Source organism: Chiloscyllium punctatum, chromosome 20, assembly GCF_047496795.1.
Source record: "Chiloscyllium punctatum isolate Juve2018m chromosome 20, sChiPun1.3, whole genome shotgun sequence".
NCBI lineage: Eukaryota > Metazoa > Chordata > Chondrichthyes > Orectolobiformes > Hemiscylliidae > Chiloscyllium > Chiloscyllium punctatum.
Window position 1 is genome coordinate 78,064,718 of NC_092758.1, and position 144,179 is coordinate 78,208,896.

A 144,179-nucleotide genomic window follows, 5' to 3' on the forward strand; every position below is an offset into this window, starting at 1 on the left:
GGTGGGTGGCCCACTTTGCCCAAGTCTTGGGAGGAGCACTGTAGACTCAGACTTGCTGGGTCGCCGCCATCTTGGATCCCCCGCAAACCAACTTTTGGTGATTCATGCACAAGGACACCCAGATCCCACTGCACAGCAGCATGCTGCAACTTTTCACCATTTAAATAATCGTCCATTTTTCTGATATTCCTACCAAAATGGATGACCTCACATTTACCAATATTGTACTCCATCTGCCAGACCCTTGTCCACTCACCTTATCTATCTTGTATTCCTTTGCAAACTTCCAGTGTCCTCTGCACACTTTAGTCCACCACTCATCTTTGCGTCAACTGCAAACTTTGACACACTACAATCGCAAATAATTGCGGTCCCAACACTGATCCCTGCGGCACACCACTACCCACAGATCATCAAACAGAAAAACACACATTTATCCCCAATCTTTGCTTTCTGTTAGTTAACTAATCTTCTATCCATGCTAATACATTACCTGTAACACGGTGCATCTTTATCTTATGCAGCAGCCTTTTGTGAGGCACCTTTTTAAATGCTTTCTGAAAATCCAGATAGACCACATTCACCAGTTCCCCATTGTCCACCACACTCGTAATATCCTCAAATAATTCTAGTAAATTAGTTAAACATTACCTGCCATTCATGAACCCATACTGCGTCTGCCCGATGGGACAATTTCTATTCTATTAATGGTAGAGTCATGGTGCAGGTACATAGTTCCTTAAGAGTGGTGTCACAGGTTGACAGGGTGGTGAAGAAGGTGTCTTGCATGCTTGCCTTCATTATTCAGAGCACTAAGTACTGGAGTTGGGACATCATGTTACACCTGTACAAAACATTGACGAGGCCACATTTGGAGTACTGCACACAATTCTGGTCGCCCTGCTATAGAAGGATGTTATCATACTGGAGAGAGTGCAAGAAAGATTTACAAGAATGTTACTGAATCTGGAAGATTTGAGTTATGAGGAGGGCTGGATAGGCTGGGACCTTTTCCCCTGGAACATAGGACGCTGAGGAGTGACCAAATAGTGGTTTCCAAAATTATGAGGGGTATCGATAAAGTGAATAGCCAAAGTCTTTTCCAAAACGTAAGGGAGTCCAAAACTAGAGGGCATAGGTTTAAGGTGTGAGGGGAAAGACTTAAAAGGGACCTGACAGACAACTTTTTAGACAGAGGGTGATGTATGTATATGGAATGAGCTGCCAGAGGAAGTGATAGAGGCGAGTACAGTTACAACACTTAAAAGACATTTGTAGAGGTGCATGGATAGGAAAGAAGGATATGGGGCAAACACAAGCAAATGGGCCAAGTTCAGTTTAGGAATGGACGGCATGGACAAGTTGGTTGAAAGTTTCTGTTTCCATGCTGTATAACTCTATAACTTGTACACAAACAATTAATTACTTGCAGAAAGAAAGACTTTACATTAACATAGCATCTTTCACAATATTGAAATCTCCCAAAATAGTTCACAGCCAATTAAACACTTGTGAAGGATAATCTACTATTGTAATGCAGGAAAACAGGGTAGCCAACTTTAACTTAGCAAGATCCCAGAAACAAAAATGAGATAATGCCCAACAGTAACTGAGGGCTAAATGAGACAAATGATTTGAGCTATAGGGAGAGGCTGAACAGGCTGGGGCTGTTTTCCTTGGAGCGTCGGAGGCTGAGGGGTGACCTTATAGAGGTCTATGAAATCATGAGGGACATGAATAGGGTAAATAGGCAAAGTCTTTTCCTTGGGGTCGGGGAGTCCAGAACTAGAGGGCACAGGTTTAGGGTGAGAGGGGAAAGATATAAAAGAGACCTAAGGGGCAACTTTTTCACGCAGAGGGTGGTACGTGTATGGAATGAGCTGCCAGAGGAAGTGGTGGACGCTGGTACAATTGCAACATTTAAGAGGCATTTGGATAGGTATATGAATAGGAAGGGTTTGGAGGGATAAGGGCCGGGTGCTGGCAGGTGGGACGAGATTGGGTTGGAATATCTGGTCGGCATGGACAGGTTGGACTGAAGGGTCTGTGACCAGAATTTGTTGAAGGGCAATTCACTGGTGTTCTTCAAATTATTCCATAGATTCTTTAGTTTCTAGCCAACTGTGAGTATAGACGATGCCTTGGTTAAGTAGCTCATCCAAAAAACAGTAATCCAATCACATCCATTCAATTCCCTCTGTACAATACAGGGAAGCCAGCCCAGGTAATGCACACAGAAAGTAAGGTTAAATCCATAACCAGATTTCACAGAACCTAAGTTTGACATTATATTGTACATTTATACATGTGGTTAGGTAAAGTAGATCTTGGTGGAACTCACAAGTCAATCTTTGTCTCTTTGGCTAGGGAGTTTAATTTTTAACTTAATGGAGGTAAATTGAAACAGTTGAATAAATACTGTCGCAAACAAGGAATCTACACTTCCCACTTTGTGTGATAGGAATTAACCTCCAACTACACTCTGAAATTCTGTAACCTTCAGTTACAGCTTCAAGATATTGATCAGGGACCTTTGAAGAATGATGCATTAAAGTAGCTAAATTTATTTATTTATTCTGTGACTTACTGTAATTCCCTCTCTGTAGGTTAAGTGTTTGGCCTGCCTGTGTGAAAATTCCAAACGCAAATTTCCTAATCATGATTGCATTCATGAAACCCTTCTAGAGCTACAAGTGGTAGTTCATCATCTTCTACCAACTTTAACCAGCTGGTTAAAGGATTAAAATAAAATCTACAGAGATATTTGTGACGTGATATTTGATATCACATGCATCTGTGGCTTTTTTATGGTTGAACAAAGGTGATTTCATCTGCTCCGATGAACAAATAATGTGGATGCTACAAATCTGAAGAAAATACTGAAATGCTGTATGTACTCAGCAGTCTAGTGTCATTTAATGTTTGTGACCTTATGGCGGAACGGAAGTGCATACTGTCCTGTGTTCTGACATATTTCAAAGGATTTTATCTGGGCGATATTCTTGCCAACAGTCGTTTAGTTAGTGGTGCAAAGCTAATCAGATGCTTTGTGATCATATTTAATCACATAAGAAATCAAGACTGTGTTATCAGGTTTATGTTGAAATGCAGTGCTCTTTATGGTGTGGGTAATGCAAAATCTATGATTTGCAGATTCAACATTTCAAGAATGCCATTAGTTATGATTATATTGTTCGCAGAAAGTAGATTTCAGTTCCCATTTAATGTTAAATAAATTGATTCATTAGCTTACAGTTGAACTGTGGTGTGTAGTCTATATTCACTCAACAAACTCAATTGGTGGCCAATGATATATATTCAAGAAAAAAAGCAAATCAAGTGACAAGGGTTCATTATTCAACTGCTGAGCTGGTAGATGTATGTGCTGGTTCACTGGGAAATATGAGATTACAACAATGATCATTTATACTCCAAAATGAATTGTTACTAAGAACAAGAAACAAAACAATGGCTCATGATGTAAACCTACTATTGGTGGGCAAAGATTCCATGCAATTCTTAAAGCAGGTAATCCTTCTTAAATTAATTTCTACAATTTGGTGCTATTATACACTTCTGTATCATTTGAACAATTTATAAAGTAAATAATTCTCAAATAGCCTTGGGGAAATAAGCACCAGATAATACTGTATACACTCCCACACTGTCTCATGTACGTCATGCTGTATAGACTGACACACTGGCCCATGTGTGTTGTACTGTATCGGTCCAATGATCATCATGCTACATACAGTCCTACATTATCCTGTGTACATTGTGTTGTACATACTCTCACACTCTTGAGAGTGTGGTGCTGGAAAAGCACAGCAGGTCAGGCAGCATCTGATGAGCAGGAGAATCAATGTTTCCGGCTCTCACATTCACACTCTCTCAAGTACATTGTCCTGTACACACTCTCACACTGTCCCATGTACATTGTGCTGTATGCACTCCCACATTGTCCCATGTACATCATGCTATACAGACTGACACAATGTACCATGTATATTGTGCTGTAAAAGACTGACACACTGACCTATGGACACTGTGCTGCACATTCCCACATTGTGCTGTATACCCTCTCACACCGCCCTATGCACATTGAACTGGTTAGATCAACACACTGAGTCGTGTACATTGTACTGTACATATTTTCACACTATCCCATGTATATTGTGCTGTACACACTCTCACAATTTCCAATGTATATCATGCAGTATACACTGACACTTTGTTCCATGAACACTTCATGGACACTGACACACTGTTTTATGTACACAATGGCATACTGCTGGACACTAGACACATGGACATTGTTGTACACATCGACAGACTGTGCCATGGACACTGTTGACATACATTGACATGCTGCTCCATGGACACCATGTTATACACATTGATATATTGTTTCCTTCACATGGTATTGTAAAATTTGTACACTGTGTCAATGGATACTGTGTTGTACACATTGACACATTGCTCCATGTACATTGTGTTGCACACATTTGACACACTGTTTCATCTACATTGTTGGACACGTTAACACACGCTTCACATACAGTGTGTCAATGTATACAATACAGTGTATATGGATAGTATGCCGACGTGAACAATATGGAACACATATAGCAGTGTGTCAATGTGTACAACACTCTGTATGTGGGACATCGAGTCCATATGCACAACGCATTGTCCATGGAGTAATGTGTCAGCATCAACTGTACAATGTACATGGAGCAGTGTATCAATATGTACAAGATACCAAAGTGGAACAGTGTCTTATTGTGTTCAAGACAGTGTACATGGAACATCATGCCTGTGTCCATAACACAGCATACACACAAGTGTGCAAATGTGTACAGCACAGTGTAGATGGAATAGTGTGACAATGAGTACAACATAGCGTGCATGGAATGTCATGTCTGTTTACATAATACAGCGAACATGGAACAGTTTGTCTTTGTAAACAACACAATGTACGGGGAACAGCGCATCAATGTGAACAACACAGTATACATGGAATTGTGTGTCAATGAGTACAACACAGTGTAGGATTCTGGTTTGCGGTCAATAATTTGCTGGTTTTAAGTGGTTCGAATCACCCCCAGATCCCTGGTTCTGACACTGGACTTATTTAGGAAAGTGAAATGAAGAAGGAAGTAGACAGGTGTTTCAGGGCAAATTAATCTCTGTGTTTATTAATTACAAAAGGTGAGTATGATGCAAGAAATAAAAGGCAAATATAATAAACAGTGAAATTGACAGAACTGTACAGACAGCAGTAATTAAATATACTATTTTTTAAAACAAATACAGGTTAAACACTATTAGAACTCACACAACACCTGATGAAGGAGCAGCGCTCTGAAAGCTAGTACTTTCAAATAAACCTGTTGGACTATAACCTGGTGTTGTGTGACTTTTAACTTTGTCTACCCCAGTCCAACACAGGCTCCTCCACATCATGACTATTAGAACTAAACAGCAGTTTTAATCACAGAAAACTTTAATCAGTATTTTTTAATTGGGGTTCATGCACTATCACCACCCGCATTCCCCTCCCTGTTCGCTTTGAGGTCTCGGGAGTTTCAGCTCACCACTGAGGAAGACACAGTTTTAAAGTGCATCCAGTTGCTGAGCTTTATGCTGTTGGCTCTCATGGTTCAGAACAGGCCCAAGTCTAGAAGCTCTTGTACGGATAGCACTTGGTTGGCGTCCCCCCTCTCGGATGTCCTTTATTGCGATGATGCTTTTGGTTTGGCTTCTGCGGTTCTTGGTTCTGAATCTGTTGTGGGGGAGCTGTTTCTGCAAAAGCTTGTTGTTGAGGTAAGGTCAGGACTAGTAGTTTTACAGACTGTGTGCCCTGTTATCTCTCTTAAACATGTGTTGCCATTGTGTTTCTGGTGTTCTCTTTGAGGTCAATTGGATTCCAGATAGTTAAGAGTGTGTGTGAATGTATTTTGAATGAAGTTGAATATCCAGTATCTCTGAGGCTGCATTGGGTTGCCTGAGGTGTAAAAGTTAGTTTTGGCCAGAGTGTTAGGTTTGGTTGATTGTTCTCTTACAGGGGAGGTTAAATTGGTGAACAATAGTCCCAGACAGAAACCATTCTGGCTCTGTGAGCATTTGTTGCAGCCTGAGTTCAAGATTTTGTCCTGTATTTCAGATACCCTGCGTTAGAAAAGTCCAGCGTCTTGTCCAGTAATTTAGATAATGGGGACTTTTGCACAATGGAGTGTACATGGAATAGCGTGTTAATGTATACTGCACAGTGTACATGGAGCACTGCATCAATGGGTACAACACAGCTTATATGGAACAGTGAGTCAATGTGCTTGGCACAGTGCAGGTGGAACAGCAGATGAAAGACCCTTCCCTTCTCATTATACTTTCTTCCATCCTCTTTTGTAGGCCATAAGATATGAAAGTTTGTAACATGTACAGATAGATTCAAAAACAGCTTCTTCCCTGCTGTTTTCAGACTCTTGAATGGACCTCTCAAATGTTTACTTCTGATGTTAGGGTGGCATGGTGGCTCAGTGGTTAGCACTGCTGCCTCACAGCACCAGGGTTCCAGGTTTGATTCCAGCCACAGGTGACTGCCTGTATGGAGTTTGGACATTCTCCCTGTTTCTGAGTGGGTTTCCTCTGGGTGCTCCAGTTTCTGCCCACAGTCACAAAGATGTGCAGGTTAGGTGAATTGGCCATGCTAAATTGCCCAGTGTTAGGTGCGTTAGTCAGAGGGAAATGGGTCTGGGTAGGTTACTCTTCAGAAGCTGGTTGGGCTGAAGGGCCTATTTCCACACTGTAGGGAATCTAATCTCTCTCTTCGGCTCTAACATTGTATTTTGCACTCTGTTCTGCTACCCCAATGCATTTTATGTGGTACAATCTGCCTGTAGAGCATGCAAAACAACATGTTTAACTGTACCTCGGTATGTGACAACAATAAATCAATCAATATATAGTGTTGTGTACATTGATACACAGATCCATGTAAAAACTATGTGCTACATATTAACAAGGTGTTCCATATAAACTGAATTGCACACATTGGGACACTGCTCCATGTAAACTCTGTTGTGCACACAGACACAATGCTGGACATATTGACACACTGATCCATCTCCACTGTGCAGTACACACTGGCACACAGTTTCATATCCACAGTGTTGTTCACATTGACACACTGTTCCATGTAGGAGAAAGTGAGTGCTGCAAATGCTGAGAATCTAGAGTCAAAAAGTGCAGTGCTGGCAGTGTCTGAGGAGCAGGAGAGTCAACATTTTGGGCCTAAACCCTTCATCAGGAATGTCTTTCATGTACACTATTCTGTACACAATGTCACACTGCTCCATCTACACAGTATTACATACATTGACACACTGATCCACGTGCACTGTTTTGTACACATTGATGTACTGCTCCATCTACACTGCACTGCACACATGGACACACTATTCCATGAACAGTGTACATATTGACAGACTGCTCCATGAACAGTGCACTGCATACATGGACACACTATTCCAGATACACTGTACATATTGACAGACTACTCTGTGAACACTGTGTTGCACATAATGACACACTGTTCCATGTACAGTGATGTGGAGGTGGCGGTGTTGGACTGGGGTAGACAAAGTTAAAAATCACACAACACCAAGTTATAATCCAACAAGTTTATTTAGAAGTACTAGCTTTCACAGCACTATTCCTTCATCAGGTAACTAGTGGGGCAAGATCACATTTTAATTGTATGATACTGTAATCTTTTGATATAAATTTTGTCTTACAATCCTGCCCCACTAGCTACATAATGAAGGATCAGCACTCTGAAATATAGTACTTGCAATTAAACCTGTTGGAGCATCGCCCTTTGATGATAAGGGCATTGCTTGTCACTGGCCACTCTGGTGTTTCCTTTCTTCCTGGTGGTGGAAGTTGAATAAGGATTTGTTCACCTGTGCCTTTCATTGTGTCTCACACCTGCACATACATAACATGGGTGCTGGGGATAGGCGGTAGTGTGGGGGTAAAACATTAAAAAGAAAAATAAACTTGTTGGACTATAACCTGGTGTTGGGTGCCTTTTTTTAAACACCATGTACAACATTGTACATATTGACAGACTGCTGCATGAGTGCCGTGCTGTGCACAATGACACACTGTTCCATGCACTGAACAAATAGACACCCTACTCCAGACTAAGAAGTAAGCCAGGTAAAAACAATGACTGCAGATGCTGAAAACCAAATACTGGATTAGTGTGCTGGAAGAGCACAGCAGTTCAGGCAGCATCCTGATGAATGGCTTTTGCCCGAAATGTCGATTTCGTTGCTCGTGGATGCTGCTTGAACTGCTGCTGCTCTTCCAGCACCACTAGAAGTAAGCCATCCAGGACTGGGGTGAGGAAACATCTCTTGACTCGGGTGAACCTGTTGAGTTCTGACCCACAGGAAGCTGTTGGAGCCAGTTGATTAGATCCAGTCAAGAGGGAGCTGGAGGCTTGTGGTGGAAGGGATCCAGGGTCAGGGTGGGAATGGGATCCTGATCATATTGAATGGTAGTGCAGGCTCTGGGGCCTACTCAGGCACCTATTTCCCATATTTCCACATAGACTGCGTGCACAGCAGCACCCTCCCCTGTGTCTCTTTGAACACCGACCTTTGACCTGTGCACCAGGCAACACGCTGACGTCTGGGGCGAAGCCTGAGTTGCTCTTTGCTGATTGGGCGCGCCTTGTGCAGCACGACTGGGCCCCTCCGGGTGGGACCCCGCTGAAGACTCTCGCCGGGAACACCAGCCCGCCCCAACCGAGAGCGGCACCGCGCAGCCTCAGTCTGTGCGTCACCATTACCGTGCGTCACCATTACTGGCCCCACCCCCCCCCCCCACACCTCCCGAGGTCGAGCGGGCGGTGTCTGGTTGGAGAGGAAGTGTGTTCCACAATCCGCTTCCCCCGCCTCGATCCCTGGTTCCGGGGTGACCCTGGAAACGGAGCACCACCGGAAGTGAGCGTGGAGAAGATGGCGGCGGGTGTGTTCGGCGCTCGGATCGGGCGGGGAGAGCGGACCTCGGCTCGGACGCGGCCCGCGCTCGGCAGTTGGGTCCTGCTCTTCCTGCCCTACCTCGGACTCGGGCTGGTGCCGTCCGCCGCTGACATGACGGACGGCAACAGCGAGCACCTGAAGCGGGAGCACAGCCTGATGAAGCCGTATCAGGGTGAGTGCAGGGGCACGGCCGCGGGAGGGATTCCCGCCCCGGGACCGGAGTCTCAGGGTTAAATCAACCCGCCCACTCCCCCCCTCCCTCCCCTCCCCTCCCTCCCCTCCCCCCCTCCCCCTCCCCTCCCCCCCCTCCCCTCCCCCCTCCCCCTCCCCTCCCCCCCCTCCCCCCCCCCCTCCCCCCCCTCCCCTCCTCCCCACCTCCCCTTCCTCCCCTCCCCTCCCTCCCTCCCCCCCCTCCCTCCCTCCCTCCCCTCCCTCCCCCCCCGTCCCCTCCCCCCCCCCCCTCCCCTCCCTCCCCCCCCCCCCCCTCCCTCCCCCCCCTCCCCCCCCCCCCCTCCCTCCCCCCCCCTCCCCCCCCCCTCCCTCCCCTCCCTCCCCCCCCCTCCCTCCCCCCCCCTCCCCTCCCTCCCCCCCCCTCCCCTCCCTCCCCCCCCCTCCCCTCCCCCCCCTCCCCTCCCTCCCCTCCCCTCCCTCCCTCCCCTCCCTCCCCCCCCCTCCCTCCCCTCCCCCCCTCCCTCCCCTCCCCCCTCCCTCCCCCCTCCTCCCTCCCTCCCTCCCTCCCCTCCCTCCCCCCCCATCACTCCCTCCCTCCCTCCCCCATCACCTCCCTCCCTCCCTCCCCCCATCACTCCCTCCCTCCCTCCCCCCCCATCACTCCTCCCTCCCTCCCCCATCACTCCCTCCCTCCCTCCCCCATCACTCCCTCCCTCCCTCCCTCCCCCCCCATCACTCCCTCCCTCCCTCCCCCCCCATCACTCCCTCCCTCCCTCCCCATCACTCCCTCCCTCCCTCCCCCCCCATCACTCCCTCCCTCCCTCCCCCCCCATCACTCCCTCCCTCCCTCCCCCCCATCACTCCCTCCCTCCCCCCCCCCCATCACTCCCTCCCTCCCCCCCCATCACTCCCTCCCTCCCCCCCCCATCACTCCCTCCCTCCCCCCCCCCCCATCACTCCCTCCCTCCCCCCCCCCCCATCACTCCCTCCCTCCCCCCCCCATCACTCCCTCCCTCCTCCCCCATCACTCCCTCCCTCCCTCCCCCCCCATCACTCCCTCCCTCCCTCCCCCATCACTCCCTCCTCCCTCCCCCATCACTCCCTCCCCTCCCTCCCCCCCATCACTCCCTCCCTCCCTCCCCCCCCATCACTCCCTCCCTCCCTGCCCCCCATCACTCCCTCCCTCCCTGCCCCCCCATCACTCCCTCCCTCCCCCCCTCCCCCCCTCCCCCCCTCCCCCCCCATCACTCCCTCCCTCCCTCCCCCCCCCCCCATCACTCCCTCCCTCCCCATCACTCCCTCCCTCCCTCCCCCCCATCACTCCCTCCCTCCCCCCCATCACTCCCTCCCTCCCTCCCCCCCATCACTCCCTCCCTCCCTCCCCCCCATCACTCCCTCCCTCCCTCCCCCCCATCACTCCCTCCCTCCCTCCCCCCATCACTCCCTCCCTCCCTCCCCCCCATCACTCCCTCCCTCCCTCCCCCCCATCACTCCCTCCCTCCCTCCCCCCCATCACTCCCTCCCTCCCTCCCCCCATCACTCCCTCCCTCCCTCCCTCCCCCCCCTCCCTCCCCCCCCCCCTCCCTCCCCCCCTCCCTCCCCCCCTCCCTCCCCCCCTCCCTCCCCCCTCCCTCCCTCCCTCCCTCCCCCCCTCCCCCCCTCCCTCCCCCCCTCCCCCCCCCCTCCCTCCCCCCCTCCCTCCCCCCCTCCCTCCCCCCCTCCCTCCCTCCCCCCCTCCCTCCCTCCCCCCCTCCCCCCCTCCCTCCCTCCCTCCCTCCCTCCCCCCCTCCCTCCCTCCCCCCCTCCCTCCCTCCCCCCCTCCCTCCCCCCCTCCCTCCCTCCCCCCTCCCTCCCTCCCCCCCTCCCTCCCTCCCCCCCTCCCATCACTCCCTCCCTCCCATCACTCCTCCCTCCCATCACTCCCTCCCTCCCATCACTCCCTCCCTCCCCCCCATCACTCCCATCACTCCCTCCCTCCCCCCCATCACTCCCATCACTCCCTCCCCCCCATCACTCCCATCACTCCCTCCCCCCCATCACTCCCATCACTCCCTCCCCCCCATCACTCCCATCACTCCCTCCCCCCCATCACTCCATCACTCCCTCCCCCCCATCACTCCCATCACTCCCTCCCCCCCATCACTCCCATCACTCCTCCCCCCCCATCACTCCCATCACTCCCTCCCCCCCATCACTCCCATCACTCCCTCCCCCCCATCACTCCCATCACTCCCTCCCCCCCATCACTCCCATCACTCCCTCCCTCCCTCCCCCCCATCACTCCCTCCCTCCCCCCCCCCCATCACTCCCTCCCTCCCCCCCCCCATCACTCCCTCCCTCCCCCCCCCCATCACTCCCTCCCTCCCCCCCCCCCATCACTCCCTCCCTCCCCCCCCCCATCACTCCCTCCCTCCCCCCCCCCCCATCACTCCCTCCCTCCCTCCCTCCCCCCCATCACTCCCTCCCTCCCTCCCCCCCATCACTCCCTCCCTCCCCCCCATCACTCCCTCCCTCCCCCCCATCACTCCCTCCCTCCCCCCCCCCCCTCACTCCCTCCCTCCCTCCCCCCCCATCACTCCCTCCCTCCCTCCCCCCCATCACTCCCTCCCTCCCCCCCATCACTCCCTCCCTCCCTCCCCCCCATCACTCCCTCCCTCCCTCCCCCCCATCACTCCCTCCCTCCCTCCCCCCCATCACTCCCTCCCTCCCTCCCCCCCATCACTCCCTCCCTCCCTCCCCCCCATCACCCTCCCTCCCTCCCCCCATCACTCCTCCCTCCCCATCACTCCCTCCCTCCCTCCCTCCCTCCCCATCACTCCCTCCCTCCCTCCCTCCCCCCCATCCCTCCCTCCCTCCCCCCCATCCCTCCCTCCCTCCCTCCCTCCCTCCCCCCCATCCCTCCCTCCCTCCCTCCCCCCCCCCATCCCTCCCTCCCTCCCTCCCCCCCATCCCTCCCTCCCTCCCTCCCCCCCATCCCTCCCTCCCTCCCTCCCCCCCATCCCTCCCTCCCTCCTCCCCCCCATCACTCCCTCCCTCCCTCCCCCCCATCACTCCCTCCCCCCCTCCCCCCCTCCCCCCCTCCCCCCCTCCCCCCCTCCCCCCCTCCCCCCCTCCCCCCCCTCCCCCCCATCACTCCCTCCCCCCCATCACTCCCTCCCCCCCCATCACTCCCTCCCTCCCATCACTCCCTCCCTCCCTCCCCCCCATCACTCCCTCCCTCCCTCCCCCCCATCACTCCCTCCCTCCCACCCCCCCATCACTCCCTCCCTCCCTCCCCCCCATCACTCCCTCCCTCCCTCCCCCCCATCACTCCCTCCCTCCCTCCCCCCCATCACTCCCTCCCTCCCTCCCTCCCCCCCATCACTCCCTCCCTCCCTCCCCCCCATCACTCCCTCCCTCCCTCCCCCCCCATCACTCCCTCCCTCCCTCCCCCCCATCACTCCCTCCCTCCCTCCCCCCCCATCACTCCCTCCCTCCCCCCCCCATCACTCCCTCACTCCCTCCCCCCCCATCACTCCCTCCCTCCCATCACTCCCTCCCTCCCTCCCCCCCCATCACTCCCTCCCTCTCTCCCCCCCCATCACTCCCTCCCTCTCTCCCCCCCCATCACTCCCTCCCTCTCTCCCCCCCCATCACTCCCTCCCTCCCTCCCCCCATCACTCCCTCCCTCCCCCCCCATCACTCCCTCCCTCCCCCCCCATCACTCCCTCCCTCCCCCCCATCACTCCCTCCCTCCCCCCCATCACTCCCTCCTCCCCCCCATCACTCCATCCCTCCCTCCCCCCCATCACTCCCTCCCTCCCTCCCCCCCCATCACTCCCTCCCTCCCTCCCCCCATCACTCCCTCCCTCCCTCCCCCCCATCCCTCCCTCCCTCCCCCCCATCCCTCCCTCCCTCCCCCCCATCACTCCCTCCCTCCCCCCCCATCACTCCCTCCCTCCCTCCCCCCCATCACTCCCTCCCTCCCTCCCCCCCATCACTCCCTCCCTCCCTCCCCCCCCATCACTCCCTCCCTCCCTCCCCCCCATCACTCCCTCCCTCCCCCCCATCACTCCCTCCCTCCCCCCCATCACTCCCTCCCTCCCTCCCCCCCATCACTCCTCCCTCCCTCCCCCCCCATCACTCCCTCCCTCCCTCCCCCCCATCACTCCCTCCCTCCCTCCCCCCCATCACTCCCTCCCTCCCTCCCCCCCATCACTCCCTCCCTCCCCCCCATCACTCCCTCCCTCCCCCCCATCACTCCCTCCCTCCCTCCCCCCATCACTCCCTCCCTCCCTCCCCCCCATCACTCCCTCCCTCCCTCCCCCCCATCACTCCCTCCCTCCCCCCCATCACTCCCTCACTCCCTCCCTCCCATCACTCCCTCACTCCCATCCATCACTCCCTCCCTCCCTCCCCCCCCCATCACTCCCTCCCTCCCTCCCCCCCCCATCACTCCCTCCCTCCCTCCCCCCCCCCCCCCATCACTCCCTCCCTCCCTCCCCCCCCATCACTCCCTCCCTCCCTCCCCCCCATCACTCTCTCCCTCCCTCCCCCCCATCACTCTCCCTCCCTCCCCCCCATCACTCTCTCCCTCCCTCCCCCCCATCACTCTCTCCCTCCCTCCCCCCCATCACTCTCTCCCTCCCTCCCCCCATCACTCTCTCCCTCCCTCCCCCCCCATCACTCTCTCCCTCCCTCCCCCCCCATCACTCTCTCCCTCCCTCCCCCCCCCATCACTCTCTCCCTCCCTCCCCCCCCATCACTCTCTCCCTCCCTCCCCCCCCATCACTCTCTCCCTCCCTCCCCCCACATCACTCTCTCCCTCCCTCCCCCCCATCACTCTCTCCCTCCCTCCCCCCCCATCACTCTCTCCCTCCCTCCCCCCCCATCACTCTCTCCCTCCCTCCCATCACACTCTCCCTCCCTCCCCCCCATCACTCCCTCCCTCCCTCCCCCCCATCACTCCCTCCCTCCCTCCCCCCATTACTCCCTCCCTCCCCCCCCATTACTCCCTCCCTCCCTCCCCCCCATCACTCCCTCCCTCCCTCCCCCCCATCACTCCCTCCCTCCCTCCCCCCCATCCCTCCCTCCCTCCCCCCCATCCCTCCCTCCCTCCCCCCCATCACTCCCTCCCTCCCTCCCCCCATCACTCCCTCCCTCCCTCCCCCCCATCCCTCCCTCCCCCCCATCCCTCCCTCCCCCCCATCCCTCCCTCCCTCCCTCCCTCCCTCCCTCCCTCCCATCACTCCCTCCCTCCCTCCCATCACTCCCTCCCTCCCTCCCCCCCATCACTCCCTCCCTCCCTCCCTCCCCCCCATCACTCCCTCCCTCCCTCCCCCCCATCACTCCCTCCCTCCCTCCCATCACTCCCTCCCTCCCTCCCCCCCATCACTCCCTCCCTCCCTCCCCCCCATCACTCCCTCCCTCCCTCCCCCCCATCACTCCCTCCCTCCCTCCCATCACTCCCTCCCTCCCTCCCCCCCATCACTCCCTCCCTCCCTCCCCCCATCACTCCCTCCCTCCCTCCCCCCCATCACTCCCTCCCTCCCTCCCCCCCATCACTCCCTCCCTCCCTCCCCCCCATCACTCCCTCCCTCCCCCCCATCACTCCCTCCCTCCCTCCCCCCCATCACTCCCTCCCTCCCTCCCCCCATCACTCCCTCCCTCCCTCCCCCCCATCACTCCCTCCCTCCCTCCCCCCCATCACTCCCTCCCTCCCTCCCCCCCATCACTCCCTCCCTCGCTCCCCCCCATCACTCCCTCCCTCGCTCCCCCCCATCACTCCCTCCCTCGCTCCCCCCCATCACTCCCTCCCTCGCTCCCCCCCATCACTCCCTCCCTCCCTCCCCCCCATCACTCCCTCCCTCCCTCCCCCCCATCACTCCCTCCCTCCCTCCCCCCCATCACTCCCTCCCTCCCTCCCCCCCATCACTCCCTCCCTCCCTCCCCCCCATCACTCCCTCCCTCCCTCCCCCCCATCACTCCCTCCCTCCCTCCCCCCCATCACTCCCTCCCTCCCTCCCCCCCATCACTCCCTCCCTCCCTCCCCCCCATCACTCCCTCCCTCCCCCCCATCACTCCCTCCCTCCCTCCCCCCCATCACTCCCTCCCTCCCTCCCCCCCATCACTCCCTCCCTCCCATCACTCCCTCCCTCCCTCCCCCCCATCACTCCCTCCCTCCCTCCCCTCCATCACTCCCTCCCTCCCTCCCCTCCATCACTCCCTCCCTCCCTCCCCCCCATCACTCCCTCCCTCCCTCCCCCCCATCACTCCCTCCCTCCCTCCCCCCCATCACTCCCTCCCTCCCTCCCCCCCATCACTCCCTCCCTCCCTCCCCCCCATCACTCCCTCCCTCCCTCCCTCCCTCCCTCCCTCCCCCCCATCACTCCCTCCCTCCCTCCCCCCCATCACTCCCTCCCTCCCTCCCTCCCTCCCCCCCATCACTCCCTCCCTCCCTCCCTCCCTCCCCCCCATCACTCCCTCCCTCCCTCCCTCCCTCCCCCCCATCACTCCCTCCCTCCCTCCCCCCCATCACTCCCTCCCTCCCTCCCCCCCATCACTCCCTCCCTCCCTCCCCCCCATCACTCCCTCCCTCCCTCCCCCCCATCACTCCCTCCCTCCCTCCCCCCCATCACTCCCTCCCTCCCTCCCCCCCATCACTCCCTCCCTCCCTCCCCCCCATCACTCCCTCCCTCCCTCCCCCCCATCACTCCCTCCCTCCCTCCCCCCCATCACTCCCTCCCTCCCTCCCCCCCATCACTCCCTCCCTCCCTCCCCCCCATCACTCCCTCCCTCCCTCCCCCCCATCACTCCCTCCCTCCCTCCCCCCCATCACTCCCTCCATCAGGATCAAATGGTTTAAAACTTTCAGAAAGATCTTCACTCACCTTGCAGTAGGAAATACTCCAGTGAGAGGTCTGACAGTCATTCGGGGGAGGGGGAGAAGTGGGAGAGAGAGAGGAGGAGGAGGAAGGAGGGGTGGAAGGTGGGGGAAGAAGAGAGATCCTTCCATTTGTATGTCATTCCATCACAACTGGTCTTGACACTTTCTGCAACCCGTGACCCCAGCTGTGGGAATTAGGGGGAACCTAAGCGTTCAACAGCTCGCCTTCTGTGCTTTTGAATTTTATTCATGTTCTGTAGAGTCATAGAGATGTACAGCACAGAAACAGACCACGGTCCAACTCGTCCATGCTGACCAGATATCCTAACCTAATCTTGTCTCATTTGCCAACACTTGACCCATATTCCTCCAAACTCTTCCTGTTCGTATGCCTATCCAGATGCCTTTTAAATGCTGCAATTGTCCCAGCCTCTACCATTTCCTCTGGCAACTTTTTCCATACACGCGCCACCCTCTGAAAAAGCTGCCCCTGAGGTTCCTTTTATATCTTTCCCCTTTCACTCTAAACTTTTGCCCTCCAGTTCTGGACTCCCTCAGACCAGGCAAAAGGTTTTGACTATTTATCCTATCCATGCCCCTCATGATTTTATAAACCTTTATAAAGTCACCCCTCAGCCTCTGACACTCCAGGGCAAAACAGCCCTAGCCTATTCAGCCTCTCCCTATAATCTCAAACCCTGCAACCCTGGCAACATCTTTTGTGAATCTTTTCTGAACCCCTTTTTTTAAATAGCAATGTTACTCCACAGTGGTTCCAGGATTAGTCCCTGTTGAAAACCACTTCTCACCTTTCTTGAACACAAATGCACATGTAACCACTGCTAAGTTTTTATTTGGTCAGCTTGCTTCCATTCTGCTCTCTGCTTGTGACACACATTCTGACCTCAGTCACGTGTTCCCTTTCAATTTTGTTCCCACCAATCCTTAGTTTCTCCATAATGCTCTAAATATACACTGTATAATTTTGTTTAACTTCGGTTACAACTGTCCTTCAAAACAAATAGACATTTTGTGCAGAGACACTAATTTTTTTCATAGAGCTGTCCTGGTATACTGCTATCTGTTTTTAACATGAACCAACATACCACAAAGTTTGAGGAAAAAAGTTAAAAATCAGATCTCCAGGTTATATTCCAGCAGGTTTATTTGGAAGTACTAGCTTTCAGAGTACTGCTACTTCAGGTAACTAGTGGGGCAGGAACATAAGACAGAACTTGTAGCAAAAGATGACAGGTCATGCAATTAAAACGATATATTTAACAAACTTATAATGCTGTTAAGACTTTCTTCTTTTAGAATTGATTACAGGTTTCGGTTCATGAATATGTAAATCTCAGTTTCTTTTAAGCCACAGTCTTGAGATAACTTAAGATTTTGTTTTTAAAAAAACTGACCTTCTCTGCTCAGAATGTATTAAAAGGTGAGAGTTCAGAGTCTGTCTGTATCGCCATCTTGAATCAGACTAGTTCTTTTTTCCAAAGTAGGAATTTATAAAATGTTACATAGATTAAATGCCTGCATTGACTGTCTACAGATTTAGCAAAAATAGAATGGACAGAGGAACCTCGATTATCCAAATATCTCTCTCACTCTCTCTCCACACATTCCCTGGAGTTCTACACAGGGGTGTACCCTAAACCCTGCTTCCCCAGATAACCTCTCCAACATTGTCCTGTATGGGATAAAGGTGGAATCTGTCAAAAAGTTGCAGAAAAACATTGTGTGTGTGTTAGTTATTTGGAGACTCACCATCCAAATGGCAGCAGCAGCAATCTTATTGGTGTCTAGTCTGGCTGCCCTGGAGGAGGGGGCAGGGGTAGGGCATGGTTGGGGAGAAGGGAGGTGGTGTTAGATGGGGGAGGGCAGGGTGGGAGCAGACGGTTACGGTGTTCGGGGTTGGGGGACAGGTGGGTGGTGCGGTGTTGGACGAGGTTGGGGGGGGCGCGAGGCGGGGCTTGTGCACGGTGTGCTGCTGCCTCCTCTCCTGAACGGGGAGCAGACTTAACAGAAAACTTTGAGCCCCAGAGGAAAGGCATTGAATCAATTAACTGAATGCTCGAATAATCCATCAATGTAGTGCCTGCACATCTCGTTCGGATAATCAAGGTTCCTCTGTACCTGCAAATGCAAAAACTTACATGTGCAGGAATATGTGAGTGTGCACGTGACTGTTAGCGTTTGTGCATGAGTGTGATGGAATATCTGCCTGTGAGAGTGTGTGGCGGGTGAATGTGTGCGTGCACGTGTCTGAGTGTGTGCCGAGGGTCTGTGTGAGTGTGTATATGTATGCTTGTGTGTATCGTGTAGTGGGGTCACCTGTAGTGTGGCATGAACCCAAGATCCCGGTTGAGGCCATTCTCATGGGTGTTGACCTTGGCCTCTGCTTGGCCGCTCTGCATTATTGCATATCCCAAAGTCCGCCTTGGAGGATGGTCACCCGAAGATCCGAGGCCGAATATCCCTGACTGCTGAAGCGTTCCCTGACTGGGAGGAAACCTCCTTGCCTGGCAATTGTTGCACGGTGCCCATTCACCCATTGTCATAGTGTCTGTTTGGTCTCTGCATGCCTGCAATGTACGAGATAGACAATGTTGGCAGAGTCATACGAGTACCAGCTGTGTACATGAGTGGTGTCTCTGCGTGTAATGGTGCTATCCATGTCGACATTTGGAACAGTTTGCTGCGAGCAATGGCCTGTTTAAGATTTGGTGGTTGTTTCAAGGCGAGAAGTGGAGGCATAGGGAAAGTTCTGCAGCAAACTGCTCAGCCTACAGGATAACATCGATTACAACACCTTACAATCCTGTTATGGCAACCACGGGAAGACTTGTCAGTGTCGACATGGATGCCACCGTTACACGTGGGGACACCACCCAGCAACGGGGCAGGTACTCATGTGACCCAGCCAATGTTGCCTATCTCGTACGCTGCAGGCAAGGATACAATGTACCATTTGAGGCATGGTACATTGGTGTGACTAAGCAGACGCTCCGATTAACGGATGAATTTACACCATGCAACAATCGCCAGACTGGGGTGTTCCCTCCCAGACGGGGAACGCTGCAGCAGTCAGGGAGATTCGGTCTCTGATCTTCGGGTGACCATCCTCCAAGGTGGACTTCAGGATATGCAACAACATAGTGGCTGAGCAGAGGCTAATAACCAAGTTCGGTACCCATGAGGATGGCCTCAACTGGGACTGTGGGTTCATGTCACACTACAGGTGACTCCACTGCCCTATAAACTCTTATGCACATTCTCACATGCTCTTACATATTCATGCAGGCCCTCTCTCTCCCGTGCCCTCTCTCAGAAACACATGCTTACACTGACCACGCACTTAGTTTCTCACAAGCTTATAAACCATCACCCGTGCAAACACGTGCTCTCTCGTGTGCACACGTACACTCTGCCTCACATGCATGCACACACAGGTCCATGGGGTAAATTTGCATTTACAGAATTGTATTTGCAGATACGTATTATTTTTGCAAAAAAAGCACAACCTGTAGGGAGTCAATGCAGGCAGTCAATCCATTTAACATTTTATAAATTCCCACTTTGGAAATAGAACCATACTGACTCAAGGCTGGCATACATACAGACAGACTCTAACCTCGCACCTTTTAATACATTCTCTGAGCTGAGATGTCACTTTTTTAAAATATAAAACCTTAAGTTGTCTCAAGAATGTGACATGAAAGAAGTTCTGGGATTTCCATATTAATGAACTGAAACCTGCAATCCATTCTAAAAGATGAAGGACTTAAATTGAATCAACGTATAATGCTGTTATCGTTTTAATTGCATGACACAATGATTTTTTGCTATAAATTCTGTCTTATGATCCTGCCCCACTAGTTATCGAATGAAGGAGCAGTGCTCTGAAAACTAGTACTTCCAAATAAACCTGCTGGGCTATAACCTGGTGTTGTGTGACTTTTAACTTTGCCCACCCCAGTCCAACACTGGCACCTCCACATCAAGCAACAAAGTGGCAATGCTGGCAATGTTGTACAAATGTTTTCACGTCTAGTTTTTGTAACATGTCCAGTCCAAAAATACATCAATTAATGCATATCTTAATGTATCATGAAGACAACAAGATTTGGAAGAAGTCAAAATGATACCAAGACAACTCTGAGAAAGAGAGGCAGAGTCATAGAGATATACAGCATGGAAACAGACCCTTTGCCGACCAGATATCCCAACCCAATCTAGTCCCACCTGCCAGCACCCAGTCCATATCACTCCAAACCCTTCTTATTCATATACACATCCAAATGCCTCTTAAATGTTACAATTGTACCAGCCTCCACCACATCCTCTGGCAGCTCATTCCATGCACATACCACCCTCTGCATGAAAAAGTTGCCCCTTAGGTGTCTTTTATATCTTTCCCCTCTCACTCTAAACCTATGCCCTCTGGTTCTGGACTCCCCGACCCCAGGGAAAAGACTTTGCCTATTTACCCTATTCATGCCCCTCATAACTTTGTAAACCTCTATAAGGTCACCCCTCAGCCTCCGATGCTTCAAGGAAAACAGCCCCAGCCTGTTCCACCTCTCCCTGTAGCTCAGATCCTCCAACCCTGGCAATATCCTTGTAAATCTTTTTCTGAACCCTTTTCAAGTTTCACAACATCTTTCCAATAGGAAGGAGACCAGAATTGCATGCAATATTCCAACAGTGGCCTAACCAATGTCCTGTACAGCCGCAACATGACCTCCTAACTCCTGTACTCACTACGCTGACCAATAAAGGAAAACATACCAAACGCTGCCTTCACTATCCTATCTACCTGCAACTCCACTTTCAAAGAGCTATGAACCTGCACTCCAAGGTCTCTTTGTTCAGCAACACTCCCTAGGACCTTCCCATTAAGTGTATAAGTCCTGCTAAGATTTGCTTTCCCAAAATGCAGCACCTCACATTTATCTGAATTAAACTCCATCAGCCACTTCTCAGCCCATTGGCCCATCTGGTCAAGATCCTGTTGTAATCTGAGGTAACCCTCTTCACTGTCCACTACACCTCCAATTTTGGTGTCATCTGAAACTTACGAACTGTCCTTCTTATGCTCGCATCCAAATCATTTATGTAAATTACAGAAGGTAGAGGGCCCAGCACCGATCCTTGTGACACTCCACTGGTCACAGGCCTCCAGTCTGAAAAACAACCCTCCCACCACCACCCTCTGTCTTCTACCTTTGAGCCAGTTCTGTATCCAAATGGCTAGTTCTCCCTGTATTCCATGAGATCTAACTTGTTAATCAGTCTCCCATGGGGAACCTTGTCGAACGCCTTACTGAAGTCCATATAGATCACATCTACTGCTCTGCCCTCATCAATCTTCTTTGTTACATCTTCAAAAAAACTCTAGTCAAGTTTGTGAGACATGATTTCCCACGCACAAAGCCATGTTGACTATCCCTAATCAGTCCTTGCCTTTCCAAATACATGTACATCCTGTCCCTCAGGATTCCCTTCAACAACTTGCCCACCACCGAGGTCAGGCTCACCGGTCTATAGTTCCCTGGCTTGTCCTTACCACCCTTCTTAAACAGTGGCACCATGTTTGCCAACCTCCAGTCTTCCGGCACCTCACCTGTGACTATCGATGATACAAATATCTCAGCAAGAGGCCCAGCCATCACTTCTCTAGCTTCCCACAGAGTTCTTGCGTACCCCTGATCAGGTCCTGGGGATTTATCCACTTTTAATCGTTTCAAGACATCCAGCACTTCCTCCTCTGTAATCTGGACATTTTGCAAGATATTGCCATCTATTTCCCTATAGTCTATATCTTCCATATCCTTTTCCACAGTAAATACTGATGCAAAATATTGATTTAGTATCTCCCCCATTTTCTGTGGCTCCACACAAAGGCTGCCTTCCTGATCTTTGAGGGGCCCTATTCTCTCCCCAGTTACCCTTTTGTCCTTAATATATTTGTAAAAACCCTCTGGATTCTCCTTAATTCTATTTACCAAAGCTATCACATATCCCCGTTTTGCCCCCCTGATTTCCCTCTTAAGTATACTCCTACTTTCTTTATATTCTTCTAAGGATTCACTCGATCAATTGATACTTTCACAGTACCTGAACAAACGCTTTTATTTACTCGTACATGAAACTATATCAGCCTTGTATCCTTTAACGTCTCCGCAGAATTTAATGAGATTGATCAAGCATGACATTGCTTTTCGAAATCTATATGGACTGCTTTTATTATATTTTTAAGATGTAAATAAGAAAGCATCTGGAAATTGATGTCAAAAATTAAATGTCTTTCCTCCCATTTAAGAACTTTATTGACTTTGTATCTTGCTTTTTAAATATTGGAATAACGTTATTCATCCATATTGGCTCTGCTATCTCTTCCTCAGTTTCTTTTAAGTACGCATGGATGCTGTCCTCTCGTGCTTAGTTTTATTGTCTGTTTGGGTCGATTAACTATTATCTGTCCCCCATTTCTCACAGATGTATCTATCTATTTTGATTTTTTTCTAATTTTGTTGTCTTAATGATGCATTAAGACATGTATTAATTGATGTATTTTTGGATTTGGCTTATTGAAAAAATTGGATGTGCAAACATTTGTGCAATATAACCAGCATTGTCACTTTTTTCCTTAACTTTGTGCTCTGTTGATTCGTGATTTAAGTTAAAACCAGACAGCAGTACACAAGGATGATGCCATGAAAAAATATATAGTGTTTCATTGCACACAATGTCGGTTTGCTTTGAAGGGTAGTTGCAGCAGAAATTAAACAAAATTATACAATATATATTTACAGAGTGTTATGGAGAAACCAAGGATTGGTGCGAACAAAATTGAAAGGGAAGTAAAACAGGATTGCATATCACATTACAACAGTGACCTCACTTTTTAAAAAAAAAGTAATTTCTTTACTATAAAACTCTTGAAACATCCATTTATCATAGCTGTATAGATGCAATCATTTTTCTTGTATTCCTTTCTCATGTACAGCTAGTGGAAAAAAAAATTAGAATTATTTTGCCTTATGATTGTCTCAAACTTAAATGAAGTGGAAAGATCTTAAGAGTTTTAGCCATATGTTAATTTACAATGTTATTAATGCTGAATGCAGTCCAATTGTCTGTAGTTTACACCTTCATTCATAGGTAAAGTAGGAGTAGGCAAATTGCTCCTTCAGGCCTGCTCTGCCATTCAATATGTTCATGGTTGATCATCCAGCTTGGTACCCTCTTCCTGCTTTTTCCTTATATGCGTTGATCCTATTTGCCCTAAGTCTCAACTGCTTTCTATGGCAGAGAATTCCATGGACTTGCCACACTCTGGGTGAAGAAATTTCTCCTAGGTACTAGATGATAAGTCAGTTAACTACTTGCTAAATTTGTTACATCTTCAACTATTAATTTTGAATTGATTGAAAATGTCTGCAAATGAAAATGATGTCAAAGGTACGTTAATAAGTATGTCAGATTTGCTACAGCTTTTGATGACAAAAAGCACAGGCACAGTTTAAAAAAAGAAACTCAAACCATCTCAGGGAAAAAAAACCCACTAGCCCATCCAATGTGTCCTGCATAAACATGGGAAATATATCATAGAGTATCTTTGAATCCCTATAGTGTGGAAGCTGGCTATTTGCCCTTTGAAGGGCATCCCACCAGACCCCCACCCCAACCCTATCCCTGTAACTCTAGATTTCACCAACCTGCACAACCCTGAACACTGGGCAAATTAGCATGGCCCATCCACCTAACTTGCACATCTTTGGACTGTTGGAAGAAACCAAATTACCTGGAGAAACCGACACAGACACAGAGAGGATATACAAATTCCACAGAGACAGTCTTCCAAGGGTGGAATCAAACCCAGGACTCTGGCATTGTGAGGCAGCAGTGCTGAGCCACCATGCTACTCTAGATGTTATCTCTACTTCTGGTGCCATTTGAAAGCCATCTGATCTTTGTTAACAGTGTAAAAATATATGAACAAAATCCAGATCAGTTCAAGAAAATTAGTACAGATCATTCTGTTATAATGCATGTTTTGTCAATATGAATTCTCTCTAAAGCGCTGGACAAATTGGGGCCGCTATTTCTACAGCGCGAACTTTTACGTGTGTCAGTTGTAACACAATTACAGCACCAACACTATGCGTTTGTTCTAAAGCGAGATTTTTCTATAACACAGGGTTGCACAAAAATGCAACCATCCTGTTATAGAAGAATTTACTGTATGTGAAATTCCTCTCTGGCCCCCTTAGACAATCAAAACTACAACACTGGACTCCTCTTTCCTTAATCACTCTTATTCTACATGAACATATCAACCAAGGTGACCTCTGTCAGCCAGAAACTGATCCAGATTTCATTATTTTAGTGCTCACAGGGAATCAAATTTTGGACTCATGATTTGTTGCCTTTATTTTAGCTAAGGTTTTGTTCTTCATAAGCAGGCTAGGCAAGTCTTGTGTGTTTGCTGATTTCAGGACTTAAACAAACTGGCGGTGATTTTTCAGAATTTGTTGGGCTTGTAATATTCCTTTAGTTTGTTGGAGATTTGTCAGATACAGTGGGCCAAAGTTTTTCATTGAATTGCAAAGTACGGAGGGTGATCGTTTTGCGTGTAACACCTCTGAAAGAGCAGCCTTGTTCGTCAAAATCTCTTCTTTCTCCACCACCCTACAAATTTTTAGTTTTCAAATATTTATCAAGTTTCTTTTGAACATTACTGTTAAATGTGATTCCATAAATCTGAGATTTCTAAATTATAATTTTTTCATCTTTCCTCCCCCTCTTTTGCAATTATCTTAAACCTGACAAGTGACCATCCTGCCAGCAGAAATAGTCTTAACAGCAAGTTTGCATTTCGATACAGCCTTTAATGTCCTGAGCTTTATTAAATAAAATGTGGTGTGACTGTGGAGGGTGACATTCGGACAAGAAATTGAAATCTTGAACAAAGAGATTTTGAAAGAGTGAGACAGAAAGATTTAAGAAGGCATTGTGAGAACTGAGGCAGATGAAGGCATAGCCTCATGCAAGAGGTGGTATGATGGTACCAAGTACATGATTGGATTTGACAACAAGGATGAGATTTTAAAATTTGTGTGTTTTTCAGGCAGACCCAATGTGGGTCAGCGATAGGTGAATGGGATTTCATACGATTGGAACACAGGCAATGGATGTTTGGGAGAGCTCAAGTTGCAAAGTTGCCAGCTTGTCATGAAAACAGTGGTGCAGACAACTGTAGAGGTAACAATGGAATGGGTAAGGGTTTCAGCAACAGATGAGCTAAAGTGGAGTTTGAGAATTTAAGGATGAAGTAAGAGGTCTTGGTGATGGAGAAGACATGGGGTTAGTTACTCCAATCTGGGTGAAATAAGATAGCAAGACTGGAAGATAACTCGTGCTATTCTGTTTTTATATTAAGATGAATTCTGAAGTTTAAGTTGTATTTTAACTGCAGCCATACTTCGTACACTGCTGGTCTTGCTGATGTCTTCTGTTTCTTTTGGGGCAGTCATGCTAATGAACTCATCAGAGTACACTGTGTACAGCGTCCAGCAGATATATTAGAGGATGAAATGATTGGCTGACAGGGAAATCCTGATCTATTTCTTTCAACTTGTACGATATCCACTATTTATTAATTGCTGAAATGCTGAGCCCACTTTGTTGATTTAATAAAAATGCTTTAAGCTGTAGTCTTGATGGTAATAGAAGGGAAAACTCAAGTTTCAGTTTCACTATTTGGTGTGGCCTGGATGTGTTTGCATTTCATGACAGACCATATATGCTGGAGTTGTCAGACCGCTCGTGCTGCAGTGACTATGTGACTGTAGTTTTCTGTGTGCATGACTCATTGTCAGAAAAATATTTCCGATCTTTCTGTCTTCACGTATACTTGTGCTTGGACTATCCCCTAACAGCATGCTTCATTCCTGATCACACAAAGACCAGGTTGGTCATATGTCCAGAGTATTGCATTTGCGCACATTTTCCAGCGTTCACCAAATACTGAGGACTATAGGAGCTTTACTTGATGGGCTTCCCCATTTAAAGCCACTCTTGCCCCATGCTATTTGACAAACAAACAAAGAAGCATGATTGAGAATTGGATGCACCTGGCCTGTAGCTTGGACTGGTCCCTTCCTCTTCAGAAGTGTTGCTTCTGGCTATTTCACAATTATTGCTTTCTCTTCCCTCTGTTTTGTCAAGACAGCTGTTCTCTCACTTATCAGAGACCTGACTGTACTGTACACAGCAGGTGTGTTTATGCTAACCATGTTTGTCATATGCAGTAAATGGTGAAATTAATAGACAGCAGCAAGGAACAGGACACGTACACCAGTTTATGTTGGCATCTTGACTCTCAGTTTCATTAGAAGCTTTTAATATAGCCTTCTATTTCTTTCTCCTTCATGCCCTTTTTTAGCTGCTTAAATGGATCTATGCAAATGATCTCAGCTACTTCCTTTGGCAAATTCCACGTCCTCAAAAAAAATTCCATTTTTTGGATGAATTCAATTATATTTATAACTCCTTGGTTTTAGAGTCTCCATAAATTGAAATGTTTGCTCTGTCAATCTGACTGAACCATTTCATAACTTTATAAAATAACTCTGTTACACGGTGTCGTTTCTAGCATCACACTTAAATCCATTTTCCACTTCCTCTCATGCCTCTCCTGAAGGAATGATGTTACTTTTTCAGTTCTTAAGATTGTGACCAGCTGGTTGAAGTTGCCTGAGATCTGGCTCCCTCTCATAGTTGTTGACATTGCAACCAACTGATGGAAAGTTCATGCATCCGTATTCAACTGTTTGCAATATTATCAACTATGGTCACTCCAGTTTGTAGCGAATGATTTGAGGAGAATGGGAATTCCCCATTCATTAAAATGGTCAGTTCACTGGAATGCATTTGACATCTGAGTACAGTTTGAGGAGAAAATTTGGATCTGCTGTATTCAGCCACCTGAATGAGAGGTGCTATTAGCCGGGCTTTAGTTTTTATAGGCACGCCGAGTACAAGCTGTTTGTTTTCAAAAATCAATAACTAAATTCTTTACCTGGAAGTAATTCTGCTCAACTGGCACCTATATGTTTTTTAGTATATGTTGCTGTAATAGGAATTGTTCAGTCCACTCAGCAGAAGAATACAATCTCTGAACCCACTGGCTGTTCAGTTCTGAATAGTCTTCCTCAAGACGACAATCCGATCTTGTGAAGCTCCGACCAATAATATTGAAATTCACATTCGTGATTGCCAATATAAGTACGATCATTTTAAGTGCTGAGGAACATGCCGAATGATTGAAACATAGCACTTGTGCATTTTGTAAGCAATTAACTAATGGCTAATTTGAGTGGCAGGCCACCTTCTGAGATACAAGGAAATCCTTAAGCTCCAGCCTCATTATCTGGAATAAAAAGATTGTCTTCTTAAAAGAGACAGTAGTCAAGGTCTAGATGCATTGAAATTCAGAAGACTAAGACATGATTCATTTGAGACCTATAATGTTTTCTCGAGACATGACAGAAAATTCCCTGGTCGGGGAATCTGCAAGGTCACGCTTTCAGAATAAGCATTTTGCCCATATCAGACTGTGATGAGTAGAAATTTCTTCACTCGAAGGTTTGTGAACCTTTGGAATTCTCTACCTTGGGTGATTGGGTGAGTACATTCAAGATCACCGGTCAGTAGACATCAGAGTAATACTGGAATCGAGGGATTAAAGTTATAGTGGGGAAAGATGGAGTTGCTGTTGAAAATGAGAGGCTAGGAGGCCAAATGACTGACTCCAGCTCATGTTTTTCACGTTCTTAACCCATCCTACCAAAATTAGAGGTCTGTTTACAAGGTCTGCTGGGAACAGTTTGATAACAGGACAGCCTTACACAAGTGTGCAGTGTTGTTGGTTTGAATGTTTGCCTCTAGAGAATTTGTGCCAGTGAATTGATGTGACAACATTTTGTTCTACAGGTGCTTTGCTGCTGGATTTCATTCCATGTTCCAACATTTGAATTATAAACCCTAACACCCCGTATTGAAATGTTTGCTGGAATCAACCTAGGCATTGGTAGTCTTGGCAGAGCGTCTTTAAAGGATGGACTTCTACTGCTTGTGGAGTTTTTTCTGTTGCTATCTTTCTACCTTTTTTTTCTTTGCCCCTCTTTCTATTATTTCCTTCTCTCTCTCTCTCTCTCTCTCTCTTTTACTGTCAGCCCTCTTCTCATTTTCACAGTACCCACTGCCTCCATTATCTTTCCGCGGCTCTGGCTTCAATCACACTCGGCTCATCTCACGGATTCACTCTTTCTCAATCTTGTAAAGCCGCCTCAACCCAAACTTTGACCACTTTCCTCTTTATTTAGTTCAGGACTACAGGAGATTAATGACACATTCTTATGCGAAGCTCTTTCCTCTATCTAATATTCTTTGCTTCTTCCTTAGGAGTGGGCTCCAGTTCAATGCCTCTGTGGGATTTTAGTGGGAGCACCATGTTGACGGGTCATTATGTCCGCCTTACACCTGATGAGCGCAGTAAAAGTGGATCAATCTGGAATCGAGTGGTAAGTGTGCAGGGTGGTATTAGTAAAGAGTACAGTATAGTCATGATCAACTTGAAATGGTGTGAAATGATTATACTGTACCTCCTTTACCTGAGCTAAGCACTTAGCTTCACGAATCCACCAGTTATTCACCTTTATTATCAAGCACCGTTTTTACTGCACAAAAGTCTTATGTGATGTAGTCTCATTTATTTCGTTTTCTTCTATTTCTCAACTAAGATAAGTTTACAGCACGCGAGCTTGCTATTCAGCCCAAACAGGTTTGTGCTGATGTTTAGCTCCATAACGGCCTTCTCCCACTTCATTTGGCATGTTTAACATGTACATGAAAGGAACAAGATGTGCCCCACCATTAAAAGCAACATTGCTATTTTCTTTATTTATTCTTTGGAGCATTTTCAAGCCTCTGTCAGGGTAGAGATGTTCCTCTTGAATTCCACAATGGATTAAAGTGACTCCCTTATACAAATAGCCTCTAGAATTGAGCTATCCAAAAGTGGAAATCCCTCTTTACATATACATAGAAAGCAGGAATCGTCAGCAGAGCTTTGTCCAGAGGCTCACTGAAGATGTTACCTAGTATGGTGATGAAATGTCTGAAAATGAACATTCCAGCTCAGCGAGCAAACCTACATCCATAACCTCAATCTGAGCTACAGATCTTCTCAAGACTCGCTATCCCTCTTTGCATCTACCCTATTTGAATCCCTTGCCTGTTTTTCTGTTTCAAAATAGAGAAAAGAATCCCACGCTTGGTCAGTGTTTCCTGACATTTTCATCGTTGGTGTCATCTGACAAGATTCCTATTTAAGTTATGTTATCTTCTTAATTTTTCCTTGATGTGGATATACTTCATTCATTAAGAATAAGGAAAGCCGAATCACCTTCATTGTAATGGATAATGGCAGCTCTTGCTGAACTTGAATTGTGTCAAGAGTAATGTACAGCTGGGTAACTGCGGTCTGTCACTTGTGCTGGGAGCATTTCAATAGTGCACTGCATTTCTATTGGTCTATTTTGTGAAAGTGTTCATCAGTAGCAGTTCTGAAATGATGCAGTTGTTGGATTTTACATCTGACCTCAGTGGCACGAAAGTGTAGCTGTAGCAACTTAGACACATGGACTTCAGAGCAGAATTAGAGCATTAAATTCTGCCATTCTACTATTACCCTGGTGCACTTGAATAGTACAATCTGCCTGTAACACATGTAAGGCAATACCTTTCACTGTGCGTCCGTTCACATGACAGTCACAAATCAAATTCAGTAGCACTGTGGCTGATCTGATTGTAGTCATATCATCGCTTTATTGTCTGCACCCCCCCCAAGCGCGCGCGCGCGCGCGCACACACCCCACCCACCTTGTCTCGATTGTGTATGGAAAATCTATCTCTCAGCTGCAGGCTTTGTTCCCATTTTGCTTGGTCCACTGGGTTTGCTCTGGATATTAATAACCCAAGGCATTTTTGATAATGGGGTACACAGTGTTCTTTTTGTAAAGAAAAGTACACTACCCAAACTACTGTAAAAACCTTTTACCATACAATGCTTGCAATCTCGAGTGAACCCATTTATGTGCACTTGTCCGAGGATCAGATTGAAACAGATGATCAGCTTGTTCTGCTGCTGACCAGATGACTTTGAGCTGGCTAACTATGCTCTAAGGTAAGCTTTCTTTGTACTATTTCCATACAAAGAAGCTGTGGATTCAAACTTTTACACTGCCCTGTTTCCACCAAATGATCGGTTTGGCTACTGGCAAACATCATAAATATGTCATCTGCCATGGCTAGTTTTATTAATTATTCATTTAGGATGTGTTTCTGCCTCCCTAGCAAGAGGATTATCTCTGGTCTGGCCTACATGTGTCTCCCATCCCAAATCAAAATGGTTGACTCTTCAATGCCCTTGGGCAATTAGGGATGGGCAATAAATGCTGGTCAGTGACACCCACATCGCATGAATGATAAGAAATCTGATTCAATATGTCTGTTTGAAATAGAACTTCAACCTTTCCAGCATTACTGTGACAATTCAGTTTGTTCCTGTTGAGTTTACAGCACTCGATATAAACAAGCATGCACATGTACACATTCCTTAAGCAAAACTCAGCAATACATTATAGCCAGTGATATTTCTAGTCATTAGGTCATCATCGGGCCTCAATATTTCTGTTTCCTCATTTCATTTCATTTAGATTCATATTGGCTAACCAAGCAAGTTTCAGGTTAATATACGCACAGCCTCCACTTCACTTTTGCCCAGAAAGAAAATTTCACAAACTAACAATCCTCTAAAAGAAAAATTCTCATCCATTGTAAAGGGGGTGTCTTGATCTTGAACTGTCCTCCTCCCAGTTTTAGACTGTTCCTCCCTTTACCTCTCTCTCTGTCTCCCTTCAGTGTCTTGTATGTCTCAATAAAATCACCTTGCACTCTTCTAGACTCCAATTGGTGTGGCTTCGCCCTGAACAGTCTTTCCTTTGTGCAATAATACTGTCAGTCCAGGAATAATTTGATTGACCTTTCTCTGAACTGTTTTCAATGTAATTGTATAATTTTCAAATAAGGCAGAATTCTTACACTGTAATCCTGATTGCCAAGGCCACATAGAGCTTCAGTAAAGCTTATTACTTCTATGTCCGTTGCAGTAAATGGCTACATTCCATTTGCCTTCCTAATAACTTGTTGTACTTGCATACTAACCATTTGAGATTCATGTACCAGCACTTCCAGATCCCTCTGTACCTCGAGTTCTGCAAAAAATGTCTCTTTGTGGGCGACACGGTGGCACAGTGGTTAGCACTGCTGCCTCACAGTGCCAGAGATCCGGGTTCAATTCCCTCCTCAGGCGACTAACTGTGTGGAGTTTGCACGTTCTCCCCGTGTCTGCGTGGGTTTCTTCCGGGTGCTCCGGTTTCCTCCCACAGTCCAAAGATGTGCAGGTCAGGTGAATTGGCCATGCTAAATTGTTCGTAGTGTTAGGTAAGGGGTAAATGTATGGGTGGGTTGCGCTTTGGCGGGGCGGTGTGGACTTGTTGGGCCGAAGGGCCTGTTTCCACACTAATGTAATGTAATCTAATTTAAATTGATGTGGAGGTGCTGGTGTTGGATGAGGGTGGACAAATTGAGAAGTCACATAACACCAGGTTATAGTCCAACAGGTTTACTTGAAATCACAAGCCTTTGGAGCATAGCCCCTTCATTGGGTGAACTCACTTTACACAATGAAGGGGCTACACTCTGAAAGCTCGTGATTTCAAATAAACCTGTTGGACTACAACCTGGTATTGTGTGAATGAACAAGTTCACATTTTCCATCTGCAACATTTTTACTCGTCCAATCAACCGATCTATACCCCTTTGCAGATCCTTTACCTCTTAAGGACAATTTACTTTCTGAAAAGGCCCAAACTGTTATCCCTATGGCACACCACCAGTCGTAGTCTGCAAATTCAAAAAAAGAACCATTTATCCAAATTCTCTGTATCCTTTTGCCTACCTGTCTTTTATCCATGTAAATGTTATCCTGTACACGTTGTGTTCTTACCTTGGGTAGCAACTTCTGATGTTACTGTATGAAATGTCTTTTGAACAACATCTACTGGTTTCCTTTTCTTTTGTCCAAGTTGCATATTACATAGAATCACAGAATCCCTACAGTGTGGAAGCAGGCCACTTGGCTCATCAAAATCACACCTTCCAAAGGTCTTTCCACCCAGACCCAGTTCCCTACCCTATTCCTATAACCCTGCATTCCCCATGGCTAACCTAGCTAGCTGCAACATCCCTGGCCACTCTGGACAATTTAGCATGGCCAGTCCACTTAACCTGCACATCTTTGGACTGGTGGGAGGAAACCCATGCAGACATGGGGCGAATGTGCAAACTCCACACAGATATTCACCAGAGGTTGGTATCGAACTCTGGGTCCCTGGTGCTGTGAAGCAGCAATGCAAACCACTGAGCCACTTTGGCTCTGATAATTTGAAGTATTCCATGGTGAAAACTGGCACACAATACGTGTTTATTAGCTCTGCTATTTTCTTACTGTACTTTGTCAGATCCTCCGACACACTCCAGAGTACTAGCATTAGCTTTCATTATTCTGTTTCTGTTACTGTTAATTACTTGTATAAACTGAGTCATACAGCGTGGAAGCAGACCCTTCGATCCAACTTGAACACGCCGACCAGACATCCCAATCTGACCTCGTCCCATTTGGCCCTTCTCCCTTGAAACCCTTCCTATTCGTAGACCCATCCAGGGGCAGCTCAGTGGTTAGCACTGCTGTCTCACTGTGCCAGGGACCCGGGTTCAACTCCAGCCTCGGGCAGCTATCTGTGGAGTTTGCGCATTCTCCCCATGTCTGCATGAGTTTCCTCTGGGTGCTCCAGTTTTCTCCCCACAGACCAAAGACGTATAAGTTAGGTGGATTGGCTGTGCTAAATTGCCCATAGTGACCAGGGATGTGCAGGTTAGGTGGGTTAGCCATGGGAGTTGCAGAGTTGCTGGGATAGAGTGGGGGTGCTATTTAGTGGGTTGGCATGGACTTGTTGGGCCAAGTGGTCTGTTTCCACACTAGGTATTCATCGAGAAGACTTTTAAATGTTGTATTTGTACCTGCCTCCACCACTTCCTCTGGCATGTGGTTCTATACCCTCTGCATAACAAGGTTACCCCTCGGTTCCTATTCAAATCTCCCCCCCCCCCCCCCCCCCCCCTCAGTTTAAGCCAGTGTCCTCTGGTTTTGGACTTTTTTGAATACTACATGCTAACTTTCTTTACTTTCCCCTTTTTTGTAGTTTTTTTTTACTGATGGTTAAAATCTGACCTACCAGTACGCTTTACAGATTTGTACTGTGACTTGAGGGCAGGTGCTGGGCTGTTAGTGTCTTAATAATGAGCCCTGCAGTTGTGCAGTGTTCCTTAAGCATGACACAGTAATCTGCCTCCTTCACATGCTCATGTCCAAGACTGGGATTTGAACTCCTTGCCTAAATTGAGACTACACTGTCATCAAGCAAAATTCAACATGGAAATTGATCAGGAGAACAAAAAGCTTCCTGTTTGCCCTTGTCAAGAAAGACAACACTTGAGTTTCCTTTGATACGAGATTCGGTTTATTTGTGCTCGTACTGTTCTGAGACTAAACTTTGTTTGGGAAAATTATCGCTGCTGCCAAATCATATTTATTATCTTCTGATAACTGTTCAAAAATGTATGTTCAAGAACAAAATGAGGTTTGAACTATGTGATCTTCTCCAACACGCATTCATTATCTCAACTTTGTGTTCAAGACGTCACTTTGGAGACACACTGGAGTGGTGCACGTGCCATTGCTCTTTTAAAATTTTGATCCCCTGTCCCAACACTAATTAATATCTTCAGAATAAGGAAGACGAGTAATCTGGGAATACGTGCACTGTTATGTTGTTCCTTTTTATTGTCTCTAGTTTGGATTCAGATTAACGTTAATGAACTTGCAAAAAAAAAACAATGTTGAAGATCAGAAAACAAATAGGAAATGGAGCTGAACAGCACCTGAGCAAACCATTTGGGTGCAAGTTTGATATGTGAACTCTTCCAGAATTCTTCTGTTGTATTCATGGCTGCTGAGTGTTGTCTTTTGAACTCTGACTAAATTTAATGTTGAATATAATTGCTATTTTTTTAAGACTTCAACAAATGTTGTCTCTGTTTTTGCAGCCATGCTACTTGAAAGACTGGGAGCTCCATGTCCAGTTCAAAGTTCACGGGACTGGGAAAAAGAATCTTCATGGTGACGGGTTAGCTATTTGGTACACGAAGGATCGACTAAGCCCTGGTACAGTATTATGTCCTGTGTTGTCCCATGATTGAGAAGTTAAAGGCCGCGGAAGCAAACTCTTTATATGTATGTTTGGAAACAAACGCCAAAATAGGGCCAGTGGATAGTAAACGAGTACTGTGCTAGTAGCAGACTGTTGCCCTTTCAGTTTTAGAGCTTGCTCATTGAAGGACATATCCCATATAAATCAGGGGAGAAGTAAACTTGCATTAGCAATCCTGCTAGACTGCACTTACAATCCTAGCCTACCTTCCACAATCCTCGAATATCCCAAAGTGCTTCATAGCCAATTCACTACTTGAATTATTATTGTTGTAATGTAGGAAAGGCAGCAGCCAATTTATTGGACAGCTTATGCTAATTGCTAGAAAATCTGTTTGTAGGGGGTTGGGGAGAGAGAGTAAAATGTTGACAAAACACTGGAATGATCTTGTCTTATCAAACTGTGCAATAGAATCCTTTTAATCCTCCAAAGAGGACTTCAATTTAACATCTCATTCCATCTTGGCCACATTGGAGTATCAGCCTGAAGTTTTAGATTCTGAAGTAGAATTTGACCCACAGACCCCTTGTTTGCTATTCTTCTGTATAAAATTGCAACTTGCCTGTTAACTGCTATGTTCCTTTCCAAAGGTAATGTTCTTGCCTTGCTGATTTTATATGTACCTTGAGTGCTGGTGCCAACCCTTACTGTGGTTTCAGTAATGCAAATGCATTACAAAATAGTGCGCTGTTGTGAAGCCATTTGGAACAGGTTTTGCACTGATGGACAGATTGTAATCTAAAACCTCTGGTGCTAAATGCTCCCCAAAAAAAAACAATCTCTCATGTTTACAGATCCAGGCTTACAGTGGAAATTCCCTTTTTCATTCTTAAGATGTGGACACCATTAATAAAGCCACCATCTATTGCCCATCACTTGTTACCCTTGACTAGGCACTTGTGTGATTTTCTTTTGAATTGCAAATATCTTTTGTTATTTCTAGGAAGATCTAACATATTGAGCTAGTGACAATGGAAAAATGATTTGCACTGTGATATATTTCGATGTTTTGGTTTGATTTATTATGACGTGTATTGATTATGCATAGTGAAAAGCATTGTATGGTGTGACCACTCTCTGACGCCATCTTAAAATACAGAAAATGAATCAAAGCGCAGAATATAAAGCCAGAAAAGTAAAACAATAAAGGTCATCTTATAGTCTTGTCTCAATAAAGTAAGGTAGTCTTTGGAACAGCTCCTGTTTCTGGCTTAGCCATGGGCCTGGATCCGGGCTCCTCCACCCTGATGCCTTGAGTCCCTTCTGCTAACCTGACTCTGCTGCTGCAACCATGCTTTATCACATCGCCACCGCTGGAACAAAGTTGCCACCTGCCTCCTCCAACACCACTGCCATGGGTTTGTGGTGAGTCCATCTTGCCAAATGGAGAAACTGTTGGTGCCCCAAGGCGCTATGCTGGTGAGATGTTAAAGGGTTAATTTGTTGTTTGGATGTCCCAGGGCGAGGTTGTGCTGTCAGGCTCCCAGGCCTAGCCGTGGGCCTGGAGTCTTGACTTAGCCTCCAAGTCTGGGCCAGGAGATTAAGCTTGGAACCTGTTCGACAGGAAATCTTGGGATGGGGTGTAGCCGTTCCACCTCATCCTGAAGTTGATGCCACTGCCGCCGGAGCCTTCTCCTTTGTCATGTGCTTGGCCTTGCTGCTTCCCAGGCCAGCGTTGCCATCTTCAACTGCCATTCTATACTGGGCAAGATGGTGTGTGATTTGCCAGGGAACTTAGGGGATGTGCTCATCCTTCAGAACAAGGATAATGCCTTCTCATTGGCAAGAAGTTTTATATGGGCCCTTTTAATATGGGGAGGATGTTACACTTCAACTGCCACATAGATCTGGCTGACCAGGCAGCTTTCAGTCTCTTATTGCCTAGCCCAACTGCATAGGTATGCAGAGATTGATATTTAGCCTGTTTGACAACACTGTGATGCTACCATTGTACTATAGTATCTCCTTACTGTTACTTATGCTTGATGGTCCTGGCATACCCTCTACATGAAATTGAATCTCTGGTTTGATGGTAATGATAGTGGGAAATGTGCTGGGCCTTGACGTTACACAATGGACTTGAATAAAATTCTGCTGCTACTGATGACCAATGTTGCTGCTAACTTTTTTTTCTTCTATGCAGAACATGAAATCAGTGCTGCAAATGGCATCAGCACACTGTTTTTACCACCACAGATCCATCTGTGGCACATAGCTTGGCGAGGATGAGATCAATTATACTGCTTTCCCTCCTGCAGTTTCCTTGATCATTTGCATGCAGACCCAGTCTAGCAGTTACGTCCTTTAGGCCTTGACCAGCTGGTTCAGTAGTAGTGCTTCTCACCCACTCTTGGTGGTGGACATTGAAGTCCTCCATCCAGAATACTGCTTGTGCTTTCATCAACCCTCCATGCTTCTTGCAATCATTTTATACACTAATTTGTCCCTTGTCCTTGAAGTGGTATGAAGTAATCAGGAGATTGCCTTAAATGTGGACGAGGCATCGTCATAAGATTTCATGGTGTCCAAAGTTAATGTTGAGGACTCCCAGGGCAAAGCTCTCCTGACTGCATACTAAAGTTAGCACTTTAGAAACAGCATCCCCAATTCATCAATCACGTTACAGCGAATTAATGTTGATGAAATGCATGTTATAACAGAATGACCCGTAGTAGTATCTGGGACATAATACCATACTCTATAAGTAATAATAGGCTGTTGCTCGACTGTTCTGTGAGACCAGTCTCTCTACTTTGGCACGCAACAATCCGACTCATACTGACTCTGCAGGATTGACAGGTCGGGGTGTGCTGCTGACATTTCCAGTGCCTAGGCTGATACCAGATGGAAAGCCATTTGGCTTCTCTTTGATTTCTGTGTAGAGACTGGCTCAGGATGTTCTTTCCTAAAGGATACCAGTGAACCAGAGGGGTCTCTACGACGACTGACAGCCACATGGTCTTTACTGCTGAAAATGCTCCATAATGCCAGATTCACAATTTAAATTTGAACTCCATTAATTGTGAATTAGGCTCTTAATCCCACGTCTCAGAACATCAACCTAGATCTCTAGACTTGTAGGCAATGGTGTTTCTGGTATATCCTATTTGCATTTTATTTAAAGTTACTTGTCAAATTTCTGCCCTCTGGTTACCTTCCATAAAATATCACTATTAAACTCTACTCCTGGAAAAGAGCAATGTGCCATTAGTCAGCTATCCATTGCAGAGATGTAGCATGCACTGTGTGTTTAACTCATTTATATCAAGGTGTCAGTTTATGTTCACTTTTGATAGAAAGACTGGGGAGTAGGTCAGAAATATGGCTGAGCTGAGCTAACCTGGCTTATATCAGAGGGCGAGTCCAGAATCTCACCTGCTGGGCGTGTGCTGTGACTGGCAAGCTATCGAGGAGTCGAACATTCCCATTAAATGTTTTTGCAAAGGACGACTCCCTACATTTTTTTTTGTCAGTACAAGGACATCCCTTCAGCATTGCGAGACCAAATGAACATAGTCAAATCTACTTGCAGGACAATCACAATGTGAATCTCATCCTTTCCCCAGATTTAAAACAATTGACCTGGATTTTGGTCTGAGTTTGCCGTTGCGTGAGAGGGTCGGAGAGTAGGGACATGAATTGGTGGAATGCAAGGGGGAATATTCAGGACTGAATGTGAGAGTGGAAGCATAGGAAGATAATCTTGAGAGCAGGCAGGCCACAGAACAGGATGACTGTGGCAAGCAAAGGTTAAACAAATATTGTCTCTTTAATTACTGATGTTAAAGTGAAACAACATTATACTGTGTCAAGTTTAACCAGGGAATTTTGGTCAGGATAAACTGGGCATGTCTGGTAAAGTGCCACAAGTGTTCAGTCCTGGGAACTCAATATCTACAAGTCTGTGTTAATTATTTGACAAAGAGACTAAAAGTCAAATATCTAACTTTGCTGACACTATAAAGTTAGTTGGGAGTGAAAGCAGTGAGGAGGGCACAAAGAGACTGCGAAGAATAAAGGTAGTTTGAGTGAGTGGACTATGTGGTGGCCAATGGAGTATAAATTGGGGATGTTAAAAGAATAAAGAAACAGGATTTTTAAAAGGTGTGAAACTTTTAAATGTTGAATGTTCAGATTTGATATAAGTATTCAAGCATGACAAAGTTAGCATCCAGATAAAGGAAGCACTCCAGATGCCAAAAGGCATGTGGGCAAGACATGGAAATCTCATTCCACTTGTGCTGGGCTTTGGTGAACCCACCCATAGAGTATTATGTCCAGTTTTGGGTTCCAGTCTAAGAAATTTATATATTTGATTTCGATATGTTATAAAAAAGATTCATTGATTCCTGAGGTGAGAGGGTTGTCTGATATTGAGAAGCTGAGAAATTGTGTATTATCTTTGGTTTTATACAAATGAGGAGAGGTGATTTCAGCAAAACATACAAGATTCTGAATTGGCTTGACAGGGTAGACTCTGGTTGTTTCTTTAAGTCACGGACTCTCTCAATCTCAGGATAAGGGGCAGGTGATGGCCTCATGGTGTTATCGCTAGACTTTTCAGCCAGAGGCATAGGTAATCTGCTGGCCACCTGGGTTCAAATTTCACCGTGGCAAATGGTGAAGTTTCAATTCAATAAAAATCTTAAATTAAGAATCTAATGATGACGGTGAAACCATTGTCAGTTATCAGAAAAACCCAGCTGGCTCATTTGAGGGAAGGACCTCACCTGGTCTGGCCTGAATGTGACACCAGACTCAAAGCAATGTGGTTGACCCTTAACAGACCTCTGTTATTGCTGTACAATAAATACTGGTCTAGCCAGTGATACCCACCTCCTGCAAAAAAAAAAGTTGGTCATTAAGGAGAGGAAGAGAAATTTCTTCATCGAGATAATTGTAAATTTTAAAAATTATCTGCCCTAAAGCGTTGTGAATGCTTTGTCATTGAGTATACTCAACATAATGGTTGATAGAGTTTTGATCTGAAAGAATTAGTGGATATGGGAATGGGTGGGAATGTGGATCTGAAGCCCAAGATCAGTCTTGCTTCTATTCAATGGCAGAGCAGGCTCAACCGGCCAAACAATCCCCTGTTCCTGTTTCTTCTGCTGTAATGCATTTCAACCTGTATTACAAAGAAAAAGATTATCTTGTCATTCTAAAACTGCCTGTGGGACCTGGCTGCACGGAAATTGGCTGCTGCATTTTTTATGTTGTGTCAGCGATTAATCTTCAAATATACTTAATTTGTTGCAAAACACTTTGGGCCTTCCTGCCCTCTAAGTTTCTTTGCTGCATTTTGTTTCAAAAAAAGGCATGGTTCCATGTTGGGGTGGGGGGGCGCGGCGGTGAAGGAAGGGGGTGGGGGGGCGCGGCGGTGAAGGAAGGTGGGGGGGGAGAATAACAGCGAGGATCTTGAAGCCTGTGACTTTTTTCTGTGATTTAATGTGGATATTGGATGAGGAGGGGATTGTAATGCTTTTTACTGGGCAGCTGACCTACCTCTAAGCTTTATAAAATAACCAATGGCGGAATACGTTGTGCCAGTATTGGAATTATTGCACGACTAAAGAAAAGCACTTATGTTAAATTTTAGAAAGGATTGTGCAAATGCTAACAGAAATATATACTATTCATTTTTAGTGCCAGACTTTTGAACAGATGCAGCACAATCTAGTCAATCCATTCCCCTGTGCTATTGCCCAACAACTTTATTTCCTTTAAGTGCTCATCACTGTCTCAGGGTAAAAATCCTGGCACTCCTTCCTTGCCAGCATTGTGGGTGTTCCTTAGCCCAAGTATTGCAATGGCTCAAGGTGGCAGCTCACCACTGCTTTCTCAAGGGCTATTGGGAATAAGCAATAAATGCTGGTACAACCAGCAATGCCCATGTCCCCTGAATGATTTTTAAAAATTGCCTTTTGAAATAACTCACTGCCTCTGGTTGTACCATCGCACAAGTGATAAATAAAAAACATGCCGTCATTCCCCTGTACCTCTTGCCCACAACCTTGAAGCTGTGTCTCCAGTCTTCGTACCATCAGATGGAAACCATTTTTGTTGCATAGTTTGATTAGTTTTTAGTTTTAAAGATCTTTAAAAACTAGAGATGTTATTCAACATCTTTGGAGCAGTTGCGACTTGAACCTGGGCTCCTGGCTCAGAGCTAGGGGCACTACCATTGCACCACAAGAGCCCCCGTTGCCCAACCTCATCTCGTGGCCAACATTCCTTGTTCCCAGGACCATCCTGATCAATCTGTGCCACCTTAAGGACTTTTTAAAATACCCATCTAAAATTTCACCTAGAACTTGATGAAACATTCTGCTTGTAGCTTAATCGCAGTTTATAGAAGTTCAGTGTAATTTCCCTGGTTTTGTACTCAGTACTCTGTTTATGAAGCTGAAAACCTTATTGTTTTTGCCTACTAACCAGTCAATATTTTCTGCCAACTTCAAAGATCTACACACTGTCCCTCCCCACACCATTGCTTTGTCCCAAGCACACTTGAAAGATATGCAAATATCAATATTGCTGGTTCCTATGCTTGGTGACCAAATTCTTCAAATGTATTAAGATTTTTTTGTCCTAAATTCCCTGCGCCACTTGCCTCTCCATTCAGCTGTCCTTTCTATACTCTATATCAAGGCCTTAGAGAGGGTGCAAAGGAGATTTCCTCAAATGGCACTAGTACTGAAATATTTAGTCTGGGTTGCAATCCCTAGAGCAAAGAGATTAAAGAGAAGCGTTTAAAATCTTTAATGCTATCGATCGTGTACAAAAGCATGGTCATCAGTCAAAAGATGCAAATTTGCTATCATTGGTTAAAAAGAGGGAAAAGCAAGAAATTTATTATAATCTGAAATGCATGTATGAAAAGGCCATAGAAGCAGATTCAACTTTCTAAAGGATACTTAAAAAAGGAGAATTAGACAGAGCCGTGGAGAGAGAATAGGGGAGTGGAATAAATTGGATAGCCGTTTCAAAGAACTTGCACAGGAATTGTGAGCTGAATGTCTTCCTCCTTTGCTAAATGATTCTATGATACTGACTGAGTACAACAGAACAGTATGTTTAATTTCTGAACCTTTGGAATTAAAATTGTCCTTTTGATAAACCAAAGCCTTTCTTTGAATAGCAAGGTGACAACATAGTTGTGGAGTGCTGCATTCATGCTATAGGTGGTCCATGTAGTTTCTTAATGGTCATCTTTATGTAACTAACTTGACATATACTATAATGTTCTCTATTGATTTTAATTCATTGATTTTTAACAGAGCTAATCACACTTTAGAGTGTCAAATTTGTTTGTATTTGTGCAGAGTGGAGTTTAACCTTAACCAAAAGTTCCCATTTTAGGAACTTTACCAGTCATAGACGCATTGAGTTGCTTTATGTTCTTTAAGATGTTACTCAAGTTCCAGATTTTAAAACCAGTGGGGACTCTAACAAGCTGCCTTTTAGTCCTAAAAGTATCCATTGCAGTTTTGCTCTGGGCTACTTCACTTTCTGTAAAATACTTATTTATGTAATATACTGCCTTTTTGTCTGAATTTATCTCTAGATTTAACTATTCTACTGCTCTTCTGGCTGCCATTTCATTTTTTTACCCTTCACAAACTTGAGTTCACTCAACACACTGTACCAAACTGACACAAAGTACCATTCATCCAACAGTGCTGTTCTCACCAATCTACTTGGCTCCCAGATAGGCTCCTGGATAAGAAACTTGATATTGAAGTTCTCATGTTTGTTTTCACATCACTCAATGGATTTATCCCTCCCTATCTCTGAACTCTTGTCGCCTAAAAATCATCTCCGATATCTACACACCCCCAACATTCCTAATTTTAATTGCTTCATCAGCAGCAGCTTGTTATCAGTTACCAACACCCTAAGCTCTGGAATTACTGCTGTGTATGGGTATCTCTCTTTGCTAGCCTACCTCCCTCCCTCCTTTAAGGCACTCCTTGAAACCTAACTCTCAGTTCCTGGTCTTGTGCCCTACAATCTATTTATGACGATTGGTGTCAAATTTTATTTACTTGTGTTTTAATTGAGCACTTTGTAGGACCCTTTTACTGTATTGAAGATGTAATATAAATGCACGTTGTTGAATACTGAAATTGCATGAAAGAAGCTAATTAACCCTCAAGTTCAGACTAATGAGAGTTGTCTCATCGGCCATGCTACACGAGCAGATTGGGCAAAAGGTAACTTCCGTAATCTGTCGGCTGGAGCACAGGAATAGGCAATCCACAACAATACTATCTGGAAAGACAAGAGCAGCAGAGAAATGGAAGCACCACTATCTGCAAGTTCTCCTCAAAGCCCACTACCATCCTAACTTGAAAACATATTGCCATTCTTTCAGTGTCTCTGGTTTAAACTCCTGGAACTTTTTGCTGAACAGCATTGTGGGCCGATCCATACGAAATGGAGTGCAGTAGTTCAAGAAAGCAGCTCAACCCCACCACCTCACTAACAATTCAGGATGTGCATTAAATGGTAGCCCTGCCAGCAATACCCACATTCCTCAATGAATAAAAAAGAAAAAAGTGTTTGCTCTGGCAGGGTTGATTAAAACAAGAAATTAAATCAACCTTCCAATTATTTATTTATCTATCACATTAGAAATAGCATTTACTGAATCTGTACTCCTGCTTATCTTGATTAGTTCAGTCGTTTTGCTACCCTCACTTCTACTTCCTCAAAACCTATTTTCTTTGCCCAAATAAAGAGTATAGAGTCAATGTTTCAGATTTTGATATTAATTAGTTTTGCCTGTTTTTTCTCTGCCAACCTAAAGAAAACATTGTCAACATAATCTGACCACTGGACTTCCACTCAGCAGTTTGAAGTGGGCAGTGAGTAATTGAGCACAGAAACACTGTTGATTATTTTTCTCCCCTCACGAAGGCAGGTTCTTGGTCCCAGCTGCTGTTCAGTGAGCTCTGGGAAGCCACTCAGTCTGTTTTTAAACATTCCTCAGCTGCTGGTTTGTTCATTTTGTGGATCTGGTCAGAGTGCTCTTGAGTCACTTGACTGCCTAGGTTGTTGTGACATAATTATGTAAACTAGTTGTTGCATAAGTCCTCCCCTCTACATGAACAAATGAAACAAATAGTCAAGGTGTGAAAGCACCTTATCCATGAATCCAGTCACTTATTCTATTACCCCTTGCCCACTCTCTGTCCTTTTAATTTTAACTTCCCTTTTCAGGATGAACTGTTTTGGAACAAATATGAGTAGTTTATAATAAAGCATTTGTGGTAAAGGTATGAAACTAATGTTATTCTATTATCTTTCATTTGCAGGCACCGTGTTTGGAAGCAAAGATAAATTTCATGGTTTAGGGCTGTTCATAGACACGTACCCCAATGATGAGAGTGCTGATGTGAGTGCCAGCTGATACCCTGACTTGACTCATACTGTGGCTGCTCTTTATTCATGTTCTCTGAGATTCACAAAAGTTATGCAAAACCTTTTATAAACCATTGGTTAGTTCTCATCTGGAATAGTGTGTCTAATTATGGACACCAGATGGACAGGACCATTCAGAAAGAATGTTCAGGCTTTTGGGCCAAGTGATGAGGAATTTCACATTTTTGGATAGACTGTAGTAATTCGCAAGTAAGCCAGAGGGGAGAGGAATAGACATTTTTGATTGGTCATGAGTTATGATGACCTGGATGCATTGCTTGAAAGGATGGTGGAAGAATATTTAATAGTGTCTTTCAAATGGAAATTGTATGTATTCTTGAAAGGGAAACTTACTAACCTATGGGAAGAGAAGCAGGGGAATCCATCAAGAAGTGAGGACAAGCATAGTAAATTGAATGACCTCTTTTGCTATCTAATGATTTTATGTACCTGGAATCGTACATTTATGCTTAACCTGGATATAATCACTCGAAAGCTTTGCAACAATCTTGATTCTCAACTCTGATTGTGACAGTAAGTAAAAACTGGCAGAGGGTGCATCCACCAATACCTCAACTACTGACAGACATCTCTGTGGAATGAAATATAGAGATGGCCTGCTGGAACTAAACATTGTCTCATTCAGGTAGAACAATCTTTACATGGTAAATCTTGTTCATGAACATCTTAGTTTTTCTTCCCAACTATATTTTCTCATATTTTTGAATGAATTAAGGATCAGTCCCACTGTTTGGCACTGGAATCATATTAAGATATCTGTACACCTGCTGGACCTTTGAGTTGCTGTGGCCAGAAGAGAACATATCATCAGCCTCCTTAACACAGATTTCTTTTAGCATGCAGCTATAACTTTCTCTAATTAAAATGTAATTAACTAATTTTCTTACTAACTGTAAAGTGCCAAAATCAAGATTTTCTTCATCAAGGTTAACAAAGAACTAATTTATTATCTGTTAAAACCAAGGACAATAGTAAAGACATAACATCAAGCAATATGGCCTTCAGACAGATCCACACACGTGCAATCTGACTTATGCACGCACATATGCGCGCACACAAGTTCAAAAGGATTGGTGTCCAGAGCAAAACGCCATTTAGGGTGTAGGTTTGCTGGCTGAGCTGTCGGTTTGACATAGAGACGTTTCATTACCTGGCTGGGTAACATCAGTGGCAACCTCCAAGTGAAGTGAAGCTGTTGCCTCCTGCTTTCTATTTATATCTTTCTCCTGGATGGGTTCCTGGGGTTTGTGGTGATGTCATTTCCTGTTTGTTTTCTGAGGGGTTGACAGATGGCATCTAGATCTATGTGTTTGTTTATGGCGTTGTGGTTGGAGTGCCAGGCCTCTAGGAATTCTCTGGCATGTCTTTGCTTCGCCTGTCCCAGGATAGATGTGTTGTCCCAGTCGAAATCTATCCTGGGACAGGCGAAGCAAAGACATGCCAGAGAATTCCTAGAGGCCTGGCACTCCAACCACAACGCCATAAACAAACACATCAACCCCTCAGAAAATGAACAGTAAATGACATCACCACAAACCCCAGGAAACCCATCCAGGACAAACATATAAATAGAAAGCAGGAGACAACAGCCAGGTAATGAAACTTCTGGATATCAAACCTATAGCTCAGCGAGCAAACCTACACCCTAAACCTCAACCTGAGCCACAAACCTTGCAAAAAGCCATTTATATTAGAATTCAGTTTCAAGTTCTTTCGAGTGTCCTCGAGGCATAGCACTTTAACCTGAGACCATGGTTGGTTAGTTGAGTTCTGAGATTCTTCTCTGCAGAGAATGTTGCAGTTACATTGTACGTTCTCAATTCCAGCTGTCTTTTTCCAGTTGCTCTGCAAAATCAGCTCCTTGAAATATTTGCTTATTTTAGTATTCTCTGTCTCCAGAATGCTTGTTAATTTATGTTCCAGCTCTAAAGTGTGAACGTTCTCAAATCAGTGTAAACAAAATTGGGAATCGAACCTGGGGTGTTGGAGGTGCGATTGTCTAGTTTTGGAAATATTGTTAATTTCATTTTAGCTATTTCTTATCTAATCCATGTTGCTTTCATTAAACTTGACCATTCTGTGTCGCTAGGTACTTTGTGTGGCTATATTAAGTCAGTAGTTTTGGTCCCAAGAAAACATTTCAGTCTGTGAAATTCCCATTATTAAATTGGTTGATGGAATTTGAAACTCAATAATCCATATTTTATATTATCGTGATAGAATGGGTTGCCATAACTTTGGCACTAATATTTACAGAATGTTCCACACTATCAGTTTAGTTAGATGTTCCCTTTTTTGCGTCTTCATGCTTGGAGACACATGACAATGATGAGAGAAGGTGTTGTCGGAGGATTTAACTGAAGCTTCTTTGATGATGCACCATCAGGGAATTTTTATTTAAGAAATTAGTTCATTCGTTTATAATGGATACCAGGTTCCACTCGATAGTGTTGAAAAGTTCTGGGTGCAGAGTTTCTCTCTCGAAACCTGACAGTGCCCTGACTTATCCATTTTATCTTAAGCTTCTGTACTCATGGAACAGTGTCGTGCTCACACAACACAATTGCTAGAATCTCCGAGCTGTTGCAATTGTTTTTTGGCATTCTCTTTTGAAATAAATAAGAGCGAGGCAAGATGAATTCATATGCAAGTTGTGGAACAAAGGAGGAATCAAAAATGCAGTTCAAACATTCAGATAGTATTATTGAGATTTATTTAGCACCCCTTGTCATGTGACAGGGGAAACAATGAAGCTTTGAGCCACTGTCAATTTCCTGCCCCCTCCTATAGTTGAGATTTATTCTTTATTGGAGGGCATTATTTGATTGGCACGTCCCAGTTACCACTTGACCTGAGGGGCTTGATCTAATATTGCATCTATTTTTGCTTTGACACAGCCTTCAGTTATTTTTGGCTGACACCTTTAAAATTTAGTTGCAGATCCCCTCTTGAGAAGCCATGCTTGCCATCATTTCTCCTCTAACCACATCGGTATATCTTTCCATTTCTTCCACCTTTTATCTGGCATTCCACTTAAATGATTCTATACTATTTGCCCTAGTCACACTATATGGTAGCTAGTTCTAAGTTCTAATTCTTTTTTTGGGTGAATGCTTTTCTCCTGAATTTGGGTATTGGATTAACTTGTGACAAACCCCTTTGTATTGTTGGCTCTTGATTAGGGCACCGACATGTGGAAATAGGATAGACCCAGAGAAGCTATCGAATTCTCCTCGTTTTCAAGACCTGTAAGAGAGCAGTTCACAGTATTCTCTTATCTATTGAAAGATGCCCAGCCTTAATTTTTTTTTAATGCCATTGTTTTGATAATTGATGATCATTGTTTTGTGGCATGAGTCTGAAGTCAATTCTTCCAACATGTTTAACTCCTCTCTGGCCTCATGGTTTCCACCCTCCATAAATATGAGCTCATCCAAATCTCCACTGTTCACATCCCAACTCGGACCAAATCCTGTTCAGCTGTCATTCCTGTTTTCATTGACCATTTTGGCTTTCGGTATGGGATGACTTCGATTTTAAACTACTTAATTCTGAGCCCTGACCATGAACAATGACTCCAGTTATGGGAACACACTAGTGAGCTGTATCTAAGGAATATAGAGGAACCTTGATTATCTGAAGGGCACGGGCGGGAGTATTTCATTCGGTTAATTGAATGCCAGATAATGTTGTTAGCCAAGCATTGGGACCTTGCGATCTTGTTTGGATAAACAGAGATTTGGTTAATCAAATGCCGGATGATCGAGGTTCCATTGTACATCGTTTGGACGCAGATGGAAATTTGATTTATAAGAGTGGAATGTAGAAGGCTTGCTCTTGATTTCCCTGTTACCGCCTCAATTCCACGAAAGTTAGCACCCAGTGAAAGAGCAAATCAATCCATTCACTGAGAACATGGGAATTCTGCAAATGTTGCTCCTGCTGAAGATACAAGGCATTAACAAAACAGCCTTGGTCTTGAGTTCAACTCTCTTGACCCAAAGGATTCTAAGAACTTTTAATTGCCTGTTCTTTATTCTTTCTTTGTACTGTTCGTTCTTCCCTATTTTAAACTATTTCCCTATATTTGTGTATTTGTCACATTTATGATTTTTTGTTGTTTGTAATAATAAAATTCCTCTTTCCTTTATTTTAAAATATGCCCCTTGTAATGAGTACCTTGATTTTGACCAGTATTGCATTTAACTGAAGTGTGATACCGCTGCATGCTAAAAGGAAAATATTTGAGTAGAATGTTTAGAAAATCCCCCTCCCACTTCTCTCTTCCCCCCCCCCCCCCCAACCTTTCTTTCTTTCTCTTTGTGTACTCACTCTGCTCTCTGCTCCTTGAAGAGTCTTTTTAAAACCTACCAAACTTCTTGTTACCTGTCCTAACATCTTTTCATTTGGCTTAACGTCAAATTTTGGCTGGCATTGCCCATGTGCGTAAATTGGGACGTGATTAAATGAGCAATACTGTATAGATGCAAGTGGGTGTTTACTTTAAATCTCCTGACACTTTCTCTGCAGCGGGTGTTTCCATATGTCTCCGCGATGGTCAACAATGGGACACTTCCCTATGACCACAGCAAAGATGGACGCAGTTCTGAGCTTTCTGGATGCCCTGCAGAACTCCGGAATGTAGATCATGACACATATTTGGCAATTCGTTACTCCAGGGGCAGATTAACGGTAAGTGACAGACAGTGGAACTGAGAATTTTACTGCCAGTGAGCCACTGTACGATAATGCAGTACAATATGAGGTCATTTGGCCCCATGCCTTGCTAGGTATTTGAAAGAGCTATCCAATCCCAGTCCCTCTCCCCACTGCCCACAAATTTCTCATTTACAGCTATATATCCAGTGCATTTCTGAAAATTATCAGATCTGCTCCTTTTATCCTCTCAGGCAGTGCATCCTAATCATGGTGGGTGGCACAGTGGTTAGCACTGCTGCCTCACAGCGCCTGAGACCCGGGTTCAATTCCCGCCTCAGGCGACTGATTGTGTGGAGTTTGCACGTTCTCCCCGTGTCTGCGTGGGTTTCCTCCGGGTGCTTTTTTTTTTTCATCCAAAGATGTGCAGGTCAGGTGAATTAGCCATGCTAAATTGTCCGTAGTGTTAGGTAAGGGGTAAATGTAGGGGTATGGGTGGGTTGCACTTTGGCGGGTCGGTGTGGACTTGTTGGGCCGAAGGGCCTGTTTCCACACTCTAATCTAATCTAATCATAGTGGGGCGGCACAGTGGCTCAGTGGTTAGCACTGCTGCATCACAGCACTAGGGTCCCAGGTTCAATTCCAGCCTTGGGTGATGTCTGTGTGGAGTTTGCACATTCTCCCTGTGTCTGCGTGGATTTCCTCCGGGTGCTCCAGTTTCCTCCCACAGTCCAAAAATGTGCAGGCCAGGTGAATTGGCCATGCTAAATTGCCCATAGTGTTAGGTGCATTAGTCAGAGGGAAATGGGTCTGGTTGGGTTACTCTTCGGAGTGTCAGTGTGGACTTGTTGGGCCAAAGGGTCTGTTTCCACACTGGAGAATCGAATCTAATAACTCTCCGCGTTAAGATAAAAGTTAATATTTCCTTTCTTCTGTTGCCAATTATTTAAAATCTGTGAACTCTAGTTCATGAACCAACTGACTGTGAAAGCTGTCTCTTCCTATTTGCTGCATTGAAATCCTTCATTTTGAGCAACTTGTACATTTCCCCTTAACCTTCTGTGCTGTAAAGAGAGCAATCTCTCCATATAACTGAGGTCCCTCATCTCCACTATCATTCTGGTAAATCTCCGTGTATTCTCCTTGTAAATTAATTTTCAGGGTCCATTTCTCCATCACTCCTAACACTCTTCCCTTCCCTCTGACACCTTCCCATGCAATTGTCGAAGGTCACAGAGTCATAGAGATGTACAGCACAGAAACAGACCCTTCAGCCCATCTCATCCATGTCGACCAGATATCCTAATCTAATCTAGTCCCATTTGCCAGCACCTGGCCTATATCCCCCTCAACCCTTCTTATTCATTTGGCCATCCAGCTGTCTCTTAACTGCTGTAATTGTATCAGCCATCACCACTTCCTCTGGCAGCTCATTCCATACATGTGCCACCCTCTATGTGAAAAAGTTGCCCCTTTAAAGTATCTTTTAAATTTTTTCCCTCTCACCCTAAACCTATGCCCTCCAGTTCCAGACTCTGTTGGTAGGAATGATCTTTTGGTTGCTTGCCATTTCAGTAAATTGCCTTGCTCCCATCCTAACACTTCCATCCTCTGTGTTATACTGTTCCAATGAAGCTCAACACAAGCTGAAGGAATAACACCTCATTTTCCACTTTGGTACTTTGCAGCCTCTAGAAATCAATATTGTGTCCCACAACTGCACAGTATGACTCCTGCCTTCCATTTTTCTTGCATCCCTAATGCTAATAGATGTTGCCAGACCTGAGGTTCTCCAGCACTTTGATTTTTTTTTTCAGATTTTCCAGCATTCACAGTATTTTGCTTTTATTTCAGTTCAGTAGATTTGGATCTCCGGCTTCTGTTCGTGCCAAGAGTTAACTCTCCACCTCCTAGTATCAGTACTCAAACTGACTCATCCACACAGAAGACTCTGGCAACAGCTCTAGTACTTCTTTCAAATGACTGTTACTGTGAATCTCACTGATGATCTCTGGAGGGTATTTGATATTTGGGACAAGGAGAACAAAGAAAGTGCACTCATTATAGAGCGAGATAATGTCGATATCAAGCAAATATGTGTTCATTCCCAAGTGCGAATTGCTGGATAGTACAAAGGAGGGGAAATTGTAAATTGTCTGCACGTATGCAAAAACTCTGGTGTGGCCACACTTCGAGTATTGCGTACATTTCTGGAAGGATTATAGGAAGGATGTGGAAGCATTGGAAAGTGTGCAGAGGAGATTTACCAGGATCTGGCCTGGTATAGAGGGAAGGTCTTATGATGAAAGGCTGAGGGACTTGAGGCTCTTCTCATTAGAGAGAAGAAGGTTAACCGGTGACTTAGAGACATACAAGATGATTAGAGGATTAGATAGGGTGGACAGTGAGAGCATTTTTCCTTGGATAGTGATGGCTAGCATGAGGGGGCATAGCCTTAAATTGGGGGCTAATAGATATAGGATAGATATAGGACAGATGTAGGTTCTTTACTTGGAGAGTAGTAAGGATGTGGAATACCCTGTCTGCAACAGTAGTAGACTCACCAACTTTAAGGGAATTTAAATAGCTATTGGATAAACATGTGGATGTTAATGGAATAGTGTCGGTTAGATGGGCTTTCAGATTGGTTTCACAGGTCAGTGCAACATCGAGGGCTGAAGGGCCTGTACTGCGCTGCAATGTTCTATAATCTCTCCATCCCCTGCTGCTTATTCCCAAGATGATCAACCGACCTTAATGACAAAAAGCACCCTGTGGGTGGATGAAACTATTTTAATAAAAATTGTGCTTTTAAACTGAATGTGAAATTTGTCCTAGAATATCCCCTTCATCTTGCATCATAACCTACAAACTTAGCTGAGGTGACATCTAAATATTTTATTCAAAATAGTGAGAATTAATTTTATTGGGTTGGAGGGGAGTACTGGGCAGGCAGTTATCTTTTGCATTTGTTTTCTGAGGAGTGTCACCTTCCTTCCTCTCTCCATGTGGACCTTAGACTGCTCTATGGTGTCTCCCTTGTAACATTTTGAGATTGGCGATTTGTGTTGTGAGGAACTGCTGCTGGCACAGTGACATATGGGACCTGCGCACCAATATTGGGCTGAGTAAACTCTGCTTCTGCTACTGAATAGTTCTAATTGACCAGCAGTTGTGTAAACCTGTCCCATGGTTTAATACTGCAAGGGTATTGTCTTGATTTGTCTCTCCTCTCCTCTCCTCGGTTTCTCGCTAATCACCTACTTCTCTTCTTCCTCTTGCACGCGGCTGTAGATTTGTTTGGTTCTGCCACATGATATAAGGGCACAGTAGTGCAGTTAATAGAATTAGCATCTTCTCCTGTGCTCACTTTGAACGGGTGGCTTCCAAATCAGCAGCAGCTCCTCCTCTGGATCCACCTGAGCACACTTTCTAACGTCAAAGTCCCTGGGTGCCTCTCCCACAGGATGCAGCTGACACAAAGGAAAACCACCAGACTCTGAGGGAAGACTTCAGGGAATGCAGGAAATAAGTGAGTTTCCTCTGTCTTAGCAAATCAGCAGAACTTGCTCAATGGGTTGAAAAGCCTTTGTGACTCATCTGATACATGTTGTGGGCTATACTGTGTGACGAAAGCTCCTTAACCAAGTATGGCATTTCTGTACACTTATTCCACCTCTAAAATTCAGGGTCTGTTCTCCTTCTGTCGACTTACCCATTGCTGCCAATATGAGGAATAGGTATCAAGCTCCTACAAGTAGCATTTCTATAATGGCCATATAGCATGTTTCATAGATTTAATTGAGATGTAGATATTATCAAGGCACTGGAAAATAATTCTCTGCCATGGAATCTGTCATATTCATTAAAAAGGCACGCAAGGGCCGAGTGTAAATCTCAATCAAAGATGGCATCTGCTACAGCAGTGCATCATCATAAAATGGAGATTACACACTCGGGTCTCTGGAGTGGGGCGTGAACACACTTGGGCTTTAGGAAAGATTGCTGCCACTGATTCAAGGCTGACAAAAGCTGGATTCTACATGAATGCATGAAGCGACATGTTCAGTGCAAAGCAAAAGTGCCAGCTTGATTGAGTGGATCAAATAATGCATTGAGCCATGTAAAACACATTCAATCCCAATCCAAATGTAATCACCGTCTGTGCTCCAGGCACTGAATGTCACATTCTAGTTAGAAATTCTGACTTAGAATTAGTCAATCTCAGTGAGGGCTGGACACAACAATTAACCACCATGACCCAGGTTTAACAATTGCTTTACTACCCAACCTGAGGGTTATTAGTAATATCTGCTGGAATGTATTTGCACTGTAAAGGACAGTGCCTGAAATACTTATCTACAATTTTTGCTTTCAGTATATTGAAGTTCAAGAGTGTTCAACCCATTGAGCCAGCTCTGCTGCCCTGCTAAGACAAAGTAAACTCAACTACTTGTTTTCTGTATCCTCTATCTTTCCTCTGAGCCTTTAGACTTTAATTTGCATCAGCTGCATCTCGTAGGGGGAGCACCCAGGAACTTTGTGGCTGTGGCTTATGCACAGGTGGAGAAGACATTGGTTTGGAAGCCATCTGAACATAATGAACACAGGAGGAGGAACCAGTTCTATTGACTGCACTACTGTGCCTTGATGATGCTTTTTAGAAGAAACCAGAAGCTCTCCAGAAGTTGTGTATAAAAAGAGGAAGAGGAGGAGGAGGAGGAGGTGGTTATCGCAATATTAAAATAAAATAAACGATGAAAAGTGCCTGTGGATCCTGTGGTACTAATTAAAGCCCCAAGTGTAATTAAAATTCTGTTCTGGTATTATGGAGGATTACAGTTGAAATTTCCTCGGTAATATCTGTGTTGTTGCCTGTTCTCTCAGGTGATGACAGATGTTGAAGACAAGAATGAATGGAAGGAGTGCATCGATATCAGTGGGGTCAGACTGCCCACTGGTTATTTCTTTGGTGCATCTGCAGCCACGGGAGACCTATCAGGTAGGAGAGAACATTCCTGATTTCCTATCCTTATTGCTCTGTGCTGCTCTTGCATGGTGGTCTCACTTTTGCCTCCACGTTAGACCCCACTCCGGGGGCTTGAACAGTAGACCCCACTCCGGCGGCTTGAAATCATGCCTGATAATCCAGCCCAGTACTGAGGAAGCTCGGCATTGTTGGATGTGCTGCCTTTCAATAAGACATTAAACTGAAGCCCTGAGTGTCTGGATGTAGATTTGCTCAGAGCTGGAAGGTTCGTTTTCAGACATTTCATCACCATACAAGTAACATCTTCAATAAGCACTGATGGTGTAGCCTGCTTTCTATTTGTTTGGGTTTCCTTGAGTTGATGATGTCATTTTCTATGGTGAGGTCATTTCCTGTACTTTTTCTCGGGTGGTAAATGGGATCCAAGCCAATCCCATTTACCACCCCTTGAGAAAAAGAACCGGAAATGACGTCACCAACCCAAGGAAATCCAAACACATAAATAGAAAGTGGGCTACACCACCAGTGCTTCATCCAGAGGCTCATTGAAGATGTTACCTAGTATGGTGATGAAATGTCTGAAAGCTTAGCAAGCAAACCTATATCTAGGACCTCAACCTGAGTACAATCTTCTCAAAGCTCCGAGTGTCCTCGCAGGGTGATACAAGACATTTTGAAGACTGGCAGGACAGTTTACCCAGTCAAGACCAATATTTATCTCAAACAATGGATGCACTGGCCATTTTAACTCACGAGATATTTACTATGTACAAACTGGCCAACACATTTTCTACAACAGTGATTATACCTCAAAATTACTTTGGTAAAAGAATGTTATATTACGTGAATTATTCCTGCTTACTCTGTTCCAACTTAGTTCCCAACTGCCTTCACTTACCACTCTTTTCCCTGTGCCCCACTTTCTACACTCCCTCTATCTCCCTTGTCATCCCTGGCCCTGTGGTCTTCCACTATGTCCCAGCCTATGAAGCCTCTCATCCCATTTGCCGTACCTTCTTTTCGTCCTCTTCTCGCTTTCCCCTTCTACCTGTGCTGTGTGTTCCTTGTCCAGTTAATTTAGACTGCATTGCAAACAGAGGATTGAGCAGCTGGTATAAAGCAGATTGATATTGAATTGTTCGTTCTCTTTCAGACAACCATGATGTTATCTCCATGAAACTTTACCAGCTGACAGTGGAGCACTCAGTGGAGGATGAAAACATTGACTGGACAAAAATTGAGCCCAGCGTCAGCTTTCTGAAATCTCCTAAAGGTTGATGGAATGCTTTGCTAGTTTCCTCTCTTTGAGGGAACATGGTAGCGAACCAAAGATAACAGGGTGAAAGGAGAACTGCCCTCTGATACGTTTGCAGCATGTAATCAGGTTCTAGGTCCAATAGGATCATCTTAACTAGCCTCCCCTTGTGTGCATCCTTGTGTTGCCGTAACAAATTAACTAATTAGTTGGACACCTTTTGTGATTACCCCCAGACTTAAAGTTGCTGCCATAGAAAGAAGATTTGTTGTGATAATGATCCTGTGGCCATGTTGAATCTAATGCAGACTCTGCTGAAGTTGGAAATTTGACAGGACGTGGCATTTAGACACCAGAAACTGGGAAGTTGAGGGAGGGAGAGATCAAAAATATCTGAAGATGATTAAAAATGGATTAGTACAGCCAGGAGAGTACCTAAGTAAGATCCAAAGTTTCTCTCAGTATGCCTTGGACATGATTTTAGATGTGCATTTCCTAGATTTTAAACTGATTTAGAATTTTTTTTAAAAGAATGCTGACAGAATGGAGATCGAAACAGACAAAACCTGGAACAAAAGTTGAAAGAGGGGAATAGCTCAAATGGAGGACCAAGTAATATATGAATGCCTGAAATACTGTGAATAAAAGTGGCAAACCAAGGAGACAAATTAGTTCATAGGTGGACTGGACAGTGGTATTGCTGCAACATTTACAAAAAAACATAGCTGAGGCTAGAGTAGGATCAGAAGCTGAACGTTTCTCATTCTTAAGGAAAAGGTAGTTGGGAAATCAGCATCAGTCGCCAATCGTTGGAGCTCTTGCCACTAATAGTTTGGAGACATATACAGGACTGACTTCTGTCTCTCATTCATTGACTATTTCGTGGTTTGGAACTTGTAGGTAGCATGATGAAGGATGAGTTTGTCCATGTGTAGATGGGCATTCATTTCATCCTCTCTCTCCAGCCACTCCTCCTCTTGCCCTTTTGAGTTGGCTTCCACTGACTGATCTGGCATTACCCGGTCACAAATAGCATTGTTCAGCACCTGACCGAGGTGGGAATTTTAAAATTCACGTACTCAGATATTTGCAAAATGTCAATCGTTTCCTTTGACTACCCTCTGTTGTTCATTTCCTGGCCTCTTAAAGTGAAACAGAACGGTGTTGAAGTACAATGTTGAGTCCAGCTTTCTCTCCACAATCTGAGCACTGACTCTGATTTTATCACTGATTTGTGCATTTTATCTCATCATCATACTTATGTGCATTTGTTTTGTTTGTAGCTCAACTAAGATTGTAATCCGGTGGCGGAAATGAACTCTTTCCACTCCATATCCTTCTATAAGATATTAAGAGTCTCTTTGGAGAATTAAGTCATGTCTGAGTTTAGAAATATAAAATATCAAAGACAAATGACATGCTATTGTCCTCCACATTTTTGATTTGGATGCAGTGTTAAACACAATCGATCTCAGCATATTCCTCAATTTTTCAGCTGGGTGTGACTGTCTTCTATTGGTTTGATTCCTGTTTGTCCAGTAATCCCAGAGGACCTACTTCAATTATTCCTTTACCTGCACCATTACCTTCAGTGTTCCAATAATGTACTATAGGTTGACTCCTAATCTTCATTTAGTGCTATCCCTCGGTGACATCATTTGAAAGTGTCATGTGAGGTTTGACATGTACATTTGAATGCTGAGCTCTATCTAATTACCACCGCATTTCCCAATACCTTTACAATTTGATTTACACTGATTGTCTGATATCCTGGTTGTACAGAATTTCCTCCTATGTAATATTGGGAGGATTTAAGTCATTCATTTCCCCATCACTGACTCTGCCTTGCTCTCCATGTACCATTTGCAGTTGATATAAGCTTTTGCAACCTGGAGATTAGAATTGACCACAAGATAAACTTCCATTTTAACCTCCTGGCCATCGCCAAGGCAGCTATGAAGAAACTATCTTCGCAGGCTCAGTTCCTCATTTGCTGCTGAGATCCTTATCTATCTCTTTGCTGCCTCCAAATTAAACCAAAGTATTGGTCTCTCACCAGCTTTCCACCTTTACATCTCTTGCAAATTTGCTGCTCCCACCCTAATTGGCCCTGAGTGCTGTTCACCCTGCAGTTCTGCACATTGGCTCTCCATCAAGCAACTCCGATTTAAAATTCTTACACGCATGTTAAAATCTATCCATGCCCATCCAGATCTCAGTGTCGTCCTCCAGCCCTCTGACATATCTGCATACCTCGAATTTGGCCTCCTGATTATCCCTGTCACTATACAATAGTCATGCCCTCAGCTGCCTAGATCCCAGTTTTAGAATTGTCTCCCTAAATCCCTCTGGCTCTTCTCCTTTAAGGTTCTCCTGATAGCTTACTACTTAGAACAAGTATTGTTCTATAACAGAATTATATTTGCAGATACATTCTATTTTGCTGAAAAAGCACACAATCTGCAGGCAGTCAATCCGTGTGACATTGTATAAATTTCTACTTTGGAAATAGAACCAGTCTGACTCAAGATTAGGATACACACAGACTCTAACCTCACACCTTTAATGCATTGTCACCTGAGATGGCTGAGATGCCACCTTTTTTTTTGTTACAAAACCTAAAAGTTCTCTCAGGAATGTGACTTGAAAGAAGTTCTGGGATTTACATATTAATGAATCAAAGCCTGCAATCCATTCTAAAAGATGAAAGATTTAACAGCAATCTAAGTTTGTTCAATATATCATATCATTGCATGACACTGATCTTGTGCTATAAATTCTGATCTTATGATTCTGCCCCACCAGCTACCTGCCGAAGGAGCAGTGCTCTGAAAGTTAGTACTTCCAAATAAACCTAGTTAAAAATCACACAATACCAGGTTATAGTCCTACAGGTTTATTTGGAAATTGAGGCCATCCCCATGGGTAGCAAACTTGGCTATCAGCCTCTGCTCTGCCATTTTCGGTTGTTGCCTGACCCACGGTCCGTCTTGGAGGACAGTCACCCGAAGGTCCAAAGTCGAATGTCCTAGACCACTGAAGTGCACTGGAGGTGGGAGGTGTCCCAACTCGTATCCGTGTGGACACTCTGCCATGTCTTGCAGTGTCCACCGTAACAAGTTTGTATGGTGTTGGGCAGTTTGCTACGAACAATGATCTGTTTGAGGTTTAGTGGTTGTTTAAAGGTGAGAAGTGGAGGTGTGGGGAAGGTCGTGGTGAGGTGCTCATCCTCAGTGATAATGTGTTGCAGGCTGTGAAGAACATGGGAAGTACTGGATAACGAAGGGTACCCTGTCAGTTGCACTTGGTGCCTGTCTCCTGAAGAGGTCATTACAGTTTCTCGCTGTGGCACATCGAAACTGGCGGTTGATGAGTGAGATTCCTACCTCGTTCTTATGAGGGCATCTTTGAGTACTTCCAGATGCCTGTCACGTTCCTCCTCATCTGAACAGATCCAGTGTATGTGTAGGGCTTGTCCATAGGGGATGGCTGTTTTTAACATGTTTCGGGTGGAAGCTGAAGTGTAGTGCTGTGAGGTTGTGCGTTTGCAGTGGGTGAGGTGCTGAGGCGCCCATCCTTAATGGAGATGCATGTGCCCAGGAATGAGACCGATAACAGAGAGTAGTCCATAGTGAGTTTGATGGTGTGATGAAACTCGATATCACTGTGTAGTTGTTTCAGTGACTCCTTGCCATGGATCCAGAGGAAGAAAACATCATCACTGCACTTGATGTATAGCGTTGGTTGGAGGTCCTGTGTAGAGAAGAAGTCTTGTTCGAACCTGTGATGAAGATTTTGGCATATTGGGGTGCAAATTTGGTCCCCATGGTTGTTCCATGTGTCTGTATAAAGAACTGGTCGTCAAAGGTGAAAATGTTGTGCTCGAGGATAAAGCGGATGAGTTGTAGGATTGTGCTGGGAGATTGGCAGTTGTTGGTGTTGACATTGCAGCAACAGCCTCAGTACTCATCATTGTGAGGGATGCTGGTTTAGAGTGCGGAAGCGTCCATTGTGATGAGGAATGTTCGATTTCTCCGTGGGTGCTGTGTTTCTGTAGGAAATGTGTGGTGTCACGACAGAAGCTGGAGGTCCCCTGAACAATGGGTTTCAAGGTGTCTTCGACATAGCCAGAGAGGTTCTCTCACAGGGTCCCATTGCCTGATATGATGGGATATCCTGGTGTGTTGGCTTTGTGTATCTTTGGAAGGCCTTCAATGTGCAATCTGGGCCGACATGACACTAATTGTTAAAGTTCACTTGAGAATGTAACTTTTAAATGTTCTGCGATTTACGTATGAAAGAACTGAAACCAGCACGTTCATTCTAAAGGATGAGAAACTTAACAAACAACCCAGGTCTTTTTCAATATATAATTTCAGTTACATCACACTGTAAACTTTTGCTGTAAATTCTGTGTCTTATGATCTTATACTCCACAACCACCTGATGAAGGAGCAGAGCTCTGAAAGCTAGTACTTCCAAATAAACCTGTTGGACTATAACCTGGAGTTGTGATTTTAACTTTGTCCACCCCAGTCCAACACTGGCACCTACAAACCAAATAAACCTACTGGACTATAACCTGGTTTTGTGTAATTTTTAACTTAGAACAAGATTTTGGACAGCTTTTTTTGCTCTTCTGAAGCACCTTGTGACATGTTACTCCATTAAAAGGTGCTATGTAAGTACAAGTTGTTGTCCCAAAATCTCAAAATGCTTTTAATGTGTCCATGGATTGGTCGACTTAACATCTGAAAAAGAAAGTAATTAATTTCAAGAGGGCACAACAGATAAAATTCAGTGAAGTGTGGAAATGGTACTTTTTGGCAGGAAATTTGAGGAGTAATGTTATAACCCAAAACCTTTGATTTTAAAGGGAGTGCAAGAACAGAGAGCTCAGGTTTTTCTGTACCAATCATCATTAATGTAAAAGAAAACAAAAGTTGTCAGTTATAGATTCGTAACCTGTTGAGCCTGTCCACCATTCAGTATGATAGTGGCTGAACTTTGATTTCAAATCCACTTTCGCACTTGCTCCCCATTTCACTTGATTCCCTGAGAGAGCAAAAATCTATCTACCCCAGCCTTAAATGATGGAGCATCCACAATTGACCGAAGTAGAAAATTTCAAACACTGTCAACCCTTTGAGTGAAGTTTCTCTTCACCTCAATCCTAAATGATCCACCCTCATCCTGAGACCATCTCTCATGATCTAGGTTCCCAGGCAGGGAAACAATCTTGAAGCATCAACCCAGTAAAGCCCCTTCAGAATCTTCTAGGTTTCAATTAGATCATTGCTCGTTCTTCTAAACTGTGGACAACGTAGACTCTATTTATTCAGTTTGTCATCATAGGGCTGTGCTTTCATCTTAGGGATCAACCTAGTGCATTTCATTGTACTGCCTTTAACACAAGTATACTTCTAAATATGGAGACCAAAACTGGACACAATATTTCAGATGTAGTTTGACCAACCCTTGATTATTTATAGTGAGATATTTTATTCTTGTACTTCATTGCCCTTGCTTTAAAGGCCAACATGCCATCACTTTTCCTGTCAGGACAGAGTAATGAGTGCATACAAATCTTTGGTTTTATAAATAGAGGCATAGAATAAAAAGCTGGTTTTCCGCAACCGAAGAATTGAGTTAAATTCTGGTCACTATGCTTTAGGAAAGATGTGAAGACTTTGAGGAAGGTACTTAAGAGGATTACTAAAATGATTCTGTGTGTGAGAAAGTATGTGCACAGACTGGCGAAGGTGATTGTTCTCCTTGAAGCGGGGAAGACGGAGACCACATTTGATGGAAGAGCTAAAGTTGCATAGGGTTAGATAGAGTAAATGAGATTTAACCTGCGTGTGAAAAGAACAGTGAGGAAAATCTTTTGTATTCAGTGAATAATTGGAATTTGAAACACTGATAGGCTGTTGGTTCAACAGTAACTTTCTGAATAAAAGGAATAGTAAAAGTGGACGATTTGTCAGAGTGGGCCTGAAGTGCCAGCCCAGACTCAATGTACTTTGGGCTTCCCTGGTGCAATACCAGGCCATGGTTGAATGACAGTTTATGCTTTGTCTTAAGATCCTTCATCAGAACATAGGTCTTCACCCAGAGAGTTAACCATTATTTTTCTTTTGGATATTGGTACATTTATGTTTTCTTCTACCACTAAGATCATTGACTGCTCCTCCTCAGTCTTGTTGAGGCTCATCCTTTCAAGCTACAGAAAGTGGGTCACCCATTCTATTCACCACAGTATCTCCTCCTTCAGCTAGGTGTCCATTATTGCCTGATCTTGAACATACCGCTGCGTTCAAAAGTACTGCTAAAATGTTTTTGCTTTTTTTCTTTGTCTACCAGATAACATCGATGATCCAACGGGAAATTTTCGGAGTGGGCCCATGACAGGCTGGAAAATCTTCCTGCTCCTCCTTTGCGCGTTGCTCGGGATCGTTGTGTGTGGCATGGTGGGCGCTGTGGTCTTCCAGAAACGCCAAGAGCGCAACAAGCGGTTTTACTGAATGGAAACCGTCACAGTGGGCCTTTACAATGTGAAGCGTTCTTTTTCTACAAGATGGTTTGTACAACACGAGGTGTTTATATCCAGAAAGGAAAACAGAGATCAAAAATATTTTCATATATTTCTATGAGATGATCTGGGGGCTGGTGATGACGATGAATAAAGAGGGGGAGTGAGTGGATATCACACAGCTACCTGCCCTTGTCACTTTGTACCAGACAGGGGGCATGCTTCCTTTTTTAAACAAACACATTTGTTGAAAATGCATATTAATTTGTTATTTTGAAAGCATTCTTTTTACTAAAGAGCCTGTTTGAATTAGATCTTCTATCTACGGAGCCCTTTCAGTTTTCAAATGCACAGGCTTCAGTGTGATGGAGTACGTTTGAGTCACACAAAGTACTTGCTGTTTTCATTCACACTGTGTGGTTGGATGTTTCAATGGCACCATGTTTCCCTCTTGGCTTTTATCATTCACACTCCTATTCTCAGCCTGCCTCTTTTCTCTGTGCCAGCCCATATAAGTTTCTCTCTCTCTCTCTCTCTCTCAGCTGTACCCAGTCTTTGGAGGACAACTAACGCAGTTTATTAGACTTGTTTTTAGCCTTTGCTTAAATTCATTCTCCACCTCACTTCAGCTCAACTTTACTTGTCTATTGAAAGCAGGCCGCCTCTTACGCTGTTGTCGGCATTTGTGAACCACATCTGTCAGTCTGTAGGATGCTGAATGGGTGGATCTGAGGTTGTGGTTTTAGACAATGCAACAGTTTCTTTCGATTTGAGATGTGTGTGTATGTATTTGCTGGCACAGTTGAGAGAGAGATGTACATGAGGCTGCACCATTGTTCTTGAAAATATCCTGTTTTCTTATTTCTTGTTTTTACCCTTCACTTTTCTCTCTCTTTCATTTTTTTCCCCTCTCTTTCCTTCCCTTCTGCTTTCTTTCTCTCTCTCTCTCCTCCCTCTCTCTCCGCTCGCTCTCTCTCTCCCCTTCCCCTCCCATTTCCTTTGGTCAGTGATCCTCTAAATAAAAATCTGGAAGATTAAAGTTCCATCTGTTCTTCTGTCCAGTATTCCTCTTTACTGCTTGTCACTGTCTTCTAATTGAAACTCGTCATATCAGCTCCTACACTTGCCTTGCCCAGGACCTCAAAACTGTGGAACCTCTCACCTCCTGCCATCATCCAAATGATTGCTAGGCTTTAAAATCCAAGCTGGCATCACCTAACCACTGCTTCCTGATTTACCTCATCTTTGTTTAGTCTCAGTGTGAGGTTGTGCACTGTGAGCCTCAGTCTATCTCCTCCGTTCCAAAAGAAAATATGGAGCCTAACTCATCACACAACTCTGTTTGAAGGATATAAAGTGACAGTTTTTATGGATCTATACAAGCTGCTTTGTGTGTCGACAGCCATCAGTGACTGGGTCAGCTTTTCGAGAACTATTACATGATCTTAATTTGCACTATTCTATTGCCTCTACATTTAACCCGATGGCTCCTTCAGTGGTAGGTGGTTCACAACTGCTTTTTCTAATTGGACTGTGGATAGAAGGTTCTAAAGAAAGGGATCTGAAGATGTTAACCATCGTTGGGGTAGGACACAAGTTGTATTCATGTGACATAGTTACAATAATGTAAACTGGAATGTAAGGAACAATGTGGGTACTGATAGAAATAAACAGCGATAATTTATAGCTGCCTTTTGTGTGGTGCCTTTTATGTTGCCTCATTTCCATCACAAAGTTATATCCCAAATGTATAAACTTATCTTTTGAGAACATGAAGGACAGAAAGGATTAGGAGGCCCAAAGCACTTGGCTGTTTTTCTCCAAGTTCTATAAGCTCAGCCTTCAAATGATATTCATATGTCGAATGGATCCATAGCCGGGATTCGTGTTCCTGATGGCTGGCCACCAGCTCTGGTGAACAAATCCATGGTCGTGGTGGCTACAATTCCTCCAAACTGCATCTGCTGACATTTGCTAGTCTTATTCACTCTGAGGGCTGAGGGACAGATCAATGCAAAAATGGGGGACAATGGAAGGCAGAGAAAATGGGAGATTTTGCACTATGTTAATAACAATTTTGCACGATAGTCACACTTTAATTTCAGCTGAAGCATGTGTTATGCTGATGTTTTGTTTAGGAATTGGAAGCTGTATTCACTTTTAGACACTGTATGGTCCAAATGAAGTTTGCTATTGTTATGAAGCAGTCTTTGACTCCTAGTTGCAACTTTAAGTGAAAACACGATCAAAAAGATGGATTTTAAGCTATCTCCTAAAAGTAGAAAGACAGATGCACAGCGCTCTAGGGAGACAATTCCAGAGCTTAGGACCTTGATTGCTAAAGACAGTGTGTTAGATGTACAGTGTGGAAACGGATCTTTGGACCAACTCATCCATGCAGACCAGATATCCTAAATTAATCTAGTCCCATTTGCCAGCACTTGGCCCTTTCTGTTCATCCAGATGCCTCTTAAATGTTGTAATTGTACCAGCCTCCACCACTTCCTCTGGCAGCTCATTCCATACACTCACCACCCTCTGTGTGAAAAAGTTGCCCCTTAGATCCCTTTTAAATCTTTACCCCACTCATCCTAACCCCATGCCCTCCAGTTCTGGACTCTGCCCAACCCAGGGAAAAGATCTTGTCTATGTACCCTACCCCTCATGATTTTATAAACCTCTATAAGGTCACCCCTCAGCCTCCGATGCTCTAGGGAAAACAGCCCCAGCCTGTTCAGCCTCTTGCTGTAGCTCAAATCCTCCAAACCTGGCAACATCCTTTTTGATCTTTTCTGAACCCTTTCAAGTTTCACAACATCCTTCGGTAGGAGAGAGACCAGAATTGCACACAATATTCCAAAAGTGGTCAAACCAATGTCCTGTACAACCATAAAATGTCCTCCCAACTCCTGTACTCAATGCTCTGACTGGCAAAGGAAAGCATACCAAACGCCGCCTTTACTATCCTATCTACCTGTGATTCTACCTTTAAGGAATTATGAACCTGCATCCTAAAGTCTCTGTTTAGCAACATTCCCCAGGACCTAACCATTAAGTGTATAAGTCCTGCTCTGATTTGCTTTTCCAAAATGCAGCACCTCGCATTTATCTAAATTAAGCTCTATCTGCCGGTCCGCAGCCCATTGGCCCATCTGATCAAGATCCTGTTGTACTCAAGAGATAACCATCTTCACTGTCCACTTAACTTACAACATGGTAAACAATTAAGAAGCAATTACATTCTGAGACATTCAGGATTGGAGGAGTGCCTATCACTGAGGGTTGTAGGAACAGGAGGAGATTATAAACATGGAAGGGCTGTGCCCATGGAGGAATTTGAAAATGACAATATTTTTAATAGAAGTATTGTTTAACCAGGACAGAATGTAGGTGAGCAACTGCAGGCATGATGGAAGTGCAGGGTTTGGTGGAAGCTAAGACAAGGACAGCAGAGTTTGCATGATTTAAAGTCCATGGAGTATAGAATATGAGACAACCAGGAGTGTGTTGGTCTGGTAAAGTCTCAAGGGAGTGACTACCTAGTTGGGGGTTTCAGTAGTGCAGACACATAGTCAGGTGATGTTTCACAGGTAGAAATGGGCAGTCTTAATAAGTGAGGTAAAAACAATGACTGCAGATGCTGAAAACCAAATACTGGATTAGTGGTGCTGGAAGAGCACAGCAGTTCAGGCAGCATCCAACGAGCTGCTCGTTGGATGCTGCCTGAACTGCTGTGCTCTTCCAGCACCACTAATCCAGTCTTAATAAGTGCACAATCTGGTTCAGCTTTCAATAGTTAGAATTGGTGACTGAGGGATGCCATTTGTGGTGGATGCCATTTGTGGTGGAGACCATTGTCGGTGACTTTGGTCTTCTGACATATAATTGAAATTTATGCTTATCCAGTACTGAATGTTGGACAAGCAGTTAAAGAATTTAGGAGCAGCAGAAGGTTCAAGACAAACATTCATGAGGTAGAGCCATGTGTCATCCCTAATTCTGTATTTTTGGGTGATGTCACTTAGAGGCAGTGTATAAATGAGAAATAGGGGACCACCAGAGGTAACAGTGCAGAGGTAAGAGGCGATGCAATTGCATTCATCCCTTGGCTATAATTAAATCAACAAAAATATAACTGACAAATATAATTGAGATATTGGACAAACTTTGTTTCCAGAGTCAAGAGTGTGGCGCTCGCAGCAGGTCAGGCAGATCTGAGGAGCAGGAGAATCGATGTTTCCGGCATAAGCCCTTCATCAGGAATGAGGTTTATTTTCACTTGAACATCGAAGGATGAGGGGCAACCTGAGAAGTTCAGAAAATTATGAGAGGAATGGATAGTCAAAGTCTTTGTCCTCAGGGTAGAAATGTCAATTACTCAGGGACATAGGTTTAAGGTAAAAGGGGCAACATTTAAGAGAAGTGTAAGAGGCAGGTTTTTTTTTAAACAGGGTGGTTAAGTGCTTGGAATGTGCTGTCAGAGTAGGTGGTGGAGTTGGATACAATAGCAACATATTAGAGGTATCTAGACAAATATATGAATAGGCAAGGAATAGAATTAGAATTTGGTTTACTCATTAAGGGTACTCAAGTACAGGGATACAGCGAAAAGTTACAGTGTTACCATTCTCCGGTTTAATTGGAAGCACTAGCTTTCAGAGCACTGCTCTTTCATCGGGTCGTTGTGGAGAGTCCACAACCACCTGATGAAGGAGCAGTGTTCCGAAAGCTAGTGCTTCCAATTAAATCTGTTGGACCATAACCTGGTGCTGTGTGATTTTTAACTTTGTACACCCCAGTCCAACACCGGCATCTCCAAATCATGGCCATTCTCTGGCGCTATCTTAGGTGCAAGGTACCTAGGTACAAAACTTAGGTAAAAAGATAACTAAATAGAAGTTCGCGTTACAGTTCATGACAATGTAAAGTAATAAATAAGAAATAAAGTTAAAAATTCCAAATTACATGGGCCTGCAGTTCCATGATGGGCTTTCCCCATAATGGCTCGATCTTTGTCCCCTGCTGGGCTTGATCTGTTGATTCCTTGAACCTCCATGCAGCTGTATAGCCATCGACTGCCGTCTGGATTCATTAGCCACCTCACCACAGGCTATCAGAGTGCTGCTCTGGGCTCCCAGCCACTCCCACAATGCCACCGAGTGCCAGAGTTCTGCCCAGACACACCAACCACCCTTGTGGCCGATCACCAAAGTCCCTGCTCTGGGTCCCCTGCTGCTGCTGTCTCCCTTACCGAACTCCCTCCTGAAGGTAAGTAGAGAATAAAAACTAAAACAAACCTGAAAGAAAAGTTGTCAGAGTGCAGGAGCTGCAGCTCAGGAGTCCTTACTCCGCCGCCACCTTGTTCTGAATGGAGGGGGACTATCAGCGCACAGGCAAAAGGTTTCAGTTCAGAAAGGCATCATGTTGGGGCAGTCTTGGTGGGCTGAAGGGCCTGTGCTTCTGCTATATTGTTCTTTGTGCACAACGGGAATGCAATCCCACCCAGTCACATGATAGTGAAGCATTGCTAAAGGTTGGCCGACAGTTGAGCAAGATGAGAAGGGATAGCTTCCCTTTAGTACAGTCACATAGGATGGCATTTGTGACTTAGGGAGCTATATTTGTAAAATTGTGGAGACAGATGAGTGTTCTAGGAATAAATTTAGATGATTTAAAATATTTTAAGTCCTTGAGAGGAAAGAAAGGAAAGTGTTGATGTTTATGGTAGTTTGCAGGAGCAGCACAGTTAAGAGTTTATTTTGCAGAGATGGGTGATAGACCATAAGACATAGGAGTGGAAGTAAGGCCATTTGGCCCATCTAGTCCATTCCACCATTTAATCATGGCAGCTGGGCATTTCAACTCCACTTACCTGCACTTTCCCCATTGTCCTTAATTCCTTAAAAGATCAAGAATTTATCAATCTCTGCCTTGAAGACATTTAACATCCCGGCTTCCACTGTGCTCCGTGGCAATGAATTCCACAGACCCATCACACTCTGGCTGAAGAAATGTGTCCTCATTTCTGTTCTAAATTGACCCCCTCTAATTCTAAGGCTGTGTCCACGGTTCCTGGTCTCCCCACCTACTGGAAACAAATTAACCTTTAAGTTAACCTTTAGTCTTTCTAAGCAATGCATTATCTTGTAAGTTTCTATTAGATCTCGCCTCAACCTTCTAAACTATAATGAATACAATCTCAGGATCCTCAGCCTTTCATTGTATGTTAGGCCTACCATTCCAGGGATCATCCATGCGAATCTCCGCTGGACAGTGCCAGTGTGTCCTTCCTGAGGTGTGGGGCCCAAAATTGGACACAGTATTCTAAGTGGGGCCTAACTAGAGCTTTGTAAAGTCCCAGAAGCACTGCAGATTGTGATGACTGCAGCTTTAATCATTAAAGACTGAACAGCAGAAAACACCAAATCAAAGTCAAGATTAGGGTGGTGCTGGAAACGCACAGCAGGTCAGGCAGCATCCGAGGAGCAGGAAAATTGACGTTTTGGGCTAGAGCCCTTCATCAGGAACACCAAGTCAAAGTCATACTTCTGCAGAAGAAAGGGTCTCAGAGGGGCAAGATATGAATGAACCTACACAAACATGTCCATCAGAGGCCACTGCTGACTTTTTGAATGAACTACCAAAATCAATCCACTCTCCTGCTCTTTCTCTATACCTTGACACGTTTTCTTTTTAAAATTTTTCTCCAATTCCCTTTTGAAAGTTACTACCATTAAGCTTCTTTCAGACAATGAAGTTCAGATTCTAACAATTTACTGCATTTAAAAAGACATACGTCTCACCTCTCCTCTAGGCCTTGTCCTATTTATCTAAAATCTAAATTCTTTTGTTACCAAAATCATTTCTCCCTCTCCAACTCAATAAAGCTCCCCCTCTGCAATTTTTAATCCCTCAGTTAAATACCCGTTTAAACCTGGATTTTCTTCTCCTTTTCTTAGATTATGATTGCAGTCTTAGTGTACTGAAATGGGAGTTCTCACAAGGCAGGAATATGTTTTGAGTCTTGCTGCTTTTCAGTCTGCTGACAGTTTACAAACATAAGGCACACAGTCACTAACCTTTAAGTTAACCTTTGGCCTGCCTGTCAATAAACTCCGCTCTTGCACTCAGTCAATTGAGCTATTACTTATGACAATTAAATTCTTTATATCCTTATACTTTTTTTGCATCAAATTAAACCTTACCTTGGGCTAACTATTTGAGATCACAACCCTAGATTAAAAAAAACACAACACTGAGGAAGGAGGATTGGTTGTTGGGAACAGAGATTTATCACAGAATTTGAAGTATTGCTGTCTCAGAAATAGCAACGTTCGGGGTGGAAGCAAATTGTTGCAGACGCTGGAATTTGAACTGAAAATAAAAAATGCTGGAGATCACAGAAGGTCAGGCAGCATCCATGGAGAGAAAGCAAGCTAACGATTCGAGTCTAGGTGACACTTCATCTGAGCTGGTGTGAATTATGGAGGGAGCAGCATTTGTGCAAAAGTGGGAGTGTTGGGATTGCTGGGGGAGAAAGGATGTTGTCAGTTCAGATTGAGTGATCGGAATGTGAGAATGGCAGAACAATGGTGTGTCTAACCGCCAGACTGGAAAGGTCAGACGGGGAGGGAAGAGAGGACATGGTGACAGAGAATGTAACAAGCAAACTAAAAAAAACCGAAAGCAATAGGTTTACAATCTGAAAGCGTTGAACTGAATATTGAGCCCAGAAAGTTGTGAAGTGCCCGTTCTGAAGATGAGATGTTGCTCATCTAGTTTTCCCTGTGATTCACTGGGACATTACAGCATGCCGAGATCAGACATGTGGGCAGCGAGCAGGACGTTCTGTTAAAATGACTGGCTACGGGAAGGTCTACATGGACTGGATTTTAAAATTTAAAGGGAAAGCATATATTCCGCAAAGCGGTCACCCAGTCTGTGTTTGGTTTCTTCAGTGCAGGGTCAGCCACATCAGGTGCAGCGAACACAATACACAAGGTTAGAGGAGGTGCAAGTGAAATACTGCTTCACCTGGAAAGACTGTTTAGGTCCTTGGGATGGTAAGCAGGGAAGAGGTGAAAGGGCAGATGTTTCATCTACTGTGGTTACATGGGAAGGCGCTGTGGGAAGGGGGGCAGTGTAGGTGGTGTTGGTGGTCGAGGAATGGACCAGGATGTCCCGGAGGGAACCATTCCTGCGAAATGCAGAGTGAGGGGAAGATGTCTTTGGTGGTGGCTTTCTGCTCGAATTGTCTGAAATGGCAGAGAATGTTCCTTTGAATGCAGAGGTTGTGGGATGAAAAGGGAGGACAATGGGGACCCAATGATGCTGTTGTGAATGATGGGAAGGGGCAAGGGCAGAAGCACAGGTGATAGGTCGGACGTGGTTGAGGGCTCTGTCAATCACAGTGGGCATGAAACCATAGTTATGGAACACCTTCAGATTGTGAACTCATTCCTTGCCTTTCCTTTAGCTTTGCTTGTACATTCTCTGTCCTCTCTCCCCTCCCCCCATTCCCCGTCTGTCCTTTCCAGTCTGGCAGTTAGACACACCATTCTCACATTCCGATCACTTAATCCGAACTATCAACATCCTTTCTCCCCCAGCACTCCAACAGCACCCCCCTCAACCTTTGCATAAATGCAGCCCCCTCCATATTTCACGTCAGCTCTGATGAAGAGTCAGCTCGAGTCAAAATATTACCTTGCTTTCTCTCCATGGTTGTAGCGTGACCAGCTGTGATCTCTAGCGGTATTTATTTCACCAGAGCAGCAGAGTTGGCCATTGAGCCAAAATTCAGGTGAAGCACATAGTGCCAATACTCTTGAGGTCAGGGAGCACACAGTGCAAACACTGCTGCATTCAGGGAAGATATGGCACTAACTTCCTAGAATTCAGGCAGTAGGGATTGCAAACTGTCCCAAAATCAATGAGTGCAAAACCTCCAACCAATCACCGTTGGTGCATCACATGAGCCACTTTTCCTCTGACTTCAGATGTTGACAAGTCACAGAGATGTACTTGAAAATTTACATATGGCTGGGGAAAGGAAATGGGGTGTGTGCACTTACTGGGTTTCATCAGTGCTATCAGGAGGATATTCAATTATTAGAAGGAGATGTGGAGAACAAAGCTTGAGTGTGGCATCACAAAAATCAGTTACCAGGAGCAGTGAAAATCTTCAGCTTTTTTTTAAGATTACTTACAGTGTGGAAACAGACCCTTCGGCCCAACAAGTCCACACCACCAAAGCGCAACCCACCCATACCCCTAACCTAACACTACGGGCAATTTAGCATGGCCAGTTCACCTGACCTGCACATCTTTGGGAGGAAACCCACGCAGACACGGGGAGGACATGCAAACTACACACAGTCAGTCGCCTGAGGCGGGAATTGAACCCGGGTCTCCAGGGCTGTGAGGCAGCAGTGCTAACCACTGTGCCACCGTGCCGCCTGCAGTGTTTAAACTGATGGAAGGTAAAGTTAGGTTGGGTCAGATTTCAGCACATTCTTCACAGAATGATCAACATTTATCCCCTGGGTGGGATAGTTGAGACAGAGTCATAGAGATGTACAGCATGGAAACAGTCTCTTTGATCCAACTCGCCCATGCTGACCAGATATCCTAACCTAATTTAGTCCCACTTGCTAGCACTTGGCCCACATCTCTCTAAATCCTTCCTACGCATGTACCCTTTCAGATGCTTTTAAATGTTGCAATTGTATCAGTCTTTACCACTTCCTCTGGTAGCTCATTTCATACACCCACCACCATCTGTGTGAAAAGGTTATCCTCGAGGTCCGTTTTAAGTCTTTCCCCTCTCACCTTAAACCTATGCCCTCTAGTTATGCTTTTACCCTGAGCAAAAGACATTGGCTATTCACCCCAACCATGCCCCTCACTATCTTGTAAGCCTCTGATGTTCCAGGGAAAATAACCCCTTCCTATTCAGCCTTGCCCTTTGTCTCAAAACATCCAACTCTGGCAACATCTTTGTAAATCTTTTCTGAACCCTTTTAAGTTTAACAACATCTTTCCTATGGCAGGGAGACCAAAATTGAATGTAGTATTTGAAAAGTGGCCCAAACAATGTCCTGTACAGCCACAACAGACTGCAATCGTTTTAAGGAACTGCTTGATGCTGCCTTGGAACCAGTCAGGGACATTAGTGAGTGAACTGAGTCGGCAAGCCTCATTGTACTTTTTCATCCTGGCTGTTTTTGCAACACTGTCTGTATCTGCTCCGCCCTCCTCTCCGACCTATCACCTTCACCCCCACCTTCATCTACCTATCGCATTCTCAGCTGCCTTGCCCCCCCAAATTCACCCCCTTTCATTTATCTCTTAGCCCCCTTGGGCCACCCCTTCATTCCTAATGATGAGCTTATGCTCGAAATATCGACTCTCCTGCTCCTTGGATGCTGCCTGACCAGCTGTGCTTTTCCAGCACCACAGTGTTCAACTCTGATCTCTAGTGTCTGCAGTCCTCACTTTTTCCTGTCTCCATTCATTGAATACTTTGGAAATTTAGCAGATGAGTCATTCAATAGATACACAGCCCTGGAAACATACTACGTTCAACAGATTTGTTTGAATCTTTGTAAAACTATCTTCATTTACTTAATACTGAATAGTTCAACTTGGAACATTGGATTAGTAAATACACATTTAAAAGTGTTCCTGTGGATTTAATATTACATGTGCCTTATCTCAGTTTACAAATGTTCTAAATATTTCGCAATGACTTACTTTGACACATAGTGACTTACGTTGCCCAGTAAATACCTTGGGAGATAGATGACAAGTTGATGAGTTTAAAATCTTGGGGTGGAGCTGCAGCAGCTTGATTAGCTTTGTGGGAGTCAGTTTTGTACAAGTTGAAAACAATGCCAGAAAATTAGTTCAATGGACATGTTTCTGAACAAAAAAGTAGGGCACTCATGAAAAAAATTATAAATCACGCAACACCAGGTTATAGTCCAACAGGTTTATTTGGAAGCACTAGCTTTTGGAGCATTGCTCCTTCATCAGGTGGTTGTGAAGAATAAGAGCGTAAGACACAGAGTCATAGGGTCTGAGAGACGTACAGCACAGAAACAGACCCTTTGGTCCAGCCCGTCCATGCCGACCAGATTTTCCAACCCAATCTAGTCCCACCTGCTAGCACCCGGCCCAAATCCCTCCAAACCCTTCTTATTCATATACCCATCCAAATGCTTTTTAAATGTTGCAATGTACCACTTCCTCTGGCAGCTCATTCCATACACATACCACCCTCTGCGTGAAAAGTTGTCCCTTAGGTCTTTTTTATATCTTTCCCCTCTCACTCTAAACCTTTGCCCTCTAGTTCTGGACTCCCCCACCCCAGGGAAAAGACTTTGTCTACTTATCTTATCCATGCTCCTCATAATTTTGTAATCCTCTATAAGGTTACCTCTCAGCCTCTGACGCTCCAGGGAAAACAGACCCAGCCTGTTCAGCCTCTCCCTGTAGCTCAGATCCTCCAACCCTGGCAACATCCTTGTAAATCTTTTTCTGAACCCTTTCAAGTTTCACAACATCTTTCCGATAGGAAGGAGACCAGAATTGCATGGAATATTCCAACAGTGGCCTAACCGATATCCTGTACAGCCGCAACATGACCTCCCAACTCCTGTACTCAATACTCTGACCAATAAAGGAAAGCCTATCAAACGCTGCCTTCACTATCCTATCTACCTGTGACTCCACTTTCAAGGAGCTATGAACCTGCACTCCAAGGTCTCTTTGTTCAGCAACACTCCCTAGGACCTTACCATTAAGTGTATAAGTCCTGCTAAGATTTGCTTTTCCAAAATGCAGCACCTCGCATTTATCTGAATTAAACTCCATCTGCCACTTCTCAGCCCAATGGCCCATCTGGTCAAGATCCTGTTGTAATCTGAGGTAATCTTCTTCACTGTCCACTACACCTCCAATTTTGGTGTCATCTGCAAACTTATTAACTATACCTCTTATGCTCACATCCAAATCATTTATATAAATTACAAAAAGTAGTGGACTCAGCACCAAATCTTTTGGCACTCCACTGGTCACAGGCCTCCAGTCTGAAAAACTACCCTCCACCACTATTCTCTGTCTTCTACCTTTGAGCCAGTTCTGTATCCAAATGGCTAGTTCTCCCTGTATTCCATGAGATATAACCTTGCTAACCAGTCTCCCATGGGGAACCTTGTCCAATGCCTTACTGAAGTCCATATAGATCACAACTACTGCTCTGCCCTCCTCAATCTCCTTTGTTACTTCTTCAAAAAACTCAATCAAGTCTGTGAGACATGATTTCCCACGCTCAAAGCCATGTTGACTATCCCAAATCAGTCCTTACCGTTCCAAATACATGTGCATCCTGTCCCTCATGGTTTCCTCCAACAACTTGCCCAACACTGACATCAGGCTCACTGGTCTATAGTTCCCTGACTTCTTCTTACCGCCCTTCTTAAACAGTGGCACCACGTTAGCCAACCTCCAGTCTTCCGGCACCTCACCTATGACTATCGATGATACAAATATCTCAGCAAGTGGCCCAGCAATCACTTCCCCAGCTTCCCACAGAGATCTAGGGTATACCTGATCAGGTCCTGGGGGTTTATCCACCTTTATGTGTTTCAAGACATCCAGCACTTCCTCCTCTGTAATATGGACATTTTTCAAGATGTCACCATCTATTTCCCTACATTCTATATCTTCCATATCCTTTTCCACAGTAAATACTGATGCAAAATACTCGTTTAGTATCTCCCCCATTTTCTGTAGCTCCACACAAAGGCTGCCTTGCTTATCTTTGAGGGGTCCTATTCTCTCCCTAGTTACCCTTTTGCCCTTAATGTATTTGTAAAAACCCTTTGGATTCTCCTTAACCCTATTTGCCAAAGCTATCTCATGTCCCCATTTTGCCCTCCTGATTTCCCTCTGAAGTATAGTCCTACATCGTTTATACTCTTCTAAGGATTCACTCGATCTATCCTGTCTATACCTGACTTATGCTTCCTTCTTTTTCTTAACCAAACCCTCAACTTCTTTAGTCATCCAGCATTCCCTATACCTACCAGCCTTTCCTTTCACTCTAATAGGAATTTATAGCAAAAAATTACAGTGTGATGCAACTGAAATTGTATATTGAAAAAAATCTGGATTGTTTGTTAAGTCGCTCATCTTTTAGAATGACTATGTAAATCCTACAACATTTTTTAAAAGTTACATTCTCAAGTGAACTTTAACAATAGGTGCATGTCGGCCTAGATAACGCATTGAAGGTGTGAGGTGCCCTGTGTGAGACTGTCAGTGCTCCTATGTTCAGACTGATTCTATTTCTAAAAAAGAGATTTACATGGATTCATGCAGTTTTTGAGCAAACCAAAATATTCTTCTGCAAGTGCAAATTCACCCCACAAACTTATTTGTGTGTGTGCATGTGGGTGTGTGTGTGTGTGTGTGTGTGTGGTGGGGGCATGAGTGTCTGTGACAGAGTGTGTGTGTGAGCAATACAGGCAGATCACATAGTTCAGCAGCATAGAAAAGTAAATAATTGATAAACAGCGGCAAAAACAAAAACACAAGTACAGGCAAACGTTAAGAGTTTGTGAGTCCATTCAATATTCTAACAACAGTAGGGTAGAAACTTTTGCGAAACCGGCTAGTGCGTGTGTTCAAGCCTCTGTACCTTCTCCTCGATGGTGGAGGTTGTGGAAAAATATTGCCAGGGTGGGATGGATCTTTGAGAATTTCCTTGACAGTGAGCCTGGTAGATATATTCTGTAGATGGGAGGTTGGCCTTTGTGATTGTCCAGGCTAAGTTCACCACTCTTTGTAACCGTTTCTGGTCTTGAATGGTACAGTTGCCATACCAGGTAGTGATACATCCAGACAGAATGTTCTTGATGGCGCACCTATAAAAGTTTGGCAAGGGTATTCGCCATCATGCCAAATTTCCTCAGCTGCCGCAGGAAGAAGAGACATTGTTGAGAGTCCATGTGAAGAGTCCAAGATGGCTTGTTGTGGATGATCACTCCCAGGAGCTTGATACTCTCCACTCAGTCCACCTCTGTGCTGTTTATGTGTAGGGGGGCATGGGTACCATCCCACTGAAAGTCAATAATGAATTCCTTGGTTTTGCGGGCATTGAGAGCTAGGTTGTTCTCAGTGCACCATTCTTCCAACTCCCGTCTGTAGTCTGTTTTGTCGCATCTGAGAATCGACCGACTATTGTGGTGTCATCAGCAAAATTGTAAATGGCAGTAGTCTGGTATTTGGCGATGCAGTCATGGGTATACAGTGAGAACACTTAGTGGGCTGAGTACGCATCCGTGAGGGGCTTCAGAGTTGAGGGTTAGTGAGGATGAAATATTGTCCCCAATCTTCACTGATAGTGGCCTGTGGGTCAGGAAACTGAGGATCCAGTTGCAGAGAGTGGGGCTTAGTCCGAGATCACTAAGTTTAGTAATCAGTCTCGAGGGGATAATAGTGTTGAAGGCTGAACTGTAGTCAATGAGTAGGATTCTTACGTAGCTGTTCTTGGTGTCCAGATGATCTAGGGAGGAATGAAGGGCAAGTGATATGGCATCTGACGTGAACCTATTGGTCTGGTAGGCAAATTGGAGTGGGTCAAGGATAGTGGGGAGGCTGGAGTTGATTAGTGTCATGACCAGCCTTTCAAAATACTTCATGACCATCGAAGTTAGGGCCACTGGGCGGTTGTCATTGAGACATGCTGCATGAGCCTTCTTATGCACAGGGATGATGTTGGCCCTCTTGGAACAGGCAGGGACAGTGGCCTGCTGCAGGGAGAGGCTGAAGATGTCCAAGAAGATCCGCGCATGGTCTGAATGCATGGCCTGGTATCCGTCTGGTTCCATCGTGTGTGGTGGGTGTGTGTCTGTGTGTCTGTGTGTTTGTAGTGCAGTGGAGTCACACACATACACACACTCGCTCACAGACGCTCATATCCCCGACACACACACACCCATCCACATACATACACACAGATATAAGTTTGTGGGGTGAATTTGTACTTGCAGCATTACATTTTATTTTACTCAAAAACTGCACGAATCCATGTAAGATTCTGTAAATCCCTTTTTTAGAAATATAATCAGTCTGAACATTGGGGCACAGACAGCCTCACTCAGGTCACCTCACACCTTCGATGCATTATTTAGGCCAGCATGCACCTATTGTTGAAGTTCACTTGAGAATGTAACTTAAAAAAAATGTTGTGGGATTTGCATAGTCATTCTAAAAGATGACAGACTTAACAAGTAATCCAGATCTTTTTCAATATATAATTTCAGTTGCATCACACTGTAAATTTTTGCTATAAATTCTGTGTCTTACAATCTTACACTCTACAACCACCTGATGGAGAAACAGCGCTCCGAAAGCTAGCGGTTCCAATTAAACCTGTTGGATTGTAACCTGGTGTTGTGTGTTTATTAACTTTGTACACCCCAGTCCAACACCGGCTCCTCCAAATCACGACAGGAATGTTTTCCTATTCAATGAAATGATTGGCACAATGCACCTCCAACATGCCTGGTCTAGATGGTTTTGAGTGTAGTTGAAGCAAAAGGGGTAATAAGTATATCTTAAAGTTTGCTGACTGATTTCTCTATGTGTTTCCATTGCAGTGTTTCTGAAAATTTGATTTTTATAGGTAAAAGATAAAGTTGCCATAGTCCCACCAGTCTGTGGGGCTGCTCACATTAGAGAGGGAGAGAGAGACCAATAGTGATGGTTTAACTGCCCACCATCCTAAAATCTCCAAGACCAGGCAAGGTTCCTCAGGCAAGGGGAGAGGTGGAGAAGGAGAGCCTCTCAGAGTAACCTCAGTCTGTGTTGGAAGTGAACCCACACAGTTGGTGCCACCCTGCATCACAAACCAGCCATTCAGCCAACTGAGCTTTTTACAGACTCGCCTACCAGCTGAGAACTCTGGAGTAATTTGCTCCTATTCTCTTTTCTCTGTACTGCTTCGATCTGCCGATAAATATTCTGTGCATGGAATGCAGTAGCCAGGCAACCAGCCAGAACAATATCAGCAGCTTGCATTTATATGACACCCCAAAGGGCTTCACAGGAGCATTTTCAGTATAAAGTCTGCCTCTGAAACAGATAAGGAGATATTAAGTTTCCAGACTGTCACACAGGAAGACAGACGCTGAATGCTTTATGGAGAGTATTACAAACCGTGCCTTGACAGCTGAAGGCATGATTCTCTAAAATGGAGCAATTAAAATCTAGCCTGTTCAAGTGGCCAGAACAGTCAGACATTTTTGGTCTTGGAGATTTTAGGATGGTGGGCAGTTAAACAATGATAGTGCAAAGATGATGAAAAGATCATGAACACATTTTAACTGATAATCTGAGAGCTCAGGGCTGGGAAGGGAGGTGAACAATTCTTCATTTTTATCCCAACATGGAGCAGTGAGCTAATCCACTCAACATGAATAATTACGGTTCCTAACGGTTATACATTCAACAGCAAGTGAGGAAGCATTTGCTTGCCTTCAGCAATTTGCATCTGCTAAATGCAGTTCAGTATTTGAATTTAACTGGTTTATTTGTGGTTTGCTGCCATGCTTTTCACAGGCCAACCTTGTGGAGATAACCTATCTCTGCTGGTCATTGAGCTTCATGTCATCAAAGTCTAAATGGCTCAAATTGGCCTCCACATCCCATCTCTCTGGAAAGGATGTGAAAGGACAATGCCGGAACAGATTGTGAGTCTTTTTCTCCAGGAAAGACTCAGAAATGCTGCGTTGATATAAGATCTTTCAAACTTCACGGTAGGTTTAAAGACAATGCTTTCGCTGATAAAATAGCGTAAGACAAACAGTGTAAATCTAGTCATGATTTGGAGATGCCGGTGTTGGACTGGGGTGTACAAAGTTAAAAATCACGCAACACCAGATTATAGTCCAACAGGTTTAATTGGAATCACTAGCTTTTGGAGTGCTGCTCCTTCATCAGGTGGTTGTGACACCTCACAGCACCAGAGTCCCAGGTTCAATTCTGGTCTCGGGCGACTGTCTGTGTGGAGTTTGCACATTCTCCCCGTGTCTGCGTGGGTTTCCTCCGGATGCTCTGGTTTCTTCCCACAGTCCAGAGATGTGCAGGTTCAGGTGAATTGGCCATGCTAAGTTGCCCGTAGTGTTAGGTGCATTAGTCAGAGGGAAATGGGTCTGGGTGGGTTACTCTTCAGAGTGTCGGTGTGGACTTGTTGGGCCAGAGGGCCTGTTTCCACACTGTAGGGAATCTAATCTAATCAATCGAAAGCTAGTGCTTCCAAATAAACCTGTTGGACAATAACATGGTGTTATGTGACTTTTAACTGTAAATCTAAGCCACCAATAGCGACCTCAGGAGAAATATCTTTACCAATAGAATGGGGATGGTACAAGGTGCAGTTGAAGCCAACAATATATTCATTTTTATGCAGGCGGAGTTTCCAAGTCAGAAGGGTGAGATGAAGTAAAGGGAAGGGAAGAAATCTCGTGTGGAGTTGTTAAAATTCTCTGCAACTTGCTCCAAAGAGCCACATGCACTGGTTCCAAACTTGCAGGAAACTGACGGCCGAGCTCCAGTGTTGTGTCTGTAGCTTTCACTCTGAACTCTACTGTTCGCCTCTTCGGGCTCATACAAACCATATGTTTATAAAAAAAATCAGCAAGCAAACATTTGTGATTTCAAATATTCAGCCCCCGCCCCCACAAAGTGAGCCAATCGGGATCGGTCCTTGGACGGTCATGTGATTGGAAAAGTTACTGGGGAAGAGTTTGGGACAGGTTTTGGAGTCTCCCACTATTTTGAAAGCTGACGGGAGGGGGGAAGGAAAACACAGTTAGGTGGAGGCGGAAAGGAGAACTGAAAGTGACCAACTGGAAAGATTCAGTGAAATAAAGCAGAGACCAGACTGAGCGTGGTTCCGGATTGTTTTTTGCAATTTGGAGCCTGGAGAGAGGGATTTAAAAGCAGACTGGAGGAGCCAATGGCGTCTGAGGAGAAACAGCATTTGGGTAAGAAGGAATTCTGCAGAAATGGAAATTCAGGGCTTGGGCAGTACATTTGGTAAAATAAAGGGAGGGAAGAAAGTTTCTAAAGCAGAGAAAACGCTGGGGATTTCAATAATAAGCATTTGGCTTGAGTTGGAGGGGTCTTGAGAATGCTGTTTCCTCTCCTCCTCTTCCTCATTCTGTCTGTCTCTTGATTCAGTGTTTACAGCTCCTGACAGTGAGGAGCTACTGTTTTCCGTCCTGGTGTTGAAAGGTGTGGGTCTTGAGAGTTAGCGAGGGCGCAGCAAGCCTTCGAGAGAGTGTGTGTGTTGTTGTTGCTGCAGACCGCGCAATGATTGCCCTGGCTTGGAGGTATATTAAAGTTTGTGTAAACTCGTCAAAGTTCAACACTTCTGTCGAGACGTGAGCCGCGGTGTGACAGTAAGTACTGAACGGCTTGTACATGAGGGAGGATCCTTGGAGCGGTGACGGGATTTTTGGGATTCCCTGCCTCAGTAGTTTGGTTACTGATGGATTTAGCAAAGGAACAGAGAATATTAAGATCAGTGTTGCCACCTCCGGCTGTCAAACACTTGGCTGTCTTTTCCCCTGTCAATTTGTGGGTCAGACCAGTGCTGGTTATTTCCTGCATAGAGAGAGAGAGAGAGAGAGAGGTTAATCTGTTACAAATTATCACCTCTTAATCAGTAATTACTGATTCAGAATATCGATAATGTAAAGTGCGAGGGGTTTTGGCAAATAACTGTATATACTTCCTTTTGGCAGAGAGGGGAGATGGTGACCCCTCAGATGGTGGACTAGTCACCTCGAGCCCCAGCTTGGGTACACAAGCTAACAGCAGCTGGTGAAACTTAACTGAAAGTAATAAGATTCGAGAAACTCTTTGCAAATATTTTAGGGGTTCTTGTTTGGCAGTGGTAGGGCCACTACCTCTGAGCCAGGGGCCCTAGATTAAAGTGGAGAGAGTGAGGACTGCAGATGGTGGAGATCAGAGCTTAAAATTGTGTTGCTGGAAAAGCGCAGCAGGTCAGGCAGCATCCGAGGAGCAGGAGAATCGACGTTTCGGGCATCAGCCCTTCTTCAGGAATGAGGAAAGTGTGTCCAGCAGGCTAAGATAAAAGGTAGGGAGGAGGGACTTGGGGGAGGGGCGTTGGGAATGCGATAGGTGGAGGGAGGTCAAGGTGAGGGTGATAGGCCGGAGTGGGGTGGGGGCGGAGAGGTCAGGAAGAAGATTGCAGGTTAGGAAGGCGGTGCTGAGTTTGAGGGATTTGACTGAGACAAGGTGGAGGAAGGGGAAATGAAAAAACTGGAGAAATCTGAGGCCTCCTCTATATTGGGGAGACAGGCCGCCTACTTGCGGAACGTTTCAGAGAACACCTCTGGGACACCCGGACCAACCAACCCAACCACCCCATAGCTCAACACTTCAACTCCCTCTCCCACTCCACCAAGGACATGCAGGTCCTTGGACTCCTCCATCGCCAGACCATAGCAACACGACGGTTGGAGGAAGAGCGCCTCATCTTCCGCCTAGGAACCCTCCAACCACAAGGGAAAAACTCAGATTTCTCCAGTTTCCTCATTTCCCCTCCCCCCACCTTGTCTCAGTCAAATCCCTCGAACTCAGCACCGCCTTCCTAACCTGCAATCTTCTTCCTGACCTCTCCGCCCCCACCCCACTCCGGCCTATCACCCTCACCTTGACCTCCTTCCACCTATCGCATTTCCAACGCCCCTCCCCCAAGTCCCTCCTCCCTACCTTTTATCTTAGCCTGCTGGACACACTTTCCTCATTCCTGAAGAAAGGCTTATGCCCAAAACGTTGATTCTCCTGCTCCTTGGATGCTGCCTGACCTGCTGCGCTTTTCCAGCAACACATTTTCAGCCCTAGATTAAAGTCCCACCTTGCTCCAGAGGTGTGTCATGTCTGAACAAGTTGATTTTTAAAAAATGTCTGGAAACGAAAGCTAGCCTCTGTTCATGACCAGTTAACAAAAGTGAAGTTACAAAGATCATCTCAGGCATGGTAACCATGAATCCATTCTCAATTGTTGTAAAACCTCATCTGGTTCACTGCAATCTGCTGTCCTCAGCTGGTCTGGCCGACATGTGACTCCAGACTCTCAGCAACATGTAAATGGCCCACTCAGGTCAAGGGAAATTAGGGGCATGCAACAAATGGTGGCCTCCCCAGTAATGCCCACATCCTGAGTTGGAGTAAAGAAACTCCTGGCCTGTTTCTGTGCTAGACCAATGGAGGTATTTGAAGAGAAGTGGACACCAATGATTGACTCAGCAGGAACAGCCATTTTGCCTCATGATTGCTGCTAGTGGATTTCACAGTGAGGTGGTTAGCACTGCTGCCTCACAGCGCCAGAGACCCGGGTTCAATTCCTGCCTCAGGCGACTCTCTATATGGAGTTTGCACGTTCTCCCCGTGTCTGCGTGGGTTTCCTCCGGGTGCTCTGGTTTCCTCCCACAGTCCAAAGATGTGCAGGTCAGGTGAATTGGCCATGCTAAATTGCCCGTAGTGTTAGGTAAGGGGTAGATGTAAATGTAGGGGTATGGGTGGGTTGCGCTTCGGCGGGGCGGTGTGGACTTGTTGGGCCGAAGGGCCTGTTTCCACACTGTAAGTAATCTAATCTAATCTAGTAATCTAATCTAATCTAAAATGCAGCCACTATCCATATATCACAACTTAGTTATTTATATTGATTATTTTGCAGTTTGCATGTGAGTTCCTCTTTACTATTCCCTGTGCATACATTATAGGATTCATAGTAATTGTCCAGTGTGTACAGTGGGCACATCATGTTGACACAATGGTGCTCTCCATGAACTTGAGTTTGTCCTAACTTGCTCACCTAGCAACCCAGTACTCACTAACTGACCCTGACTTCCAGTCACCAATGCCTTGATTTTAAAATTTACAACTGAGTGCCCAATGGGGTCATCCCTCTGTATCTCTGCAACCTCCCACCACCACCACCTGATGTTTATGTACCATGTGTAATGTAATAAAATTCCCCAAGGGGCTTCTTGGATGCAGTATAGATTCTGCAGAGGGTTGTAAGACCTGAAGAAATTCTAAAGACAAGGAGGGGCAAGCTCACGAAACAGGATTGAGAATTTAAAAATCAACACATCAGGAGGCAATGTATGCCTGCAAATACTGGAGTAAAAGGCATGTGGGATATACGATGCACCACAGAGACAAGCAGTTTAGTTTTGGGGCAGGTGAAATTGCCATTGGGCTACTCTCTTATTAGAAATGACCGATGGTGGTTTGACCTGAAGGTCATCTCAACCCCTCCCCTTGAGACGTGAAGGACAGTCCTTTGTGGTAACCTCAGCCGGTGTGGGAATTGAACCAATGCAGCACACTGTCCATGAACCAGCTGTCTGAGCTAAACCCATTCCCAGTTCACAGGAATGTGGGAACTCAGTGAAGAACGCGTTGGACAGCAAAAGCACGGATGATCTGAGAAGGGTGTAGTAGGGAGATGTGATGGACGTGGAAAGAGGCAGTCTCAGTTATCACATGAATGTTGCTATTGTGTCCACCTCCTTCACCAGTAGCACATTCCAGGCACTTACCACCCCAAGTATTAAAAAAAAACTTTGCTTTTATATCACCTTTTAAGCTTGCTCTCTTTTACCTTAAATCTATGGGCCCAACTAATTGACACCGTACCTAGATCTCAAGGCTGAAAAACACCCACGCAGGGCTACTCTCTGTCTTCTATGACTAAGCCAGTTCTGTATCCAGTTTAACAGCTCATCCATGCAACTTCACTTTTTGTGTCAGCCTGGCATGAGGGACCTTGTTAAAGGCCATACAAATAAGATCGACCACCCTGCCCTTTTTTTTTTGTTGAGCATTGCTGTCTCTTTTTTTTCTGAAAAGTCAGTTCAAAACTCCCTCTTTAGATGCTTTGCTGTGGGACTTTTAAGGTTGTGAATAATACAATATCAATGCAAATCTTTTTGTTTTTCACAACGTATATGGAGGTGTGGGTGTTGGTGGTGAAAAGAATTTGTTTAAATTCTTGTTTTGTAAAGGGCCATTATCAGTCTTTGAAGATAAACCAAACATGATCCATTCTCTTCCCAAATACATAGGGTTCTTGCCCCAATTTTATCAGTTGTGTATCCCCCTCACTTCACCCTCAGTGAACAGTGGAAGGATTTGCGGGCTGTTTGACAGACTATGATGTCAAACTTCCATGCCTCTGTTCAAGAAGGGAGGGAGACAGGGCAGTTGAAGAGATGGTTTAATAGATCTCCACAATCTCAGAACAGCGGGTGGGGGTGCTGTAGCCATACTTCAAAGACACATCCTCTGCCAGCTGCCAATCCAGAATTCAAGCCAGAACTCTGATCTTCACTGCCAGGACTGTCGAGATTGAGGCTTGAGGCTTTGGGTTCTGCATCTTCTGACCTAGAGCTAGGGAATGCTATGAACGAGGTGCAGACTCACTTCATTCTTGCAATAGGTAGACAATACAGCTGATAATAAATGGAAGAAGGAACCTTGTAAGACCATAAGACATAGGAGCAGAAGTAGGCTATTCAGCCAATCAAATTTATTCCATCATTCATTGAGATCATGGCTAATCTGATGATCCTCAACTCCATTTTCCTGCCTTATCCCCATAACCTTTGACTCTCTTACTCATTAAAAATCTGTGTTTGCCAGCTTTGAATACACTTAATGACCCAACTTCAACAGCCCTCTGTGGTGAAGAATTCCACAGATTCATGACTGTCGAAGAGAAAAAATACTTCGTCTCGATCTTAAATGTGTGGCCCTGTGTTCTGAGATTTTGCCCTCTGGTCCTAGTAGTTTCCAAAACTTGTTAAAATGGCTGAAGCTCAATTGAATGTACACCCCTCCCCCTTGCCTGTCCCTCCTCTGGACTGTAAGAATTGTTTGGATAGCAATTCATCATATCAAAACAGTCTCCAACACTTTGCACAAATTACATTGACTTTATAGTTAATGGCTGTTTGTTTTGTTCTCGTGATTTGACAAACCTGCCAGAGTCAGGTGCTAGTGCGATAAGTGTGCCAATTGCTCTTGTGTGGATGTGGAAGGAGAGGGTTGGCTACTGGAAGGGGAGGGGAAGGGAGTGGATGGGAATTTGCAGCTGTCTGACCTGGGAATTTAATCCAGAATGACAGCTTTCTCTGGTGCTGCAGTGTGGAGTTTTCAACCTTGACTTGGTGGCTGACATCACTGTATCTTGCTCTGTAGAATTCTCCTTCTCAATTTTGCTTTCTTGCTCTAGGCTTTTGAAGAATTCCTCAAATTCCTTCTTGAACAGTGTTATAGTCCCTCTCTTGTACTCTGACTGTAAAGCACATGGAAACACTCCTTCTTATCCGACAGTGGGAGCAAGATATATGTTAAATACTCTTTTTGAACTTATCTGATTCCCACTCTAAAGATATGAGAAATTGCTGACAGATTCTAATAGAATGTGAGGTACTACAATGCTTTTGACTCTGATATTAAACCAAGACCACCTTTTCTGACCAGGTGATTGTAAAGGCCCCCAGTCACCATTAGAAGTAGAGCAGGGCATTTTCCCATGTGCACTGACTATTGTTCATTCTTCAACATTATTTAAAACCTGAGTATCTGTCGTTATCCTATTGCAGTTTGCTGTGTGCAAACTGGTGCTTTATTTACTAAATTACACTTTTTAAAAAAATCTTAAGTCACAGATGGCTGTGAATTGTATGTATAGAGATTGATAATGTTGAAGAATCAAAGTGAATTGAGGTATCTAGGGATAATGAAGGTAGAGTTTAGGCAAGTCAGTTTATGTTGAGTGGCTGAGCAGTCTTGATGGTCTTAGAGACCTAATCCACCTTCTGTTTTTGTGCTGGCTGAGGAGAGTCACGTAAATTGTATATCTTTAAAATGTGCTGATTGGGGTCCCTCTGGACTGTACCTGCTGGAGGTGTTTCCAACTCATTTTAAATTAACACTGAGGTCAATTTTTTTAGATCCTGTCAGCAGGAGATTGGCAAACTCAACATGCACTGCAGAGGGGGGAGATGACAGGATGTAGGAAGGGGACTTGCTGCCACTGTAATCTGTCAGTCAGGGACCTTAATCTGTTGCCTCAGAATCTTGAGTTCTTCTTCAGCCACTGAATCCCCAAATCCCACTCTAGAGACATGAGCAACAAAATCTACAGTGCTCCACTACAGCACCGAGGGAATGTTGCACTGACAAAGGTGTTGCCATTTGGGTGAGAGGTTAATCTGATACTTTCTTCTCCAAGGTGTAAAAGATCCTGTGGCAATGTTGTGAAGACAAGTTTAGGTTAACGAGTTCAGACGAGGTTTGTAGCTTAGGTTGAGGTTCTGGATGTACATTTGCTCATTGAGCTGGAAGGTTTTCTAGCTCAGTGAGCAAACCTACATCCACAAGTTTAGGTATCACCTTCGATGGCCTGAACCAGCATTGCAGGAACAGATTCTCTGGTCACTACCGTATTGCTGTTGTGGGAGCTTACTATGTGTAAATTGATTGCTAAGATTATAACGGTGACCACACTTTATAAATACGTAAAGTGTGGTATGAAGGGCTTTTGCCTGAAATGTCGATTTTTTTTCCTGCTCCTCGGATGCTGCCTGACCTGCTGTGCTTTTCCAGCTTCACTCTAATCTAGACACTTTTATAAATACTTAATTTGCCATAAAACACAGTGAGATATCTTGAGATTGTGAAAGTTATGATTAAAAACAGTAATTTTTAAAGATATTATTTCAAACACATCTCTGAGGTCAGGTATTTGTCACCTCTCCTAATGTCTCCTTTGGCTGACGACCACTCTGTTTGATAGTATTCCAGTGCACCATGTTTGTCATGTTAAAGATGCTACATAAATGCGAGTTACTGTTGTTTGCAGCAGCTGCCGAATGCATTCAGACTGAGGATGGGAATGAAGCTGCGAGAGCTGGGGTTCTAGCCTCCCGGGAGGAGGAGTTACACAAAGCGCGACTTAGTGCTAAGGCCAAGAGGAAGCTGAGGAAGAGCTCGTCACGTGACTCTGACTCCAGCCATGAGTCCTTCTCCGACAGTATCGAGGCCCCTGGCACTAAAGGCAAAATGGGAGACAAGAAATCACGGTCCGGGAAAGGCCGGGGGCTTCCGAAGAAAGGTAAGTGGGAAAATTCAGGCAGCATTGGGCGAGGCGGCTTGCTGTTAAAACTTGGGTGATTGTAAATCTGTCTTCAGATTTCCATTTCCCCTTATCAGACAGACTCTGAGGTATATTCTCTCTGAGACCTCAATGACCTTGCTGGAGTATGGAACCCAATGGGGGGACACAAAGATAATGAACGTGGATTCATATGGTGGAATGGACTTGCTTTGAAGGGCCCTTTTAAAAGGATTCTCCTCAAAAGTCATGTGTCAGTAACCAATGTTAATGTGGGATTTGTAACTGTTTCAATATTGGCTTCCTTCTACTAGTGCAGTGACGGATTCTGATTCGGTCTCCCCCCTCCCCAAATACAGTGAGTCATACTGCAATAAGTCAAGTCTCATCAGTGCCTGGGGTTGCCATCTACGGTCGGATAATTTTCCGGGATATTTCCCTCCTGACCTGACACCTCCTATTATCCAGCCCCCAAACTACCACCATCAGTCATTCAATGCATCAATTGCTTTTGATGGTTGCTGCAATGCACTGAGTCTGAGAACCTCCTCTGCCCATTCTGTGGTTTTATTAGAGTGGATATGTGCCCGGGTCATAGAGATGTATGGCATGGAAAAAGACTTTTCGGCCCATTGAGTCTGTGCCAGTCAAAAACAACTATCTATTCACGCGACTCCCATTTTCTAGCATTGAACCCAGAGTCCAGACTCACCCCCAAAAATGTACTGGGCAGAGAGGAATAGGAAAGGCAAACTCGCCCTTCTCCCACAAACGTTTGTCTTTAATTCTGGGAAAGGCCAGGCTAAGCCGGAGAGTATTAGCATCTCTGACCCAGTCCTAAGAACATTACTGCCTCAAACTTACTTACAGTCAGGTGCACCTGCTCAGAGAACCACCAGAGGGGGCTATTCTTCCCCTTCCTGAAGCCTCAATGTTTACATAAAGCAGGCTGAATTACAGTGAAGGAGGGAATCTTTTAGATTAGGATGGATGATGCCTTTGGAGGACATGAATTGCACCAAATAAATAGACTTGGAGAGCAACAGTGCCATTAAGATGGTCAAAAATAAAGTGAAAGAAACTACTATTAAAAATGTGTTGTTATTGTGATCCAAAGTACACACCGTACCTGCAATAAAACAGGAGTTGGTGGCAATATCACATTGTGAGGAAATAGATCTGTCAGGGGTCATTGAATCATGGAAAAACACAGCAGGTCAGGCAGCATCCGAGGAGCAGGAGAACCAACGGTTCAGGCATACAGCCTTCATCAGGAAACGTTAAGCCCGAAGTATCGATTCTCCTGCTCCTCGGATGCTGCCTGACCCGCTGTGCTTTTCCAGCGCCACACTCTGATCTCCAGCATCTGCAATCCTTACTTTCTCGTCACTGAATCACGACCACAGAAAAATCAGGATTGCGAATTAAACGTTGCAGTCTATCAGAGGAGAAGGGCTGGAGTACCTGTATTTATTGGGGATACCAGTCATATTTAAAAAGTGGTGCAGCTACTGGCAAGACAGAAATACAATCCTTGTTAATAAAGACAAAATTACAACAAAAGAATTAATCACACTAATCGTTGTAGCCTACAGGTCATTTGAACTGTGGAAGGAGATGGTAGAATAAGGCAAATTAGGGAGATGGTTAAAAAGCACATGGAGGATTTCAACTACACCGAATATAATTGGCTGGAAAGGATTAAGGGGATGGAGTCCCGGCAATGAATTTGTTCTTTAACTGGTGTTTAGGAAAGCCTGCAAGAAGTGTTTTGCTGTTGGATCTGTTAATAGGAACAAACCAATACAAATAAGAAGTGCAAAAAGGAGAATAATTTAGGGTATAGTGACCATAACACAACGTTGATTAGGATAGTAATCGAGAAGGACATGAGACTGACAAAGATCTGGTTTAATAATTTGGAGAAAAGTCAATTGGCAGGCCTGAGAATAAAAGTTTGGAAAATAAAATAGATGACAATTTTGGCAAATGAAGGGAAATAGAACATAGAACATAGAACAATACAGCACAGAACAGGCCCTTCGGCCCACGATGTTGTGCCGAACTTCTAACCTAGATTAAGCACCCATCCATGTACCTATCCAAATGCCGCTAAAAGGTCGCCAATGATTCTGACTCTACCACTCCCACGGGCAGCACATTCCATGCCCCCACCACTCTCTGGGTAAAGAACCCACCCCTGACATCTCCCCTATACCTTCCACCCTTCACCTTAAATTTATGTCCCCTTGTAACACACTGTTGTACCCGGGGAAAAAGTTTCTGACTGTCTACCCTATCTATTCCTCTGATCATCTTATAAACCTCTATTAAGTCACCCCTCATCCTTCGCCGTTCCAACGAGAAAAGGCCGAGAACTCTCAACCTATCCTCGTACGACCTACTCTCCATTCCAGGCAACATCCTGGTAAATCTTCTCTGCACCCTCTCCAAAGCTTCCACATCTTTCCTAAAGTGAGGCGACCAGAACTGCGCACAGTACTCCAAATGTGGCCTAACCAAAGTCCTGTACAGCTGCAACATCACTTCACGACTCTTGAATTCAATCCCTCTGCTAATGAATGATAATACACCATAGGCCTTCTTACAAACTCTATCCACCTGAGTGGCAACTTTCAAAGATCTATGTACATAGACCCCAAGATCCCTCTGTTCCTCCACCTGACTAAGAACCCTACCATTAACCCTGTATTCCGCATTCTTATTTGTTCTTCCAAAATGGACAACCTCACACTTGGCAGGGTTGAACTCCATCTGCCACTCCTCAGCCCAGCTCTGCATCATATAATGTTTTTAAAATCTTCAGTAAAGTCTATGAAAAATATATTTAAGCAAAAGAAAAATGTAAGTTTAAGATGGAGAAGGATAAGGGAACATAAATGCCGAGGTAGGCACGGTTGAGTCATGGAGCCCAATTCTGTGCCATATTCTTACTCGATGTCATTCTCACGGTATTAAGGCAGTGGCACAGCTTGCTTCCCGTGATTATGAGGATTGATCTGATGCAGATTTTGTGTGTGTTGAAGGAGGTGCTGGCGGTAAAGGTGTCTGGGGTGCTGCAGTTCAGGTGTACGATGTGGAGCAACCGGACATCCGTGATCCCAACTATGACGATGATAAACAGGTATTCTTGGTTTGGTCTCAAATTTACACAGTCAAGTGGCCTTTACAATGTTAAAAGGACTGCATAGATACTCTGAGGAACGCACTTCTCTGGTGGGGGGGTTCCAGAACATTGTACAGAAATTCAATGTTGTTATACATCACTACTACATTTGGCATATTCTTAGAATCCTCGTAGAATCCCTACAGTGTGGAAACAGGCCATTTGGCCCAACAAGTCTACACCAACCCTCCGAAGAGCATCCCATCCAGAACTATTCCCTTACTCTATTACTTTACATTTCCCCGAACCTACACATCCCGGAACGCTATTGGCAATTTAGCATGGCCAATTCACCTACCCTGCACATCTTTGGACTGTGGGAGGAAACCGGAGTACTGGGAGGAAACCCACGCAGACACAGGAAGAATGTCTCTGTGAAGTTTACATAGTCACCTGAGGCTGGAAATGAACCCGGGTCCTTGGTGCTGTGAGAGTCATTGCTATTAATATCAATTTCCATGTTTGAAAATATTGTAGGGATGTCTCATAGATGCCTGTTGCCCTTCTGAGGAGAGATAAAGGATATGGAACAATTTCATAAATTGTTTGTAATAGTTTGATAACAAGGGTGTATTGAAAATATCTGGTTAGTACTTTATTAATCTAAGTCAATGGGATAATGAAATACAGTATGACTATTTACATGCAGTGTCTGTGAGGTAATGTCTTTAGGTAGGAATTTGTCTTTCTCCAGGAGAAACCATCCTTGCTTTTCACAGTAACTTCAGAAAAAGTAAATTGAAGAGTTGCACTTTGAGTTTATCTTCATTTCAGAGGACATGTGACATGATAATAAACTACCAGTTAGATTATTTGCTGCTTGTTGCGTATGTATTTGGTATAGTTATCTCTTCTAATCTATCATAAGGAAACATTTCTCACTTTCCACTAGCAACCAATGTTCCTACTTCACAATCTACCTTTACAAATGCTAGTCTCTTTGAGGCATCCCCTGTCTTTCTAGAGTGATTCCACCAAACAATCCAATTTAATATTATATAATGCTATATAACCCCCATGTCTGCTGTCAGCTGTGACTCAGTTGGTCATACACTTGCCTGAGTTACAAGTCCAACATCTGAGCTTGAGAACAAATAGGAGGGCTGACAGAGGCCCTTGCTTTTGGCTGAAATGTTATCCTGAATCTCTCTCTAACTATCTGAGTGATGTAAAGTATCTCAAGTGATATTTTGAAGAGCAGCTGGCAAGTTATCCCAATATCCTGGACAATATTTCTGTCAATCAATATTGGGAAGGAGTGCAGGTAAGCTGATGATGGCTGTTAAAGGGAATTTTGCTGTCCTCCAAGTTTCTGTATTACAGCATCGACCCCTCTCCGAAAAAATGCTTCATTGGCTGTGAAATGCTTTAAGGTGTCCAGCCGGCCTAACAAGTGCTAAATAAATGTTATCCTTGATTTTAGCTCATCCTGTTTAATAGTCTAAGTGTACCTACCCTTGAACAGAACGAGTGAGTGCAGTCTTAACGTCAGAGCTAAGTCATTTCTGAATGGAATCCCAAAGCACTTTTTCTCTCAATACACAGAAAACTCTTGCCTGTGAAAGGCTGTGGATTCCGAGTGAAGTATTCAAGACTGAACAAAATAGATCTTAGTTTGTATCACCAGATATGGTAGAGCAAAGATCAGAGAATAGAAATTGAGGTACAGATAACCCTAATTATGATTTATAAGCAGGTCAAGGCTGAAAAGGATGAATAATCTTCCTTCTATTTTAACATTCCTTCTGTTAGGTAGTTTCCCTGTTTGGCATGCGAGTGAGTTGAGGCACTGCAGGTCTGGAAATAACTGTTTGTGTTGTTGTAGGGTGAGACAGTTTACCAAACAGTTGTTCCTGAACTGGATGACCATGAGTTTGAAAAAGCAGTGACTCCAATAATCCAGGAATACTTTCAACATGGTGACACAAAAGAGGTTGCTGTAAGTAAGATTCCCGTCGCTATCCCATATCTTATTCTCACTGTCTTACTTTTTCTAACTTCCTATCTTTTCCTTTATTTCTTTGTCTCCCTCGCTTTTCTTTTTCTCAGGCTGTTTGTCTCTTCCCTCTTCCCTCTTTTTTTATTTACCCTCTCCACTCCTTTTTTTTTTCTTCACAAACACACAGTAGCAAATGGATTTTAATGTAGAGCTTAACTTTGGTTTTTTTTTTAAAAAAAGGTCCTTTTTTAAATGGTAAAATATAAACTAGCAATGGTAGTTCACTGAATCTCTTCAGAAAGGCTTGGGGTGGCTATGTAGGTCAATAAAGTGATGTAAGCCAATTACAAAAGCTCAAAATTCTGGCCTTTATATGTACAGAACTCAAAAGTGAAAGTTGAAGGCCTCGCTTTGCCTATACAAAGCCCGACTCAGACCACTTCCAGAGTTACTGTGAGCAATGCCAGACCCTACACCTTCTGACAGATATATTGTGGCTTTGGAGTGAATGCAGTGATTATTTACCAGAGTGATGTCTGAACTTGAAGAATTGCCTTGATGGGACAAGATCAATATTGTTATTTCTGGTACATTTGAAGGCCACAAAGTGATTTGATCAAGGTATATTTGAAGATACAAAAAGGATAGATAAAGAGAAATTTATGCTGACTGGGGAGCCGAGGACAAAGGGGCATAGTCTGAAAATTACAGCCACGCCTTTATGGCAGTAAAATTGTGAAGTCGTGCCTTCTTTTGCTTAGACCCTGAGCTCTGGAATTCCCTCTGATTAGTCTCTCCTCTCTGACTCTCTTCATTGCTTTAAATTGATCCTTGAAACCTAAACCTTCGGTTACCTATCCTAATATCTCCTTCTGTGGTTTAGTGTCAAATTTTGTTGGTGTCACACCTGACAAGGGCCTTGAGATGCTTTACTGCATTTTAAAAGCATTATACCAATGCAAGTTGTGGTAATTCAGTCACACATCCAGTTTCTTTCTCCCTCACCTACTTTGCACCCACCCTTCCCGAATAACTCACCTAACATTTTCAGTGGGACACAGGCTAAAGAAAATTGCATTAAAGTCAGGTCGTGCTCCTGACAGGAGAAAATGCAGATGGGCATCTGGTGGCACTGTGGGAATGGGCACAGCCTGTTTGCTATCAGTCCACGTGAGGAATTGACTGCCTCTGTTCCGCTGCTTTGCAGACCCTCCTGGCTCAGTTGAACCTTGGCAGTAAGAGGAGCAAGCTCCCGTTCCTGTGTGTCAGCATGGCGCTGGAGGGCAAGGCAAGTCACCGGGAGCTGATCTCTCGCCTCCTGGCCGACCTGACGGGCAAGCGGATGTCGGGCGAAGACGTGGCCTCCGCTTTCGACCAGCTGCTGGGTGACCTGCCAGACCTGGTCCTCGACACACCTGAGGCTCCACAGGTACATGGGAAAGACTTGTTCCTCTCTCTCTCTCTCTCTCTCTCTCTCTCTCTCTCTCTCTCTCTCTATCCTCACAAGGAACATGGTGCGCTCCCCTTTGCCACATGCAGCTGTGGGTTCAAATTGGTGGACGTTCTACACATGGGATTGTCTAGAGGGATGGTGTGACCACTGTCCTCTGTACCGTGGAACATGGTGAAGGAGACTGCTGGCCATGGCGAAACGTGGAGGATATTTATAAAACATGAGTGCTTTATAAATGGTGTACTGAAGTCAGGAATTTGGACTGAATGGGATTTTGGAGCGAGCAGGAATTCTGTGTAGAAAGGGAGAAGGTCTTTGAGTCCATAGAAAAGGATCTTTCAGCCCATGAACTCTGCACCAGTCTGAAACTAAAACCTGACTATTCTTACCCAATTTTTCCAGAACTGTCTCATAGCTCTGTCAGTGCAAGTACATATTTAAATACTACCTCAATGTGGTGAGGGTTTCTGCCTGTACAAACCTCTCCAACTATCCGTTCCAAATTCCCACCGCCCACTGGGTGAAAAAGCATTTCCTCTCATCTCCTTGAAACCCACCCGCCTTTCGTTTTAGAATTATGCCCCCTTGTGCTTGATCCTGTGATTGGGAACAACTGCCTTTCATGTACCCTGTCCATACACCTCAATCAATCTTCCCTGTTCCAAAGAAATCAGCCTGAGCTTTTCCAGCCTTCATTCATAGCTGAATTGCTCCATCCTTTGCGCCTCTTCCATTGCAAATGCGTCCTTCGCATCGTGTGGTGACCAGAACTGCACACGGTACTCCAGCTGTGGGTGAACTAAAGATCTGTACAGCTCCAATATAATTTCCTTGCTCTTATAAACTGTGCCTTAGCTGGTAAAAGCAAGTGTCCTGTTTACCACCTTGAACATCCTGTTAACCTGTCCTGCCCATTCCTGATGAAGGGCTTATGCTCAAACATTGATTTGCCTGCTCCTCAGATGCTGCCTGACCTGCTGTGGTTTTCCAGCACCACACGTTTTGACTCTGCCACCTTCAGGAATCGTGGACAAACTTCCTAAGATCCTTCTGTTCTTCCTAGTGGCCTGGCATTCATTGAGTGTTCCCTTGTCTTGTTCCTTTTTTCAAAGTGCATCACTTCACATATGGGTTAAGTTCCATCTGCTACTGATCTGCCCATCAAACCAATCCATTTACATCTTCCGGTAATCTAACACCTTCCCCATCACTGTCAAACCCCTGACCACTCTTTGGGCCATCTGCAAACTTATTAATCATGAGTAAAGATGGTAAAGTCGATTAGTTTGTAGAATGCTTTCATGACAATATGTTGAGTAACCAAATGGGAAGAAGTTGTATGTATAATGAGGTGGGGTTAGTTCATAATCTCATAGTAAAACATCTGGGAAAAATTAACCATAATGCAATTGAATTCCATATTAAGTTTGACAGCAACGTACTTGAGTCAAAAGATGATGATCCCCAGCATCTTTGATTTATGGCTTTCGTATTAATGATGGTGAAACTTCTGGTTAGTGTCACGGAAGCATTCCAATGAAAATGGAATTGACATATTTGGTGGGTCTGAAAATCTTCTGGGCTTAACCAAGTCTGGTCTGTGCTCCTTTGAATCCAGTTGGCACTTGGATCAAAACCATGCTATGAGAGGTACAGCGCCCTATCAAATTCTGATCGAAGGTAGCTGAGGATGACTTCATCCTGCTCAGTTTCTCCTATGTGCACGCCCAACCTTTGGAAGAGAAACTACACTGGCCTAAAATCAAATGGCACACGAATCCTGATGCAGCACACATTTTGCTGACATTATTGAGGGTAACCTGCTTTGTTTGCCAATTGGAAGCAGCCTCAAAGGCAACTTTGGAGGAAGGGCATTGTGTGGATAAGGCTGGGATGGAAGTGCCCTCTCAAAATGGTGACAAGACACTGGGTGGGTTGGGGGGGGGGGGGGGGGGGGGGTGGGGAAACACAATTTCATATGAGTATGTAGCCATGGTGACACAGTGGGTTCTAACTTAGGACTGTGTATCGGTGTTAGTTCAAATGGCAAGGCCTGTTTCGAAGCTTTCCCTTCATTGTGTCTCTCCTGGTTGATGTGTTTGTGTGCAGATGTTGGGCCAGTTTATAGCTCGTGCCATGGCTGACCATGTCTTACCCACCGGTTTCCTGGACAGCTACAAGGGGAAGGTTGACCGTGAGCAGGCTCGGTGAGTACAGACAGGCCAGTGCATGTATCTGTAAGACCTTGATACTAAATTATCTGCTGACAGCGGGTCTCCCTTTCTGTTCTTGTCTTTCCCAAAGGTGCTGTTCTGGAGGAAGCATGCTTAAGTACAGCACATATAGAGATGTTATTCTCCATCTTCTCCTCCACTCCCTCCTTTTCTGTGTCAGAGTGACTGTCTCATTCCCAATCCCATGGCCGGGATCATTTACTTTGAGTCAGCTGAGAGTTGGAAAAGTCGCCAACCTTTCTCCTTACTGCATCTGGAGAGGAGTCTCGTAGAAAGTTCAATCACATCATCCCTACACTTGAGTGACTGCTAACATGGTGACATCCCAATTGAATTAAGTCAGACTTTAAATTTCATGGTGCAGTTCTAGGAGTTAGAATATCCTGGAACAAAGGTAATTAGAGTCATTAGAGTCATAGAGATGTACAGCATGGAAACAGACCCTTCGGTCCAACCCGTCCATGCCGACCAGATATCCCAACCCAATCTAGTCCCACCTGCCAGCACCCGGCCCATATCCCTCGATGAATTATATTGCATTTCATACATTAACTTAGAACTACAAACATAAGAAATAGAAGCAGGTGTACACCTAGGCCTATCCAGCCTGCTCTGACCCTTCAATAAGATAATGGTTGAGATAAAGTGACCTTAACCCCACTTTCCTGCCTAATTCAGTAATCCTCGATCCCAGATTTCCTGATCCAGCCTCCACTGCTGTCTATGGAAGAGAATTCTAAACACTTGGGATGTTTTGAGAAAGATTTCCTCTTTGTCACTGATTTAAATGTGCAATCTCTTATTTTCATTACATTGTGGAAACAAGCCCTTCAGCCCAACAAGTCCACACCGATGTTCTGGAGGCCAACTCGCCCATCCTCCCTATTATCCTACATTTCCCCTGACTAATGTATCGAACTTAGAACACTAATCTGAACACTATGGGCAATTTAGCATGGCCAATTCGCCTAAACTGCCACATCTTTGGACTGTGAGGGGAAACCGGAGCACCCGGAGGAAACCCACGCACACACTGGGAGAATGTGCAAACTCCACAGTTGCCGGAGGTGGGAATCGAACCCGGGTCCCTGGGGCTGTGAGGCAGCAGTGCTAACCACTGAGCCACTGTACCACCCTTCTCTGTCTATTCTGTTAAGCCCTTCGACTTTCCCTCTGTCTACTCTTTTTTTTTTGAGCTTATCACAGTACCTCTTATCTAGTTGCATTATTGCAAATCTATTTTTTGCCTTCTCTGTCCATCCGTGCTTCTGCATCCTGTTGAGGACATGGAGTTTGTTCAGTTTAATAGTGATTTGTTAACATTGTCATCCTTAGGGATGGTTGAGGAGCAAAGGTATTTGAGGGATCCATTTGCACAGATTGTGAAAAGCCAGTGGACAGCTACAAGTCTCTGCTAAAACCGGAGGTGGGGGACCTGTGGTGGATTGGAAGGTTAGCGGTGACCCCACTGAGCTCTCGTGTTCCTCTTTCTCTTCAGCGTGTCACTGGACAAGGCCACAGTGCTGCTCAGCATGAACCGAGGAGTGCGGTTGGACAATGTCTGGGGGGTCGGAGGTGGCCTGAGACCTGTCAAGCAGCTTGTTAAGGAGGTAAGACAGAGGTCATGGAGGGACCAGGAGCTGGAGGCTGGTGGGGGGGGGGTGGGTTGGTCAATGGAGTTCCGTAGTGGATGCGGGGCATTTGGTCTGGGCCAGGGTGTCGTGTGGGGTTAGTTGTAGAGATGTACAGCATAGAAACAGACCCATTAGTCCAACCCGTCCGCGCCCTGGGTGTCCCAATCTGACCTAGTCTCATTTGCCAGCACTTGGCCCTCCAAACTCTTCCTATTCATGTACCCATCCAGATGCCTTTTAAATGTTGTTGTAATTGTACCAGCCTCCTCCAGCAGCTCGGTCCAAGCATGCACCAACCTCTGCGTTTAAAAACTTACTCCTCTGGTCCTTTTTTATATTTTCCCCCTCGCATCCTAAACCTATGCCCTCTAGTTTTGGACTCCCCCCACCCCAGGGAAAAAAGACCTTGGCTATTCACTCTATTGGTCCCTGTCATGATTTTATAAACCTCTATAAGGTCACCCCTCAGCCTCCAATGCTCCAGGGTGTAGAGCCCCAACCTAGTTAGTTTCTCCCTATAGCTCAAACCCTCCAGTCCCAGCAACAGCTTTGTAAATCTTTTCTGCACCGTCTCGAGTTTAATATCATCCTTCCCGTAGAAGGGCAACCAGAATTGCATGCAGTATTGTAAACGAGGCCTCACCAACATCCTGGACAGCCACATCTAGAGTCACACAAGGACTTGTCATGTTCTAGCTGTGAAGGTGATGTTGTGGGATCTTGCTGTGCACAAATTGGCAATGATGTTCTCAACGTCACAGTAGTGACCACATGCCAGATGAAGTACTTCATTGACTATGAAATACTTTGCTGGGCTGAGGTTGTGAAAGGTGCTACATATTTCTTTGCTGGGGAATGGAGTGTTTGATGGAAGTTCTGCTCTGTACGTTCACTGGTGTTAAGGAGCTGGAGCAGCATTAACCCTTCATACTGTTCACCAGATGACCCTGTTACTGAAGGAATATCTGCTGTCCACAGACTGTGCTGAAGCCGAGCTCTGTCTGCAGAACCTGGAGGTTCCCCACTTTCACCACGAGCTCGTCTATGAGGTATGTCTCACCGGATCGTCAAGTCTCCTCTGTTTCTTCATCTGATGCACATTCACTGCCGTCTCTGCTGTAGTCCCCACAAAAGCAAGGTGCGCGATTACTGGAAATCTGAAATAAAGAGAGGCCATGCACTAAACAGTAGCTGAGGCAGTACTTGTGGAAAGACCATTGACCTGAATAATAAACTTTTGTTTTCTTCTTCTTTGCAGATTCTGCCTGACCTGCTGAGCATTTCCAGCATTTTTCCATACCTACAGTATGTTGTTGTCTGCCAGGCATTATCTACCTGTATCTCTGTATCATTCCTGCCCTTCAATAACATCTCTGTATCCTTCCGTGCCAGTCCTGCTCCTTCTGTGTTGTTCCCACCTCAGTGTAACATCGTTAACCTCTAATACTCTGCTCTGCAGGCTGTAGTGATGGTTCTTGAGTCCACCAGCAGCAACGTCTCTGACCTAATCGTAAAACTCTTGAAGTGTTTCTGGGAGTCTGGCTTTGTAACTCTTGACCAAATGAACCGGGTGAGTTTGCTGAATCTGCCACAGGGCTTTACTGGGGAAGGACACTGGAAGCAAAGTCAATGGATAATCAAAGGGCTGTTCAAACATTATCTGAATTCTCTATGATGTGGAGGTGCCAGTGTTGGACAAAACTTTAAAAATCACACAACACCAGATTATAGTTCAACAGGTTTACTTGAAAGTACAAGCTTTTGGAGCGCTGCTTCTTTGTCAGGTAGCCAGCTAGTTACCTGATGAAGGAGCAACACTCCAAAAGCTAGTACTTCTGAATAAACCTGTTGGATTATAACCTGATGCTGTGTGATTTTTCTCTCTTTGTTCCAGACAGCTACAGCTGGTCTGATGACCTTATCCATGACTGAACCAGAGTTACAATTAGTGCTCCACAACTTGACCAATTTTTCCTTTTCAAGTATTTATCAAGTCTGGTTAAGCCTGGATAAGTCCAGTTTTGAAAATTACTGCTGAATCTGCTTCCGTCATCCTTTATATCTTCCAAACCATCACAATTTATAAAGACCCTCCCCTGCTCCCCTTTTATTTATTTTAATAATCCCATTTTATCCTTCTGTGTCAATGGCCATTCTGTCAGTCCAGCTTCCCCATGGTGATTCTAGCCAGCTCTTCTGAACTTTGAATACTGCTCGTACATTAATCACACCACAGCTGAGAATTCCTAAAGACCAGCAGAGTGTGAAATGTACTCCACAATTCGGAGTCTTTTCTCTCAAACGATCATTTGCTGGCTTTCAGAGCCTGATTTTGACAATCACGTGTTAAGGCATTGGAATGTTGAGGTTGGAGGGGTAATTATTGATCATTTTAGCGATTTCTTTTTTGAGTTTCTCCCTATGATCCTTTGTGTTCCTGTCTGTAATCCCGGGTGTTAACCTCGGCTAGATTAAATTGTTGGACGAGCTGAGTGACATTTTCCCCAAAGTTATGATTCGTCTCATTAATCTGACTGGGAGGGGGAGGGGGTGGAATAAAACTCTGTAGCGAAGGAGAGAACGTTCCATTTTCGAATGATGCAGCCTCTTGCTCTCAATGCCTCCTTCTCAGGGATGCTGTCTTTTGGATACAATATTAAACAAAAGCTAGATCTGCCTTTTCATCAATGCCAAATATTTCCAAGAGCAGCATGGGTGTTCTCCTTGGTGTCCTGTGTGTGACACCTAACCCTGAAGCGGCACTCCCAACACTGATGGTCTGGTCACTATTATAATGGGATCATGCTTGTGGGATCTTGCTTTGCACAAATTGGCTGCTGTTCTTTTCACGTTGCAACGGTGACTTCAAAAGTACCTCAGTGGCTGTAAAGTGCTTTGGAATGTCCCGAGGTGATGTATATATTTAAATGCAACTCTTTCTATCCGTGACTTACTAAGATGCCATCTGCCTCTCTTCCCCCTCCCTTTTCCCTCCACAGGGATTCAAGCGGGTATTTACTGCTATGCCAGATATCAGTCTAGATGCACCAAACTCTTACAGCACTCTGAAAAGTTTTGTGAACCATTGTCACCAACAAGGGGTCATCACCAAAGCACTCCAGGATCAGTGCCCAACACGGTAGGATATGAAACATTGAACTTGTTAAGGAGAAAGCTGGCACTTCAGAAATGTAATACCATTGCAGGGTGTGTCTGAGCCGAGGAAAGTGGAAGGTGGAAACTTTGCAGTGAGTAACTCACCTCCTGATTTGTCCAGCAACTAAAAGGCTGACATCAGGAATACCCCCACCCGCCTGGATAAGTGCAGTTCTAACAACACCAGAAGCATGACACCCTCCAGGAGTTGTCAGTGCATTTATTTGGCACCTTAAACATCCACTCCCTCCACCCTTGATGCTCAATAGCTGCAGTGTGTACCATCTACACGATGCACTGCAGAAGTTTACCGAGGCTCCTTCAACAGCATCTTACAAACCCTACTATTTAAAAAGACAAAGGTAACATGTCATGACCTGCACGTTCTCCTCCAAGCCCCTCACCAGCCTGAAATTGGAAATATATTGCCATTCCTTCACTGTCACTGGGTCAGAATCCTGGAATTCTCTCCCTAACAATACATGGACTGCAGTGCAGTGGTTCAAGGAGGAGCCCACCACCCTCCTCAAGGGCAACTAGGGATGGGAAATAAATACTTGGGGATGGTCACATTCCATAAAGAAATAAAACAAATGCTCCAGTATCCTAAACTTGGCTTTAGTACAGGCCGACCGTAGTATCCTTAGAATCCCTACAGTATGGAAACAGGCCCTTCAGCCCAACAAGTCCACACCGACCCTCTGAAGAGTCTCACACCCAAACCCATAACTCTATATTCACCTAACCTATACATCCCTGAACACTACGAGCAATTTAGTGTGGCCAATTCACCTAGCCTGTACATCTTTGGATTGTGGGAGGAAACCAGAATACCCGGAGGAAACCCACACAGACACAGGGACAATGTGCAGACTCCACACAGACAGTTGCCCGAGGCTGGAATCGAACCTGGGTCCCTGTCGCTTTGAGGCAGCAGTGCTAACCACTGTGCTACCGCGGATCGGTTTCCACAGTTTCAGTTACACATGGCTTACTGTGGCCCGAACATATGACAGGGAACATTCCAGAACCAGGGACCAGGAAGGTATGTTTTTCCATTGAAATGAATGGGTTCGCAACTATCTGCGATTTTGGGCTTCCGAGGTCGGTGTTGGAACGTATCCCCGTGGTACTGTGGGACTACTGTACAATTAGTTTAAGCAAGTCAGGGCTCAAGTGGAGAAAAAGTAACGGCAGTTTCCTATTTGATTTTTGACTTAATAAACTTCCAGTCCCTCTTCCAGAGCTTCTCTCTGTAATACAAAGAACAGAATGAGCCAGTTTTACTGGTTCACCTGTTTGTTTTCACTTTTGGAGCTAGCAGGTGTACCCAGGGACTGATGAGGAACTAAGAGGTTTTGAGGCCTGGTGCACAGATCAGGAAACTCATGAGCAGACTCTGAAAGACAAGGGGTAGCTTATAGTATATGTTCCCCTTTAAATTTCCCGACTGTAGACACAAATGGGTGGAAGTTATGCTTTAGATAATGCATTCAAGTCTAGGCACTGTACCTTCAGAAGGTTAGTTTGTTAAGGTCAACATCGTGGGTTCCATCCCAAACCTTTGTAGTCACTTCTCCTGTCAATGACATTGGGATCTGAACATTTACAGTTCGTAATCCATTGTCCTCCATATTAACATGTGTTATGGCATAAACAACAGCTTGGATTCCTAATCGGCAGTTATCAGGTTTGGTGACGAGCAAGTTCAAGGAGTGTGGAGGGCGTGAACAGGGACTACAATGTATAGACACTTGGTGAGAAAAGGAGGTAGAATTGGAGGGTGCAGAGGTCAAGAAGGATTGAGGGCTGGAGGAGGTGACAGCATTATGGTGACCACTGAGGGATTTGAACACCAAGGTGAGAATTATGAATTGGGGACCTTGTCAGATTGGGAGCCGGCTTAGGTTGGTGACCATAGACGTGGCAGGTGGATGAAACTTGGTGTGAGTTAGAATGTAGGCAGCAGAGATTTGGATGGACTAAATTTCACAAAAGATTGGACAGTGGGAGGCTGAGCTGGAGAGTCTGGTCTACTGTTGACAACATCATGAACGAGGGCTTTAGCAACCAGAGCATCCAAGACACGTGGTTGTTTTTCACTGGTGCAGAATTGATGGGCCAAAGGGCCTTTCTCTGTGCTATACAGCTCTGACTTTATGTTTCTTATGAAGTTGCCCATCAGTTTATTGCCTGCCTTTTAGCCATGACTTGTGGAGGTGCCCCCTTGTGGTGGAATGGAAACCTGCAGAAACCGTTCAGAGAATTGCACTTGGAGGAGCTGCTGTTCATCTGGACAAAGTGCCATAAAAAGTTTGACAAGAATGACTAAGATTAACAAGTTATGATTGTCAGGAGAGGTTGAATACTCTGGTAGTCTTTCTGTTTGGAAAAAAAAGGCTGAGTTGAGAGATCCTTAAAACATTGACAGACTTTTTAAGATGAATATACAGAAGGTGTATCCATTTGTGGGAGAGCTCAGTGCTACAGATTGTGCCTCTAAGATAGTTGTGAATAAGTCCAATTAAAACGTAAGGAGAAATTTCTTTAGCCAGAGAGTAGTGAGAATGTAGACCTCACTAAAACATTGTATAATTGAGACAAATAGAACTGATTTAAGAAGATGCCAGATAAGTACTAATGTTTAATTTGTTTAATTTTAAATTTCTGTGGTCCTTTCTGAATTCCAAGTAGTATCTATAAAGTTGTTCTTATTGCAGAATACTATTTTAGAACAAAGAAACAGGAAGGCCATTCAGCCCATTGAACCTGCCCCACGATTCACATGGCTGATTGAATGCTACAATGCCTTTTACCCTATAACTATGTACACCACTGGTAAGCAGAAACGTACCAATCTCTATATTAATCAGACTCAAAGACTAAGTCTCCACAACCCTCTGTGGTACAGAATTCCAAAGGTTAACAATCCTCTGAGTAAAATAAGTTTTCCTCATTTTGCACTCGAGTAGCATCCCCTTTATTTTTAAGTAGTGGCCCTTAGTTCTCAACTCCACCATGGGGGGGAAACCATCTTAGCTGGATATCCCTTTTAAGTATTTTCTCTGTTTCAATGAGATCACCTCTCATTCTTTGTAACTAGAGAAGGGAAGACCACTTTTCTCAATGCCTCATCATTGAACAGTTCCACCATCCCGAGAACAAGTCTGGTAACCTATTGTTGCACTTCCTCTCTGGTGATTAATATCTTTCCTGAATTAAAGGGACCAAAACTGCACACTGTACTCCACGTGCAGTCTAATCAAGCTCCTATACAATTGCTTCAATTGTAGTCAAATCCTATTTCAATAAAGACTAACATTCCATTAGCCTTGCACCTGAATGTTAACCTTTAGTAATGTCTCTACAATAACCTAGGTGCCATTGTACATCTATACTTTCCAACTTTGTACCATTTAAGAAATATTCTGCATGTCTGTTTCTCATATCAGAGTGGATAACTCTAATTTTTCATGCTAATATCCCATCTCTAATATTCTTGCCTATTCATTAAGCCTATCCAAATCCTCCTGAAATTTCTTTGCATCTTCCTCACAACTCACATTTCTTCTTAGCTTTGTATCATTTACAAATTGATAAATCCTATATTTAGTTTCCGCATGCAAATCATTGATCTATATTGTGAACCACTGGGGCCAGAGTGCTGATCCTTGCAGTACCCCACAATCTGTGAACCCAAGAATGGTTCACTTATTCCTTCTCTGTATTCTGTGTTAGCCAATCTTTAATCCAAGCCAGCATATCATCTCCACTCCCATGTGCTTTAATCTTTCTAACCATCCTCCTGTAACAGACTTTATCAAAAACCTTCTGAAAGTTTACCTATAGTAAGTCCATCGACTCTCCTTTATCAACTTAGTTTTTTGAAGACTTTACAAACAAACTCACCAAACATGATTTCCCATTTGTAAATCCACGCCCAATCGGATCATCATCAAAGTCTTTATTTATTCCATCTTCTAAATAGATACAATGGCACCCAGGTTATTGTAGCGACATTACTAAAAGTTAACATTCAGTTGCAAGGCTAATGGAATGTTAGTCTTCTAAATAGATTCTAACCTTTTTTCCTACTACTGATGTAATGCTGACAGGTCCATAATTCCATGACTTCTTTCTTGGCCCCTTTTTAGATATTGTGGTGATATTTGCTTTCTATGGATATTAGCTACCTATCATAATATTACTCCAGAATCTAGAGATTCGGCTTGAGTGTTTGTTTATTTTCTACGCCCGGCGTTTCTGTTTGGTAATTGTGGTTTTCTTTCTGTCATCCACCTTCAGAGAAACCAAGCCCGCTGTGAATGAGGATGGGAGTAACTGTGTCATGCAGGTTGACCAGTAAGAGGCACCTAGAAGTCGGTATGGGTGCACCTCAGCAAAGTGTAGGGTATCTATATCTGAGGTGCAGCAAGAGTCGCATCTGGGTTCCACGGAATAAAAAGAGAAGGCAAGGAATGAGCGGGCAGAAAGATTCCGGTTAATTGGGATGCCTTCCTTTCATTGTTTTAATAATGGCAAACCTGCTAAAAAATGTGCTTCTGAGCTTGGCTGGGCTGTGCTGATCTGAGCACAGGTCTTGGGCAGTCGATACTCAAGGGCACAATGTAGAACTGAGGTCAGTGGAATGTGAAACGTTGAAGTGTTTCCCGTCAGGAATGAGCGTCATGTAAAGTTAGACCTTTCTTTTAAGGATTTTGTTTTATTTTGAGCATGTTGCCATATACAAAGGTCAGCTGTGTAATTGCAGTTTGGGGCATTTTATAATCTTTTATGACCTCTTGACAATAAAGTGTTACATTTCACTACTCAAGTCTGATCTTTAATGATCCAAACAACCATGGGCCCAAAGGTGGATTGACATACAGGCTGACCGAGGCTGTGTTCAGGTTCAGGGTGGGTTAGCAGGCACACCCTCTGCCCGGGGTCGGGGTGGGTTAACACGGACACCCTGTGCCTGGGGTCGGGGTGGGTTAACAAGGACGCCCTCTGCCCGGGGTTGGGGTGGGTTAACACGGACGCCCTGTGCCCGGGGTTGGGGTGGGTTAACACGGACACCCTGTGCCCGGGGTCGAGGGTGGGTTAACACACACGGCCTTTTGTGACCTCTGGATATGCTAAAATGTTCGACAGTCAACAAAGTATTTTTGGAGTGCAGTTAATGCTGTGGGAAATGTGGAATCTGTTTTGCTCAGTAAAGTTATTTCAAATAATAATAATAATGCATAGATAATCACAATGATGGTAGAGGGACAAATGCTTTGTTTTAAACTTATGTGCTGGAATCCCAAGATGGGAAAGACACCACCTTTGTATAATCCAGCATTCCCTCAACTCAGCAGGAAAGTGTCATCAGGGAGTTTCTGCTGCAGTGTTTCGAATGCACCTTAGAAATTATGCTGACGTTTTTTTAATTTAAAAAAGCAAAATAATCCGTTTGTCATTTAGATTAAAGTTTACGCTCATCCCTTTCTCAGCTATTTGTTTGAGATTTATTATTCCTGCAGTTTGATGAGGCAACTCAGGAAACTTTACTGAACTTATAAAGTAATACATAACAAAGCAGGGCAATGACTTTACAACAGCCTTTGTTTTCCAGTTTACCTCAGGGTGTGGAGTTGACTTTTGGTGTCTCTCCCATACATCTGGAGTTTTCAGTTTCTAAACTGACAGCAGTTTAGTGTATACGTTGGTCACTGAGACCTGCTTCATATTAACTCTCCAAGCCTCAACACCATGTGATCATTGTTATATTCTGATTGGCCTAGTTGAACCAAGGCTTATTTCTAATTGGTTTAAGAGATGGCTGATCCATGTCTACCTTCCCTTGGATGCCTGTTAATATTAGGACCATCTTTCTCTATTTTGTGACTCCTTTGGTGAGAGAAAAGGTGTTTTTTTGTGATATCATCTGTGCCTATTTGTTTAGGATAGGGAAGTCCTAAGGCCCCCTTTAAGACCAAGGTTTGTGGAGCAATTGCTGCACTTTTAAAAGTAAGTTTACTTGAACTCATTGCGAGTTGTGTTAACACTGTTGCTTTGCAAGATGGCATAGCATTGGTGCATCTACAGAGTGAGATTGGTAGCTGATTGGTTTGTGCAATTGTGGATGCCTAATGTCATCGTTTCTCTGGTTCTTGGGAAGCTTGTGAATGTAAACAATATGGGGAAAAGTTTTTTCAGACTGGAAGGAGCAGGTTCTCTCTGTGTATCGCTCTGTAGTGAAAAATGACAGAAGCCTGCAGAAAGCCTGTTTTCCCTCCCACCAGTTGCTATAAGCTGATGCCTTTAACCAATAACCACAAGTCTTTGTAATTAGTGTACCAATCACCCTGTGCCTGCTGCAAAGAAGTGAAAGAATCTAGAGAATGGAGACTGAAGAACTGAATATCTTGGGAAGCAAGAGCAGAATCTAATCAAATCGTGTGGGCTGGTGCAATTGAACTGTTTCCCCAGTTGTTTTCACCACCTGCACTGATAACACAGATTTTTCTTTGTATTGTACATAGATAAAGCTAAAATCAATAGCATTCTACATTCTAAGGGGTATGGGGATAATGCAGGAGAGTAAAGTAGATTTTGAAGTTTGTTATTGAATGATGGAGCAGGCTTGTGAGATTTCCTGTGGCACAAGCCATGCATTCCTGATGACGGAGTAAGCCCGAAACATCGATTCTCCTGCTCCTTGGATGCTGCCTGACCAGCTGCACTTTTCCAGTGCCACACTCTTGACTCTGATCTCCAGCATCTGCAGTCCTCACTTTCTTCCTGTTTGAGATTGTCCCCAAGGATACCACTTCAGTCTGCCTGCTTGCACTGTGTCCCATGCAAGTTGCCTGGAGATTACACATAGACTAGATGGTGTTGGTCGTGTCACCACAATTCACTGAGTCTGAGTTACTGTGGCAACTTGCTCTTTTACAGGCATTTTGTTCGGAGTTATGGATCATAATGGTAGAGACATCAACTGTCTTTCCAATACACAGTTGACCCAAAATCACTGGCAGTGTTACTGTTTGTCCCTGGCTTGTTAGAGACTGATACTCAACTTGTTTGCATCTTTGAAGGCACGGGTCACAGTCCAGGACCTGATGGTTGTGAACCTGGAGTTTCTGGGTCAGAGGCAAAACGCTACTTACTGCATCACAAGATCTCTCAGGCCAAGATGCGGCATGGTGGCTCAGTGGTTAACACTGCTGCCTCACAGTTCCAGGGACTCGGGCAACTGTCTGTGTGGAGTTTGCACGTTCTCTCAGTGTCTGCGTGGGTTTCCTCCAGGTGCTCTGGTTTCCTCCCACAATCCAAATATGTGCAGGTTACGCACATTAGTTGGGGGAAATGTCGAGTAACAGGGTGGGGGAATGGGTCCAGGTGGGTTACTCTTTGGAGGGTCTTGTAGGGCTGAAGGGCCTGTTTCTACATTGTAGGGATTCTATGAAGATATTGTATGGTAAGAGATCTGTGTTAGCATTCAAGTGACTGATTCCAAAGATCTAGCCATAACTAGCAGTAAGCTTTAACAATCGGTTTATAACTTAGACAATGAACGTTTGATATACTTTTTCTGCTCACAAGCTCTTTACACCTACAGTACTGTCAAACCCACTGAGCAGTAAAACTCAAAAGATTAGTAATGAAAAAAAGAGTAGGAGCAGACCCCTTGAAGACACCTGTTCATCATTTACATCAACCCAACTTTACCATTATCTCACCTTTCCTAATTCCCTATGCTTTATGGTTACATTCAGCTCTGCCTTGAATATATTCACCAAATGAAAATATAAGCACCACCGCAGTTAGGCAATAGTTTGGGGATAAAGAAAAAGGGAAAAAAACAAATAGAAGCAGGAGATGATTAGCTCCTCAGTTCAGGGGACTGACCTTGAGATGGCTGGGCCACAGCCAGAATACTGTGCACGAGTAAATAAAGGGTGACTTGGTGATGGGATACCAGCTGCTTTGCAGTTATATATAAAAAAGATAAAATTAAACAATATATGTATTCACCAAATGACATTCACTGGCCAGTGGGACAAAGAATTTCACAGGTCCTCAATCTCCTGACTGGAGAAACTTTTTTTATTTCAAAATAAAAACCTTATTCATAAAATTATTTGGATCTCTTTACAATTGGTCATGCCATTCTTGTGCACACATTACATTGCTTTACATACAGATATCAAAATTTATTTTTCCGATATACAAGTCTGTATATTGACTATCCAACTGTTCTGCTGAGGCCTCAGAGGAGCCCAAATGACTGGGTGGGCCCCTGTTCTTTGGCAGGCAGACATTACACGGTGGTCTTTCCCTGCTGCGCCTTGGCGGCAGCTGCCCCAAGCTTTAGCACGTCCTTTAACACGTAGTCCTGGACCTTGGAATGTGCCAGTCTGCAACACTCAGTCGGGGTCAACTCCTTCAGCTGGAAGATCAACAGGTTTCGAACCGCCCAGAGAGCGTCCTTCACCGAGTTGATGATCCTCCAGGCACAGTTGATGTTCGTCTCGGTGTGCGTCCCGGGGAACAGATCGTAGAGCACGGAGTCCCGCGTCACGGCGCTGCTCGGGACGTACCTCGACAAACACCACTGCATTCCTCTCCAGACTGCTTCTGCGTAGGCACATTCCAGAAGGAGGTGTGTGACAGTCTCGTTTACCCCCCACAGCCACGGCAGAGAGTCCAAGCGTGCATAAAGGATCTCACAGGCAGAGCCCTTCTCACCACCAGCCAAGCCATGTCTTGGTGCTTGTTGGAAAGTTCTGGTGATAAGGAATTCTGCCAAATGGCTTTGACAGTCTGCTCAGTGAACTGCTTGATAGGATCCACCCTCTCCTTTTCCCAAAAGGTCTCAAGGACACTATGTGCTGACCACTTCCTGATGGACTTGTGGTCAAAGGCGTTTTTTCTTCATAAATTTCTCCACGAAGGACAGGTGATATGGAACGGTCCAACTACTTGGAGTGTTCTGCGGCAGTGAAGCCCAGTCTCCTTCTCTCAGTACTAAGTGGCCATCCTGTTTATTGCAGTAGATGGAATCAATGTAACCCAGCCCAATTCACATACACATTTACAATGTGTGACCAGAAATCCTGAGCCAATCCATACTAATGATGTTGAATTGGATTGGACAAGGTCAAAAATCACATGACACCAGGTTACAGACCAATGAGTTTCCTCCTTTATAGTGATAACACCTTAAGTTGTCTCAATGCAGTGACTTGAAAAATGTTCTGTGAGTTGTAGATTAATCAATCAAAACCTGCACCTCCATTCTGATTAAAGACTTAAGAGCCATCTTAAAGTGTTCAATTCATTTGCATGAATTGTATGACCCTTTTGATCTTTTCCTTATTAATTCTGTGTCTAGGGTCTTCCTCTCTAACATCTGATGAAGAAGCAGTGCTCTCAAGTAAACCTGTTGGGCGATAAGCTCAAAAAATCACACAAAACTAGGTTATCAATATTAACTTGATAACATGCACAAGTCCTACAGTATGGAAACAGGCCCTTTGGCCCAACAAGTCCACACTGACCCTCTGAAGAGTAACCCACCCAGACCCCTATCCTATATTTACCCCTGACTAATGTGCCTAGCACTCGGGGCAATTTAGCATAGCCAATTCAACTGGCCTGCACATCTTTGGATTGTGGGAGGAAACCCACCCAGACTCAGGGAGAATGTGCAAACTCCACACAGACAGCCACCCAAGGTGGGAATTGAACCCAGGTCCCTGGTGCTGTGAGGCAGCAGCGCTAACCACTGAGCCACCACACTGCCCCATGCACAACCTAAATCAATGGGTGACTGATTAGGACATGTAAATAGTTTAACCCCTCTAATTATGGCTGTTCTTTTACTGATATATTAAATCAGGGGTCAGTTAGCTCAGTTGGCTGAGCTGGTCTGTGATGCAAGGAGGTGCCAACAGCATGGATTCAATGCCTGCACAGGCTGAGGTTATTATGCAGGTCTCCCTTTCTCAACCTCTTCCCTCACCTGAGGTGGGATAGCCCTTGGGTTAAACCACCACCAGTTGTCTCTCTTTAATGGGACAGCAGCCCATTGTCTTGTAGAACTATGGCGGTTTAGCCTTTAGTTTTAAATGTTGGTTAATAAATCCGCTCTTAGTCCCTGTACATCATCTCATCCTCTTGATGGATACAACTCAATGAACTATCAAGGAACCAAATGTATATTATAAATCATTTCCTGCAATGTTACTTTTGCCTTGTTACTGGCACTTGACCAGTCTTGTTATTCTCGTTTTGTTACTCTTACACTCTGCTGTTCTTAGACTGTCACTTGGCCACATATTACTCTCGTTTTGAGACAGGTTGGTTACTCAATTTCTCTTTCTTTGTTCCTCAACCTTTTAATTCTCACTTTGAGTTACTCTTCTTTTATAACTCCTCTTATTCCTCTCTCACTTTGTTGCTCTCCCTGTCACACCTTATTACTTTCAACATGCCTCTTTGAAGTTGTCAACTCACTGTTTTCTGTTAATCTTCCCTCTGTTAGCTGCTCTCATCATCTCTCTTCCTTTTCCCCATCTCTGCGTTCCTCGGGTCCTATCCCACTTCCTTTGCTACTCGCGGAGACTCTTAGTTACCCCTCCCCTTCTTTTGTCAGCCTAACCTTGTACTTCCTTATTGGTTCAGTTCCTTTAGCCCACTCAGCAGCTGGAGCTGGAGCTCCCCTGTCTCTGGATCAGGAGTACCCAGGTTAGTGTGAGCCGCTAAATCCCACGGAGCCGCAACCCACCGTGGATTCAACCCCAGGGATAGAGTATATCCCTGTGACCCGGCTTTGCACCGCGATCTGTTCCAGTGTGCACGGCCAATAGAAGTGCAAGGGTGATAGCAATGTGTGCAGATAGTGACTGGGACTGGGGTGGGTGGGGAGGCGTAAGGGATAGGCTGGGTTCCACAAAGAGCAATATATTTCCCTCCTGGGTACCTGAATATGTCAAACTTTACAAGCCTCAGAGGAAACTGGTACCGGTAACATCCCAGAGGACTTGACGGGTGTGTTGTAGACAACAGACTTATGGCACAGGAGGGAACAATCACAGGAACAAGGCCTTTTGGCCCACCAAACCTGTGCTGACACATGATGTCTGTCTAAATGAAAAACCTTTTGCTCTACTCTGTATCACACTGTTCGCTGCCTGTTTGTATATCTGTCAGGATGCCTCTTGAATATTGCTGTAATGTCTGCCTGCACCACCTTCTCTGGCAGCACATTCCAGGCACTTTGCAACCTCTGTCTCTAAAAAAAAACCTCTCACATCCCCTTTAAACGTAACCCCTTTTATCTTAAACTTTCATCCCCTAGTCATAGAGATGTACAGCACAGAAACAGACCCTTTGGTCCAACTCGTCCATGCCAACCAGATATCCTAACTTAATCTAGTCCCATTTGCCAGCACTTGGTCGATATCCCTCAAAAACCCTTCCTATTCATATATCCATCCAGATGCCTTGTCTACCCTGGAAAAAAGACTCTGACTATTCATTCTATCCATGCCTCTCATAATTTTGTAAATCTCTATCAGGTCACCCCTCATCCTTCAACTTTCAAGTAAAAACAAACCAAATTTGTTCAATCTCCCCTCATAGCTAAAACCCTACAAACCAGTAAACAGTAAACTATTTCTGTACCCTCTCCAAAGCCTCCACATCTTTCTGGTATTGCGGTGATCAGAACTGTACACAATATTCCAAACGAAAACTGAAATAAATTGTAAACAAAACCTGAAATTGCTGGAAAAGCTCAGTGTGTCTGACAACATCCATGCAGAGAAATCAGAGTTAACATTTCAGGTCAAGTGACCCTTCCTCAGAGGATTACTCAACCCAAAATGTTAACTCTGATTTAGAACATAGAACATAGAACATAGAACATAGAACAATACAGCATAGAACAGGCCCTTCGGCCCACAATGTTGTGCCGAACTTCTATCCTAGATTAAGCACCCATCCATGTACCTATCCAAATGCCGCTTAAAGGTCGCCAATGATTGACTCTACCACTCCCAAGGGCAGCGCATTCCATGCCCCCACCACTCTCTGGGTAAAGAACCCACCCCTGACATCTCCCCTATACCTTCCACCCTTCACCTTAAATTTATGTCCCCTTGTAACACTCTGTTGTACCCGGGGAAAAAGTTTCTGACTGTCTACTCTATCTATTCCTCTGGTCATCTTATAAACCTCTATCAAGTCACCCCTCATCCTTCGCCGTTCCAACGAGAAAAGGCCGAGAACTCTCAACCTATCCTCGTACGACCTACTCTCCATTCCAGGCAACATCCTGGTAAATCTTCTCTGCACCCTCTCCAAAGCTTCCACATCTTTCCTAAAGTGAGGCGACCAGAACTGCACACAGTACTCCAAATGTGGCCTAACCAAAGTCCTGCAACATCACTTCACGACTCTTGAATTCAATCCCTCTGCTAATGAACGCTAATACACCATAGGCCTTCTTACAAACTCTATCCACCTGAGTGGCAACTTTCAAAGATCTATGTACATAGACCCCAAGATCCCTCTGTTCCTCCACCTGACTAAGAACTCTACCATTAACCCTGTATTCCGCATTCTTATTTGTTCTTCCAAAATGGACAACCTCACACTTTGGAAGGGTTGAACTCCATCTGCCACTCCTCTGCCCAGCTCTGCATCATATCTAAGTCCCTTTGCAAATGCCCTCCTCACTGTCCACAACTCCACCTATCTTCGTATCATCTGCGAATTTACTGACCCACCCTTTGACTCCCTCATCCAAGTCATTAATAAAAATTACAAACAGCAGAGGACCCAGAACTGATCCCTGCGGAACTCCACTTGTAACTGGGCTCCAGGCTGAATATTGACCATCTACCACCACTCTCTGACTTCGACCGGTTAGCCAGTTTTCTATCCAATTGGCCAAATTTCCCTCTATCCCATGCCTCCTGACTTTCCGCATAAGCCTACCATGGGGAACCTTATCAAATGCCTTACTAAAATCCATGTACACTACATCCACTGCTCTACCCTCATCCACATGCTTGGTCACCACCTCGAAGAATTCAATAAGACTTGTAAGGCAAGACCTACCCTTCACAAATCCGTGCTGGCTGTCCCTAATCAAGCAGTGTCTTTCCAGATACTCGTAAATCCTATCCCTCAGTACCCTTTCCATTACTTTGCCTACCACAGAAGTAAGACTAACTGGCCTGTAATTCCCGGGGTTATCCCTATTCCCTTTTTTGAACAGGGGCACAACATTCGCTACTCTCCAGTCCCCTGGTACCACCCCCGTTGACAGTGAAGACGAGAAGATCATTGCCAACGGTACTGCAATTTCCTCTCTTGCTTCCCACATAATCCTAGGATATATCCCGTCAGGCCCGGGGGACTTGTCTATCCTCAAGTTGTTCAAAATGTCCAACACATCTTCCTTCCTAACAAGTATCTCTTCTAGCTTACCAGTCCGTTTCACACTCTCCTCTTCAACAATACGGTCCCTCTCGTTCGTAAATACTGAAGAGAAGTACTTGTTCAAGACCTCTCTTATCTCTTCCGACTCAATACACAATCTCCCACTACTGTCCTTGATCGGACCTACCCTCGTTCTCGTCATTCTCAGGTTTCTCACATACGCATAAAATGCCTTGGGGTTATCCTTGATCCTATCCGCCAAGGATTTTTCATGCCCTCTCTTAGCTCTCCTAATCTCTTTCTTCAGATCCCTTCTGGCTATCCTGTATCCCTCCACTGCTCTGTCTGAACCCTGTTTCCTCAACCTTATGTAAGCCTCCTTCTTCCTCTTTACTAGACATTCAACCTCCCTCGTCAACCAAGGCTCCCTCACACGACCATTTCTTTCCTGCCTGATAGGTACATACATATCAAGGACACGTCGTATCTGCTCCTTGAAAAAGTTCCACATTTCCACCACATCCTTCCCTGACAGCCTATGCTCCCAACGTATGCTCCTCAAATCCTGTCTTACAGCATTGTAATTTCCCTTCCCCCAATTGTAAAATCTACCTTGTTGTGCGCACCTATCTCTCTCCATAACCAAGGTGAAAGTCACAGAATTGTGGTCACCATCACCAAAATGTTCACCCACTAACAAGCCCATCACTTGTCCCGGTTCATTACCGAGTACCAAATCCAATATGGCCTCCCCTCTGGTTGGACAATCTACATACTGAGTTAGAAAAGCTTCCTGGATACACTGCACAAACACCGCCCCATCCAATCTACTTGATCTAAAGAGCTTCCAATCAATATTTGGGAAGTTGAAGTCGCCCATGACTACGACCCTGTGGCTTCTGCACCTTTCCAAAATCTGTTTCCCAATCTGTTTCTCCACATCTCTGCTGCTATTGGGGGGCCTATAGTAAACACCCAACAAGGTGACTGCACCTTTCCTATTTCTGACTTCAGCCCATACTACCTCCAGAGGCAGATCCCCCTCAAACTTCCTTTCTGCAGCCGTTATACCATTTCTAATTAGCAATGCCACCCCCCTCCTTTTTTACCACCCTCCCTAATCTTACTGAAACATCTGTAACCAGGAACCTCCAACAGCCATTCCTGTCCCTCATCTATCCACGTTTCCGTGATGGCCACAACATCGTAGATTTCTGTCCACAATATTCCAAACGTGGGCAAGCTAAAGTTCTACAGTGCTGCAATGTGACTTGCCGATTTTTATACTCTCTGGTCTCTACTTGTGTTGCCACTTGCAGGGAACAGTGAAGCTGTACATCTAGATCCCTGTGCATGTTGATGCTGCTAAGGGTTCTACCATTTACTGGATACTTCCTTCCTGCATTAGATCTTCCAAAATGCATCGCCTTGCATTTGTCTGGATTAAACTCCATTTGCCATTTCTCCATCCAAGTCTCCAGCCAATGTATATCCTGCTGTATCCTCTGTCAGTCCTCCTCACTGTCCACACCTCCATCAATCTTTGTGCCCTCCACAAACTTACCAATCAGGCCACCTACATTTTCCTCCAAATCATTTACATATATATATTACAAACAACAAGGGTCTCAGCACTGATCCCTGTGGGATGCCCACTCACAGATCCCTTCAGTCAGAACAATACCCATCCACCACTAGCTACTCTGGGTCCTCAATGACTAAGCCACTTCTCTAGCCAAATTACCAGCTCACCGTGGATCCTATTTGACTTCATCTTTTGTAATTGCAGATGCCTTCTACAGAAGTTAAAGAGAATGGTTAGAACTAAAAAGATAATATTGACCACCACTAAGAGAATAAATATGTGTGCATGTCTGTTGTTTCATATATTCACCTCTTTGTAATGAAATAGAATGGATCTGGCTGTAGATGAAAATGAAGTGGCTGGACTGACATACAGTAAATGGAAAGTAACAGCTCAATTGTTAAAGAAACTTCAGACAGATTGGACTGTATTCTGTTGTGGCTACAAAGATAATGAGAGGCTGATGAGCTCCACTTAACAGCAAGCCACCCAATCCCTCTGCATTATGTCACAAACTATTGACATATTTGCGTTTTTCCCTTTGGAAAGGCAGGGGTTAAACAGTTGAACTCAGAATACTGATGTGTACTGGTGAGACTGAATGCTCACGTGTACCAACCTGGCTTCAAGCGTTGGTATGCCATAAAGTTCACTGTCAAAGAACTATCCTCCATTTACTCCCATGTAGCAGGTAAACACCTGAACTCACTGTAGTACTGCAATCCAATATTAAGAAAAGCTAAATCAGGACATAGGAACCTCAATCAGGAATCTCAAGAACCATCAGTTCAGATACATACGTCAATACTACTGGTAACCTCCAGTGCAACAGCCACAACTTTCAACTATCCACTCCTTGTGTAAAAGAAAGGACTGATCTGTGTGTCTGTTTATTTAACTTTTATCCTTTTGGACTGATCTCTTATCTCTCATCTATATGTATGTGTCAAAAGGTGTGGTGCTAGAAAAGCACAACCGGTCAGGCAGCATCCGAGGGGGGGGGATCGACATTTCGAGCATAAGCACTTCGTCAGGAATTCCTAATGAGGAGCTTATGCTCAAAATGTCGACCCTCAGATGCTGCCTGACCAGCTGTGCTTTTCTAGCATCACACGTTTTGACTCTGACCTTAAGCTTTGTGTGTGTGCTGTATTACTAACATTTCTCATATTTAGTAATTAATAAACTCACCCATTTTGTCAATTCAAGAAAGCCTGTTTCAGTTGGTTTCTTTTAAAATAATTGTTCATTTGAGCCTGGGAAAAGGGAAGGGATCGTTTTTAAATCAACCTTGTTGCAGTGAGGCGGTGAGTGAATAAAAAAAGGGAAGCACTTCATCATCTTCACTTGGACGTTTAACAGACTGAGCTATCTCCTCTGAAGCTGCTATGAATTTGAGAACTTTATGCAGAGTCTGGTCATGACAAATTGGACAGTGACAATGTTTGAGGACTTTGGAGAAGAAAGGGAGCTTGGAGATGAGGCCAGTGGTTTGCAAACATTGTGCAGGTGAGATTTGGATTCCCAATGCTACATTTAAAGGGGACAGAAGCTAACAATATTGGCTAATCTTCATGTGGTTCAGTGGTTAGCACTACTGCCTCACAGCACCAGGGACCTGGGTTCTATTCCATCCTTGGTCGACTGTTTGTGTGGAGTTTGTACATTCTCCCTGTGTTATGTTTCCTCCAAAGATATGTAGGTTAGGTGGATTGTCCGCAGTTTCCAGGGATGAGTAGGCTAGATGGATTAGCCATGGGAAATTCAAGGTTACAGGAATAAGGTAAGGGGGTGGGTCTGTGTGGGATGCTCGTCAGTGAGCCGGCATGGACTGGATGGGCCGAGTGGCCTCTTCCATGCTGTAGGGATTCTATGATTTTCAAAGAACAGAAGCCAACAATATCAGCTGATATTAGGAACATGTGGTCATCAGTTTTGTGAGAATAGGGTTTGGGGGAGCATGCAGTTGGTGTCATGGACAAGTTGAGCTCAGAGACAGGGCACAGGTTCAATTAGTGAGCAGCAAGGAAAAGATCAGGGTGAGAGTAGGGGGTTGGTCTGGGGGGACAAATTGAGGCAGTTGATCAGATAGCTTTGACCTCTGTGACAAGAAATGTGTGTTTCACGAAGACCTAACATTAGGGGCTGACTGTTTATATTTTGTGATTCTTTTATAAACTCAACATATCCCAAAGCACTTTACAGCTAATCAGCAAGATGGTATTGACCAGATAATCTGTTTTGGTGATGCTGATTGTTCGTTAAAATATTATTAGGTCACCAGGAATCTTCTCTGTTCCTCTTCAAATAATGCAGTAGGATCTTTTACATCTGTGTGGGGAACGCTTGATTTAGCATCTCCTCCAGGATGGTGTCACCTCCAACAGAGCAGCACAGTGTGTGCTGTCATATGTTTCCTGGAGGCAGATTGAGCACATGAGCAGCTGACTCCGAATCAGCAACACCACCCTCTGAGCCACAGCAGAATTTGGACTGAGTGACTGAGAGCTTAATCAAAGTGTTGTGTTTTAAGACAGGACTTTTTTTTTAGCACAGTATGGGCCCTTTGGGCCTCTATGTTGTGCCGACCTTTTATCCTACTCTAAGATCAAACTAACCTTCATTGTACTATCTTCCAGTGCCTATTCAAGAGTTGCTTAAATGTCCCTAATGTATCTGACTCTACCACCACTGCTGGCAGTGCATTCAAGGCATCCACCACTCTGTGTGAAAAATCTTCCTCTGACATCTCCCCTAAACCTTCCTCCAATCACCTTAAAATTATAAGACCATAAGACATAGGAGTGGAAGTAAGGCCATTCGGCCCATCGAGTACACTCCGCCATTCAATCATGGCTGATGGGCACTTCAACTCCACTTACCCGCATTATCCCCGTAGCCGTTAATTCCTTGTGACATCAAGAATTTATCAATCTCTGCCTTGAAGACATTTAGCCTCCACTGCGCTCCGCAGCAATGAATTCTACAGGCCCACCACTCTCTGGCTGAAGGAATGTCTCTGCACTTCTGTTCTGAATTGACCTCCTCTAATTCTAAGGCTGTGTCCACGGGGCCTAGTCTCCTCGCCTAACGGAAACAATTTCCTAGCATCCACCCTTTCCAAGCCATGTATTATCTTGTAAGTTTCTATTAGATCTCCCCTTAATCTTCTAAACTCCAATGAATACAATCCCAGGATCCTCAGCCGTTCCTCGTATGTTAGACCTGCCATTCCAGGGATCATCCGTGTGAATCTCCGCTGGACACGTTCCAGTGCCAGTATGCCCCTCCTGAGGTGTGGGGACCAAAACTGGACACAGTACTCCAAATGGGGCCTAACCAGAGCTTTATAAAGTCTCAGTAGCACAACGGTGCTTTTATATTCCAACCCTCTTGAGATAAGTGACAACATTGCATTCGCTTTCTTAATCACGGACTCAACCTGCATGTTTACCTTTAGAGAATCCTCGACTAGCACTCCCAGATCCCTTTGTACTTTGGCTTTACGAATTTTCTCACCGTTTAGAAAGTAGTCTGTGCATTTATTCTTTTTTCCAAAGTGCAAGATCTCACATTTGTTCACATTGAATTCCATCAGCCATTTCCTGGACCACTCTCCCAAACTGTCTAGATCCTTCTGCAGCCTCCCCACTTCCTCAGTACTACCTGCCTGTCCACCTAACTTCGTATCATCGGCAAACTTCGCTAGAATGCCCCCCGTCCCTTCATCCAGATCATTAATATATAAAGTGAACAGCTGCGGCCCCAACATTGAACCCTGTGGGACACCGCTTGTCACCGGCTGCCATTCCGAAAAAGAACCTTTTATCCCAACTCTCTGCCTTCTGTCAGACAGCCAATCCTCAATCTATACCAGTAGCTCACCTCGAACACCATGGGCCCTCACCTTACTCAGCACCTTATCAAAGGCCTATTGATAGTCCACATCCACTGGGTTTCCCTGGTCTAACCTACTTGTCATCTCTTCAAAGAATTCTAACAGGTTTGTCAGGCACGACCTCCCCTTACTAAATCCATGTTGACTTGTTCTAATCCAACCCTGCTCTTCCAAGAATTTAGAAACCTCATCCTTAACGATGGATTCTAGAATTTTACCAACAACCGAGGTTAGGCTAATTGGCCTATAATTTTCCATCTTTTGTCTTGATCCTTTCTTGAACAATGGGGTTACAACAGCGGTCTTCCAATCATCCAGGACTTTCCCTGACTACAGTGACTTTTGAAAGATCTCAACCAACGCCTCCGCAAATTCCTCAGCCACCTCCCTCAGAACTCTAGGATGTAGCCCATCGGGGCCAGGAGATTTATCAATTTTAAGACCTTTTAGCTTTTCTAGCACTTTCTCTTTTGTAATGGCAACCATACTCAACTCAGCCCCCTGACTCCCTTTAATTGTTGGGATATTACTCATGTCTTCCACTGTGAAGACTGACGCAAAGTGCTTATTACGCTCTCCAGCTATTTCCTTATCTCCCATCACTAGGCTCCCTGCATCAGTTTGAAAATATGCTCCTTGTGGTAGCCATTTCTGCCCTGGGAAACAGTCTTTGGCTATCCACACTATCTATGCCTCATCATCTTGTACACCTCTATCAAGTCACCTCTCATCCTTTTTCGCTCCAATTCGAAAAGTCCTAGCTCCCTCAATCTTTCTTCATAAGACATGCCCTCCAGGCCAGGCACCATCCTGGGTAAATTTCCTCTGCATCCTCTCTGAAGCTTCCACATTGTTCCTATAATGAGGTGACTAGAACTGAACACAATATTCCAAGTGTAGTCTAACCAAGGGCTGTATAGAGCTGCAGCATAACCTCCCGGCTTTTAAACTCAATCCCCCTGTTAACAAAAGCCAGACATTGAAAGGGTAAGCACAGAGAGAGATCATGAGAGCTAAAGCCCTCAATAGTTGATGGCATGGTTATCAATGATGGGGGGTGGGCGGCGGGGGATGGGGAAGTGGAGGCAAGGAGGAAGGAATACACTGCAAACTGCCTTCAGTGGCAGTTGAGAGAAGGGCAGAAACGGGCAACCTTACAGAGCAGAGATGGGCGACGCTGAGAATGTGGGATCAGCAGCTCGACTCATGACTGAACTTCACCGTGTGTGTAAGCAATCTCCTTTAAACTGAGACAGTGACCAGGGAGGGCGATTGGCATCAAATGTTAGGGGAGTAGGGTTAGCAATGGAGATCAAGGATTAGGGAGTGGAGTTTTCAGTGGAGATCAAAGGTTAGGTTGTAGAGTTTGCAGTGCAGGTCAATGGTTAGGGAGTGGAATTGGCAGTGGGGATGAATGGTGAGGGACTGGAGTTTGCAGTGGGGATCAATGGTTAGGGAGTAGAGTTTACAGTGGGGATGAATGGTTAGGGAGTAGAGTTTACAGTGGGGATGAATGGTTAGGGACTGAAGTTTGCAGTGGGGATCAATGGTTAGGGAGTAGAGATTAAGGTGGAGATCAATGGTTAGGGAGTAGAGTTTGTAGTGGGGATGAATGGTTAGGGAGTAGAGTTTGCAGTGGGGATGAATGTTTAGGGAGTGAAGCTGGAATTGGGGAAGAATGGTTAGGGAGTAGATTTTGCAGTGGAGATCAATGGTTAGGGAGTAGAGATTGCAGTGGGAATGAATGGTTAGGGAGTAGAGTTTGAAGTGGGGGTTGAATGGTAAGGGAGTGGAGTTTGCATTGGGGGATGAATGGTTAGGGAGTAGAGTTTGCAGTGGGGAATAAATGGTTAGGGAGTAGAGTTTGCAGTGGGGGATGAGTGGTTAGGGAGTGGAGTTTGCAGTGGGGAATAAATGGTTAGGGACTGAAGTTTGCAGTGGGGATCAATGGTTAGGGAGTAGAGATTAAGGTGGAGATCAATGGTTAGGGAGTAGAGTTTGTAGTGGGGATGAATGGTTAGGGAGTAGAGTTTGCAGTGGGGATGAATGTTTAGGGAGTGAAGCTGGAATTGGGGAAGAATGGTTAGGGAGTAGATTTTGCAGTGGAGATCAATGGTTAGGGAGTAGAGATTGCAGTGGGAATGAATGGTTAGGGAGTAGAGTTTGAAGTGGGGGTTGAATGGTAAGGGAGTGGAGTTTGCATTGGGGGATGAATGGTTAGGGAGTAGAGTTTGCAGTGGGGAATAAATGGTTAGGGAGTAGAGTTTGCAGTGGGGGATGAGTGGTTAGGGAGTGGAGTTTGCAGTGGGGAATAAATGGTTAGGAAGTAGAGTTTGCAGTGGGGGATGAGTGGTTAGGGAGTAGAGTTTGCATTGGGGATGAATGGTGAGGGAGTAGAGTTTGAGTGGGGGATGAATGGTTAGAGAGTAGAGTTTGCAGTGGGGATGAATGGTTAGGGAGTAGAGTTTTCAGTTGAGATTAAGGGTTAGGTAGTGGAGTTTGCCGTGTGGATGAATGGTGGGGGAGTAGAGTTTGCAGTGGGGATGAATAGTTAGTGCGTAGAGTTTTCATTTGAGATCAAGGGTTAGGGAGTAGAGTTTGGATTGGGAATGAATGGTTAGGGAGTAGAGTTTGCAGTGGGGATGAATGTTTTGGGACTGGAGTTTGCAGTAGGGATGAATGTTTAGGGAGTAGAGTTTGAAGTGGGGATCAATGGTTCGGGAGTAGAGTTTGCAGTCGAGATCAATGGTTATTGAGTAGAGTTTACAGTAGGGCTGAATGGTTAGGGAGTAGAGTTTTCTGTTGAGATCAAGGTTAGGGAGTAGAGTTTGCAGTGGGGATGAACGGTTAGAGAGCAGTTTGCAGTGGGGTGTGAATGGTTAGGGAGTAGAGTTTGCAGTGGGGACCAATGGTTAGGGAGTAAAGTTTGCAGTGTGGGATGAATGGTGAGGGAGTAGTGTTTGCAGTGGGGGACAAATGGTGAGGGAGTAGAGTTTGCAGCGGAGATTAATGGTTAGGGAGTGGAGTTTGCAGTGAGGATGAAAGTTTATGGAGTGGAGTTTGCAGTGGGGATGAATGGTTATGGAGTGGAGTTTGCATTGGGGATGAATGGTGAGGGAGTAGAGTTTGCATTGGGGATGAATGTTTAGGGAGTAGAGTTTGCAGTGGGGATGAATATTTTGGGACTGGAGTTTACAGCTGAGATCAAGGGTTAGGGAGTAGAGTTTGCATTGGGGGATGAATGGTGAGGGAATAGCGTTTGCAGTGGGGGATGAATGATTACAGAGTGGAGTTTGCAGTGGGGATGAATGTTTAGGGAGTGGAGTTTGCAGTGGGGATGTATGATTAGGGAATGGAGTTTGCAGTGGGGTTGAATGGTTAGGGAGTGGAGTTTGCAGTGGGGTTGAATGTTTTGGGACTGGAGTTTTCAGCTGAGATCAAGGGTTAGGGAGTAGAGTTTACAGTGGGGATGAATGGTTAGGGAGTAGAGTTTGCATTGGGGGATGAATGGTGAGGGTGTAGCGTTTGCAGTGGGGGATGAATTGTGGGGGAGTGGAATTTGTATTGGGGGATGAATGGTGAGGGAGTAGCGTTTGCATTGGGGGATGAATGGTGACAGAGTAGTGTTTGCAGTGGGGGATGAATGGTGAGGGAGTAGAGTTTGCAGTGGGGGATGAATAGTGAGGGAGTAGGGTTTGCAGTGGAGGATGAATGGTGGGGGAGTAGAGTTTGCAGTGGGGGATGAATGGTTACGGAATGGAGTTTGCAGAGGAGATGTATGATTAGGGAGTGGAGTTTGCAGTGGGGATGAATGTTTAGGGAGTGGAGTTTGCAGTTGAGATCAAGGGTTAGGGAGTAGAGTTTGCAGTGGGGATCAATGGTGAGTGATAAAGTTTGCATTGGGGATGAATGGTTAGTGAGCAGTTTGCAGTGGGGGATGAAGGGTTAGAGAGTAGAATTTGCCCTGGGGATCAATGGTTAGGGAGTAGAGTTTGCATTTGGGGATGAATGGTGAGGGAGTAGCGTTTGCAGTGGGGGATGAATAGTGAGGGAGTAGGGTTTGCAGTGGAGGATGAATGGTGAGGGAGTAGCATTTGCAGTGGGGGATGAATGGTGGGGGAGTAGAGTTTGCAGTGGGGGATGAATGGTGAGGGAGTAGCATTTGCAGTGGGGGATGAATGGTGAGGGAGTAGGGTTTGCAGTGGAGGATGAATGGTGGGGGAGTAGAGTTTGCAGTGGGGGATGAATGGTGGGGGAGTAGGGTTTGCAGTGGAGGATGAATGGTGAGGGAGTAGAGTTTGCAGTGGGGGATGAATGGTGAGGGAGTAGAGTTTGCAGTGGGGGATGAATGGTGAGGGAGTAGAGTTTGCAGTGGGGGATGAATGGTGAGGGAGTAGAGTTTGCAGTGGGGGATGAATGGTGAGGGAGTGGAGTTTGCAGTGGGGATGAATGTTTAGGGAGTGGAGTTTGCAGTGGGGAATGAATGGTTAGGGAGTGGAGTTTGCAGTGGGGATGAATGGTGAGGGAGTAGAGTTTGCAGTGGGGGATGAATGGTGAGGGAGTAGAGTTTGCAGTGGGGGATGAATGGTGAGGGAGTAGAGTTTGCAGTGGGGGATGAATGGTTACGGAATGGAGTTTGCAGAGGAGATGTATGATTAGGGAGTGGAGTTTGCAGTGGGGATGAATGTTTAGGGAGTGGAGTTTGCAGTGGGGAATGAATGGTTAGGGAGTGGAGTTTGCAGTGGGGATGAATGGTGAGGGAGTAGAGTTTGCAGTGGGGGAGGAATGGTGAGGGAGTAGAGTTTGTAGTGGGGGATGAATGGTGAGGGAGTAGAGTTTTCAGTTGAGATCAAGGGTTAGGGAGTAGAGTTTGCAGTGGGATGAATGGTTAGGGAGTGGAGTTTGCATTGGAGATCCATCAATGGCTTCTGTTTCATCAGTCTTTAATTGGAGGAAGTTAGGGCTTTTTCCAATTGAAGTTTGAATAATTCTGATAAAAATAAACTAGAGGGGTTCAGAAAGCTTCGCGGGGTGGTAGGGCTGGGCGAGATTACACAGTAGGAAGAATGAAATCAGAGGGTGATTTAGGCATAAGGTTGTGAATTTCATAATTGAGGTGTTGCATAACCAGCTGTGAGCACATGGTGATTGGAGAATGGGACATGTGAGAGTTAAAAGACAGACAGCAAAGCTTTGAATGTTAGTGTGTTGTTAGTGGATGATCCGAGATTTTTTCAGAACACTCTAGTCTAGGGGTAACAACATTATCACCAGATAAAGCCCAACCCGGGTGGAATTGGGTGGTCTTCAAAAACTCTTTTCTCCATTGCTACGCTGGGTGGTCACTGGAATCCCTTAAGTACCCTGCAGAAGTATGGGGTTAGGTACTGAGTGTCAGTGAATGCTGGATCAAGATGAGGATCAATGTTAGTTTCAGTCTACCAAATAGAGGTGTTATGACACTTTCTTTGAATATATAGGACTTGAATTCAAACCTTCTGGCTCAGCTGTAGGGACATTACCACATGATAGCCTCAGCTTTTAAGTTTTCATTTTTTAAACAGAATGCAAATTCCACAACTGACCATGGTGGGATTAAAACCCCTGACTATTATCTGGATGTCTGGGTTATTAGTCAGTGACAATACCACTAGACCATAGCTTCCCATGAGAGGTATTATAGTCTAATCATGCCCCAATCTGATGCTGACACAAAGCCACCACCCCCAGTGAGGAGGAACGAGGCCCTGGTTAAGTTTAGTTTCAGGATGCTGAGCCCAAATGTGAGATTGCCTGAAGTAACTGGGCTTGGAACCAAGAGGACTTCTAACCTCCCATGGGCACCTTATCACATTGAGGCATCAAGAAAATGATCATTTATGTTCTGATTCAGCCCCCCAAAAATTGTGCTTTCTGTAAATTCTGTAGACCAATTTATAGAGACTAATTGCCATGATGAGTCAGGCAATGACCAGTGTGTTAGAAAACAAATTATAGTACAACCTCAGTTATCCGAACATCGATTATCCAAATTTTGGATTATCCAAACATGATCTCAAGGTAAACTGTATTATCTGAACATTTGATTATCAAATCATTCAATTATCCGAACAAAATATTTCCCGCCCGTGTCGTTCGGATAATCTACGTTGCCCTGTAGATAGAACTTCTTTCAGCCAGCAGTTTGTGTTCTGAGAATTGTATTTTTGGAGTAATTTGGGAAAGATTTGCTGATAGCAGAATTTATATTGTTCAGAACGAATGGTAGTTATTTAAATCTTTGTCTGAATCCTCCTCTCCATGTTGTTTCCACAGGACAGGCTTGCGTGACTGAACAGTGGGTGCGACGGGTAATTCTGACACTGATCGACAGAATTGTTACAGCACGAAAGATAGTCATTCAGCCAGTTGTGTCTGCACAGCTCCCCAATGAGCATTATGACTAAGTGCCAGCCACCTGCTCTTGCACATTCCTTCTATTTAATTGATCATCCAATGTTCTCTCGAATGCCTCAGTTGAACATGCCTTCACAACTCTTCAAATTGTTTATTCCAGACTCGAACCATTCATTGTGTGAGAAGGTATTTTCTCACGTCAAGTTTGCTATGTTTGCAAAGCACTTTAAGTTTGTGTTCTCTCATTCTCGATCCTTTTATGAACGGGAGCATTTTCTTACCTTGTCCAGACCCCCAAATAATTTTGAAAACCTCTATTAGATCAATCAGACGTTTAGTTGAAAAATGTGGTGCTGGAAAAACACAGCAGGCCAGGCAGCATCTGAGGAGCAGGAGAATCGACATTTCGGGTATAAGCCCTTCTTCAGGAATGAAGCTGGTGTGCCAAGCGGGCTGAGATGAAAAGGTAGGGGGGAGGGAATTTGGGGAGGGAACCTGGGAATACGATAGGTGGAAAGAGGTGAGGGGGAGGCTGATAGGCTGGAGAGGGGGTGGGGGCGGAGAGGTCAGGAAGAAGATTGCAGGTCAAGAAGGCTGTGCTGAATCCGGGGGTTGGGACTGAGATAAGGTGGTTGGGGGGGGGGGGGGGTGGGTGGGGGCGGGGGGGGCGGTGGGAGGGGAAATGAGGAAGCTGGAGAAATCTACATTCATCCCGTGTGGTTGGAGGGTTCCTAGGCGGAAGATGAGGTGCTCTTCCTCCAGGCGTCGTGTGGTCAGGGTCTGGCGCTGGAGGAGGCCAAGGACCTGCATGTCCTTGGCGGAGTGGGAGGGGGAGTTAAAGTGTTCAGCCACGGGGCGGTTGGGTTGGTTGGTGCGGGTTGGAGTGCATTATTTCCCCATCCAACTCTATTTAGATTTAATCCCTGCCCTCCCCTTCACTGTTTGATCACACTGCATTGCCCTTTGATGTGAAGGGCAGTGCTTGTCACTGACCACTCAGGTGTTTCCTATCTTCCTGGTGGTGGAAATAAAGATTCGTGCACCTTGTCCTCACTGTGTCTCACACCTGCACACACACACACCATGGGTGCTGGGGAAAAATAAGCACTACCGCAGTTAAGCGGGAGTGTGGGAGTAATTGATTTTTAAAAAAAGAGTAAAAAGCAAAATAAAAATAAAAAAAGAATAAACAGGTGTGTCTGGTGGTGGGGGGAATGGGGGACTTGCTGGGGGGGTATATTTTATGCACTGGTTTTTATGCAATTGGACCGATATGTATTTGTAACTGTTTTGAGGTGATTGAAATGAGGTTTGTCCTCATTTCCTGAAAATTGGTTGAACGGTGGGGTTTGGGGCCTGACTTTGCTGCTCCTCTCCCTTGTAAAATTGCTGTTTCTCTGTATACAGCTGCTAATGTTAACTGTTTTGATTAATAATAAAAAAAAGGAAAAAAAAAGCCAGGAGTGTCAGAGGTTGTACTCATTCTGAAAACTAACTCTGTGAGGAAGCTGAACCAATGTCAAGTCCTAGGATATCATTAAGCTGGAGAGGGTTCGGAAGATCCATATCAGGATGTTGCCGGGTATGGAAAGTTTGAGTTATGGGAGAGGTTATTAAAATCTCCAGCACAGACACAAATAGGACAGAGTATATGGAAAGGGTTAGCAATCAAACTTTAAGCACACTGGACAAACAAATGAGAAGAGGGATGGTTAATGCAGGATTGAGGGTGTCCTATCTGAATGCACACAGTATAAGGAAGAAGGTAAATGAGCTTCTGGTGCCGATCGCAAGTGTTAGGTATGATGTGGTGGGCATCACGGAGACCTCAAGGATATATATCCTAGTGAAAAACACAAGCAGGTGGGCAGAGGGGGTGGTGTTGCCTTATTAGTAAGAAATGAAATTAAATCAATAGTAAGAAACAATGTACGGCCAGATGGTGTAGAACTTGTGTGGGTAGAATTGAGGAACTGCAAAGATAAAAACACCGTAGTTGGAGTTATGTATGGGCCTCCAAACATTAGTTAGAGCGCAAGATACACCAGGAGATAGAAAATAATCTCAGTTTATTCCTTAGCTGTAAAAGTGACCATTAAACAACACTATTTACAGCTCTAAGCATCCTTTCTCTTAAATGATTGTTATCTGCCTCCCGCTCTATAATAATGTAGTGTTCTCATAAAAAACCGCATTAAAATTACATCAGCTCAAGTTCAAAACCACACAGCGGCTGTTCTCATTTGGTGTTTGTCTTCCTCAGGCTAAAGATTTCCCTGCTTCATCTTCTGTCTTTTACTGCAAAGATATTTCATATGAAAAATGTAGCTTTGATGGAGAGTGTTTTGAATGGTAATCTCTCTCTTGATGGCAGTTACTCTCTGTTTAACGTTCAAAATGCCTGCTTCTTTATACCCCTAACATTGTATCATCTCATTAGTTATCAAAAACAATAAATTCAAACTCAATTAGGTTTTCGTATCCTGAGGCATAATTTAAACTGATTGGTTAAATTCGAATTGGTGTCAAAACAGCAACCAAAACTCAGGTATCCATTTCACAGCCAAATGTTGCGTATTTTCAATTTACCAGTACTTTCTGAGACTGCTAGCTAGCTTGTAAGCTCTCAGTGCAAAACAGCATTGGCCTCCTGGAAAATGACACTGGAGAAATAGTGATTGGGAAACAAAGAAATAGCTGAAGAACTGAATAATTATTTCACATCAGTCTTGCTGGCCGAAGGCATTGTTAATAACCCAACAATTCAAGAGAGTGAGGGGGCAGATGGAGTCTGGTGGCCATCACCAAAGAGAGGGTGCTAGAAAAACTGAATGGCCTGAAGTTGGATAAATCACCTGGACTAGATGGACTACACCCTAGAGTTCTAAGGGAGATAGCTGGAGAGATAGTGGAGGCACTAGTGGTGATCTTTCAGGAATTGCTAGAGTCAGGGAAGGTCCCAGAGGACTGGAAAATCGCTAATGTGACACCGTTTAAAAATGGAGTACAGCAAAAGAGGGAAAATTACAGACAGATTAGCCAAATCTCAGTCGTGGGTAAGACCCTGGAATCCATTTTGAAGGATGAGATTTCTAAATACTTGAAATTGTATGGTAAAATAGGGCAAAATCAGCATGGTTTCATCAAGGGGAGATCATGCCTGACAAATCTGCTAGAATTCTTTGAGGAAGTAACGAGCAGGTTAGACCAAGGAGAGTCAATGCATGTTATCTACCTGGACTTCAAGAAGGCCTTTGACAAGGTGCTGCGCAGGAGACTACTGAGTAAGATAAGGGCCCATGGTGTTAGAGGTAAGGTGCTTGCATGGATAGAAACTTGGCTGTCTGACAGAAAGCAGAGAAAGCAAAGGGTCCTTCTCAGGATGGCAGCCGGTGACAAGTGGTATTCTGCAAGGTTCAGTGTTGGGACCACAACTTTTCACTTTATGCATTCACAATCTAGAGGAAAGAACTGACGGCATTCTGGATAGTTTTTCAGACAATACAAAGACAGATAGAGAGACAGGTAGCATTGAGGAGACAGGGATGCTGCAGAAGGATTTGGATAGCTAAGCAGAGTGGACAAAGAAGTGGCAGATGGAGTACAATGTGGGAAAGTGTGAGGTGATGTACTTTGGTAGGAAGAATAGAAGGATAGACTATTTTTGAAATGGGGAGAAACTTCAGAAGTCTGAAGTGCAAAGAGACTTGGGAGTTGAAGTCCAGGGTTCTCTCAAGGTAAACTTGCAGTTTGAGTCAGTAGTTAGGAAGGCAAATGCAATAATGGCATTTATTTTGAGAGGACTTGAACATAAAAATCAGGGATGTTCCTCTGAGCCTTGATAAGGCTCTGGTCAGACTACATTTGGAGTATTGTGCACAGGTTTGGGCCCCATATCCCAGGAAGGATGTACTGGCCCTGGAACGAGTTCAAAGAAGGTTCATGAGAATGGTCCCAGGAATGAAAAGCTTCACATATGAGAAACATTTGAGGATCTGGGTTTATACTCGATGGAGTTTAGGAGGATGAGGGGGGATCTAATTGAAACATACAGAATACTGAATGGCCTGGACAAAGTGAACGTTGGGAAGATGTTTCCATTAGTAGGAGAGACTCGGACCCGAGGGCACAGCCTTAGAGTAAAGGGAAGACCCTTCAGAACAGAGATAAGGAGAAACTTCTTCAGCCAGAGAGTGGGGAATCTGTGGAGTTCACTGAGAAGACTGTGGAGGCCAGGTCATTGTGTATATTTAAGATGGACATAGGTTCCTGATTGTCATGGGGATCAAGGGTTACAGGGAGAAAGCAGGAGAATGGGGCTGAGAAACTCATTAGCCGTGATTGAATGGCAGAGCAGATTTGGTGGGCTGAATGGCCTAATTTGTACTCCTATGTCTTATGGATTTATAAAGAAAGGCTGGACTTCTTTCACTGGAGCGTAGGAGGTTGAGAGATGACCTGACAGAGGTTTATAAAATAATGAGGAGAATAGACATATTTAATGACAGTTGTCGCTTCCCTAGGATGGGGGATTGCAAGACTAGGCAGATTTTTAAGGTGAGAGGAGAGAGATTTAAGAAAGGCAAGGGAGTAATTTTTTTACACAGAGGGTAGTTTGCATGTGGAATGAATTTCCTGAGGAAATGGTGATTGTGGGTACAATTATAAGATATTTAAATAAGTGTATGATTAGGAAAGGTTCAGAGGGATATGGGCCAGGAACAGGCAAGTGGGAGCAGTTTAGCTTTAGATTATGTTCGGCGTGGACTGGTTAGACAAAGTGTCTGTTTCTGTGCTATATGACTCTATGACTCCAGGTGTAAATAAAGGGTGACTTGGTGTCAGGATCCCAGCCTCTGTGGAGTTATTCCACCTCGTTCACTCTCATCCGCAAACTTTGAAATTGTCCCAGCACACCAAGATGTAGATCATTAATATATATCAAGACAATAACTTTTTGTTACTCTATTTATAGAAAATTATCCTTATGTACATACACAAGGTACTGAAATAGTTCTGTACAGTTATTACATATAATTAAAGAACAAACATTGGACTTTGACATTGCCTGCAGTGCAAAGGCATCTCCTACACATACAGGGCACTACACACAATAAGCGGATAACTGAACTGGCCCTTGTTGTACTTTGGCAGAAAGAACCTGGATGGTAGCCTTTTTCCACTGTACCTGGGCGGGAGTTGCCCCAAGCTTTGGTGCATCCTTCAGCACATGGTCCTGGACCTTGGAATGTGCCAGGCTGCAACATGCGGTGAAGGTCAACTCTTTATGCTGGAAGGCCAACCTGTTTCGGGCAGAGCAAAAAGGGTCTTTCACCAAAGTGCTGGTCCTCCAGGTGCAGTCAATATTTGTCTCAGTGTTTCCCCTCACTCCCAGGGAACAGCCCATCCAGCACAGAGTCCTGTGTCACACATCGACCCAGGTCAAATTTTAACAAAAGCCACTGCATTTCTCTCCAGACCTTCTTTACAAAGGCACATTCCAGAAGATGTGTGCCAGTCTCTACGCCCCCTTGCAGCCACTTTGAGGGCAGCGTGCAGTGGTGCAGAGTCCGGATGTACAGGAAAGATCTGACAGGCAGTGCCATTCTCACCATCTGCCAAGTGATGGTGCTTGTTAGAAAGGTCTGACAATGAGGCATTCTGCCAAATGACTTTGACAGTCTGCTCAGGGAATCAGGAGTCATGGAGGTTTACAGCATGGAAACAGGCCATTTGGCCCAACTTGTCTATACTGCCCAGTTTTCACAATCAATCTAGTCCCATTTGCTTGCATTTGGTCCATATCCCCCCCCATGCCTATCCCATCCATGTACATGTCCAAATGTCTTTTTTTAAAATGAAAAGACAGTTCCAGACACTTGCCACCCTCTGTGTGAAAAAAACTGCCCTTTTGGACCCTTTTGTATCTCGCTCCTTTCACCTTTACCCTCCGCCCCCTAGTTTTAGTCTCCCCTACCATAGGGAAAAGCTGTTGGCTATCTACTTTATTGATGCCTCTCATGATTTTATAGACCTGTGTAAGGAGGCCCCTCAGTCTCCTATGCTCCAGGCTCCAGCTGACTCAGCCTCTCCTTTTAACTCAAACCCTCCAGTGCAGGTAGCATCCTCACATATCTCTTCTGCATTCTTTCTACTTTAGTAATATCCTTTCTATAGTAGGGCGACCAGAACAGTGCACAGTACTCTAAAAGTGGCCTTAGCAATGTCTTGTACAGCTGCAACAAGATGTCCCAACTCCTATACTCAGTGATCGGACCGACGAAAGCAAGTATGCTGAAAGCCATCTTCAACGTCCTGTCAACCTGTGACTCTACTTTCAAGGAGTTATGAACCTGTATCCTTAGATCTCTTTGTTCTATAAAACTCCCCAGGGCCCTACCACTGACTCTCCTGTGCTGACTTGACCCACCAAAATGCAAGACTGAACATTTATCTAAATTATATTCCATCTGCTATTCCTCAGCCCCTTGGACCAGTTGATCAAGATCTCGCTGTTTTCCCAGATAACCTTTTTCACTCCCCACTATACCAACAATCTTGGTGTCATTCACAAAATTACTAACCATTTGTCCTAAATTCTCAGTCGAGAGTGTGGTGCTGGAAAAGCACAGCAGGTCAGGCAGGATCCGAGGAGCAGGAGAATCGATGTTTTGGGCACAGGCCCTTCATCAGGAATGTTTCCTTTAGGTTTGGACCCACCTACCCACCTGAGCACAATATCTTAGCTATTCATCTTATCCATGCCCCTCAGCCTCCAATGCTCCAGGGAAAACAGCCCTAGCCTATTCAGTCTCTCCCTGTAGCTTAAACCCTCTGACCTTGGCAACATTCTTGTAAATCTTTTCTGAACCCTTTTTGATTTACAACATCTTTCCTGTAGCTGGGAGATCAGAATTGAACACAGTATTCTAAAAGTGGTCTTACCAATTGTCCCGCATGGCCCCAACATGACCTCCTAACTCTAATACTCAATGCACTAACCAATAAGTGCAAGTATACCAAATGTCTTCTTCTCCACTAATGGCTTCATTTTCAAGGAACTACAGACCTGCACCCCAAGGTCTCTTCATTCGGCAACACTCCCCAGAACCTTACCTTTAAGTGTGTAGATCCTGCCTTGGTTTGCCTAATCAAAATTCAGTACCAGACATTTATTGAAATTAAACTCCATCAGCCACTCCTTGACCCATTTGCCCACCTGATCAAGGTCCATTGTATTCTGTACCTCACCAACAGTTCCCCCACAGGGCAAGCCAATGGACAACAATACCTCCTCTTCACATCTATTTATGGAGCCTGAGAACCAATACTTTTTCAGTACCACACCTTCAAAACCTGAAGGACACGAACCCACAGGTCCTTCCATCCCTGGACACTCTTTTGATCTGTGGAATGAAATGTCTCTCGCTCTCCTTATCACTTTTGCCAATCGCATCACCACATAGCTCTCTCGTAAATTCCATTTACCATCTGTCTGCCCATTGTGTTGGCCAGCCCAGTTGGACATTTTAGTGTTCCAATATCTAAGTCATTCATTTAAGAGTTAATACGTTAAAAGAAAGCCAACGGTCTCAGCAGTGACCCTTGAGGAAAGTCATTCGGCAGTCTGACAAACTATTCTTTGCCATAATTCACCGGTTCTTCAGCCATTTTCTTTCAGTCAGGTTGATGGTTATCATCCTTTGCCACTTTGTTAACCAACTTTTTGTACAGTACTTTGTCAAATACTATCTTAAAATCGATGATATTCACTGCTTTCTCTTCATTAATTATCTTGGTTATGGACGTAGGATTGCTTGCTGAGCTGGAAGGTTCATTTTCAGACGTTTCGTCACTATACTAGGTAACATCTTCAGTGAGCCGCTGGACGAAGCCTTGTCCAGAGGCTCACTGAAGATGTTATTAGCATGGTGATGAAACGTCTGAAAATGAACCTTGCAGCTCAGTGAACAATCCTACATCCAGAACCTCAACCTGAGCTACAAATCTTCTCAAATCTCACCATCATCTTGGTCACTTCATTAAAATATTCAATATTAATCAAGCCTTTATCAATCAATGCTGGGTCTCCTGATTTAATTCAAACCTCTCTGAGTGCCTGCTCATTGTGTTTTTCCCTGCCTATTGTTTTCAAAACCTTCTCCACCCATTGATGCTAAACTAACTTATTTTTAAACAAAACATGTCCTTACTGAACATTGCATGATTTCAAGCAGATAAACAGGCTGACATTCTGCTGACGTTGTGGGGGCCAGGCTAAGGAATGGATATTTGGCCATGAACTTTAAGCTACAAGTGAAGTGGGCAATAAATCAGGACCGGGAGAAAGTGAGGACTGCAAATGCTGGAGATCAGAGTCAAAAGGTGCGGTGCTAGAAAAGCACAACCGATCAGGCAGCATCCGGGGAGCAGGCAAGTCGACGTTTCAAGCATAAGCTCTTCATCAGGACTGTGATGAAGGGCTTATGCTCAAAATGTCGACTTTCCTGCTCCTCGGATGCTGCCTGACCGGCTGTGCTTTTCTAGCACTACACTTCTTGACCAAGAAGTCAGGACCTTCAGGAAAGAAGAGACAGATGACCATCATTTTTCTCTTGCTCATGATGTGGCATTTGTCCCTTTCTCTCCAGATGTAAGACCACCAAGACATTTCATTGAGGAACATCGGTGTGACCTAGTGGGAAGGACTTCCCTTATCGAACCTCTCGCTGACATCCTGAGGCGAGCTGAGGTCCTCAACCTAGATGAATATGAGATAATCCGAGCTGGGGAAACCCGAGCTGAGCAGGCCAGACATTTACTGGATGCTGTCATCTGCAAAGGAAGGAGAGCTATGGATGTCTTTCAAGAGGCTTTGAGGCAACAGGAACCCTATATTACGCGAGAACTTCATTGATAAATAACTTTTGAAGGAAAAAGCAGGATAGTGTTTAATACTGAAATGTGTGAGCTGTTTTGTAAATAGAAGAAAGAAAAGGAAGACTTGCATTCACAGAAGGTTTTTCAGACCTCAGGACTCCTCAAAGCCCTTTTCAACTTATGAGGAACTTTCATGAAGTAGAGTCCCTCTTGTAGGACAGGAGAGCGAGCGAGGGTTGGAGTCCTGAGGGGGAGCAGAGTGAGCCCAGGCTGGTCAAAGGGATGCTTCCTGGGCGGAGGCCAGCATTTGGAGGCAGTGTTGACTCGTGTTCTGAAGCCCAGTGGGCATAGACTCCGTGAAAAAGGAATACAACTTGAGTACTTTAGAGATACTCTTTATTCTCATTCTGGACTTGTTAAACTCTGTATTCCCACATTAGTCTATTTTATTTTACTATTTGAATTCTGTAACAACACTTAAAATATCTGTACCTAGGTATCCTGTACCCAAGATAGCACCAAGAGGTGACTTTACAAACTTGTCACTGCACGAGATAATAAAGGCGGTTCCATTCTCTCCTATAATATCCTATTCTAAATGCAGCAATCAATTTACACACAGTGAAATCTCAAAGCAACAATTTAATCATGACCAGATAATCTGTTGGAGGGGTGATAAATATCAGTGAGGCTGCCAGGGATATTTCTCTTAGCCTTCAATAGCTTTGTGGGATAGTATATGACAATTTGAGAGCACAGGCAGAATTTAACACCTCAACTTAACCCCAGCATCTCTGATGGTGCAGCACTCTTAGAAACACACTGGATTATGTGCTCAAGCCCATGTATTCAGGGTTTAAACCTTAAGGTTAAGAGACTGCTATCAACTAAGACATGGATTAATGCTTGGTAAGAGGTTTCACAGAACAATGTCATAAACATCAATAGAACCAGCCAGTTTATTGCTGGCTGTGCTCATGTATTTGTCGAAGGAGTTATCAAATCACAAGGCGATTTTCCAAAGCAATGTTACATCAAGTCTGGTCCGGGATCTGGAATCCCCCTGTAAAAGGTTCTGAGGGATCTGCTGCCAATACAACCTCCTGTTGTTTGGGAAGTGGGCTGGAAATGGTACAGTGCCAAATAGCACTGGACCCATCCCCTGTCCACTATGAGTGTAGTCCATGTATCTGGACACTCCCTCACCATGCCCTCACAGTGCATGACTCCCCAATTCTTTTTCAAGCTGAAGTTGAGCTGCGTTTCCTGCTATGTGTTAGTCTTTAAGGTCACCTCCTGCACAAGCTTTGTGCTCGGCCATTAACTGCAATGGTGCCCATGCGCACCAGGTATTGATGGGTTTACAGGTTGAGTGGGTAGCAGTGTTAGCACCACAGAAACTGACTCCAAACTCAAAGCTGATACCGAGGGAGAACTGCTGCCAGAGCTGGTGTATCTTCGAGTGATACTGGTTTAAGGAGAAAATGTTAGCCAGGATACTGAGGAGATTGTTCTAACTCCTCTGTGGAGTATTTCTCCTGATTAGGTTGCAAACAAAAGCAAAGGCAGATTTGCAAAGAAGGCTTTGCCAGAGCACGGAACGTCTCAAAGCCCTTTACAGCGAATTACACACTTTTCTCAAACAGTGGAGGTAAAATGTTGTCTGGCACTGTTTCAGAAAAGAGAAGGAAAGCTTTCTGTAGTGTCCTGTTCAGTATTTAATTCTGAACCAATATCACAGAAAGAAAAAAAAAGACACCCGGTTGGTGTTGCATTTTTGTTTTTGGTACTCGGTGTGCGCCAATTTACTGCCTCATTTCTGCCATTCCTCGGCAGCTCCAGTTCATGGACTGTCTGAGGATACTCCAATGAGCTGAGCCAAACAGCTCAAACAATGATGCTGTCACTTTAACAAGGTTGGGCTTTTTCAAGAGCTGTCGTGAGGGAGATGTGCCGAAGAGTTGAGGAAGAAGCTAGTTTAACCATGGCAGGGGAGAGGCCAGTTCTCTCAGTTAAGAGTTTTCCTAGTTTGTTTGAGCTGTTGCAGCCACAAGATGTGAGAGTCCAGGGGAGTTGTCATTTTCAGTAAAGAACTCCTCTGACCTTCTGAAATCTCTTTGTATGTTGTTCCATGTTGCCTGTAAGAATCTGTGTTTGAATTTACCTTTCTGCGAAGGGGTGTGTTTAGGAGATGTTGCTGGATTGGAACAGTTAATTGGTAATTCTGTTTTCTTTTGTTCGTGTTTCAACTGCGGTGTTTAAATAAATTCTGTTTTGCTTAAAGCCGAGTGGTTTGACCGGCTACATCACACCTGGAATATCCATTTCTCCTCTGCCTTTAAAATAAGAAAACATTAAGGTCTAGGCTACCTTCTTAGAATATTTTGAGGGCGTCTGGCCTGGTCCGTAACAGGTTACAAAACGTAACCCTAGGTTTGCGTAGAACTTCGATAGATTACCCAGCATTCCTGTGCGGGTTTATTGTACCCATGGTGGTTTCTGCCTATTTCCACGATTCCTGACACCCCCTCCCCCGTGGAAGCACAATGAGGGATGAGGACCCCGCAATCTCCTGCGCACCCAAGATTGGTTTAAATGTCACTGTAGTACAGATTCACTGCCACTAGATGTCAGTGAGGGCGCTCGATTACAAATCAACATCTGGACAGAGGTCACCTCCATTGTAACTGTGGATTCACATTACAGTCAATAGCCCTGCTCCATCATTAACCTTTGCTCAAGTGACTGTATCAGCTAGTTCTTAGTTCTGGGAGTTAAACAGATCAAAGGAAGAACACAGGAACAGGGTACTCAGTTGGATGATCAGCTCCAAGGAGAAAGCTCAAAGGGCTGAATGGCCTTATTGCTGTTTCTAATTTCTATGTTTAGTGAGGGTTTCATCAGCTGTGGATCAGAGGTAGCCTTCTTGCCTGAGGGACTTTGTTGTGGATTCACTCCAGACACACAAACTTGTAATCCAGGTGAAGAATTGGGTGTCACACTGAGGGAAAGCTGTACTGCCAGAGGAGCTGCCTATTCCAGTGAAACACTAAACCTAGCTCCTGTCTGCCTTTTCGAGCGGGTGTGAAGATTTTCACGCCAACACTGAAATGGGTGAGGCCATTCAATCTCTCAAATCTAATCCAATTAGATTACGGTTTATTTGTAACTTAACTGTTGCAGAGTGACTGATTGCAGGGACCACTTTTCCACAAGGTGGGGCGCAGGGCATTTGGGGAGGGAGGGGTGTAATTGGGAGCGGGGGCGGGGGGTCTGTCAGACTTGACCCTGGAATAGCTATTGCTGTTGACTTAACCCAACCCCCGTGTCGGACTCACTCTCCACTTGGGGTCAGGTGTGAAAGTGCCCCCATCAGCTGGATTATCACTGTCCAGTCCCAACTACCTGCTAAAACGTAACAGCTCCCAGGACAGAGTGTCAGCCAGTGCCCCCTCCTCACTGTGTGAGATCAGGAAAATAAAATTGTTTTTGTGTACCTGACAAAAACCTAGGTTTAATCTTTGGTAATGCCCCCACCTTGCTCTTTCAGACTCCATTTGGAATATTATAAACAGTTTTAGGCAAAACTGAGGAAGGAAGTGCTGGCCTTGGACAGAGTTCAGAGGAGGTTCACAAGAATAATCATGGGGTGAGGGGCACGTCATATGAGGAGCGGTTGAGGACTCTCGGTCTGTATTCAATGGAGTTTAGAAGGAGGAGAGCAGATCTGATTAAAACTGACAGAATACTGAGAGGCCCTGATAGAGTGGACATGGAGAAGATGTTTCCACTCGTGAGAGAGGCTAGGATCTGAGGGCACAGCCTCTGAGTGAAGGCATGACCCTTTAGAACTAAGAGGAAGGGGAATTACTTCAGCCAGAAGGTGGTGAATCTGTGGAATACATTGCCTCAGAGGGCTGCGGAGGTCACGTCATTGAGTCGATATGAAACAGAAATTGATTGGTAAGTGGATCAAGGGTTATGGGGAGAAAGCAGGAGAATGGGGTTGAGAAACATATCAGTCATGATTGAATACTAGAGCAGACTTGATAGGCTGAGGGGCCTGATTCCACTGCTAGATTTATAGTCTAATGGGGGATTTTATGTTCTAGACTCTCCCAACAGTAGAAATGATTTCTCTCAAACAATTCCATCAAGTCCTTTAAACAGCTGAAACATTGTAACTAGATCATTGCTTAATCTGTGTCTAAGGGAATTCAAGCCAAGTCTACACAATCTTTGTCCTCATATTTTAACTCTGAGACTGTCATTATTATTCTGACAAACCCTCTCAAAGGCTGATACACCTTTCCTCTGTTGCAATTTCTAAACTGAATGTACAACTCCAGTTGGGGTTGAGCTAGAACTTCGTCGAATTGTAACTTATTTGACAGTCTTTCAAGATGTCACTTGGCTGTCCAGAACTTGAGTACGGTTGAGAATAGACTAATTCTATCAAAGCTTCAGGTCTTGCACTCATCAGGACAAGATTATCAATTCAAGGGGAAAACCAACATTTGGACTGTTTGAAAGCTAATTTGTTGGCAAGTGCACTCTGCTTGGTGGAGGTGTTGCCATGGAGATTAATGATAATTGACAGCTATTTGCTCGTTCATTTCTCAGGGGAATGACCTGGCCAATCAGAGTCAACCTGCCAGGTTTAAAATTTAACTGTCAATCATCTGGAGGGAGATGGGGGTGGGATAGTGGTGACACCGTTGGGAGGATTTGAAAACTAGGATGTGAATTTTAAAAATGAGACGTTGACAGTTTGAGAGACGTTGTAGGTCAAGAGACACTTAACCCCTTTCCCAATCTTCGGAGAAACCATCTATTTTTCATTTAATTGATTCAGTGAAATCAGGCGGGTTATCCAATGCACAGATTAACCCACCAGATTATCTCCCAATCACAGAAGACAAAACTTTACCACTGCAATTCAAAGTTGGATCTCCCATGTGGAAGGTAAATGTTTTAGCGACTGAATATTCCAGCAGAGGGAGTGAAAGAGCCACTCATCTTGGATGTTATTTGTGTTTATCTCTCAGGGAGTAAATGGGGACTGCAGATGCTGGAGATCGGAGCTGAAAATGTGTTGCTGGAAAAGTGCTCAGGGAGCTTACCTTTAACGTTATTGACGTTCAGTGCAAATATTCAAATAAACTTTCTGTTCAGATCATTTCCTTTACTTGCTTGTGCATAGATATGAAATAATTTACTTTAAACAGGCTTGATTTGTATGAAACCATAAAGCATTAAAGCAAATATCTCCTGCAGTATCTCCACAAATAGTTGACAAACTCCCACGAGGAGTTAAATTAGGGCAAGAAAAAAGCAGAGTCCAGCTGTACAGCAAGTTGTAACTGACAGCCGACAACTTACTGATCCTGACAACTGTTTTCAGTTAAATCCTGCTTTCTCCTGAACATTATTTAGTTGCTATTTTCAGTGGTTTTACATTTTCATTATTTTTCTTGTGACATTGTTTGTAGATAAAAAGAATTTGCTTCCTGCCTCCCTGTTTCAACTGCCCCATTTGAGTGCTTCTAAATCTTTTATTTTGTGATGTCTTACTTTCCATCTTCAATTTTTTCTGTCTCCCGCTTTCCAACCTATATAGTTCTCTAATTTGTTCGCTGACGATGGAGGTGAGATACAACCTTCTGGAAAGAGCTTGCTGGACAATGTTATGTAAGACGGTTAGGACCTGAAAGGGAACTGACACCCTGAGTAAGGTCTTTCCATCAGCAAACAAAGGACATTTCCTGGGAGGTTCTAAGCAGTCTCAAGTGTGTGCGGTATTAGTTCTTCAGTGTGCACTCTGTTAGCCCAGAATCAATCTGAGCCTTTCACTGTGGAGAAGGGGGTCAAGCAGGGCTCATTATTGTACCCACCCTTCTCACCACCTTCATTGCCGCCATCACCCATCTCTCTGGCCAAAACCTGCCCAAAGGAATTCAAATCGTTTGGCATTTAGATGGTTCCACCTTTAATAGGTTACAGGGCAAGGTCTCCACCATCTCCATCTTGGAGCTTCAATATATTGATGGTAACGCCATTGCAGCACAGTCTGTGGAAGATCTGCAGTGCATCTTGGATGGCTTTTCTAAGGCATCTAAGTTCCTAGGCCTTACCCTTAACAGGCAGCGGGAGGTATAAATGGAGTCAATCAATGGAGGGCTAGTTTGCGTGATGGATTGGACTGTGTTCATGACTCTCCATAGTTTCTTGGGAAGAACAGTTCACAAGCCACACTGTGATGCATCCAGATATGCTGCGCTTTATGGTGTGTTCCTAAAATTGGTTAGAGTTCTTGTGGACATGCTGAACTTCTTTACCTCCAGCATTGCTGTGCTTTCTTTACTGTTGCATCGACATGGGTGGACCAGGACAGATCGTTAGTGATCATCACTCCCAGGAACTTGACGCTCTCAACCACCTCAGCACCATTGATACAGATAGGGGCATGCTCTCCACTCTGCTTCCTGACGTCAATGACCAGCTGCTTCATTTTGCTGACATTGTTGGAGAGACTGTTGTCTTTACATCATGCCACGAAGCAATTATTCTCTTTCCTGTATTCTGTCTCATCATCGTTTGAGATCTGTCCTACTACAGTGGTGTCGTCAGCAATTTGTAAATGGAGTCAGAGTGGAATTTGGCTGCACAGTCACGCAATTGACTGACTGGAGTCCCCCTTCACTAAGGACTGCTCCCCTTTGACTTCCACACATGGCCATTTTCTTGAAGAAAGTGCGGTTTGTTTGTCAGTAAAACTGCTGGAACATATTGTAGGTCTGATGTTGACATAACATGCCCAACCCCTATGTGACTGATAAATTGACTGTTCAGTGCTCCCCACTGTCACAAACTGCCTGCCTATCCCACTGCACTAAAAAGCAATGTCTGACAGAAGTCCACATGACCATAAGACATAGGAGCAGAAATAGGCCATTCAGCCCATCAAGTCTTCTCTACCATTCAAACAGATCATGGCAAATCTGACAATTCTCAACTTCACTTTCCTGACTTTTCCCTACAACCTTTGAATCTCCTACTGATTGAAACTATATTTATCTCAGCCTTGAATATTATATTCCACCTGCCAAGTTTTTGACCACTCTATATCTCTCTGTAGGCTTTTTGTGTCATCCTCGCTATTTGCTTTCCCTTATTGTGTCATCTGCAAACTTGACAATAGTGCATTCACTTTCCTCATCCAAGTTATTGATATATGTTGTAAATAATTGTGGCCACAGCACTGTTTTCTGTGGCACACCACCAGTTACAGATTACCATCCTGAAAATGTCCTCTTCATCTCAACTTTCTGTCTATTAGTTAGCCAATTCTCTATCCATGCTAATACACTACCTCCAATATCATGGACTAATGTGAAGAAGCCTAATGTGCAGTATCTTATCATATGTCTTCTGAAAATCCAAATATATTACATCTACCTCTTACCTTTTATCTATCGCGCTTGTTAATTCCTCAAAGAATTCTAGTAAATTGACAGGCATGACCTCTCTTTCATGACGCCATGCTGACTCTATTTGACCATAACTATTTCTAAATGCTCTGCTATTACATCTTTTATAATGGATGCTAACGTTTTCCCAATATCAGACATGAAGCTAACTGCTCTACAAGTACCTTTCTTTTGTCTCTTCCCCTTTTTAAACAAAAGTGGCTTTGTAAACAGAAGCTGACAGTCTCTAAGTGAGGCTGATGACCCTGTGTGCTAAGAAAACAATGAGAGCTACACATAAGCTGGCCGTCCATAAGGCAGTGCTGAAGTCAGTGAGTGTGCTCTAAGAAAGCAACGTGATGTGTACAGAGAGTGCAGGCGCCGAGCAAGCAGTAAAGTGAGTGAGTGCTAAGAAAGGAAGCTAAGAGAGTATGGATACATAAATGGGAAGGGGTTAGAAGGATATGGGCCAAGTGCTGGCAAATGGGACTAGATTAGGTTAGGATAACTGGTCGGCATGGATGAGAAGGGTTTGTTTCTGTGCTGTACATCTCTATGACTTTCAGAGCCATAAAGTGCAAGTGCATGAGATTTGTGTGTGACCCTGTGTGCAAAGTGACCTGGTAGAAACAGGCAGGTCATAAGTGTTACTGAGTATAGTGTTGAAGGGCTGAAGTGGGCTCTGAGTTGGGGTGAAAGTGGGTTGGGCGATGGTTTACTGATGCTGACTTTCATGGGTGAAGGGCCAAGCAGGATGTTGGCCGTGGAACATGCAGGGACATTGTGCTGGAGAAACAATTGCCTGATGGGTTAGCATTCGGTGAGAGGTCACGGCAACTATGGCTGAGATTTACACTTTGGGAAGAAGAGGAGAACTGGAAAAGATGCACAAATAAAGGAGAGTTGGAAATTTAGTAAAATGCAGATATTTCTCAATTTACTATTTATGCTTGAGGGAAACTTTTTCTTGATGTTGAAAATCAGATTTGTTTTCACACTTGCTCTCTAGCCAAGTGTTAGGGAACTTTTCCCTGTGTTTTCCCTCAATCTCTTCCATTGCACTTACCTTCTTTGTCACTAATGTTTGAACTTTTAGTTTTATTTCTTTGTTTTTCGACAATGAACAACTCATGATGAGGCTGCACAGGACATTGGTTTGGCCACTTTTGGAATATTGTGTGTTATTCTGGTCTCCTTTCTATCAGAAGGATATTATGAAACTTGAAAGGATTCAGAAAAGATTTACAAGGATGATGCCAGGGGTGGAGGATTTGAGCTACAGGGAGAGGCTGAATAGGATACATGTTGAGGGGGATGACTTGCCGGGGTACGCAGTGAGGCCCAGGTCTCTGGCACAGAGCCTGTCCCTGTTGCACAGAAGGGAAGGAGGGAAAGGAGGAGAGTTTAGTCATTGGGGACTCAATAGTTAGAGGCTCAGATAGGTTTGTTGGGAACGATTGAGACTCACGGTTGGTGTGTTGCCTTCCAGGTGTCAGGGTCCGTGACGTCTCGGATCGTATCTTTGGGGTCCTGAAGGGAGAGGGTGACCAGCCTCAAGTCGTGGTCCACATAGGTACCAATGACATAGGTAGAAAGAGGGATAGGGATGTAAGGCAGGATTTCAGGGAGCTAGGGTGGAAGCTGAGAGCTAGAACAAACAGAGTTGTTATCTCTGGTTTGTTACCCACACCATGTGATAGCGAGGCAAGGAATAGGGAGAGATATCAGCCAAACACGTGGCTGCAAGGATGGTGCAGGAGGGAGGGTTTCAGGTTCTTGGATAATTGGGGCTCATTCTGGGGAAGGTGGGACTTGTACAAACAGGACAGTCTTCACTTGAACCAGAGAGGTGCTAATCTCCTGGGTGGGAAATTTGCTGGTGCTATTTGGGTGGATTTAAACTAGCTCAGCAGGGGGATGGGAACCTGAGGTGTAGTTGCAGTGCACAGGAGGATGAGAGTAGGGAGGACAGGGACAGGATTTCAGGGTCACAGGCATGTGCTGGCAGACAGCAAACTGGTTTGAAGTGTGTCTACTTCAACACCAGAAGTATCCGAAATAAGGTAAGTGAGTTTGCAGCATGGATAGGTACCTGGGATTTCAATGTTGTGGCCATTTCAGAGACACGGATAGAGCAGGGTGAGAATAGATGTTGCAGGTTCCAAGGTTTAGATCTTTCATTAAAAACAGGCAGTAAAAGAGGGGGAGGTGTGGCCTTGTTAGTCAAAGATAGTA

The 144,179-nt window shown here is 44.8% G+C and overlaps 2 protein-coding genes across 3 annotated transcripts; both read left to right on the forward strand.

Moving 5' to 3' along the window:
* The first annotated feature begins 8,966 nt into the window (after positions 1-8,966).
* On the forward strand, positions 8,967-63,122 carry lman2 (lectin, mannose-binding 2). The gene is made up of 8 exons (XM_072591098.1): positions 8,967-9,225; positions 28,567-28,685; positions 34,393-34,510; positions 43,877-43,956; positions 48,534-48,695; positions 53,547-53,661; positions 54,803-54,922; positions 61,268-63,122. The coding sequence occupies exons 1-8, from the start codon at positions 9,030-9,032 to the stop codon at positions 61,426-61,428; spliced, it is 1,071 nt and encodes a 356-aa protein (XP_072447199.1). The 5' UTR covers positions 8,967-9,029; the 3' UTR covers positions 61,429-63,122.
* A 16,109-nt stretch (positions 63,123-79,231) lies between these two features.
* Positions 79,232-105,099, forward strand: LOC140492207 (programmed cell death protein 4-like). Of its 2 annotated transcripts, none has more exons than XM_072591092.1 (11): positions 79,232-79,492; positions 86,416-86,667; positions 89,715-89,812; positions 91,680-91,793; positions 93,001-93,222; positions 95,356-95,453; positions 96,979-97,090; positions 98,056-98,163; positions 98,574-98,684; positions 100,114-100,253; positions 104,576-105,099. In XM_072591092.1, the coding sequence occupies exons 1-11, from the start codon at positions 79,465-79,467 to the stop codon at positions 104,634-104,636; spliced, it is 1,344 nt and encodes a 447-aa protein (XP_072447193.1). In that variant the 5' UTR covers positions 79,232-79,464; the 3' UTR covers positions 104,637-105,099. The 2 variants fall into 2 exon arrangements, with proteins under 2 accessions (XP_072447193.1, XP_072447194.1); XM_072591093.1 differs by having other exon boundaries at positions 86,419-86,667.
* Positions 105,100-144,179: the final 39,080 nt, after the last annotated feature.

What these genes read in the sequence shown, in the direction of transcription:
- LOC140492207 (XM_072591092.1), top strand. Translation starts at nt 79,465, where the DNA reads ATGGCGTCTGAGGAGAAACAGCATTTGG. An exon ending in GTGACACAAAAGAGGTTGCT is followed by an intron (nt 91,794 to 93,000) that starts GTAAGTAAGATT and finishes GCTGCTTTGCAG; the next exon opens with ACCCTCCTGGCTCAGTTGAA. An exon ending in TCAAGCAGCTTGTTAAGGAG is followed by an intron (nt 97,091 to 98,055) that starts GTAAGACAGAGG and finishes ACTGTTCACCAG; the next exon opens with ATGACCCTGTTACTGAAGGA.
- lman2 (XM_072591098.1), top strand. Translation starts at nt 9,030, where the DNA reads ATGGCGGCGGGTGTGTTCGGCGCTCGGATCGGGCGGGGAGAGCGGACC. An exon ending in GATCAATCTGGAATCGAGTG is followed by an intron (nt 28,686 to 34,392) that starts GTAAGTGTGCAG and finishes CTGTTTTTGCAG; the next exon opens with CCATGCTACTTGAAAGACTG. An exon ending in GAAGGATCGACTAAGCCCTG is followed by an intron (nt 34,511 to 43,876) that starts GTACAGTATTAT and finishes TTTCATTTGCAG; the next exon opens with GCACCGTGTTTGGAAGCAAA.